The sequence below is a fragment of the Emydura macquarii genome, unplaced genomic scaffold, assembly GCF_026122565.2.
Source record: "Emydura macquarii macquarii isolate MOO-44397 ecotype Brisbane River unplaced genomic scaffold, CSIRO-AGI_Emac_v2 contig_1897, whole genome shotgun sequence".
Taxonomy (NCBI): domain Eukaryota; kingdom Metazoa; phylum Chordata; order Testudines; family Chelidae; genus Emydura; species Emydura macquarii.
The window spans coordinates 482,513-626,691 of NW_027132034.1; the positions used below are offsets into that span (position 1 = coordinate 482,513).

A 144,179-nucleotide genomic window follows, 5' to 3' on the forward strand; every position below is an offset into this window, starting at 1 on the left:
TGTACTTCTAGTTTAATAATTAAATGGCACAAAGAGACTGACAATCACAGAAGCAAAAGATGTAGAAGAAAAAGACTAGTCCCATCTTTAACTGCAGCAGCTACTTAGGTATTATAAACACATACCATGATAAGAGTTAATTGCAGAGCTTTTTATTGAGGTTCTTATATTGATATCCATTGCTGTAGGATTGGAGCACCTCCCAAAGACTTAACAGTGATCTCTTTCATTTCTGCCAGTGTTCTTGTGCATTCAACTAAGTTCTGATTGGAAGCCAGTGGGCTGAACAGAGCAGTAGTTTTCAGTATGCATGTCTAGAATTTGAAGAATAAATGTGAGTTAGCCAGTATGTAAATAAGCTTTTTTACTGACTGAAGCAGTACTGAGATGTTTCTTTTATGCTAGGAGCTGCTAGTTTTATATTTGGAACTGGCTTTTATTTATCTGATGAAAAAAGGGTTAACTATCAGTCATGCAGACTAATCTTTGGTATTTTCAGAAGGCCTGGACTTTTTTACATGTTGATATTTAAATTGCAGTTAACTAGTGTAGCACTAACCTGAATTGTGTAACAATGCAATTTTTATGAAAACTGTGAATTAACTTGTTGGCATTGGCTGACCCTGCAAAACCAAAGGATAAAGTTTGCCATCTGTCAATTGCTGTAGACCAAATCAAGCTCTTGAAAGAAAAGCTATCTCCACTTCTATCAGCCCCCAGTATAAGAGATTTTACTAATAACTATTCAATATTAGATTTTAAAATAGTTTAGAAGGTTAAATAAATCAGTACTATTGATATGAAGACGAGTTGGAAAAGGAATAACTAGTCAAGAAATGCTATTTAATTTATAATTGTATAATTATAAGTGTTTGCATTATATTTGTGTTAGAGTAGGTTAATGGAAAATTTATATTTTTACAGTTGCCTTTGGTTCAGGAATAGGTTATAATCTAAAGCAAGACTGAATATGTCTCCAGACTAAATTATATCTGAGTTTTTAAAATAATTATTTGATCTCTGCAGGTGTCTTGGAGTTAAATCTAAGAATTGCCATACCAGACTTGAGTAATGGTCCAGTTAGTACATGACTGTTTAACAATGGTCATCGTTTAAAGAAAGGCACCCATGTAATAATAAACCAAGGAAGTCTAGCAAATTAGATTTATAACTTAGCAACCTGTCAGACCTCAGGTGTCAACACTTTTGTATTAGTAAATAACTGCAGAATTCTTTATTCAGATACAATATTTAATCTTCTCTTGAATCTTACCAAGGTGTTCACTTAATGCACTGAGTTCCAGAGTTTGATTTGTGTTACATTATAAATTTTGTGTCCACTAATCTTCACTGAGTTGCATGCACCCTCTTTCTGTACAGACCAGAAGCTGCTCAAGTGCTTTGAAGGACCTGCCACCAGAAGAGTTCCTCCAAAGTTGTAGAAAATTAACATCCTAAATGTAATCATTCAACCCAACTTTGAGATTAGTTTTTTTAGACCTGTCATTCCACTGGGGTAAAAGAGAATCAGATTTACTGGGAGCCCGCACTAAAATAAGTAATCTGAATACAATTGAATAGGATGACTTAGTGTAATCATAACTGCAAGAAAGAAAACTAGCATTCTTCTGGTTAATCCTCACTGATGACAAGCAGTGAGGAACAATAGGGAGAGAAAGCAGGAAAGACGACCTAGGAAAGATTCCCCTTCGACCCTGTAGGGATTAAATTGGGACCAGAGACTGGAGTAGCCTCCTCCTGTGGATGCTTGCAAATTGAGCAAATTGTACATTTGGTAAAAGTGGAGAGAAGACCATACTGCAGCCTTGCATCTCTCTCCTGACTGAGGCTGAAGTTTTGACAATGCTCCATGACAAATGAGCCTAGACTTCTTTGGATATTGCATTTCTGGAAGCCTTGCTCTGTCTAACAATTAATCCATATGGTTACTGAAGCTGCAGAAGACTTCTTAAAATTTGTATTTAGAGTAAAAAACCATGTGGGAGTGTTTCTCGGTACTACTTCATTTAGATACATTTTTAGAGTCTTACTGACGTGTAAGGTGTGCTATTTCCACCCTTGTGGGTGTTTTTGATCTGAGATGACAAATGGGAGCACATTACTTCAACTAGGGTGAGACGGAGCATTTACTTTCATTTAACAGATGTATGGTAGCATCCCTGGAGTTATTTTTGATTTCTCCTCTTAGAAAAATTTCTTAATACCAAGAGTACACTTGGGTCATAGACTTCTTTCTAGATGAGTACAATGTGAAGATTTGTCCAGAATATCTCTAATTAGATAGCTGAGAAGCAGAGGGAGAAATATTAAGCACAGGTCACTGTGAGAGAAGGTCTTGCCTCAGAGCGGGGTGAGACCAAAAATGAGGGCCACCATAGCTGGTATATGCTACTAGAATCACTCTTTTCCCCTCTTTCCCACCTTTTATTTTTGTATTTTGTTGTCTTGGAGGAATGTGGAAACTGCATAGCAAAGAGGATGTGGCCACTGATTTGACACAACATGCATTCCCAAAGAATCTGAGTTCTTCCTGAAAAAATATTAATCTCATTTAGCATTATGTCAGTTTACAGACAGGTCTGCCTGGGTAGAAGACAAACTATAAGAGCTAAATTGTGAAGGGCTTTGAAGGTAAGGCCCAAACGTTTGTCTTTGATACAGTGGAAAAGGAGAAACCAGAGGAGGGCTTTGAAGCATAATACCAGGATCAAACTAGGAAACAGCTTGGCAGCAGTGTTTTGAATGGGCTCAAGGTGGTTGTAGTTGAGGTTAGAGAGGAGTGATTCCAACAGTCAAGTAATGAAATGAGAAAAAAGAGGTTTGTCAATCTGGACAAGGAAAAGGTTGGTTCTTGGAAATATTGAAATGGAGAAACTGAGATATTTGGATAGCTTGATTACAAGGGTCCAGAGAGGGAAGTGTTGAAAATCATATGGAGTCTTGAGAGGTTGGTGCCCATCAATGGTAAGAGGAAAAAGGTCTTTGCAAAAAAAATGGAGTTCGGTTTTTGCCATGTTCAATTTAAGTTGCCAGATCAGCCAAGATATAGAATAGGTCCTGAGTAATGAGGCATGTGTTTGAGTCATAAGCACAAAGCTGGTGGTCAGAGCCCATGAAAGTGAATAAGATTGCCTAGATATTTCATACAGGCTGTGGAGCACAAGGTACAAAAGGCAGATATGTGGGAAACAGCTACTGAAAGGGAAGGAAGCCCCACCAAATGAGCTGCTAAAGGGAATAATCAGAGTGGTAAAGGAGAACCCTGGGAGGATAGAATCATGAAAGCCAGTGGTGGTTAGGATTTCAAGTACTAGATGATGGTAAAGCGTCAGTCTCTCAAAAGGAGAATGAAGATGGAGCAAAGGCCCTCAGCTTTGTTCAGGAAAAGGGTAGAAATTGGTTATTTGAGGCAATGACTGTAAATGCAGTTGTCAGTTTGGGCAACAATTGGAAAGGCAAGTGAGGCCAAGGTTGGGTGTTTAAGATGCGGGAGACTAAAGCATGCTTATATTGTGAGGGGGGAGAGATTGGAGCCAATGAGGCCAAGCGTGGGGTAGCATGGGATGGGGTCAGAGGAGCAGATGGAAGGGCTAGAGGAGAACAGCCAAAAACCTCAATGTTAGTGAGTGATCAGGCCCTGCTGACGATCATGCCTTAGACCTGATACCTGTTAGAGCCCATGGAGAGGTGGCTGGGAAGCACAGCATATGCATTAAAGATTGCCCGAGGAGGGACAGGAAACAGCATAAGCAGGTTTGGAATTTTTTGATGACACACTGCGTGCACTGGTGTTCAAGAGCTCACCTGGGGTGTGGGAGAACTGGGTTGAAGTACTTGCTCCAGAGCACATACCACTTCCCAGGTGAGTACTCTAACCACCGAGGGAGGGCTCTCACTCTCTCCTGGTGGAGCACTGTATATGAAACTAAATATTCATTGGAGCAGGGACTTGAATCTGAGTCTCCCACATCCCACGTGACTGTCCTAACCACTGGGCTATCGTCAGTCTCCTTGTGGCCTAATGAACATTTATTTATACAAGAGGAACAGCTCCAACAGGAGAGATTGAGACTCATTCCAGAACACCCAGTAGCCTGGTGGTTAGGGCATTCACCTGAGTTCAAGCTCCTGCTCCAAATCATGCATGCCATGCGTGCTTCTAGTTGTTTTTTGTGACACGCATCTTAGGTCTTAGGTTGCTCTGAGCCTATGGGATCAGGCCCTAGTAGCAAGATAGGTTTGAGAACCCTGCTTTGGGGCTCAACTTGAGTTAGGCTCCAATCCACACTGTGGATTGAACAAGTGGTGTTTGTTAGCACTTAGGCACCTGAGTCCTCTGGGCTTCTAGTAGGTTAGATGGCAGTTGGTGGGTGGTTTTGAAAAATACCAGTGGTGCCTAAAATGTTGGAGTTAGGTGCCTAAACCCTTTTGTGAATGTGGGGAAACTGAAGCACAGAGCAATGAAGGGACTTGACGAAGGACAGGTTCCCTAGCAGGTATGGGGCAGAGCTAAGGTCTCCTGATTCCCACTTCTCCCCATGATAACCTCTTTTATTCATGGCCTCAACTTTATCCAGAATAATTATTCTCTCTCTTCCTTGGTTACAAGCATCCCCCCTTCCTGTATAGAGAATGAAGAAGCTATCTTGTGACTTTTGGATGACTTATTTTTCCTTGGACAGAGTCCCTTTCTATTTGCACAGTCAAGTCATTTTCTCCTTAGGGAAAGATAAGTAACCTGTGCAGAGGGAAACTTTCCCAGAACAGGAATAGAAAAGGATAAATACTCACTACAGCCACAAAAAAATGTCTTTTAAAGGCCCCCTGCAACTGCTGCAGGCAGAGTTACTGGCAGGCTGAACAATTCTTTGCATTCTCTTCAAAGTGCTTGAGCTGTCTGTCCTGAGGAGGAAGCGTGCAATCCATTTGTGAATGATAATGGAGACATTATATACCAACAAATTTTAACTTGTCTCACTTTCATCATGTGCCTTCTTTCCACACAGTGTGAAAAGAACAAATGGAGCACTCTGTTTTCTTTATAAGCCAAATACTGCAGCCACATAAGAATCCCTTTACACATGGAATAGTTCCCTTGAGATGTGCTTAACTTGAATCACGGGCAGAGGTGTTTGACTAGGGCTTATACCTTATAGCGTGAATTTGTGTTAGTAGTGCTCACTGAGATGATAAAAATAGAGAAAGTGGGGTTTAATAAGATTCCTAGAGCCTGTGATTACTTTAACACAAACTCATTGAAACAACTCTTATGCCTACTGGAACAGAACAAATGCTGAAAGTTTAAAAATGGATATTTGAGGTGATCTGATTTCATTGAAGTAGTAACTTCAGTCGTGAATTTGGTACTTGATAACACTGAAAAGCTCAGGCTCTCCTCAGCTTTGAAGACACCAACTTTGAAAATTCCAAGTAGTTTTGGAAACACTTAAGAGCCAGACTATAATGGCTCATTCAGTGCTCTTTACAAGAGTGGCAGATGACTATTGCCAATTAAAGTTATATGTTGGAATCTGGATTCCCCAAAAGGAGGACTTCAGACAACTTATGAAAAAGCAATTTCTGGGTGTTTATAAAAAACTTTGAATACTGGGCATGTAAAAATAATCTTATGTTTGATAGCTGGTTACATGTGACAGCTGTAACCTACACTGATTATTTTAAGGTGGCAGTAACCATCTTGCTAACACATGGAACCTCATTTTCTGATTCTGAGTAAGTTGGGCACAGTCATCTTTAAAAGTAATCAAAAAAGAAAAATGAGTGTGAACGCTGCTGCCATCCACAGACTTAAATGTCTTTGTGTATACCTAATGCTGTGCACCATGTGAACAAACCACAACTGTTAACCAGAAGTCAAATCATGGCTAACAGGTTCTAGACCAGCTTTCTTTATCTGGTGTGGAAAGGGGTTTTATTCTGAGCACATTAACAGAGATGCTGGTTACTGGTTGGCTAACATAGCTGTCAGGATAAAATCCCTGTTTATACTGGGCAGGAAAGGTTTTTCTAGAACTCTGCCATCCACAAACATACACTGCTAGGGCTACTATTTCAACTCTAAAATGGACAGTCATTTAAACTACATTTAATATGAGGCAGGATTTTTTTTAAGAGGCTTCGGAAGTTTCATTTTAAATAACCAGTTCTGTTGCAGAAATTAAACCAAGTTGAAGGGGAATTTTTAAAAAAAAACCACGTTAGCTAGTTTACAGTGGTGCTCTAGCCCTAAGGAGGAGGGGCTCGGGGATTAGGTAATTTCTTTTATTGGACCAACTTCTGTTGGTGAAAAAGAAACTTCTGAGCTACACAAAGCACTGCTTGTTTCCAGAGCTCTGTGTAGCTCAAAATCTTAGCTCTTTCACCAACAGAAGTTGGTCCAATAAGAGATTACTGCACCCACTGTCTCTGTTTTATACACAGAGAGCTAGACAAATTAACTTGGTCTTTTTTCAGAACGAAGTAATAGCAAATGTATCTCAAACAGACTATAAGAAGAAAACAAAGTGCAGCCTTGAATATCTAGAACACTGTACTAGTCCACTGCTTTGAAGCAAGGAGTTTAAAGTTTTGAAACCAGAAATGTGGACTCTATAAATGCCAAAACAATGAACAACTGATTTTCTGTTTTCTTTAATAAAAGCAGGACTTAAAACAACTCTTACAACAAGAGGTCATTTAAATCCCCCATATATATTGTACACTGGGGAACCACCAAACATGCTGTCAAGACTGTTTTGCTGTAGGTTCATTGTTAATTCAACTGACAACTTATCGTCTCCTTTTCACATTAGGATCATATCTGCAGAAAGAGAAAAAAATGTTAAGTAAACAGATACCAACAATTTATTTAAGCAATTTAAAGTGAAATGTGTGATTTAAACAGTTAAAAATTGACATTTCCTTTTCTGATTGGGGGTCAGGAGCATCCTCCACTCCCACTTAAATCAACAGATGTGGAGGGTGTTCAGCTTTTTGCAGGACTGTGTTTTTTTATTGTCAGTTAATTAAAATAAAGGATTACACCTGGACTGTGTGCTGTTTTTAGAATTTGTAGTGTGTGAACTTGAGTTTTCTTTAAAGGTATCTTACTACCAGCTGGGTTTTTTTACATACTTTAAGATGGCAATCAAATGAAAATCTGTAGACATATTTCACCACAGAAGCTATTTATTTCTTGATGCAAGATTTTCATAGGCTAACATTGAGAGAACTTCCTCTCAATAACAGCGAAGTTACCCATCATGACCACATCTGAACTGCAGCTCAGTTCAGAGACACATTTACTAATTTCTTCCACACCTCCCCCCCCCCCCACTTGATTCTTCTAGCGCTGCTTCCTATCACATGATCTTTTAATGAACTTTTTTGATAAGGGTACAGAATGATTAACTAGTGCTCAGGAATGTGTTTATACTTGGAATTCAAGCCCTGTCCTTTTTTCTCTCCATTCCTGCCCCACCCCCACCCCAAGAAAACAAAAAAACCCTTCTTTGCTTCTAACCTGCTTTGTTTTCATAGATGAATAGTGTACAGCCACAACTGAATGCTCAGGCAGTTTTACTTCCCCTAAATCTGATTCCATTTAACTAAGGGTTTTTTTTTCTTAGACAGGAAAATGTCAACTTGTGAGCCAATTTACATCACCACTTAACTAGAAATGTATTACAGGTCTTTGCTGTTCCTAGGCAACTCATTTATCCCTTTTGGGAAAAAAGAAAAAAATGAACACTGAAAATCACCACCACTAGCTGCATGCTGTTAATACACTAAGAATTTGGAAAGGCTCCTAACAAGTTTGACTATTCTATATTAAAATACTTTATACTGCCACTTGCTATTTCAGCCGCTGATTTATCAAATGTTTCTGCAATAACATAATCCTTTTTAAAAATCACATTTTGGATAAATTAGCCATAACTGATAGCAACTCAAGTCACCCAGATACTGTTAGTTCCCTCATACAGTGAAACTAAACATACAGCATATACTTTTAGGCTGAGTGAAGTGAGATCCTACATTCAACTTGATGGCATTTTTCTGCTGGTCTGTCTGGATGTAATGCTATATACACAGTGGTGGTGGAGCCGTGTCAGTCACAGGATATTAGAGAGACAAAGTGGGTGAGGTAATAGCTTTTATCCAACCAACTTCTCAGAGAAACAAGCTCACAGCACTCTTCTTCAGGTCTGGGAAATGTACTCAGTCACAGCTGAATACAAGGTGGAACAGATTGTTTAGCATAAGTAGTTAACACATCTCTAGGCACCATTCAAGGTGAAATGGCCTCCAGTTATAGGGAGGGAAAGGGGGTGAGCAATTGGGGGGGAAGGGGCAGTTTGTGGGCTACACTATATAGATTGTTTATAGTAAGCCATGAATTCTACTGTCTCTGTTCAGTCCATGATTTTTTAGTGTGTAGCAGAGTTTTGTCTTTTGAAAGTGTTGTGCAAGTTTCCTTTGAGGACGAGGGGCTGATAGGTCAACACAGAGTGATCGCTTTGTGAAAAGTATTCACCCAGAGGTGATAGGTTGTTTTTATCTTTTATCATTTTCCTGTGTGAGGTCAGTTGAGAGCATAATGACCGGAGGGTTTTACCTACTTAAATTGATCATGAGAGTCACGATTTTTGAGTACAGTTAAGCCTCACTCAGCACAGAACTGTCAAATGTCAGGCTTTTTTTTTTTCAGCTGCAGCACAAATGTTTCTAGTCAAATAGGAGTTACCCCAACCTAAACAATGGAATGTGGTTTCTCCACAGGGACGTTAATTCCAAAGTACTCTGAAAAACACTGGGAATTCATTTACAGAGCAGATAAACAAAGCTATCATTCTATCAGGAGAAGCATGGCTACCCCCAGCAGGGAAGAGGAACTTCAGCTAAGGCCTGGTCTACACTGCTGCACTGGGTCAGTGTGACATACACTAGTTATGTAACGTAGGCCTGGTCTACATTGCCAGCGAAATTCGGCAGCAGTTGACGGGAGACACGCAAGCTATGACTTCCTAACTTCTACCCACCATGGAGCCCTCACTATGCTGTGCCGATGGGAAATGCCCCCTCGTTGACGCAGGGTTATTCTTTTTGCGGGGGTGGATTAATGGTGTTGACTTCCAGATTGATTGAGCAGGTCTCCACTGCTGCTCAATCGATCCCGCAGAATCGATCCGGTGGCACTAACAATGCCACCATCAATATAGATATACCCGTAACTAGCCTCTCTCACGCTGACGTACTTACATCTACGCAGCACGGTGCCTTCATGACGCTACGTCGACGGGAGAGCGTCTCCTGTCGACGCTGCCTTCCGCCTGTCGGGGAGGTGGACTAATTGAGTTGATGGGTCTACACAGACCCGTTCAGTCGATGCCGTTGCATCGATGCCTTCTGCCGTAGCAGTGTAGACACGCCCTCAGATAAAAGGGATGGAGGACCAACCCTCAAATAAGTAATTGAATCAACTGAAAAAAATATCCTGACATTTAAGAGTTCTAAAAGTGAGAAATCCTGTCAGCTGCTGCAGGCGCTGTCAGGGCTCCAGCTGTCAGCCCTGGGAGGCTGCTCCCCTGCCAGTCTGGGGAGTGGGGAGGGGACCTCACTGCAGCACACCTAGGCCTGGGGAGGGTGAAGAACCCTAAGGAGCAGAGATGAGTCTGGGGGCTGAAGTAAGGAGGGTGGGGGCTGATGAGGTAGGAGGCTGTACTGATGGTGGGTTCTGAGCAGATGGGGTGAATGCTGAGAGGGTGAACTGAGCACAGTGGGGTCGATGGGGTGGAGGAGGGCTGAACTGAGGGCGTCGGTAGGGGAGAGAACTGATGGGGCACTGGAGGACAGGATTAATTGCTGGGCAGCAGGACAGGCAGATGTGAGGGTGAGAGCTCCTGCAGGAGGGAGCCAAAATTAACCTTATCCACTAGCTGTGGGAGAGTAGGCCACACTAATTGTCAGATGCACACACGCTGGGGATGGGCAGAGGGCATTCAAAAATCAAGAGACTGACCTAAAAAACACAATATAATCTTTTTTTTTTTAAAGTCATAATTTTTGAGCCAATCTGATGATTTTGGGGGCTCCCACTCATGATTTTTGATCTCTTGACGTTGGCAATGCTGCCTAGCTGCTACTGGGGAATTTAACGCACTGGATGAGGTACACATGGATGTAATGTCGTAAGTTTTTGAATGCTGCATCCAATCAGTTCCAAACACTCAGGGAATGTTCTAGGCAGCAGTGAGCAGCAACCTATTGAGTGTGGTGAAAACTGGGAACCTGGAAGGGAAAATGGGTGACATTCAGAGTCCCTTGCATATGAGGAGTAAACCCTGCATCTTCCACCACTTCTGTAATTCTCTACAGATCAAAGAACTGGCTGATGGCCACAATCACCACCTTTCAGCATAACATCCACCCCACTCCTCAGCTCTGCCCATCCTCACAGTACAGTTTAACATGTTGACACAGTGAATGATCTATTATCTCCTAAGCTGGGTACAATACTGCAAACTATTAACTCCCAGACAGAAAGAAAAGAAATAATGGTGGGTGGGAAGAAGGGACATGCAGAGCTTGTGAAAGGCGATAGGTATGAGGTAAACAGAGAGCACACAGAGCTGCTAGCATAAGGTTTTGGGGTGGGAGGAGCCCTAAAAGAGAGAGATGGCATACAGAGAACTTGCATGGGATAGCCTGGAGGGATGCAAGGAGCCTGTGGCATGTGCAATGAATTCAGACTACAGAAGCTACGAAGTGTGAGATGAGACCTGGCTCTCTCTGGGAGTGGAGCTTTTCTTTCTTTCTTTCCTTTGAGTGCTGATTGACTGATTCTGCTGAACACATCTTCAAATGCTATTCTCAGGAACCTGCAGCTGCTAATACTACATGACACAGGGCCTGCTCCCACTGAAGTCATGCCAGATCAAGGCCATAATCAGTAAATATCCAGTAGTAGCAGGCTGCTGTGTGGCAAAGACTGAAATGTTTGTGTTACAAGTTTCCACCACACAAAATATTTACATAAACACAATAAATATTAAAGGTAAATATCAAAGGCAGCATAAAAATAAATTGGAGCCTAGGTAGAATACTATGGTGAAGGGTGTTTTATAAAGGCAACAGAGAAAAGTATTCCAACATGTTTGATGCTATAAATGGTGGTGTTCTTTGGTGGTTTGTGCTCTTATTACTACCCTTTCACAAGAAACATTCTATGGCAAGCAGCATTTTTAACTCAGTTTTGCAATAATACTTTGAGACTAAGCACAAGATTTAATCTCATATTATATTCTACTGCCCAGGCATTTCTACCCTTTTTTTCAGAGGAGTTTGGATTCTGCAAATTATGATTTTTGCAGAACTTTGTCAAGTGTAGAATTAATCAGAGCTGGAATTTTTCTGGGTTCTCCCACCCCTACTTAAAAGTTCCAACAGTAGCAGGTTTAACAAGTAATGAAAAATTCTTTCTAAATAATCATATTGTTGGTGAGATTGCAAATAAGGACTTTAATTAAGTGAATGTGTGAACTGAGAGTCACTCTTGCGGATACTGAGAAGTCTGGCATAATCACAAAATACTTCATGCCAGCTTAAAATCTATACATGCACGTACAAGTAAAGTGTATAGTTTACAATATAGACCATACAATTCACATATGTTGGAAAGGTGAAGAACAACACAGAATTTTACAGAGAAAAACTGAATAAAGAGAAGCAGACTCTGCTTAGCAGTGGCTGCCTTTTTTTGTTTATTAGAGACTGGATTAGGAGTCACATGCCTAGGAAAAGAGGATTTAGACAGGCAGGATAGGCAGAGAATGAACTGGCCAAGGAAGTAGAAAGGAGGAACTAATGTCTTCTCTAAAGAGGGCAGGCAAGGGAAGGGAAAGGAAGAAAGTAAAATGAAGATATCAGCAGAAAACTAGTAGAGGGTTTATGGAACAGAAAGTGTTTTAGACAGGGTAATTTTATAGACGTACAAGATACAGCAGCAAAACAGTACCTTCAGCCAGCGTAAGAGGTGTCACCTCACTCCTGTGGCATGGGCCCCGCCACAAACGGAGGGATTCTGTGATTTGTAGTCCAGTCAGGACCCACAGAACCATGGGAACTGTAGGCTGCTAACAGCATGCTGGGTATAAAAGGCCTGCTTTACTCTGGAGAGAGAGATCTTGGCCAGTCCTGCTGAGAGTCTCTCCACCAAAGAGGAAAGTAGGGAAAGGTAGTGCTGATCTTTTCATGGAGAAAAGGCTTGAAGCAGAAGCCTGGGAAGAAGCCTGGAAATGAGTGGGGCAAGGCCCATTTAGAAGCCTTGTGTGAAAAGGTGTGAGCACCCCTGTGAAAAGTGGAGAGGGTCCCCCCAGACCACGATAAGGGCGCTATAACCCAAGCAGGCTGTTTTTATTTTGGACTAGTTTTGTTTACCCTAGAAAAAAGGGAGTCTCTGGTTCAGCCAGAACAAAACCATCCAGCCAACAGGGGGAGAGGCACTGGCAAACTCTGATGGCTGCATCCTCACAAGTAGGAAAGAGAATCTGGATTCAAACTGAATGCCCAGGTTCCTTGTAATAGGGAATAAAATAATGTTCAGAGGAGGGAGATGAAGCAGCAACAATTCTATCTGAGAATGCTCTCATTACCAATAAAACTACTAGTTTTGAATGTTATATTGAAGGGAGTCATGTAGGGCCCAGGAACTGATAAAGTTTAAGATATAAAGAAAGACAGGAAAGAGCAGAAGAGGATGTCAGTTTGGACACATTCTACACAGATGCGGTATCAAGAAAGGAGGCAGCCAATGGAGCGATAGCCATCATGTGTTTGAATAGAAAAACGAAATTGGCCAGAAAATAAGTCAGGTGACGTACAACATATCAGATCTCTCTTAAAAGCACTAACAAAAAAAATCCCTTACCTAAAGAGATCATCAGCAAGCGATTCCTCTCTTGCATGTCGATTCTGTTCCTAACAAAATAAAGTAAGCCTTTTCAATATCATTCATACTAAAGCAATAGTCCTGTACCGAGACATCTTGCTGTGGATACCTCACATACAGTGCGTTTTACAGGTATGTCAGATTATGGTTTTCACCTCATAAAATAGGCTACAGTTACAGAAACCTACCTGAAAAATGATCAGAAGCTTGTGGGAAGGTCTACAATGTTATGCTCTTACACGTTTTTGCCCCAAACCCCACTCATACACATCCAAAACCCTTAAGCATGTGCTTATTTGCACTTTGATCTTATGCTTGCTTGCATGGGTTGGGGTATGGGTTAAAGCCAGAGCTCTGGTTTAGGTCAGGCTATAACCCCACCCACTGCGGTGAGGATGCAGGCAAGATCACTCGAGTGCCAAGTCTTCCAAAGCCCTTTCCCACAATTCCCTCCAAAAGGCCGAGAAATTCTCCCACAATTTACTGGAAAGAGACTTTCTGCACACACACAAAAAAAGGCTATGCCCCCAGACATGCACAGATGAGGGCAGAAATGAGGACACAGTAACAGAGGCCAGCTTTGCTGTGGGAATGCTCATACTCAGGCTAAGCTAACCCAAATGCTTACACCCAGGTGCCAATCACCCAGGCCAACTGCACGGTGTAGCTGTCCTGCATGTCAGACAAAAATGAAGGGGATGGAAAAATATTCAGGACTTTACATTATTTGTCATGATGGAGCTTTCAAAAGCAGGACTGTCCACAAGCAGAAACCTGTTAGTTGGTCAAAATTTTGAGTCTTGTCACAATTACTTTTGAACAGTGGAACTAGTTCAGAGGTGATTTGAAATCAGACTCCTTTACACACTGGCAAGTAGCTGTAAGTTAACGTAACTTATGCCAAGGAGGTACAAGTTAAAGTAATGCGTGACCTACTTCGGTTTACAGCTACTTATACCTTCCTACTACTGAGTTTTTCATTCAATGCTACTATCTTTCAACAACTCAGTTTACGCTGCACCAACTTTAAAGTGGAGTAATTAAGTCGAGTCTAATATAAGTGATGAGTTATATGGGTGTTTAAGTTGTATGTTGTGAGTCTAAGTAAAAATCTATACTGTCTAAGAGCAACCTGCACATTTTGGTGGCAAAAAGTGAAGAGGCAGAAGGAGCTGCAAATTACACCATTTTAGACTGTCCTCAGAGTTTGACCCCTTGCAACGCTATAAAATTTTAAGAGTTGAATGGAGAAGTGCTGAACATCCACAACTAAAGGTAATACAAGTTGCAGATCTTCAGCATTTCTCAGAGATAAGCCAGCATCCTGAATGGTACCTTTTTTCGCAAACTATATTCTAAACTACTTTAAAAAATTTGAGTAATAGCAGCATACTCTCAAATTGTGGTCTGCTGACCTCTTCTAACCGGAGTCGCTTCTGTCATGGGAGTGAAGCATCTATGTCTGTTTGCAAAAGGGGATACTTTGCTAATTGGAATTGAGCTATGATTGTTTTAGGGCTTTCAGAGCCTTTTTTGCTACCTGAACTGAAGGGTGCAAGGGGGAAAGGAGTCAGAACCTCTGCTCCACTGCACAGTTGCTCATGTCCTTCTTAGGTATGACTCAAATTCAACAATGAGTAAATTTGTGGTGGATGCCAAATTAGGATAACAAAGCACAAAAGATGACAAACTTCAAAGTGGCCAGGAAAGATTACTGCAGTGCAATACTGCAAGGTCAGAACCAGTGTTAAAATCAAGCTTAAAATCAGGGAGAGAAAAATAAACAACAGACACAAAAAGTGGGGGGTGGAGTAACAAATTCAAGAAGCCCCATCCATCACATTCTCTCCTAAATACTGTTTTTTCAATTAACCAAGCAATACAGGAAAGATACGGAACCTGGATTGGGTTGTGGTCCCTGAAAGGAGCTTGTTTTTTTTAAGCAGCAGTCCACAAAATGAAAAAGCTTGAGAACTGCTACAATAAGATATAAATTGCATACAAGTGGAAAGATGTTCTCTAGTAAAAGACACTACAAAATTCAGTCTCCTGACCGCAACATTCATATTTCCTGTGTATTTTTCATCTGAATATGAACTACATTCTAATCTAACTCTGAGCAAAACATCAGCAGTGCTGCACTGAAGTGCTAAGGCCACTGAGTTTGTTAATGTAAAAACTTTCACTGCCACACTCAGAATTCAGGCACAGGTGAGTGTCAATAAAACATTTATTTTACTGTCACTAAAATCACTTTCTCCTAGGGTCAGTACTTTTTGCTTTACAGCAGTCTCCTCTGAATCAGCTATATAAATATTGCATATCAAATTCAGCCAAAAGAATCACCAGCAGAGTCAGCCTTATCCCTGAACCCCTTTAGTTTATTTGGGTCACATCCCTCACATCTTTTTTGGGTGTGTTAAGTGGCAGATTCGTTCAGAACACAGGCTCACTTTTAGTACAGTGCTGCCCTGTTCTTGGGAAGGACCACAGTTCTGTTGCCTGGAAAGAATTCCTTACCTCCATTTCCTGCCTTAACCATTCCTCTAACTGTGAATTCTTTTTAGCATTGTGAGCTATCAGATCTGAGCCTCCAATAATGTGTGGAAGTTGTCCTGCTCCAGGATAAGGTACCTGTTGGACAAGAATGTTTGCTGTTATAGAGCAGGCTGACAACCTTGCAAGACAAGAGTACCCACCTCTAGTAAATTCACAGTGGCAGAATATCTTTCATCCAATTTGTCTAACTGCATCTATGCAATGAATAGTTCCACTTAAATAGCACATCACCAGCAAACTGCCAACTCTCCCCCATCAGCACACAAAAAGAAATAGCTGTGACTAGTTATATTTTAAATCTGTTAAATTAATATGCTAATACATTTAAAATGCATTTTGAAAACAATAGAAACTGATATTTTAAGTTTCTAGTCAATTCTGATGTAAAGTAGAATTTGTAATGCAGAACCCAGCAGAATACATGGGAAGGAAGACATTTTCAAAGATATTGTAAGTTCTATTAAACAATTTTAAAAAATGCTACTTGGAACAGTATTTACAGAAAAATGTGATTTTCAAGGTGACCATGTCAATTTAAGGCAATTAACATTTTTACTTAAATGTAGTGTATTGAATATCTTGTGTTATAATGCACTTTTTCTTTAAATTTTGGACTGAATCCATATTCCTACAATGAACTCAAAGTTTTGTAGAAGTCACTCTCAGAACCCTATTGAGCTTTGATCTTAGTTTTGTAAGAGGCATTTTTAGTAGTACGTTTAGAATCCAAATTTTCTTAGTCAAAATGTAAAACTTCCAACCAATATAAGTGTTAAATAGGTTATTTGAAAGTGACACAGTAAGCCTAAGAGGAGATACAACCTAACAATGTAATACTATTTAAGGTCACAGTATCCTTTAATGAGTTAGCCTGAGTAATAACTGCACAAGCCTCCAAAAAGAACACAGGTCTCTAGGTAATCATCTGGTGGGAGGTAACCTTCTTTGGCATCTGCCTGATAAATTAATACAAAAATAGCCACAGTATTTTGCTCTTTATCACAATGGTGACAGCAAGTTAATTAAATATAAGCAGAAGTAGAATCTCTAAGAATGCTTTTCATTTAATAACATTTCTATTGTATTATGGCAGTGTACTTACATAGCTATTTCCAACAGTGCCATCTTGTGGCAGTTTAACATATGCACTCACCTTTTTGAATTTCTTAAAGTTGTTCAGTTGCCCATAATTGGTTTGTGCAGCGACAAGACTATTTGGCCTTGGATGGCTAACAACCAGTGACCTAAATTCAGTCAACAAGACTCTGCTGGGCAGATTGCTGGAGTCATCTTGAAGTCTGTCAGTGCTCTTGTGAGGGGAAAAAGGGGAAAGAAGAACTTCAAGTTGCTCAGTAAACTAAGAGCCTATTTTTAAGAGATCAGAGTACACGCATGACAGGCTAGAAATGGAGGGCAGATATTATCTCAGAACATAACAGTCTAGATCAGATTTACAATTTAAAACTAGATGTCTGATAAACTAGGGCCTGGGGCTAAAATTAAGTGTTATCCCCACTCTGGAGAAACTCGGACCCAGGTGTTCCTCCCCCTGCCATGTGGCTTTGGGGAAAAAAAACTGCAAGGAGGAACCAGATATGGGCATGGGTCTACACTGCAGCTGGAGATGCAAATCCCAGTTCAGATAGATGTACAAGCACTAGCTTTCATCAAGCTAGCATGTTAAAAATAGCAATATAGCCACTGCAGCATGGACAGCATCGTGGGCTAGTCGACCAAGAACGTACTTGGGGTCTCAGATGGGACTGTATTCTGGCACCTCGCTCACGATACTGCCTGCAGCACCCATGGCTGTACTGCTATTTTTAGTGAGTTAGCTTGATCACAGCTATCGTGTATACCTACCTGAACTAGAAGTTACATCTCCAGCTGCAGTGTAGATGTATCCAGAGACTCCAGCCCACAGGAGCGGCTGCATAAGCAGCCAAATCAGGAACCTTTGGATAGTCAGACAACTTTCTACAGTTCTGACTGGACTTCCTCTGTCCTGTGATGATTGACTGTTTGCTCCAACCCTCTCCCCCTCACCGTCTCTTCACTCCACCTTCACTCCACACCTACCCTCTTATCTTCTTCTCCCCCATCCTGTCCTCGACTCACCCTTTCTTTCAGTGTCCCCTTCTCCCTTCATTTCCCCTCCCCACCAATTAGCTGACTTCCCAACCAAACTCAGCCCCCCAAAATTATGGAGTTAATATGACATTTGCTGCCATCATATTTTCACTTTGCTTGTGTGTTTATATCCCTACCCACACCCTGTGTCTATCTGAGCTATTCAGATTATAAGCTCTTTGGGACAGGAATTCTATTATTGTTTGTACAGTGCTTATACAAGGAGAGCCTATTCTTGGGTGAGGACTACCACAATAAACCCGGTTAATAATAATATTTTAGTTAAGGGTGTGATTTATTCTACTGTAATAATTTTATGTCAGTGAAAATGCTATTATGGACACAGTTACACCAGTATAAAGATGACTCCTAATAGTGTAGTTATCTTCCTTCCCCTATAGTAATAATCTATACTGGGATAAGCACTTTTATACCAATGTAACTGCACCCACACAAGAGAAGGTGATGGTGTAGGTGTACATCTCTGACTATACTGATACAGTTATAGCAGTACAACTTTTGTATTTAGATAAGCCCTCACTCATCAAAACCTGCTATGTCTGCTGCACACACATGTACTTAGTTTTAATAGCAAAAAACGGTGGTACATTTCCTTTACACTTCTCAGTATTAACCAATGCTATTCCTTACATTTGACTAGTTTCTTACCAAAACTGAGGATTCTTGCTTGATCTCAATTTTCTTCTTTGAAGTTGGAACAGCACCATGTTCTTTTTCTTGCTGTTTGACCAAACAATTTTAAAGAGCAATCACTGTAAATGTAAATTATGATTGCATATTTACAGAAAAATACCTTGGATATATATTTTAAAATTGCAATGTTCTAATAAAACCATTGTCCCTGGTTTGTTCAGATTAATTTTTTTAGTATAAGAAAACAAAGTGTTTTTCCTTAAGAGTTCACAATTCCTAAAATTCTGCCAGAAAGATTATGAAAATTGCTTTAAATTTTCAGGCATGAATTAGTTTCATATTTTAAATTATATTCCAGAGTTGATCGTCACAAAATATTTAAATGTAAGTGTTAATTTGGGAACAATCTTGATTAGGATGAAGGCTAGTCTCCTCACAGCCTATAGATGAAGAAGGGAGAGCAGACTACTGCATCTCACAATTTTGCTCAAGAGCCACATCATCATCTTCTAAGGCTTTTCTATCTCTTTTATGAAGGTCTGTTGACACCATGAATGGAGTTTGTTACAAAGAAAATCAGGAGGGGAAGGTGCTGTAGATTGTCTCCCTTGACTCAGTATCAACTCAATGCTTCCTAAATTGTTTATTTGCAACGGCTCCAGTGGTTAGATTAGATTACAATTTTGCCTGTCATTTTTGGCTCAATACCAAACATGTTCTTTCACACCAGAAAACTAAAGCTTTGTCTACACTTTTATCTCAGCCATATGGCCAGAATCTCAGTACAAATCAGACTTTGCAGCCTCAGATTCCAGAAAACGTCCAAATGAAGTTATCTGACATCTGAAAAAGGACACAAGCAAAAAAGGATTCTAGGCCACAGTTATCAGGCATGAATTTGTCTACCACATGAATGACTATGCTTATATTAAATTCTTTAGTTACTGTACATCTCTACATTTAAAGAATCTTCAGAAGTGCTCTCTTTCAGCTGAATGTCATCAGCTTCCTTTATTTCAACAAACAAGTAATTTTCAGTGCTGACCTTCCACAATGTGGGTGAAGTGGTGGATTCTTTACTATATAATGTGGAGAGTTATTTGATGCAAAGAAAAATCCCCCTATTATTATTACTACAACACAGAGGCCATGTCTACACTATATAGTTTTCCCATCAGTGTAGATTAAGTTTCAGCAACTTAAGGTGACTGGTTTTTACCACCAGTAAATTAAACCTCATCCTTGCTCCCCCAACATCTAAAAATACACAGTCCCCTATACTTTTAATAATCTCCTTCTCCCAAGCATCTTCTCCTAACCTTCTCTAAGTAACTTATTTTTAATTAGACCAAACATCCAGTGCCTTCTGTTCTTCCTCTAGGACTTTACTTCATTTTCAGATTTAAAGTGGTCAGTAATCACAAGTTCATAACCACACAATAATGTGACCCTTATGATATAATCCTTGTTCCTCCCTTCACCTGCTGGCATCACTCATATTGTCTAACTCTGATTATACACTCTTTGTGGTCAGAACTAGGGTGACCAGACATCCCGATATTAGGGGTTTAGTCTTATATACACAACTGTACCCCATCCCCTGAAAATAGTGTCCTAATTTTTCACATTTGTTATCTGGTCACTCTAGTAAGAACAGTTTTATATTTCTACAAGTTTCATGTAAATTTATGAATTTATATTAATGTGAAATAAGAACAACAATTAAAACTCTGGTTAATTTCTACAATCTGAAGATAAAAAACTGTAATCTGTGTATCCAATACCTGTTCTTTAGCTAATGGTTACAGTATGCTAATCTGAGACCAGTTTTATTGCCACATTCTTGGCTTTTCCAAGTGGTATGCTTTCAAAACTTTAGAACAGGGGATCTCAAACGGGTTGGGCAGGGTTAGTGCTTTACTGTACAGCAAACAGGAGAAGATTAAGAAAGAACTCTCAATGCTGGATAATCTCATGAAAAGCCAAACTTCCACAGAAACTTCCACATGGTTGATCTTTACAAAAACAAGACAGGCCATTTACAATACTCACTTTGCTTCTCTACAGAGGAAAAAGGACTCTATACTATCTAAGCTCCTACATTCCACAAAGGACCACAACTGTGATACCCTTGACTCATCCAACAATATTGTAAATCTATCCAGCTATATACACTTAACCCAGCAGAAGAGTCCGTTTTATTTCGGGGACTCTCTTTCTGCCCCACCACGTCCACACACATGATACAGTTCTGTGGTGACCTGGAATCCTACTTTCGCCATTTCCGACTCAAGGAATTTTCCACCACATCACTGAACAACACACTAATCCACAGATACCTTCCTACCAACTGTACAAGAAGAAGAATTCTGCATGGACTCCTCCTGACGGTCAAAACAACAGACTAGATTTTTACATAGAGTGTTTCCGCTGACGTGCACAACCTGAGATTGTAGACAAGCAACATCGCTTGCCCTATAACCTCAGCTGTGCAGAAAGCAACGCCATCCACAGCCTCAATAACAACTCTGACATTATAATCAAAGAGGCAGACAAAGGAGGTGCCGTTGTCATCATGAATAGGTCAGATTACGAACAGGAGGCTGCCAGACAACTCTCCAACACCACATTCTACAAGCCACTACCGTCCGATCCCTCTAAAGATTACCAAAAGAAACTACAACATCTACTTAAGAAACTCCCTAAAGAAACACAGGAACAAATCTACACAGACACACCCCTTGAGCCTGACCAGAGTTATTCTATCTGCTACCCAAGATCGACAGATCCGGGAATCCTGGACGCCCCATCATCTCAGGCACTGGCACTCTCACCGCAGGATTGTCAAGCAATGTGGACTCTTTCTTCAGGCCCTATGCCGCCAGCACTCCTAGCTATCTTCGTGATACCACTGACTTCCTGAGAAAACTACAATCCATCGGTGATCTCCCAGAAAACACCATCCTAGCCACTACAGATGTAGAAACTCCCTACACCAACATTCCACACAAAGATGGACTACAAGCCATGAGGAACATTTTCCCTGATGATGATATGGCACACCTGGTAGTTGAAATTTATGACTTTGTCCTGACCCACAACTACTTCAGATTTGGAGCCAATCTATACCTGCAAGTCAGTGGCACAGCTATGGGCACCTGCATGGCCCCACAGTATACCAACATTTTTATGGCCTACCTAGAACATTGCTTCCTCGAAACTCATCCCCAAGCTCGTCTTTTTTACCTACGCTACATTGATGACATTTTCATTAACTGGACCCACGGGAAAGAGTCCCTCGAAGAATTCCACTGGGATTTCAATAATTTCCACCCCACCATCAACCTAAGCCTGGACCAGTCCACACAAGAAATCCACTTCCTGGACACTACAATACAAATAAAGGATGGTCACGTTAATACCACCCTATACCAAAAACCAACTGACCGCAATACATATCTTCATGTCTTCAGCTTCCACCCTGGACACATTACACGATCCACTGTCTACAGCCAAGCCCTAAGATACAACCATATTTGCTCCGATCCCTCAGACAGAGACAAACACCTACAGGATCTCCATAAAACATTCTTAAAACTAAAATACCCACCTGGAGAGGTGAAGAAACAAATTGACAGAGCCAGACAGTTACCAGAAGTCACCTACTACAGGACAGACCCAACAAAGAAAACAACAGATCACCACTGGCCATCAGCTACAGCCCCCAGCTAAAATCTCTCCAACACATCATTAAGGATCTACAACCTATCCTAGCAGATGATCCCTCACTCGCTCAAGCCGTGAGAGGCAGACCTATTCTTGCTTACAGACAGCCCCCCAACCTGAAGCAAATACTCACCAGCAACCATACAACAAGAACACTAACCCAGGAACCTATCCCTGCAACAAACCCCGTTGCCAACTCTGCCCACACATCGACTTTAGTGACACCATCACAGATCCTAACCACATCAGCCACACCATAAGGAGGTCATTTACCTGCACATCTACTAATGTAATATATGCCATCATGTGCCAGCAATGCCCCTCTGCCATATACATTGGCCAAATCGGACTGTCACTATGCAAAAGAATAAATGGACACCAATCAGACATAAAAAATGGTAACATCCATAAACCAGTAGGAGAGCACTTCAATCTCCCAGGACACTCTGTAGCTGACTTGAAAGTTGCCATACTTCTACAAAATAAAAAAAACTTCAAAAACAGACCAGCGAGAAACTGCAGAGCTGGAACACATATGCAAACTTGACACAATCAAACTGGGTCTGAATAGGGACTTGGAATGGTTCTCTCATTACAAGAAGTAATTGTGACTGTGCACACATTCTCACCTTCTAATCAATGGTTGTGAATAGGCCTCATCTACTCTAACTGAATGGACTTTTTTTTACACCTACCCTCCCCATTGTAGTTTCTTACCCTTGGATGTATATATATACCTCCTATCTCATTTCTATTTCATGCCTCTGACAAAGTGGGTTGCAGCCCACGAAAGCTTATGCCTGCAGAAATTTGTTAGTCTTTAAAGTGCTACAGGACTCTCGTTGTTTTTACTTAGGAAAGAATCTCTGTGGCAAACAGAGGCATTTTCCAAAGGAGGAAAAAGAGAAGTCACAAGAGTTGTTTACATTCAACCAAAACATTTTAGATACTCATTTTACTCTAATCCTGTAAATCAGTGGTTTCCAATCTTTTTGGCTTGAGGGCCACAAATATCATTTTTACAACCCTGAAGGGCCACCAGTCTATCAACTCATAAAATATGTATTGACGTATACACCAGGGGTTCTCAACCGGTGGTACGCGTACCACTAGTGGTACGCGGAAGCCGGCTCGGTGGTACGCGCGGGCAAACTGCGCCGCCGATTCCGCCGCCGAGAAACCCTGCTGCCGCCGATTCCCCCCCCTCCCTCCCCCCCCCCCCGGCCGCCAAACGCTGCCGCCGATCCCCCCTCCCCCGCCGACAAATGCTGCTGCTGATCCCCCCCACGGCCGGGAAACCCGCCCGCTGCCATTCCCCCCGCCGCCGATGCCCCCCCCCCCGCCGCCGAGAAAACCTGCCACCGTTGCTCCCCCGCCTGCTGAGAAAAGCCGCCGCTGCCGTTCGCCCCCCCCCCCCCCTTGCTGCCGCTGAAAATGGGCAAATGGCTGTAGGGTTTTGGCGGAGGGCATTGGTTCAAAGTGTCTACAGTGCTTTTTTTCCCCAGTATTACTCTGGCCAGGTACAATCAGATGAAGTGGTACTTGGCCTGACTCTACCTGACCGGAGTGGTACTCGGGAAAAAAAGGTTGAGAACTGCTGGTATACACCATTAAGCACTACAAATCACTACATATTTAAAGTAAACATTTTGATGCTACTGTGCTCATTTTTACATTCACTATTTTACCCCTACAAATTACTCACAGTATGTCACACTCACAGACAAAGCACTAGTGTAGATGAGTGACTATCACTACACACTCAAGCACATGACCTGGTAGATAAGTCACAATGGGTGGCCTGCTAAGTGCAGAACAAACCGGAAGGCACTGATTTTTAGAGTCCTGCCCCTCCTCAAGCTTGGCAGGTCCTGGCTGCTCCACCAGCAGCGTCTGCCACCCCACTACAGCCAGACGGGAAGGAGTTTCTCGCTGATCTCCCGTATCCGTGTCTTCAGCAGGGAAACTGCACATGTCCTGTAGCCCCGTGCGCTCTAACTGGATCCCTAGACAGTGGCTCCCTTCTGCAGCCGGGGAGGCAGGAGATCAGTGCTCCCCTCCCTCTGGCTCCAGCAGGGACCCCAGCGCCAAGGGACCTAGGCGGAGCACTTTGCCACGCTCCCTGCAACAACCAGGGGGAGAGGGGTGCTGATCTCCCATCCTTTTCTCTATAGCAAGGAGCCTGCGCTGGTCTTGTAGGCCCACGGCAATGTGCTCAGCCTGGGTCCTTAGGCCATAGCTCCCTTCTGCAGCCAGCAGGAGGGGAGCGGCGGGCCACTCAGAAAAACCCCCACGGGCCAGTGGCTGGGAACAACTGCTGTAAATTTTGCTAAAATATTTAGGCTGCTATATACTTCTTATACTGAAAGTGAGAGGAGATGGTTCTCTTGGAAAACAATACATTTTTCCTGCTAACATTTATTATGTCCCATAGTTTCTAGACATTAAAAAACAACATACTTCTCAATTAAAACAAAGAGCAAACCTGCTTTACACCCAAATGGATCTTTTCCACTCAAACCTGTTAGGCTATTTTTTAATCTTTTGTCTGACCTTCAGACATTATTATATTTTCTGAAATATGCTAATTCATAAAATTAAGCCTATGAAAAATATTAAATAAATTAACCCCATATCAGACCAGACTTCTGTCTGTGCATCTTAATGTCTGTTTCACATATGGGCCTTAGCTATTTGAATGCTATTAGGTGAGAATGCTAAGAATACACAGTGATCTCACAATATATCATCTTGCTGACACACAGCTACAGAAATTCATTGGCTGAAATGGAAATCTCCTGGCAGTTCAGCAGCATAACAGTTAATAAATGACTGTAACTGCACACTGTACTAAAAAACGTTCCTCAGGACAGGACAAGGTTTGGCTGTTTTGCTTACAAAGGCTGTATTGCTTTAACAGGAGCAAATTAAGGGCTTCAGAAAGAAAGTATGAAGCGTAAATAATTGATGCCGGTTTAAAATCAAAAAGTGCCTCCATCTGGGGAAATAAATGCTAAAAATGCTACAGGATAGAGACTCCTGGAGAGCAAGGAAGTCTATATTTAAACACATTCATCACAATGCTTACATAAAATCCCCAAACTATACCTACTGCTTGTTTATAATACATAGCGTGAGAGCTAATACAATGTGTTCAAACTGTTCAAAGCTAGTATCTTCTTATGGTGTATTTGTCTCTGTGCTAACAGAGTCTAATCTTGCAAGATGCTGCACATGCCCCTCCAATGAAGCTGCAACTTGCAGGATCAGACCCATAAAAATGATTAGTAAAGCACACTACTTACTGATATTTTATTGGCTTCTTCTTCAATCCGTTTCCCCTGGGTCTCCAAACGTCTTTTTTTCTGCATATTTGCTCCATGCTCCTCACTATGATCGCCCATTTCAGCTTCCCAATCAAGCTCTTTGCTCCCAAACACAAGCTCTAGTGTGTCTGCATCCTCAACTAAATCATCTAACACTTTTCTCTTCTTTGATGCATGCTTTTCACTGGAAACGTTTTTAGTAGCACTTTTATCTTTCTCTAATTTGCTACTTTCCATTACAAGCTTTAGGCTTGCATCTACAGGCGGAAGGTTTGTTTTCAGGTCCAAGGTATATTGTTCCTTTTGAGTCTGTTCCACTTTGCTTTTCCACATCAAGGAAGTTGTGGGTTGGGTTTGACTGGAAAGACGAGGTGACTTTTCCTCCAGCTTTGCCAGTTTAGGTACAGATGTTTCTCCCTCTTCAATCCTTTCCCTTTGCCAGAAAGAAACAAAGGCTATTTCAACATGGTCAACTCAGCAACTGAGCAGTGAATAATGATTGAATATGAACCCAAAAATCCACAAGTGATGATTTTGTTAATTTTGATTTTGTAATCTTGAGCAGGACCGTGTGTTTAAGTGTTTAGAGTACTTGGGTATGTGCACTGCACTTGGCTGTATGTTGGGTGTTCAAGGGAGTTTGCTGATGAACAACCTGTGTGAGCATTTGAATAATATATTTGGATGTTAAGGCAATCTTTATGTACATGCTTCAACTGAGGATTTTCAGAATTTTTCATGATTGTGTTGGTGGGATTTGAATTTGAGCAACCTTAGCATAAAGTTTTCTGTTTGGGGAAATAGATACCTAGAAACGGCCAGTTTAAAATTAAAAAGTTAATAGAAGAATTCACTGATTTGCAGTAGTAAAAGAGTTATTCTTAGTGGGGTAGTAAAATCTACATTCAGAGTAAAATGTATGACCCTTGAGCTAAAACAAATTACATTTAAAAACAAAAATAGCACTAATCTGATGATACGAAAAATACTCAGAAAAAAAGTTCTGTGAACATACCTTTTCTTTTGAGCTGCCTGGAAATAATTTTTAATGGAGTTAGACTGTTGCTGTGAAGCTCTCTCTTTATTTCTATCAACTCCTAACGTTTTAGAGGGGGTGAAGGGTTGACTTCTTTGGTCAACCCCAGGTGTTCTATGCATCATGGGTAATACCGTCCCTGTATTTACAGTGCCACTCGTGCTGGGAGTCTCCTTTACAGCAGTTATATTCTGTGAATATGTTTTGTCTCGTTGGTCCTTTTTGGGAGTTTTTTCTCTCTCCTCTCCACTTATCTCTATACTACATAAAATGGAGAAAAAATACTAAGTAAACATACTGGCAGTCATTACAGAAAGCATACACATTACAGAGCATCATAGTAATAAAGCTGTACCTGTGGTATACACTGAACACTTAAGGAAGCTATATAAATTAATACTAATACCTACAAAGACTAAATGATCTAGATAATTATGAAACTGCTTTAGAATTCTGAACCTGGTTAAAAGAGCCAATCAGATCTTCTGCATGCCCAATTGCATCTTCCAGTGTCCGACCTGATGCCCCAGCTAGCCTTCCTGTTGTACCCTATCACTTCAAGGCAGAAGTTGGATCATCGTGGATAGCGAACGCATTTTACTTTTGCAAGTTAGGAAGTGCCACCTCAAATGCTAAGCCCCACTGACTAGGACAAGTCTATAGCTGGCTCAAATTTCCTGTGACATGGTAATAGCCTTATTTATAGACATCAACTTAGAAATTATTTCCATGTGTACTTTACCATGTGTCCATCAGTTCTTCTGGTTCTGTGTCAGCTACATATGCTGTGCTATCACTTGCAGCAACAGGCATTATGGTCTCATCTACAGTCAAACTCTGAGAAAGGGTTGGCTGTGGAATAGCTGATCCTGGCTGTTTAGCTGCAAGTTGAATGTACTGCATAATTAAAAAGTTAGCATTCTTCCTGTGGCTCTGTGTATGTGTTAGCCATTATTACAATACTATTACTGTTAACTGACCAGGTAAAATCTGTGATAACAGTGCTCGTGTAATTATTATTATTTTAATTATAAAGCCACGCAGATTCAACAGTTAATATACAACTTCAAGAAGACTTTTACAAGACCAAATCCTAGGACTCTTACTTGGTCAAAAATCCCACTGAAATGGAAGTCAATGAAAATTTTGTTTGAGTAATGATGGACTGTAGGATTCTGGCCCACATTATTCTCATCAGTATAATAAATACTTAATATTAAATTGTCAATGGTACAGCACAAGACACAGTAGTGAAGATCTTAAAACACAACATTCAAAGAACAACAAATATAAACTGATTATGTGGTAATGGTAAAAAATGGTTCTCTCATTACAAGAAGTAATTGTCGTTGTTGGCACATTCTCCCTTCTAATCAACGGTTGTGAATAGGCCTCATCAACCCTAACTGAACTGACTTTGTTAGCACATGCCCTCCCCATTGTTATGTTTCTTACCCTTGGATGTATATATATACACCTCCTATCTGTGATTTCCATTTTATGCATCTGACGAAGTGGGTGGCAGCCCACGAAAGCTTATGTCCACAGAAATTTGTTAGTCTTTAAGGTGCTACAGGACTCTCGTTGTTTTTGCTGTATACAGACTAACACGGCTACCCCTTTGGAACTTATCCCAAAATTTGATGCCCTGCCCCTCACTCCTCACAAAAAAACAAACATGTTTGGAAAACAGGAAAAACCTAACATCTGTTCTCACAGATTTAGATTCTTATTGCATTAGTTAATACAATGCAATATACTATAGTATAAATTGGTTCAAAAAACAATTAGGTAAATTCATGGAGGATAGGTCCCTCGATGTCTATTGGCCAAGATGGTCCAGGATGCAACCCCATGCCCTGAGTGTCCCTAAACCTCAAACTGCCAGAAGCATCTGGCACTAGCCAGTGTTAGAGACAGGATATTGGGCTAGATGGACCATTGATCTGACCCAGCATGGCTGTCCTTATGTTAATGCTTGGAAACAAACCACCAAAAACCAAACCTGTGAAGTCTAGAAGTTTCCCTATCACATTTTCAGGCCAGCTAAACTATTACTGTTTTGAATTTTTATTTTAGTTTTTAAAAAAGGTTAATGCCTTTAAGTATAAATAAGACATGCATTATAAATCCAGTCTTCTTATTCTTTATCCTTTTAGTTTCTACTGTTCATCCTTCATCAGCTTTGCACTACTGTTCTCATTACAAGGGTGCAAGATAGAATGGAATAAGCAGATGACATATATATTGTTTCTGTGTGCCATTTCAAAACATTCTTTTAATACGTTTCTGTATTCACTGCACAATATATCTACTTTTAAGTCACTCTCCTGCTTTTTTCTTTACATCTATAAACATGATTATCTTCAATGCAAATATTACAAAACCATTAAAGCAAAAAATACTATATGGAAAAAAGAAAAGAACATTTATCTAAGAAATGTTTATAGGCCTGAAAAGAGAATGGTCACTAGCTATTACTTGATTTCCTCCCTTACTTAAACGAAGATACTCAACCATGACTAGGACTCCGAGGTGCTATGGTAATGCAAATAATAAATACTACTAACAACAAAAATACCCCCAAGAGTACCAAAGTTTATAAAATTACCTATGCCAGGCTGGTTTTGAGAGTTGCAATATTTTTCTGTAGACATGAAGATAACTGCTAATCCAATTTCTGCTTCTGGAATGGCTCTGAGATTCTTGCTATTAAAAATAAAACACAATTTTCGAAAATTAAGTAGCTTTTATATCCAAATACTCTGTTTTTTTATCCAAACATGCTTCTCAAAAACATGATCGAAGTCGGAGTAGCAAATGGCAGCAATCCCATCATAAAGGTACAAAATACTTCATGTACCAGCAGCAGTCTTAAGGGAAAAAATGTTATCGTACGAGCCCTGTGGTCGAGAACTTCCATGTCCCATTGCTACGGTGGGTCCATTTTTAGATCTAATAATCTGCACAGTGCACCTTTTCTTTACTGACCTCAGTCAGTTCAGATCTGGACACTTAGCAAAACTGAGGTACTTTCTATAAAGTGTGCTCTAATTCACTGGGGAGGAGAAGAGTGGAAAAATGATACACAAGATTGAAGTGCTTCTGACAAGACCTGACTACTATGGAGGCACCTCTTCCATGCACACATCCCCATGAAACAAGATAAGTTCTCTAGTTTTCCTTCCTCTGTGGGTCTAAATACTATTAACCTATTAGGTTTAGTTAAAATTATTTTTTTTTTAATTTATTTTTTATTACTAGTGTTACCCTTTATAAACACATACAACACAGCCCGTCTCTTAGGAGCTTATTTGTATTCAAAGTTTATTTGGAAGGTAGTTCCTATTCATCTGTTGAAAAATATACTTGTGTCTATTTAATCAATACAGATTATCTCCCCTATTTTTCAAAATCCTTTTATTCTTAGCCTTCTTTTAAAAATGGTAGAACTAAGAATGAACTTGACTTTCCTTTTTATATTGTAGACAGCAAACAGTTGTCAGGGGAAAAAGTAAATTGACACTTTAACTAAACAGACGAAGTCCAATTAATTAATTAATTTGGACGTTCTTACACAAAATTCTCTAGGAAGAGAACAATCCTTCCCTCCCCCAAAAGTTCTCTCTCTAAAAAACATCTCACCCTTAATCCGTACACAAAGAATTTATCCAAATTACTGTTAAAATTCTGAAATGTCTATTAAAATAAAAGATTATGTTTCACCTTTGTAACACAGTCATAATGGAATCAATCCAATTTCTCAATGAGTCAGACACTGGGACCTGCGAGTTAGTTAATCCTGTATCAACAACGCAAACTTCAGGAGCTACCAGTAAAGAAGTTTCTTTTCTTCCTTCTGTCAACAGTTTTGCTTCTCCCCCTCCAAGAATAATTGCTGGACTCAGTTTCTTATGCTAAAAATCAAGGAAGAAAATATAATTTAAGGAACAGATTAAATTTAGTCAGATCCATTAGTATTCTTTTTACTGAAGCAACAATAATATTGAACATATCAGAATTTATTCTAGAATCAGAACTATCTTAATTTAAAGCAAATCTAGACTGAGTTGGAAATTTTCTGATGAAGAGTTTGTTGGAAAATGCTGCTTCGTCAAACCCAAACTGTCTTGAAAAAACGGTTCATGTTCCATGAACAATCAGTCCTGGGAGCTAGCCGGCCTGGAAACCCTGAGTCCGGGGTTCCCAGTCCTGGGGCAGTGGACAGGGCCAGGCTGCTCTGGAAGTACATTTACACAGAGATAAGAGACCTATGGCACAGCCATAGTGGCCCAGGTCAGCTGACTGGGGCTCACAGGGCTAAAAAGGATGTGTAGACATTTGGGCTTGGGCTGCCAACGTCTACACAGAAATTTTTCAACCCCGGAGCCCAAGCCCTGCGAGCCCAAGTCAGCTTACCTGAGTCACCTGCGTGTTTTTTTATCCCTGTGTAGACATACTCTGGGAGACCTGGCAGCTACTGGCTGAAATGAACACTTGGCAGTTTCACCACTATTAGTGAATACTACCCAACAGCAGTGGTGCAAATGCCAAGAATGTCCATTTCAATCAGCAGCTGCCAGGTCCCAGGGAACATACCATGTTCAATATCAAGAGAGATCACTGGAAGTTTTCAGATTCCCCTGCCCCCCTCCACGCCAGTTCCATCTTGTGTTCATCAGCATCTCATTAGACCTTGTCTCAAACTGGGCTCTAATCTTGTAAAGAGATCTGCAAATGCAGATTTTTTTCCTGCAGTGAATTCAGTTATTTCAGTGGGAATCCATATGGGGTAAGGATCTGCACTTGTGGATAACTTTGCAGGCCTGAGGCCTTTAACTGTAAGATCCTTAGGGCAGAGGTAGTGTCTTATGTCTGTACAGTGTCATGAACATTTATATTTCTCATTTGTTTAAAAAAGTAAGAGGCATACATATACAATAGCACAGGTAGGCAACATCTGGGAGCAATTAAAACCCTCTCACCCAGTTTTTCAATCCAAGATCAAAAATTAGAATTTCAAACCTAACAGAAGGCATTTTAGTGACCAACCGAAAAGGAATATGTTAATGCAACTCTTCATATACAGATTTCAGCTGTGTGTGTATACAGCTAAAACTGCTATAAAATTCAGCTTTTTATCTAGCCTTCTGCAAGCAGAGATGCCTCTCCTTAAACAGAGACTGTCCAGGAGTTCATATGGGTACAGTTACTATAATTTTAAGCTACTCCCAGCTGATAAGCACTAGGCTTGATGTAAAACCATATGAACGCAATTGTTTCACTATACTCAGAGGTCTGTGGACTTTCAGAGCATGTGAAGTAGAATCTGATATTTGTGGATAGTTTCCATAGGTGAGGGAGATGCCTCTTGATGTTTTAAATGAAAGTGAGTAAAAGACATAGTTTAAAAGGCTGAGATCCAATTTCTGTTGATGGGTAAGATGACAATGTCTCTTGAATCACGATCAGGTTCCATGGATGCTTGAATATCTGTGGCAGGCCCCCACAAAAGTCTCACTCCCTATTACATACCTTCTGAATGAGTGAAGTTTAAATGCACTATCAACAGACAAAGTATTACATTTGAATTCTAACTGGTGCATTTTTACAAACAGAACTAATTTCATACATGTTTTCTGTTTCTAAGTATCTTTTAAATACTTTGATTAATATTGTCTTCTTGTACATCTTTGCAACCCAGAGCCCAGTTACCTGCTTAGCACTTAGGAACACAAAGGTTTTTCCTCTGAAGATTATTTTTCTTTCATGATGCATAGACAGATCCAATTTTTCAGTGCCAATAGCAGGCTCATCAACTGGAGGATAAAAGCTACAATGACGGGAGAAACAAAGTTATAAAATTCAGATTTACATGTTTATGCAGCTGTTTACTACAATTTATTTCTACTTTATTTCAAAATAAATCTTTGAAGGTATGACATCAAAAGGTATTGTATTACTTTACTGCGGTTATAACTAGTTATATAATAAGAAAAAGAGGGACTGGATTTTTCAAGAGATTTGTAACAGGATATGGAGCCTCTCACTTCTGGATCAGAGGCAGAGATTTTCAAATTCAGTGGGAGTTGAGCATCTCTCTCTTTTATGCTCCTTTGATAATCCTGACCTATATCTGGCACAGGTCAAGTGTGACCTACAACCATTATCATCAGTGAACAATTACAAAATGACTTGGTGGTCTCAGTGCCAATTCTACTAAAGTGATAATCACATCATATTATCATGACAGACATTTTATTGGCCATCTCAGCAGAAGCCCACCTCTCAAGGATCCCTGCATAACACTCACTACTACAGGTGATCCTTACACTGGAAGAGAGGAAAAACATGTACTAAGCCTGTGCTACACCACCTCTTTAACTAAGCAGCCACACACACACACACACACACACACACACACACACACACACACACACACACACACACACACACACACACACACACACACACACACACACACACACACACACACACACACACACACACACCCCTCCCCCCCTTCATTAAACAGAACAAACTGCCTCTTTCCCCTATTCTTGCTGGTAATAAATGATGCTTCTCATATTAACATGTAGAGCGGAAAAACAGTTTTTCAGTGGCCCAATGGATAAACCAAATTCAGGATTATTATTTTAGAGAGACCAGTGGAATGCTAACAGATAGAAACATGATAATTGCCTCCCTCCCCAATCTATAATTTAGGCCCTAGTCCTGAAAACACCTATGCTTGTGCTCAACTTTAAGCACGAGTGGTTCCATTATCTTCAGTATGACTCATGTGCTTACAGTTTCAGCACAAAAACAGGTATTTGCAGCATCAGGGCCTCAGACCAGAGAATGATGAAACAAAGCGCAGAGTAATCAATAATAGTTATTCCACACATGCATGTGCACAGCATGATGAAATAGATATGGGTTTATATTCTACTTAAATGTCACTTCTTGAGAGCCTCCCATTAGAAGATAGTGTCTAGAATTGTTTTGACTCAGGAGGGAGGAGTAGGTTTGCAGAACATATTGGCCAAGTGTAGCATGGAACACAACTAACTGAACAGAAACAGAACTTAGAATAATGGACCCATTGGGGTCCAATACTATCCTATTTTTATGCCATTGGCTAGAATTTAGAAAGAAAGTGAGATAGGAAGCAAATTTCATTTTCATCTTCAGGTAAGCCATAGTAGCTGATTACTAAACTGGGCTTTTTTAATTACAAGTCAGTTTTGGTTTTTTTCTCTTCCCCTTTATCCTGATGTAATTTCACTCATCCTGGATTTCTGATAGACTCAGGCTTCTGAACATTGTGATTTTTCCTAGGCTAATGACCAGTGGAAAAGTGTTTCTCCCACAGGGCCTTTGCCACTGCCTAAGAACATTAATAAATATATATACAACCAAATCCCCCTCCCTCACCTTTTTTGAGGTATAGTAAGGAAGCAGATATGGTATTTGTGAAACTTAAAAGGAGTTTTTGGATATTTAACACAAGCAGCTGCTAAGTAAGTTTATAATAGCTCTATGCAAATTACATCTTAAGGATCATCCATTCTGAGATACTGTAATTATTTTAAATATAGATCTGTTTATTATATGAGCTGTCTCACCCGGCTTGATGCATAGGTATCTCTTTGAAAGCTAAATGATAGATACACTGCAGTGTCAATCATGTTTAGTGAAGTACAATTCCACTGGGGGGCTTTAACAGTTAATAACATGTTAGGAACAGAAAATATCCGTCAAATTCTATTTTAGGGAGCACTTAACACTCAATTATATTGTCGAATTTTTGCACATCTGTAGTTAGAATGGTTGCTTACACCCTGATTTTCACACATGCAGTGGCAACACGCATTAACAGTAGCTTTACAGCTAGATAATACAGTACCATTAATGTACACTAATCACAGTTGGCACTATCTATGGACTGTTTCTCATGTCTTGTAGCTACTTCGTGATCTTGGACAATATCAGCAGATCTCCTGGAAGTCTGCAGCATGCACATCTGTCACCACTATTTTTTAAATGAAGAAAAGTTCTGCTCTAGATCAGGATACTACGTATCTTAGTCATAATTTCGTTCTCTTTTAAGCTTTCATAGCTATTCAGCTGTAGGATTGAGAAAGAAAAATTCTCAGGTATCAAGTATCTTTTTAAAAAAAATCTTCTGTAACTTAAAAGGAAATGAACTAAGAAAACATTCTGAAAGATGACCGGGCTTGATGTGCCATTAAATATTAAAAAATAAAACCTTTATAGTTTAAAAAGTCAGGGATGGCCAGTAACTACTGCAATATATTCTTCTCTGGCCACCACTCCAGAACTAAAACTTTGAAAAGTTTACTTGTCCTGGAATACTTGTATTGCTTTGACAAAGTATTCTTAGCAATTTTGAAAACACACAGTTCTTACATACCATCCGCAAGTTCACATAAACTTACTGTAATGCTTCTTCAATGATGCTATGCTCCACTGAGGCTTGTTTGATTTAACAGCAATTTTTCTTTAAAACATTACATTAATGATTAGCTTCAGACATAGTAACGACAAAAAAATAAAATCTCTCTTCCTGGTTTTCCAGCAGCCCTTCAACATCTAAAACTATCTCCATTCATCTTAGACCCCCAAAGAAAACCCCAAACAAACAAAAACCCCAGTAATGGCATATGGGGTCTATTACTCACAAGTTTAAAAGAATATATGGGGAAAAACAGGATTGCTTGAGTACACAAAATAAAAGACAGCTCCTCAAATATCTCCTTCCACTAAATATGTTAGAATTCAGCATGCCTTATTTTGCTTATACCATGTATCCTAACTACTTCCATGTATTGTTTTGACTTTATTTCATATTGTCTTTAATTTCAGAGTATATCAAAGGTAACTAACATCCCTTCCACTTTACATATGAAGTTTACTATCACAGATTATTAACGAGGCAAACATTTCAGTTAAAAATGTAGTAATAGATGTAAGAACAGCACCTACAGTTACACTAGCTAGCATAACATTACAAGGTCTATCTATCTTCATGCTTCAGAGTTATTGCCCAGTTAGTTTACAATTAAACTAGGTAAAAAAAAGGTAATCTTATTCTGGAATACTAGTAATCCACATGTGGAACTGGTCTAGAATAACTACAGCACTTTACATTCATACCCTGCCTTATTCCAGAATAACTTCTGTGTAAACAAGCCCTGAAGTGCATAATGTTTTTTGTCTGAAGCATTTGATATTAGCTGAAGGCAGAGACAGATTAGTAGACTAAAATGGACCATTTGTCTTTTCTAGTCTGACAATGTCTAGGTTCTTAAATTTCGAACATGAAATATACAACACCAAATGACAATCTCAGATACACAGGCATGCACGACGTGTAATTTGCATAGTGTATTCATATGATACAGCCACAGTACACACACTGTTTATTTTGTCAAATGAGGTGCTCCACAGGCACATCATCTGGTTACACAAGATAAACAGTGATTCTTCCATACCAGATCATGACCTGGCCCTTTTTATCTAGTAGAATATTAATCTTATTTTAACTTCAGACAGAAAAGCACAAAAATTTGCTATTTCAGGCCACTGAACATAGTTGGGCTATTTTTGATGACCAAAGTTTAAAATGAACCCAGACTTACATATTGAAAAAGTACTGGAAGAATAAGTTTTCATATTGAGATACGTTTTATATAATTATTTTAAAACAAGAAAATTAGATTTTTAATGTATCAATTCCCAAAAGAGTATAGATGCTTCTTTGAATATATTACCATAGAGATCTCTATGGCAACCTCTGAAAATGAGGCCTATGTAGAGCTAGTAGCATCTCTAAGCATCTAATGAAACCAAGAGCTCTCATTTATATAATAAGGTTTTTTTTTTTTTTTTTTTTTTTTTAACTCTTCAGGGATGGAGGCAAGAAAATTACCAGAATGTAAAATGTTTCAAATTAGGCAGTCTGTTGCAACTCAAATTATTGCAATCAATGCTTTTTTCTGTGTTACACACTACTTCTTTCCACTTTGTACAGGGCAAGAAGTTGAATTGCTAAAATAATATTGAATCGATCACGGCATCTTTATATTAGTTGGAATTAGGACTTTTAAGAGAAAAAAGGTAAAAGTCTCTCTATAGTCTAGAAGACAACTAAATAATACTATTATAAATTAATTCTTTTATCGGGTTGTCATATGCCATATAAGTGCATATAGTACAACAAGTAGATGTCAAAATATCCTATGGTTGTGAATAATACAGACTATTAAAAATGCAATAAGACATGACAGTTACATCTAAATAGGATAAGCCTTGGGGGCTTCTTGTTTTATGAGTAAATAGGTATTTATAAGAAACATAATGGTATAAGTTCAGAAAATAGGTGCTGAAAAACAAAATTCTAAAAGATGATTAATCTGGCACCCAAATAATGTAAGTATTAAATTAAACCTAAGTCCGGTTAAATAACTACGTGGTACTGAAAACATGCCATTTACCTTTCCAGTTTTGGCAACTGTTGCTTGGATTGAATGGCTCTGACACATTCCACAAAGTATTCTGGCTTTATAATTGGTCGATTGCAAATCAAAGCGCATATAGTCTGAAAAGAAGAATCATACTTAACAATTCAAGCAGAATATGCTGTCATTCAAAAAAGGTATAGAAATCTAATATTTAGGTAAGATCTCAAATATGGAGTGTATGTTACATAAATGCATATCATTCTATTCTGGTTAATGTGAACAAATAAAAAACCAAATAGTTTTGTTCTTAACCATCACATATTTTTAGAATTAGGATTATGTTGACAAAAGCCATTAAACTGAATAACCCTTTTTTATTACTAACCTACTGGAGAGGAGTCTTTACAGAAAAATAGGAAAAAGGAAAATCAATGATGTTATACAAACTATCTATCTCATTTTGCCACAAAAGAGCTCTATATGCAAATTTACAAAACAGAATATTTAGATATCAAGTGGTGGGTAAAATGATTTTTAACATCTCTTTTCGATATGGTTTTTTTTTTTTTTAAGTTTCTAAGGCTAAGTCTACACTTAAGTTATGTCAACATATAGCCACTGCTGTAATTAAACTGCTGTTGCATGTCCACACTACACTCTTTGTGTTGGCAGAGTGCATCCACAACAGCAGCTCTTGCATCGACACAGAGAGCAATGCACCGTGGGTAGCTATCCCACTGTGCAACTGGCCACAGGGGGTTTTGGGAAGGGTTTGCAATGCCTCATGGGGGCAGGTTCAGCATCACCTGATGCAGGTTTCTCAACCCCATCATTCCATGGGCATCCTACTAGGTTTCCAGCCACTTTTCAACTGCCCTGGCAACCTGTGAGCCAGCCATCTGTGTCAGAAAGCATGAATCCTGCACTGCTCTTCTGTACTGTGCATTATGAACACAAGGTTATAAGAGGAGCTCATTAGGAAAGCTATTCACCACCACCCTGATCCAGCCCCTTTTAGAGAAGGCATGTCTGTGGATCTGAACCAGAGACAACTATTTCCTCCTGCTATGCCTGCCGCAGCTCTTATGAATTTTACACAGCACTGCTGTGTGTTCCTATCAAAGATACAAGAGTTTTTCAAGTTGCTCTAGTTCATGTTAGGAAATCAGCAACAGAAACAGCATTTAGCCACCAGCTGAAAAGCAAGCAGAAAAGGAGAAAAACATCATGGATTTTATCTGTTCTAATTAGCACAACAAAGGTGATGACAGTATCATAATTTTTAGGCAAGTATAAAAATATAGTTAGTTTTAGATTTAAGGCTTTTTATAAGTAAAAAACAGTGATAATTTAGAGCAGGTTTAGCTAAAAATCCAAAATGGTGGCCGCCGCAATGATTTCATATTAGAGAGAGGAACTTAGGTCTTAGGACAAACTGACCAATAGCAGATAGGTAGATGGGGGTGAAATAAAGGTTACTCCTAAGACCTGAAGGGCGGGGTCAGTCAGATAGGAAGGAGGTTCTCAAGGAGATCTGGCTCAAGTGACAGGTAAAACTAATTAGCATATTGGACAACTGATTAGTCAAAAAGACATCTCACTAGGCGAGGACTATGCTTATGACTGGCATTAAGAAAGCAACCAATCAGGAAAGGTCAGAAATCATATATAAGGCAGAGAGCAGACATGCTTGAGTTTGGATGGTTTGATGGTCAGAGGTGCAAGAGAAGACAACCGGAGACAGCAACGGCAGCGGCACATAGTTTTCACAGACCAGAAGGATCCTTGAGACAAATCAAAGGGATCTGATCAAGGAGGAAAGTAAGTATAACTCTTCTAAGAATACAGAATGTGAGAGTGTGATTGTAAATAAACCTGGATGCTTGCGTTTGAATGGCCTCTTACCCCACCCAGCCTATGGTTGTCTGATCAACACTCATAGAATGCTATTTTGTAGTAATGTTATTGAATGCGTACTACTGTAATGTTATTTTATACATATGTATAAGGGATTTGTCTGCTACAATGTAGTAGGTTTGGTATTCTAATACACCATTGTGTTAAGGCTTTATACATATGTATGAAAATTTCTTCTCTCTGTACTATATGTTGCAGCATTCTACGTCTGCTACGTTGTGAGCTATGCCACACTAAGTATTCACATATTCTAATCTTATGTTATAATATGTGCTAAGGAAATGTTATATTATATTATGATTATTATATTTTATCTTTATGATTTATATTACATTTGATGTTGCATCGCATTAGGTTACATAATTTATGGCGTCCTGTATTGCTTCATGTGACCTATGCCATTTGTTATATTATGTTGATTTTTATTTAAGAATCCAATTACATTAGAATTAGCATTTCATAACAGACATTTTGTTTTTGAAGAAATTACTGAGTGTCAATCTTTTGAGCAGGAGGCTGTATCTGTGTCGTCCCAAGGGTAAACTGAGGCAGGCAGTTTTGGGGAGTTTTCCAATGATCTGAAGGGAAACCCCTGTTAAACCCTTACAAGCCATCTCCTGGTACCCGTTTATACAGACAAGGCTTGTGATTGGTTCATCAGTATACCTAAGCCACTTACAGGTCTCTTTGGGTCTAAATTTTGAGGTAACATCCCCTCCCTACCCGAGGCAAGTTCCTGCAGCTGGACTGGAGCTATGCCTGCACAAGCCTCCTCTCCGCAAAGACCCAGCGTAGGAGTACACCTACTGTGTACTCTAGGTAGGAACGTTTGCTGCATGGAGCCACACTTCCTGGGGCTTTAACTGGGGAGGGGTGTTGAAAACGGTCACAGTGGACATAGTGGGACACCTTCTGAAGGCCACTTAGGGCGACATAAGCAATGCAGTGTTTACACTGACACTGCATCGCTCTAACTACGTTGCCCTAAGCTCTACACCTCTCATGAAGGTGGTTTTATTATGTCAACGTAGCAAGTGAGTTAAAGCAGCGGGAGGAGCATTGCAGTGTGCACACCTCCATAGTTACATCAACGTAAGCTGCCTTATGTTGACAAAACTGTGTAGTAAAGACTGGGCCGGGCCTAAGTTAAATGTGCTAGTTTTAGAAAAGAAAACTAACCTTCCTTTTATTCTCTCCTTGATGTACAGGTGAAAATAATAGGTGTTAATAACATAGATCAGGTGAAGAATTGTACCCTCTTGTCATAAAAAAAAATACAGTTTACTCAACTCTGCCTCCTATCAGTGCTATATCTGCTCAAGAGCACGTGGAGATTTTTAGAGTTCTAAAGGGTATTCACTGTACAACTCTCATCCAAATAGCTTTAACTGAAGTTAAGTGCCTAATCACCAATTCAAACCCCTTCAGTAAGAGACCCTATGAATTTTAATTGTAGAGGCAGAGGTTTTTCTGTCCAATAAATTTTAAAAGATAACCATTTAAAATATCCTCCATATGATTTCCAAATATTTGTTTTTGTATGATTAAAAATTTGTACAATGAAAATGGAAGACTATTTTATTTTCCAAAGTTGGAGAAGTTTTGAAAAGTTGAGACAGGAAAACAAAAACAACAACAAAAATCAGACAACTGCACCATACAGATCCTGAACATCACTCATTTTAGTGCACTCACTGGCTAGAAGGACAAAAAGTGGTAGAAGAATGAGTATTTGAAATTTTGCCATTTTTTGGATAAAATATTTTTCAAAATTGAAAGACAATTGTTCCACTCAGAACTTTGCAAGCCTATAGAAACAACTTAAATTGGAAAAACAATATGGTGAACATTTAGCTAGCTGTGATAAGAGGCCTATGCGACTAACTGTAATCACAGGTTATCGAGGTCAAGGGCTTGTTGAGTTTCAAAAAAGAATTATACTATGAAGTAGGGGAAAAGTAAGCTGCCTTGGGTTGACCTAGCTGTGCATGTGTCTACACTTAAATTTGTCTCCAACCAATGTAAGTGCCCTGTGGTGATCCAGTAAAACCACCTCCCTGAATGGCACAGAGCCATGGTTGATATACTATGGTTAACATAATGCAATGTCTACACTCGCACTATGTCGACCCTAACAGTCCTCAAGCAGATATCCCACAATTCCCAGCACCGACTGCTCTGGCCACAATTGTGAACGCCACTGCCCATGGGCATGACAACTGGAACCCTCGCCTCATTTAAAACCTCACAAATTTTTGAAATGCCTTTTCCTGATTTCCCAACTTGGCAAGCACACCTGGCAGCTCTCCGTTGTGTGCAACCAACCATGACTGCTACATGTTCTGGCCCAAAGCAGACAGGAGCTATTGAATCTCCTAGGCCTGTTTGGAGAAGAGGCTGTGCACGCACAGCTATGGGCCAGCCATAGAAAAGTGGACATCTATGAGCAGATTGCATGAGGAATACAGGAGAAGGGGTACAACAGGAATCAGCAGCAGTGCTGCAAAGTGAAGGAACTATGACAAGCATATCAGAAGGCCAGAGAAGCCAATGGTCAATCCGGTGCTGAGCCGCAGCCACTTTTACAAAGAACTGCATGCCATACTTGTCGGAGACCCCACTGCCACATTGCATACCTCTGAGGAGACAGAGCCTCAGGCCCCTGAGGGCAAGCCTGATGCAGGGGAAGGATCCTCAGGTAAGTGTATAAATGTATTTCCCATTACAATGATGCACAAAGCTATCAACATGTTCATTAATGTACTCATACTAGAAGAGGTAGTGGTACAACAAAGACAGGTAGCATTATTATTTGCTTTTCATTCCCCTGTTGAGTTAGGTGGGGGGGGGAGATATGCCACATGGAGCAATTTATTTATGCACACAGTGATGTCCCTTAAATCCTCCAGTGAAGGTAATCTGCAATCCTCTCCCCAGTGTTTGTAGGGATGGCAGTCTTATTTCTTCCTCCACAGCAAGACACTTCCCCACACCAGTTAGCAAAAACTTCAGCAGGCACCACTACAAGAAACAGACTAGTAACATACAGCCCCGGGCAGCTTCAGGATGCCAGCAGCAGCTGTGCTCTCTCTCTTCCTTTGATACCCTCAGGAGTGAGATATCAGCTAAAATCACGACCACTTGTGGAAAACGGTGCCAGCATTCAGTGTCATTGCCCGATACTCAGTTTCATGCAACCAAGCAATTCCCTCATTTCCCTCGCCCGTAGTGGCCCATACTCACTATGGCTGATGCTGTGAGTGGTGCTGTGCACGAGCATTCTGAAGCAGAAGTGTCAATAAGCATGTCATGTGTACAACTTTAGGGGAGGAAAGGAAGGGAGCTCTGAACCTTAACTTTTGCTTTCCATTGTGACTATACTAACAACGGTACTGTGCCTCTGTCTGTTTTATCTGTAGCTGTTGCTGCTATGGCCGTGAGGGGGTCCCCCCTCCAAACCCACAAAACACCTGAGCCAGATAAGCAGGAGAAAGAAGAGCACTCCAGATGACATATTAGTGAGATCCTCTAAGCCAGTGCCGCATTGGGCTGGACAGTAAATATTTCAGACTGGGTGGACAAGGAAAGAGCGGAGAAGAGAGAGACCCAGGAGGCCCAGCAGGAAAAGCAGAGGGAGATGCACAAGAACGTAACGGGGCTTCTTTAGTGGCGAACACAGATGCTGCAGACTCTTGAGGGCGCACAGATTCAACAATCAAGGGGTCGCCTCTCACTGCAGTCCATGGAGAACTTCAGTATAGCAACTCCATATGCCCCCCTCAACTTTCCACATGGCAGCAGGGGCTACACATCCCTATCCCTACCCCTACACGACTTCACACCAGGGGACAGTAAGGACAACCACAACTTCACATATACTGACCTGAGAGAGCCATAGTTGCTGTTTATGTAGCCAAAATGGACATGAATGTTCTTTCTCCTTAAGTTCTGTTCCATTAATTTATTAAGTTTTTAATGTATTTGCTTTTAAATTGCACAGGTTTTTCTTTGCGCTGGTTTTTCTATTCAATAAAATTCTCTTATTTGAGAAATAATTCATCTTCGTTAGTTCACAACATATACTGCAGAATGTCTAGTGGTACTGAAAGCACCAACTTGATTGTTATTGTACATTGTGACAGAACTCCCAGGATCATGGATAAACACAGTGTAATAATTATAAATGTAGCTGAATCTTTGCCTTGGTGCTGTTGAGGTGGCTGGCATGTGGCTTCATGAGCCAGGGGACTAAGGAGTAGGCTGGGTCCCCCAGGATCACTACTGATCAACCTCATCACTGGTAATCTGCCAACCGGGAAAGAAAGTCCCTACTTGCAGCTTTCTGAAAAATTCCATGTTCTTAAGGAGACAAGCATCATTTCCTTCCCTTATCAGCCAAGATTGATGTCAGTGAAGCATCCCCGGTAATCCGCTGCTTTCATTACCATAAAGAAGCAGCCCTTTCCTTTGAAATACTCTGGGGCAAGGTGGGCTGGTATCAATAGGGATATTCATGCTACCAATCACTCCACTGCACTTTGGGAACTCCATTGCTGCAAATCCATCCACTATGTCCCGCATGTTGCTGAGAGTCACAGTCCTGTGTAGCAGGAGACAATTAATGGCCCTGCACATTTGCATGGCAATGGCCCAGTGGATTTTCCAACTCCAAAATGATTCTCTACTGACTGGTGGCAATCTGGTGTTGCAAGTTTCCACAGTATAATCCCTACTCGCTTCTCCAGTGTCCGTGCAGCTCTCGTTCTGGTGTCTATGCACTGCAGGCCTCGGGTAAGGGTGGCACACAGATCCAGGAATGTGGTCTTGAGCATCTGAAAGTTCTGCAGTCACTGCTTATCATCCAAAACCTGCATTATGAGGCAACCCCACCAATCTGTGCTCATTTCTTGGGCCCAGAAGTCATGTTTCACCATCTGCAGCTGCTCTATGAATGCCACTGAATTCATTCTCACTATTTCCCACAGCAATCTGTCCTCCACAAAATCATCATATTCCCCACTGATGTGGTTCTTCTTGAAGCTCTGCAAACAGCAAAGGATTGTGCATCCTGTGTTTGCAACACTTGTGAGAACTGTGCAGAGCAGTGTAGGTTCCATGTTTCTGTAGAGGGGCCACACAGTTTGCGAGATTTTTTAAAAAGGCACAAAAATTATGGGATATGGATGACAATATGAGATGAAGAAAGTTGCATGCTGGAAACTTGACCTTTTACTTCCAGTCATGCCCGCACCACTCGTTTCTGCTCCACCATGCATTGCCAAAACTTCCCAAAAGACGGTGTGCTGAACAGCGGCAAGTTGCACTGTGGGATACTTACCCATGATACACTGCACTATGCATCAGCACAAGCTCTCCTTGTGAGAGCACGCAGTGCAGATGCAAGGAACCAAGTACGCATGCACACACGTGATATATTAGCTGCTGCAGCTTTATGTCGAAGTAACTTGAGTTGGCCAAAGTTTGTAGTGTAGACATGGCCTTAGACATTTATATGGATAATGAAAGCATCCAGAGTCACATTACATAGGATTTTCAAAGAAACTAGAAAGGACCAAAATTCTCATGCTTGAGGGTGTAAACCAACCTCTAACTACAAATTAGGAGGAAACTCCCCCCATGGCCAAATTATTCCATAACTGTCCACTACAGGGTTTCTTGACTTATTCTAAAGTATCTGGTTCTGATCTCTATCTGACATAAGGATAATGAATGTGAAGGACTGCAATCCTAAGAGCATGGTATGGCAAACTCTTATGTTCCTCTGACTACTGCTTAACTTGTCTGCTTCTTTTGCATTTTCAAATACCACAGTGAAGAGGAAAAATAAAGCCCAGAAAAATACATTATGCACAAAAGTGGATGTCAATTGCAAATTATTTTAACTTCTATAAACAGTTCAGATTATTCTGTTTTAGTGAAATGTTCATATTGAGTTTGTTTTTAAGGACTCATTACTTGAAAACAATCATTTTGAAAGGTGAAAACCTGGCCTCACTGAAATCAATAAGAGCTTTGTTGCTGACTTCAACAAGGCTAGGATTTCATCCCATATGCTTTCATGTTGAAAATCACAAAATTTATTAACATACAAAAACTCAACCTACCTTAACTGTAACTTTAACTGATATCATGACAAGGTGAGTACATTCTTCTGACCAATCATTCACAACAAGGCCTCCAAGTTGCAGAATAGATTGATTTAAAGCAGTTTTCCCAGAGACCTCTAAACACGAAGAGCAGACAAGCAAAGGTTCATACTCCACTCTGCAAAGAACAAGTTACAGAAGAAAATTGTCTAAATAGTTAAAGTGAAACATTCTAGGCAGTCAGAGCCGGCTGAAAAGTGGAATTCCTGTCTGAAACATTTCCACGGCTCTCCGAGCTGCATGGAGCCCCAGCAGGCAGCAAACTGGACAGTTCAGGGAGTGGAGACTCTACAGGCTCCCACTGCCAAAAACTGGAAGCCCTGGGAGTCCTTACTCCAAGGCAGCCCTCCTAACTGGCTGCTCTGCAGACAAAGAGTCCGGAAATTCAAGAAGGAAATTTAGATGTGGATCTTTAAGGGTTAATAGCACCAACAAAATATGCCAAGTATACTGAATAGCACAATTAAGTAAAGAAAATACATACATAACTAACAAAGGACAAAGTTCATTCAAGCTAAAATAAACATTGTTTCTTTTGAAGAACGCACCCATTTTATTCAGCCTAAGCTTAAATGTATACTGCTTAAGAACCCTTCATTCCCATTAAGTGTGAAATATATTTTTCATAATTTGTTAAAAGTTCAATTTTCTGTCCACTCCCTTTACAAGTCCAGCAGCACTTTCTTTCTCCTGTTAGTGAAAAAATTCTTCTTCTATATAGCTCCTCTAATCTGAATCTGCATCGCTCTTCCTCATCAAGTCTCCTAACCCTTAAGTCTTGCCTGAAAAACCCACATTTTCTTCTTTGGCTTTGACGCGTAGTTTTCCGCTCTGCTGCTCTATTACAGTATTATATGATTCTTTAATGGCTCTGTGCCTTCCACAAAAAAAGGATAAAACCCTGGGACTTCGAGGAGGATTGAGTGTAGAAAGCAAGTCCTAACTGCACATGGTGCTTTGCTTTGCCCTTCTCACCAGCTGTCCTTTCCTCCTACCTATGCATAACGAACTCTGGGGCTGGTAGTTCTTGATATGATAGACCATGTCACAGAGAGGAACACAAATCTCTCTGTCTCTCAATCTCAAACTACCAGTCCTAGTTTAACTGCACAAGCACACACTCTGTATTCTAGAGAAGGGCCATTTGGAGTATTGTGTACAGTTTTGGGCCCCCCACTACAGGAAGGATGTGGACAAATTGGGAGAGAATCCAGCGGAGGGTAAAGAAAATGATTAGGTGTCTGAGGCACATGACTTATGAGGAGAGGCTGAGGGAACTGGGTTTATTTAGTCTGCAGAAGAGGAGAGTGAGGGGGGATTTGACAGCAGCCTTCAACTACCTAAAAGGGGGTTCCAAAGAAGATGGAGCTAGACTGTTCTCAGTGGTGGCAGATGACAGAACTGGAGCAATGGTCTCAAGTTGCAGTGGGGGAGGTCTAGGTTGGATATTAGGAAAAGCTTTTTCACTAGGAAGGTGGTAAAGCACTGGAATGGGTTACTTAGAGAGGTGGAATCTCCATCCTTAGAGGTTTTTAAAGCCCGGCTTGACAAAGCCCTGGCTGGGATGATTTAGTTGGGAGTGGTCCTGCTTTGAGCAGTGGGTAGGACTAGATGATTTCCTGAAGTCCCTTCCAACTCTAATTTTCTATGATTCTATGAAACTATGGGGTGTATGACAAGGGTTAAGCTGGAGTATAGAACCATGGCCGGCCACAGGCAGGAACTGCAGCCCTGGCAGCAGCTTGCTGCTCTCCTCCTCTTCCTAATCACTGGGGACTCCCTGAGCATTCTCCCCACTGCTGCCCTGGCCTGGTCTGGACATCTGGCCGGCCACAGCCCCACATATATTTTAAACCCACTAGAGCCTGCAGGAGTGAGGCTCTGGGCAGGAAGGAGAGAGGATGAGGAGCCCTGATCCACTCTGTGACATGCTGCCATGGACTCCTCCAGAGATGAAGCTAGCTGAGCCCTACTGCCATCCTGGGCATAAGCCACCCTCTTTCCTGAGTCACCTTCTGCCTCAGACAAATGGGAATGGGCAGGGCTGTTACATGACTCCCATGGGGGGAGGGGGAAAAGGTCACAGCAAAAAGTGTTTGGGAACCTCTGTGCTAAGACATCTCTTCAAAGTTTTTTATTTAGAATACCAAGGTGTTAATTACTGCTACTAACCTACATGTTAGTTACACTGAGAGAGCTTACTGCTTACTCAGCAGTAATAAGTTATTTTATCTTCCAAGAGTGTATTGTACATTCAGCTTCAAATTGTTCAGCTTTTTGATGCTGAAATCATGACAGTATATGGTTCTATGACATTAGTTTCTGTATCACGTTTCACATATATTTGCTAAATGTGATATACTAAAATAGCTTATAGTTATAAGAACTGAAGAGTGCAGTTTTGCTACAAACTAATAACACTGGTAGCATGGAGTCCAATTTAGGAGACAAAGCCAGCTTCCAACCTGCTTTCACACTAAGTCATTAGAAAAAGATTATCATGACCAGTTATTATATTTCTTCAGTGAGTAAAGCACTGCTTTACCTCTGAAGTCCAAGGCTGTGTAAGAATGCAGTTCCCCAGCAACCTCAGGTCCTTTCTCTCCATATCACTGACAGTGTAAGGAGGAGCTGCCAAACTTTCTCTCAATCCCCAATTTTTATTAGTCTTGGTAAATGTTCATGGGTTTTAGGAATAGTTTTATTAAATAAAATATTTAAATATAAATTAGCCTTTGTTTAGGCTAATTTTAGGGCACTTAGTGCTCATGACGCAGAGTCACTTATTGGCTAATCTTTTACTACAGAAGGTTTTAAATGTCAATTCACAGGGGGAAATGTTACTCAGAAGCTTCTATAAGAACATGGCTTGAATATATACAAATATCACTTTCTTTTCCTTCTTTACTTTATAGAAATGTATCATTATTTTCTTTATTCTTTTACCTCCTTAAATACATCCTGCAATACTCTGTATAAAAAAAAAAAAATCACAATTGACAGCTGCAATTTTATTTCACCATTTCAGAATCAATTGAACTAGTTCTCACCTGAACTTGCTTTCAAAGACTCCAAAATTGACTCTATCACCAGACTTCAAAGTTCTGGAAGTACTATTCAGAATTTTTTCTCCATTAACAAAGGTACCATACTTAGAGGTTTCTTTTATTATCAATTCAGGGACTGTGACAGCCTGACTCTGAAATGAATATAAATGAGTAAAGTCTTATTAGGCACTCAAAAATTATCTTATATTGTTACAGAACAAGCAGCAGATGGATAAAACAAAATCACATATGAGGTATTCATGTTATAGTCCTCAAAATGTTGGTTATGCAGTTCAAAGTTCATCACCTGCTTTCCATCACAAACAAGTGAGAAAAAAATTATCCATAACTACTTAAGAGTAATAATATTTTTTGCATTCAACTTTGTTTTGCTATAATCACTACCTCTACCTTTTGTTATATGGTATTCAGGATACCATTGCACCTGTACCCATGAACCAATATCAGGATGTGCTGTTATAGCACAGAGTGATGTCGGGGTGCATTTCCTACCACTGCAGATTTCCTTTTTAGCAAACCTTTTGTTGCAGCACAATTCCTGCACATGACCACCCCTTGCCCCCCGCCCCCCCACCCATTCGGTGCTAACAGTCAACCCACGGCCTGACCTTATTAGGGTAAGACTAGGTAATCGGCTGTGCCTTTGGCTCCCACGCCATATATGGAAAATGAAACTGACCAGGAAACTGAACTTGTTGCAAGTGTCCCCCGGCCAATCCGGTGCTGGCACGTAGCCCATAGCCCATAAAGAGGGGTCTTTCCCAAGCCCCCGCTGACAGCCTCATCACAACCAGCCTGATCAACTGGTCCCGACTCTCCCGCTCCCGTGTCTTCCCCCCGAGCACGAACCGTGTTTTTGCCGGCCGAAATCGAGTAATGCTGTGGATTCTAGCCTGTATGGTGAGGAGTTAACTATCAGTCTGTATTCTACAGCTACGTTGTCTGTTTAACATTCCTTCCTATCGGTCTGTGCCTTGCAGTTAACTGCCCGTTTGTGTCTTGCAGTTAACTGTCTGTGTGAAATCTCTGTGTGTCTGTGTAAAATCTTTCTGTGCCTTGCAGTTAACTGTCTGTGTAGCATAGTGGTGAGTGTCCCTGCCTGCCACGTGGGAGACAGCAAAGAAAAACCTGTGGCTGGCCCATGCCACCGACTCAGGCTCCTGGGGCTGTTCCATTTCTACATAGAATTCCGGGCTTGGGCTGGAGCCTGAGTTATAGGACTCTCCCACCTCACAAGGTTCCAGGGCTCAGGCTCCAGCCTAAGGCCAAGTCGGCTGCCATCAGCCAGCCGCAGGTGTCTAGTTGCTGTGTAGACATACCCAAAGACAAAAGCTTGGAACACAGAAAGAGAAGCGAGTCACAGCTCAATACCAAGCCTTACGAGACTTGTTGATATAGGAAATTTACTGATATAATTATACCACTTTAACTCACTGTGTGGGCATAAAAGAGTGTCCACATAGAGAATTATTTCGATATAGTTACCGCAGTGTAAATTTGCCAAACAATTTCCCTGTGTAGACAAGCCATTAGAAATATTCAAGATAAAAAAAGAAAGAAAAAAAGATAGGTCAAGTCAATTGCCACTGTAAAATGTAAGTTTGTTGGAATAAGACAAACTGATTTCAGACTGAGGCATAAATATTAAAACAGGGGGGTGGGGATAAGGGATTGGTGTATGTCCCTAAGCCAGTCACAGCAATACAGGTTTATGTCATATATCCATAATGTAGTAAAGTGAATACTTACAAGGTTAGTTTCAGGGTGGGTGACAGTCAGAACTGCATGAGTTCGACTGATTGACTGATCATCCTGAATTAAAATTGCACAGTTCTTGCGTCCGACAACATATTCAGTACCAACTAAAAGTCGATATGGCTCTCCTGAGAACAATAACAAAATTAGCAAACATCTAATAGCATAAAAACATAAGTACGTGTGAGCCATTTAAAAGCTTTTGCCATGATATAACAGACTCAGCCCTGTACTCCTAGGTGTACTGGGCAGGATTGAAAGTGCACCTCATTTTACATCTGTATTTTTCCTTTCTCACTGGGCTCCTGCACACTTGAGTTGGACTCACTGCTGTGATGGAAAACGTAGCTTAAAAGTTCTGTGGCAATCTTTCAGAAGCTAAAGTGCACCACAGTGCTAACAAAAATACAACTTGAAATACTACTTACAGGAAATGTACAGTACCACTTTTGGGAACTATTAAAGTTTTATATCCAGGGAAAAAATATATCAAACTGCTATTCCAGAATACTATTCAGAAAGACAATTTATAAAAGAGATTCTAATGAAAAAGTTTTAATTGACTGCTGGAAGACTGCAAGAGAAATCAAACCTTACTTGGTAAATATCTACTCCACTTTGACTGACAGTACTTGGCCGCTCTTGGCATGTGTCATCTAGACAACATGAGGACACAATCGCATACATTTTGAGTGGACTTAAAAAACGTATTCACCTATTTACCAGTAGTAAGAAATTCTCCCTGATCAAGGTGTGTGAGCAAAGGGGTAAAAAAGCACCAGTTTTGAGGAAAGATTAAGTTATAGTCCTTAGCCCTATGTGGGTAACTTTCAAATCCGAATCGTGTGCAGTGCTGTCTTCATGCTTCCTCATCTCTTCCCTAAGCAGCAGCAGAATTATTTAGAAGACTCTATTCAGTTTCATTGCACTACTTAGAATCCTGTTGCCAGTACTAAAACTAATCCAAACATACTTTTACTCTAGACTGGTTTTGGAAATTAAGAGCAGCAGCACTTGTAAGCACTGACATTGTTTACAGGAGAGGAGGATCCAAAACACAGAGTGAGTAGAGAAACACTGCCCTCTACATGTCACAAAAGCCAAGAAAATGGAGCTTCTTCCTTCAAGAATGAGGACATCTATGTTACCTAGCAGCTCTGTGTTCTTGGGGAACCAGGGCGCAAAACCCCAACTCTCTCTCTCTGGCTCACCTGAATTACCCCCCACCAGCCCATGCTTGAACCAGAAACCAAAGGCTGCTTGAACCAGAAACCAAAGGCATTTCAATATGAAAAGGCAGGGGACACAACTGAAACCCTCCCATCAAGGGTGAGACAACTCCCCATGCCTCATAAGCATCTCAGTTAGCACATGAATGAAGAACAGAAGCCTCATCTACATCGAAGATGGAACACGCACTGAACTCTGGGATTGCTGAAGCAGGGAAGCACTGCATTTTGGGAAATCTCTGCTCTCGATGTAACTGAACTCACACCTGTACACACCCAGCTCCGCAGTTATCAGACCATTCTAGTTATTGGTATGCAAAACACTGAAACCTGGTTGCATTGTGAGCCCTCTCTCAAGAAAGGACGCCCTTCCAGGAATGATCAGCTCCTTTTGTCCAGACATTGTTTATCCATAAACAAACCTGGCATCTACAAATCCCCTATCAAAGCTCAAACCTCTGTTCTGATGCTTGGATCCAAACTCTGCATCAGTTCCACTGTAACCTGTCTTCTCTTCCTGACTGATCGTGTTGGGGGCTCTGCCAGACTCAAAGCCCTCCAGACCCTGAACTGACAAGCCTCTTCCTGGGAACCTCTGAACTGCATGGAGTGGTGAGACCAAACCCCCCACCCTCCTCCTTTTCCCCCAACACAACTTATCTCTCCCTCTCTATCTCTCCCTCTCTTAGTCCAGGTATAACTTTCTACTTTTGTAATCAAACCTGGGATAGCTTTCTCCAATACCCCCAACTGTAATTGTGTAGTACTGTAAGTGTTTTGATTGTTTTTCTCTCCTGGTATGGTATTACTATTAGTATTGTAAGTTTTATATACCTAGCAATAAAATAACTGTTATCATCAAGCTGGTTGCCACTTTCTCTCTCTATCTCTCCAACCTTTATTTTCTTCCTTTGTGTCCTTGGTCCCTATCTTGCTCTGTAGTAACGCTTCTCTTACCTAAGCCAAAGATCTCGGGAGTGCCCAAAAATTCTATGGGGTTTGCTCATCAAGGGGGTTACTGCTAGAACAATTGTGTGTAAAGGGGCATATGAAGGGGACAGCCAGGAAGTGCTACTCTGCCTAGCCTACGGAGTCCAGGGGCAAATGAGGGTGCAGCTCAAGTGCTGTTTGACCCAGCCTGATTGATTCCAAGGGGCAATTAAGGGGAGTAGCCAAAAAGGTGCTGTTTGGATCCAGCCTGCTCTATTCTGGTGTGTTGCAAAGGGGCATATAAGGGTAGCCACTGAGAGTGTGGTGTCACCCAGCCTGCTGAGTTCAGGGACATATAAGGGGTCAGCTGAGAGTGCTGACAGCCCGGTCTGCTCAGACGCACTAAGTTGAGCTGAACTGTGTATGTGTGTGTGTGCGTATCTGTGGGGGGTTGTGCTGGAGGAACCCAGCCCTGAAAACCTTAGGTCCTGCAGGATACCTCCATTGGGAGGGGGCTTGTAGCCCTATGAACACACAAGTAACACAAGCAGTACATTAGTAGAATCACACCCCTAGAATCACACCCCCCTTCCAGGAAGGTAACCCTAATAAATGAGCATACCCCAAGGAGAAGGGCAAATCTGGTAACATCTATCAAATCAGTCACCTACCAATTGAAGGCTGATAAAAAGGATGAAGCCCAACTTTACAGATAGTGAAACTGAGGAAATGACATGAAGTGACTTGCTAATGCCAAAATTGCACCTAATCAGCCCAGCACTTGTATGTGTGCAATTCATATTGAAATTGCACAGGTGCAACTGAAAAAATGAGAGACCCAGCAGTTTATTCCCTAGATACTTTTAAGACTGCCAATTTGGGAAAGAGTCTTCTATAAATGTATTTTACTGGTTTCTGTAAGACTGCAGAGCATCTCACATCCAAAACTCTTCAGTGCAATGAAATGTAAGATCTGAGCTGCTGAGAACTCAGCCGATAGGGTTAAAGAACACACATAACCTCAAGGCCATAGAGTTTCAAGGATCAATACTATACGATTTTAGTTTGAATTTGTCCAAATTAAAGGCAAGTCTTTCTTTTCTTTGCAATTTTAAGTTTCCTAATATCATTACATTCTTCCAGAATCGAAGTTCAAATACCTAGTTTTAATTACACCAGTGAATTACTGAGGACTTGAAATTTAACAATTTTCTGGGTAACCTATATGAAATTAATTTGGTTTCAGTCTCATTGCTAATGCCACATCACATGTACCATCATGAAAGCAAGTTCCAGTTGTCTCCCTCATTGGCACATTTAGTCTCCTCATCTACACTTGTCAGTATAGCAAGTAATCCTAGAGGAGTTCTTTTGCCGGTATGGCTTATACCAGTTACCTGAATGAAATCCACTATAGCATTTTTGCTAGCATAATTAGATCAGTTAAGGGTTAAGTGTATGATTCTTTTCCCACACTTCTAAATGACATAATTATGTCAGCAAAGCTTTCTAGAGCAAACCAGGCCTTAGTCAAGAAACCAAAGAATGAACAAGCACGAAGACATGAAGAGTAAATGATCACTCTGAAAAATACTCCAGCAAGGTCTGGGATGAGGCATGTAAGAAAGATAGTTCCACTATTCATAGACACTGCAGCTACCCATACTGCATGTGCTCTGTAATTTGACATTTCTAGAGCCTACATTCCTCCCCTATTTGATATCTTTTTCAAGCAATAAAATTCAGATCATAGTGAGGAAAGAAGATGGACTATTTACCTGGAGGAAATATTAAAAACTTTCAAGTATTTCCCCCTGCAAACCTTTTCATGTTTTTATTCAACTGAAGAAATGTATCCAACATATCTCACTGTATAACATGAAATAAAACTTCTATTTGTAAATACAATTGCTGCCTTCAGTTAAACCATTAGCCGGACTAAGCAATATAAGTGAGGCCACAGGACTCCGTTCTACAAAAGTTTTAATCAAATTCTTGCACTGTCATTGTACCACAGGTAAAGTTCCTGTTCAGACAGGCTTAGATGAATGACACAGAAATTTAAAAAAAAAATACCGGAGGTTGGCATACACTAGCTATATGTTACTGATGTTATTTAATATATTTATTAATTAACTGGAAAGGTGGGTGAAGTGCAAGATGGCAAAATTTACAAATGACAAAGTTATTTAGGGTGATCAAAAATATATATGACTAAAGAAGTCCAGATGGTTCTGACAAAGCTGGATGGCAGAGGAAGTACATTGTTGACACATACAAGATATGTATTCCTTCCAATGTGCATTTTGAACCACCCATACAAAGCACTGGATTCTAAATTAAATTTAGGCACCCAAACACAAAGACCATTGTGGACAACACAAGGAAAACCTCTCCCAAACATGCAACAGGAATAAAAGATGCAAACAAACTGCTAACCTGCATAAAGAATGACAGAAAACAATAACTGGAAATGTTACCTAAATCAATAGCGCAAACCCAGTTAGAATATTGTGATCCGCTCTAGTCACCATCTCAAAAGAGGCTTCAGAAAGAGGTGATGAAACCGATCAAAGGCACAGAAAGAATTTCATGTAACAAAAACCTCAAGAGTAACTATTTAGAGATGAGAGAGACAAGGTGGGTGAGGTAATATAAACTACTCTGCATATTTAGAGACGAGCCATCAGAGGGATCATGACAGAGGAACCTAAAATAATGAACGGCAAAAAAAAAAAAAAAAAAAAAAAAAAAGAAAAGAAATGGAAAAGGCAGTCACATTAAAATGGGTAATATATATGGGGGGGGGAGGTCTATGTAGCCTGCAGAACTCATGGCCACATGATATCACTGAGGCAGCAAGATCAGGCACACACAGGAGGAGACCATTCCGAATTAGACGCTATGTAACAGCCCGCCAGCCCCGTCACCGGCGGGGCCGCGATCGCTCGCTCGCACTGGGGGGTTTCTCGGCACTGCCCCCCGCCCCTCGAGACAGGACCCGGAGCGGAGCCCGCGGCGCCCCCATCGCCCCGCCCGCAGGGCAGAGCGGTCGCGCGGGCCACGGCCCCAGGTGGTCCCCAGCAGCCTGAGCCAGGTGGGAGCGGGCAGGAGCCCAGAGGCCAGGCCTGGGGGGGAGATGGGGGGCGGGGAGGCAGCTCCGCTCTCTTACCTGGGGCGGGCCCTGCCGCTGGCACCAGCTTCCACATCCTGGCGGGGGAGGCAGAGAGAGATGCCACCGGCGACTTCCTCCCTCAGCCGGCCGAGCGAGTCCGGACCGCATCACAGCGGCTGCGCGCGCGCGCTCCAGGCCCAAGACTTCCGAGGAACTGGACGCGCAGCGCCACCTGCCAGCTGGGAGGGGGCAAGACAAGCTATTTCCACCTGCGGCTGACCGCGCGGGGCTGCGTTGAGTGCCCGCACTAGGAGAGGACAGGTTGCGCTCGGTGCTGCTAGCTCAGAGTCAGGGTATGGCTGGGGGCAGGGAACACGGGATCGCTACCAGCCCAGAGTCAGGGCGTGGCGTGGTTGGAGGGACACTGCAGTGCTGCCAGGCCAGCCCAGGGTCAGGTCATGGGGGAAGGAGGGAACCCTGCAGTGATGCCAGCTCAATCACTTTATGCAAGCTTATGAAGACACTATAAATGATTCTTTGAATCGAGTACTGGAATTTAGAACCTGATTATTGTTACTAAGAGATTTAGGAGGGGGGTTCAGTGGCCTGGGAATGGACCCGTTCTCAGTGACACTAGTTTGAACTGCATCCATTATTAGCTAGTGTCTATCTCTGATAGCACGTGTGAAATGAGATTGGAGTTCCTGTCAAGTTCCTAGCATCCAGGTGTCTATCACAATACCCAGCCCGACCATTTTTTTAATGTAAATGTTTACAAACTATACCAGAGCCTCCATCCAATGCACTGGGCAGCCTTGATAATCCTTAAAAAAAATACTGAATAAAAATACAGACACGTCAACTTTCCCAAACCAATCAACACAACAGCTACACAAATATAATAGAAAATATTAATCCCCCACCCCGCACGCATGCATTCCCACACACTCACACTATCCTCAGAGTCCCAGTTCTACCTAACACTTTACAGGCAACATTACAGGGGGGGAGGGGGAAAGGTGAGCCTTGCAGCACATTCTGAAGGCTAACAAACTTAACTGTCATGGATCTGGAGAGGAAGCAATTTCCACGGGTCTCTGGCCCTAATGAAGAAGATCCTGTCATTGTCATTGTAGGCACAAAAAGAAATTGAGTGTGGGGCAGATTGACTGCTATTACAGGAGAATAGCAACAAGGTAGTATAAAAGTTGGGGAAAGAAACATGCCCCATTCATCCTCTCCCTCACCACCACCCTATGCTATGCACCATCGACTTGGCAACCTTCTTGGCAGCCTCAACAGAGGCCCAGGATTGAATGTGCATAGAGTATGACCTCTCACCTGTAGATCCTCCAAGTCAGGGCAAAAACACACTAGTGGGACAGCTTGTCAGAGCTTGTGTAGTATCTTTTCTGTTGATAAATGGAAGACTTCAGAATTGTTCATTCAGCATATTTCACCAACTCTAAAATTAACTTTTTTCCCTTTTGTTTGCAATACTGTTTGTCTTTATCTCACTGCTTTTTTATCTTGTAAAAAGTGTTTTTATTATACTTGTATTATAGTATTTACTTTAAGTAAACAATTAAAATTTCATAGCCAAAAAGCACTTTACTACATTTAAAACCATCACACATGGAGATTAAATAACATAAAGAGAGTACCATTATGGAAATATAGTTCTTACCTGAAATCTCAGCAACTTTAGTACATGAAAGTGAAGTACTTTTGCTGCCTTACTACCCATTCCCATTTGATATAATAAATATATCAAACAGGATCGAGTACAGAATCTTGAGGCACTCTACAGTTAATCGTCTTGCCATGATGAAAATTGACCATCTACTCTATGCTTTCTGTCTCCTACACAGTTTTTGATCAATTAAAATGTTGCCTCTCTTATTACTTTTTTAGTTGACTCTCATATTGGACCTTATCAAAGGCCTTTTGTAAGTGTAAATACATCAGGCTGACTGGTTCTCCTTTTTCCATCACTTTGATACATTCAAAGAATTCTAAGAAACTTGTGAGTCATGATTTTTCTTTGTAGAAATCATGCTGGTTAGACCCTATCATATCATGATCTTCAGGGGTTTTTTTTTTTTATTATTAATTGTTATTTCAATCTTTTCAGATACAGATGTAGGAATTACTTGTCTACCATTCCCCTAGAGTCCTTTTTAAATATAGATATAGCATTTACCACCCTCTAATCCTCTGGAACAGTGGGTATTTCTGACACTCTGTACCTCAAAATAGCATCCTGGAACCGCCATATTTACCACTGGGATATGATTATATGTTTTGTATATGTTTTGTACAAAGTATGCATTGTGAGGTATCATTTAAAAAATCTTGATCTGTTGAACATTACTATCCTGTTGAATTGTATGTACTATCATTGTATGTGAAGTTATGAAATATGGTTATATGTTTGTCAGGGCCCCCACCTGGGGCCACTTTATCGCCTGCTCAAGTTTAATATAAGAGACAAGGTGAATCAGATAATATCTTTTATTGGAAGAAGACGAGCTCTGTGTAAGCTCAATGACCAACAGAAGTTGGTTCAATACAATTTATTACCTTCCTCCCCTTGTCTCTTCAATATCCTGGGCCCAACAAGGCTGCTACAACACTGCATACCAATCCTGCAGAACAACAGATTGGTTTTCTTAACAGCAGTTCTGCCCCTTGCAACGAGTGCAAGAGACAATACTAAGCCTGTCTGGAAGAAATTAGCTACTCAGAAAGGGGTCATGGGAGGTCAGTTCCACTGCCCCACCGAAATAGCCACTGCTGCAGCAGTAGCAGGAGAAGAGGTCATGGCAGGCCTGGCCCTCCGTCAGACACCGTGTGGCACTAGCTGTGTGTAGACAAGCTTGGGGGCAGTCCGGCTCTGGCTCGTGCCAGCTACTCGGGCACCGCTCGCTGGCGCTTCAGTGGGTAACAGCGCCTCACCCGTGGACGGTAACAATCGGTGACGGGTGCAAACGGGGGCGGCCCAGGCCTGGGGCTGCGAGCCCCGCCGCCCTCGCGCCAAGCACAGCGGCCTGCGTTCCGCCAGCTGACGCTGAAAGGGGGCTAGCGCTACGGTAACGGGCCGGCATGAGAATGTGTGCCTGGGGATGTACTGAGCATGCGCAGAAGAACTGAGCATGCTCTCTAACATTTTCTGAAGCCGATGCCCTCACCCTGCCCTTGCTCGGAGTTAGACTGTGTTGCCCGCTGTTCAGAGGGGCTAAAAAGGGTCAAAGGGGGCACACTGGAGGCGGGGATGGGCAGGATGTAATCAGGGGACATAATTTTACTGGTCTGTGCTGTGCAGCTGATGCAGGCAGGAGTAGGAGAGGGTCTGAGGACCAAAACCAGGGAGGGGGGTAGGAATCAGCCGGGGTTAGCCCGGGGGGGCGGCGTTGTTAGCCTATTGTAGAGGCAAAACCCCACCCTAATGAGGGGCAGAGGGGGTCACAGTGACCCCCCTGGGATGGGCCACCTGTGACCTGCCCTGTTTGAAAAATAGATCAGGGGGAGGGGGCTGTTTTGTTTCTGCTCTTACCCTCGTCTCTGTCTCAGGGAGACTCAGCTCTTAAAGGCACAGGCATCCCAATACCTAGAAACATGCTATAGGGGGACTGATTCCATGAAACAGTGCCACACATTTGAAGTATGCTCCTTTGAGGATCTAATATTTTATCTATACTCTTCATACTGTTACCATGTCAGCATTTACCTTTATCTTCATTGTGCGGATGCATGTCTAAGTGGTATCAATTTTTGCAAGGATATCTGTCTTTTTATTATTGTACTTACTCTTGTTCTTACTGTGACTTTTCATTCTATCTTTCTTAACTTACTTTTGTAGCGCAAGATTCTTCCGTTGGATCATGTTCCTGGATGACTGACTTCCAGTCCTGCTGTCAACACTTCTTTTGCCATTGTTCCAGCAATGGGGATTGCCTTTTGCAACTGTTTATTTTATTACTGCTTTTTCACATAATTTTGACTGTGAGACGAACTTAATTATCAAATATTCCAGAAGTATAGTATTGTGATTGCCTGTGGAGTATCAATGACCATGTGTAATCTTACTGAACCCATATTCTTGATTTACAATAAATATCATATAACATGCAAAGTCTCTCTTGTACAGTCATGGTTTACTACAATACATAATAATGTTTATATGTATGTGTCAGCTTTCTATGATGTTATAAATATGTATGAGTAACCCCCAGGGACATTACTTACATTCCTGTGGCCCTAACCCTAATCCATGCTTACTTCTAACTTGGTGTGAGATGCAGGGAGCTGCCCCTGAAAGACACTTCATGCTCACTACTATTCCCAGTGAATGACAGATTTGTCCCTTCTTGTACAAAGCACTGTTATACCGTAGTGACTCTCCACTGATTTATGCAAGAGTGAGGAAAAGAAGCATGGAAAGTGACCATGCTAGCAAAATCACTATTTCCCTTCCTGTTTTCTTTTCCATCTCCACTGTGTTGAAGGGGGGGAGAGGGGGGAGAGAATGTTATAAGAATTGACCAAAATATTTCAAAATCATATTAATGCATCTCAGATATGCCATGTCTGTGTGGAATCAAAGAAGAAATCATAGAATTGATTATAGAATGCCTGGTCTGAAATTGATTATAGAAGGCCTGGCCTCAAACTGGGTAGCCTGAACTGTGATGGAAGCCCTCATGTTCAATCATTGACAGGATGCCCCAAACTGAGACTGAGATAAAGATGCTAAAATCACACAGGATGTCTCAGGACCACCATTTAAATGCAAACTAATTTTGAGAACTGTAGCCCTTCTGATGTCTGTAAACCAACATCTCCTGTTCTGATAAGTATCAGTATGTGGCCCCCTGTCTTTCTGGCCCCATAGGAAGTTACTCCATACAAATTAGCATTTTAACATGTATTGTGTAGCCACCCATCTTTGGGTGATAGCCAAGTATCTGATAACCACATTGTATAATCAAGTGACTCTTGTCTTTCCTGTGAAAACATCTGGCGCACCCCATTGTGCATTATGATTGTCTTTCCTGTCAAGTATAAACTGTTAATCTAAATCCACTATACGATCAACATGTTAATGAACCTAAGCAACCCCTATATCAGTCTTTTGTATCTGTTAGTCAGGCGAACTACATTTGCCCAGCATCCAGACATGCTGCTTGACTTCCCTATAGCCACCTGGGTTTTCCTTATGGCTATAGCTTTCCCCATAGCTATGGTTATTTGATTGTGTGTGTGTCTATTGCCACTGCTAAATCTGTGACTCTCACCTGGAATACCTCTAACCCTTTTCAAGAACTATGTTCCAGATTTCCTTCCGTCTGCGCTGAGGACAAGCTATCCTGGGGTATACAAAATGTTTTTGAGAAAGGAATAAGCCTAGGAGAGGGATGGACAGAACTTTCACCTTTGCTATAGGAACCTGGGATGGACGGACGGTATTGCCAAGAACACTGTTCAAACCCAGTCAGCTGCCTGGGATGTTTGGATGTAAGATGCTGTAACTTGATTACCTGTGGTTATATCCCCTCTACCACCTGCTCTGTGCTCCACTCCACCCCTCCTGATGATATTATCCATTTGGGATCTAATAAGACACTTCTACATGATGTAATTATGGTTTCTGTTCAAGTTAAATATGATTTGTCTAAGTTTGCTGTACCACTACAAAATCTCAGTTTTGACCACCCTAATTCTTTACAATGGCTACATGAACAGTTACAGTTAACGCAGCCATGGATGGATTCTATACAGCAATTAAAGAATCCTCCGATATCATACTTAATATGACTATATCCCAATCTAAGGGATGACCTTGTGATATGCTAGCTTGTGATTGTTCAATATGTTAAAAGAAGATATGTTACATATATGCCTTGGTTTCCCCACCTCCCACACCCTCTCTTCCTCTGCCCTTGCTAACTTGGATTCTTGCCTCCACCCCCTGTTTTCCCCCCTCCATAACACCTCCCCCGTATAATCCTAAAGTAGATCATGAATATCAAAGTATTTAAATAATTGATCATATCTCACTGTAGACTGTGAAATTTCAGCTAAGATGGGCCAAATTATAAAATTTAACTACCAAATTAATAAGTGCATATTGCAGAATATGTGAAATGGTGGCTGGAGTCCCTTTTGAAAAGATGTGAGTGTTTCTCATTGCAACACACCTATGCTGTCTTTCTATTCTCAAAGTATGTCTGTTATTTCATTAAGATAACTGTTTATTAATTGCATTTCTGTCTGGACCATTTTCCCTAATGAACTTATCCTCTGGGAGTAACTCATCTATGCAGTAAACAGAAATGTGTTAAATGCAGGGCGTGCTAGACCTCCATGGCTCCAGACCTCTCAAAATACCTTGTGAACACAGCTAATGGCTGGATAACATCCCAGGTGTTGCTCAATTTAATCACAACAACCCCAATACCCCTTTGTTTGAAGGGTGGAACACTGTAGCTAAAGAACAAATCTAGGTGGTTAGCACCTTTTCACTAATTAAAGCACATGGTTCTCTCCCTCTTATATTGTTTTTTGGAATTCCTGTGTTTACTCATGTAAATTAGCAAAATATTTTGAAAAACATTGGATTGAAGAATATAAAAGAGAAGCAATGGAAATAAGCAAGCAGGCAAGCTTCAAGAGAAGAGGAATCAGTCTTGACAAGAAACTGAGAAGAACTACCATCTTGCCCAGCTGCTTTCTGAGACCATGGATCCAGGCTCTCAGCTCAACATCAATATGGCAGGTAAGAAGAGGGTTTACTATACAGATGTGACAGGATAAATGTTGTGGTGGTGACCTGCACTCTCCACAGTTTACTAACTAATGTAAGGTTTAAATGAGGGGTAGTGTAGTACATGCTCATAGAATCATACAGTTGGAAGGTGTGACCCGTCCGTGCCAGGGGTACAGACCTGAGAATGCCAAGATCAGGGCAGGCTGCAAAAGGAGAGCAGATTCTCCCAGCTCTGGTGGGTGACACTGAAGCCCAGCTTCCCAAGCAGCCACGAACTGCTTCTGATTTCCCAACACTGGATATCAAGAAGCCAGTCAACAAATGCCCACAGCCCCTTTACTGCATTCCAGTTCCTGGCTCCCAAATCAGCACTAGGACCAGTAAAGAGATCAGTTATTTAAACTCTATGCTCTTTACTAAAAAGGTTCCCTCTGACCCCAAGGGGTCAGCCACAGCACCAGTTCACTATAAGTTTGGATCTTACCTAAAATACCACGCTGGCACCCAATCCTTTAGTATCTAAACTAAAGGTTTATTGTAAAAAGAAAGAAATAAACCATGAGAGAAATGTTAAAGGGTTAAAGTAAATCACGGATATACAAATGATTAACACTACATTTACATCAGGTTTCTGGAACAAATGTGGATTTGCAGGCTTCTTTAGTTCACTCTGGTTCACATCCAGTACCTCGATGGGTCTAAGTCCTTTGGTTCAGTTGCAAGCTGAATAGATCCAGAGGTAGGTGTATGTCTACAGCTGGACAGGATCATAGACAAAATGGATCCTGTGTTTTGATCTTATAAACCCCCTTCCCCGGCCCTGTGGCCTGTGAACAGTCACAAGACCCAAACTGGAGTCCGGAGTCACATGGGCCAATCCTGATGCCTCTTCAGGTGTGCTGCCTGCAATGGAGTACAGAGTCACGTAAGCAGGTTCTGGTGACTCATTGGTCATGCTGGCTTTTCCCTCTGGGCCCCTTGCACCTGGGAATACTTTAAGGGGCCATTGTTCTGCGGCCATCCTATCTGGGGTGTTGCCCAGGCAGCACAATTTGAAACACAGATATCTCAAATCCATCTATAACTTCCATTTCACATATTATAATTGAACATAAGTATTATCTTACTTAGCATATTATAACCTTTCAAACAGTACCTGACATGGCATATCCCACATGGTTTATTATGATTATGCCATGCTGATGTCACGCAATATACTAAATGCCACCCCAATCAAGCCAGTACGCATGACAGAAGGGAGCGGATGACTTCAGCTACTCCATCACCCAGATCAAAGCAGGAATGACCTCATATACATAATCTAAGCGAGGGTTTTGTCAAGCCAAAGGTTAGAAACATGTACAGTTGGAGATTCTACCACCTCTCTAGGTAACCCATTGCATTGCTCCACCACCCTCCTATTCAGAAACTTTTACCTCATGTCCAATCTAGATCTCCCCCACTAAAACTTGAGACAGTTGCTCCTTGTTCTGTCATCTGCCACCAGTGAGAACAGCCTAGCTCCATCCTCCCTGGGACCCCCTTTCAGGTACTAAAATCAACATTCACATTATCAAAATCCAGGAGCACCTATAGACTTCAGCTCTCTTTCTCAGCTGCAGTAATATACGAAATAGGTAACAGAGATGCATCATGTAATAATGAAAGCACAGTGCGAAGAATGGGGGACAGGAGGAGGGAAAAGGGGAGGGTGGTACTTGAGGAATGAGGACCACTGTTGAGTGGGAGGTGAGAAAAGGAATTTCCTACGATACTGAGACAGCCACTCAAGGGCTCTGTTTAAACCCAGTTTGAATGTGTCAACTTTGCAGATCATTTCTAACTCAGCATTTTAGCTTGGAATTCTGCTTTTATAGTTTTGTGGAAGAAGTACAGCCACTTTCAGGTCAAACACAGAATGCCCTTGGGAATTGAAATGGTCTCCCACCGGTTTATGGTTGTTTTCATTTCTCATGTATGATTTCTGTCCATTTATCCTTCTGCGTAGTAACAGTCCATTTTGGCCAATGTACATGGCAGAGGGACATTGCTGGCACATGATGGCATATATCACATTAGTGGATGAGAAGGTGAATGAGCCCCTTAGGGTGTGATTGATGTGGTTAGGACCAGTGATGATGTCATTAGAGATGATGTGTGTGCAGAGCTGGCAATGGGGTTTGTTGCAGGGATAGGTTCCTGGGAAGGATTTTATGTAGGCTGTATGCTTGCTGCTGAGTAATTGCTTCAGGTTAGGTGGATGTGTGTAAGCCAAGATGGGTCTTCCGGACACAGCCCGGGGGAGAGACGGATAATGTGCTCGGATAGGTTGCAGATCTTTCATGGTGTCTTTGAGAGTTTTTACGTGGGGACTGTATGCGATTGCCAGTGGTGTTCTCTTCTTTTCTTTGTTGGGTCTGTTATGCAGTAGCTGACTTCTGGGTACCTGTCTGGCTCTGTCAAGATTATTCTTGATTTCTCCACGTGGGTATTGTACTGTTACTAATCTTTCATACAGATCCTATATGTGTTTCTGTCTGTCTAACGGTTCAGACCTAATCCGGTTCTATCTTAAGGCTTCGTTCTACACAACGTATCGTGTTCTGTGTTTTGGTTGAAAAACGGAGGCATGAAGATATGTATTGCTGTCATCTGGGTTTCGGTATAGGGTTGTTTTACTGTACACATCCAGTTTTTATTTATTTATTTAAACAGCGGTGATGAATGTGACATCAGTGGTGACTGCTTCAAAAGAAGCATTGATGTACTCAAGATGGAAGAAGAGGAATGTGTATTGAAAGCAATTGACAGTGAGGAGGACAGTGACGTTGATGACCCATGTATGGAGGTTGAGGAAGACAGAGAATGGTTTCAGAAAGGTAAGAACCAGAACAAATCGTTGTAAAGTATGTTAAAGTAAGCTGTATTTGGACCCAAAGTCAACGTTTCCGTAAAGAATAGACGCACTCAGTATTCTGGTATGGAGAGAAAATGAGCAATGAACATGCCTGATGTGTTTCTAACTGTCTCTTACAGTACGATTACTGCAGACTGACCGTGACGGAAGCCGAGTAGAGGCCAGAGTCGGAAATATCAGCCTTTATGGCATTTCATTTTGTGGCCTGAAGCCAGGACAATGGCTGGGCGATGAGGTAATTGGCAGCAACAGAGGAAAAGGTGTAATACCTGAATGCAGAAGAATAAATGGTGCAAGAACTGTTTCTGTTGTTTGTATTTTGTAGGTCATCGATGCATATTTGTTTTGTGTGGTCAAGCAAGAAAGTCAAAAGGTAGGATGGTGTACCTAGACAGCGCATAGAAATGGATCATAGAACTAAGAGCACGGTGAACGGAGAAATTGAAGTGCAAGTTTCCTCAAAGTGTAACTCTGAAAATGTAGTATCACGATTGCAATATTCTTGCTGCTATGAAACGGACTAGGAAATACTTTGAGTTGTATGCCACACTGTCATTACTTCACCGAATGACTGTTACCAGATCTTTGACATGTACTCTGCCTATAAGTCCCACATTTCACAGAACAGTGTTATCTACTGCTGTATATGAAGTATTTCTAACAGTGACGATTGATTGTGTGTATGGATGTATGGATGTGTTTAGGAATTAATTCAGTTAAGAATGCCGTTTGTGTGCTAGAATGAGCAATGCATCACCTAAGTCTTCTTCAGTGTCAGCAGGTACAAGCCATCTCATCTGTAATTTCAACTACCATTCTAAATGGCACAGCAAGATCATGCTTTTCCATGAAGGTAAGAATGAACTGTGTCTTTTGACCGCTATGGGGAAAGAAAATGTAGTGACAGTCAGTGAAGACCCGTGCAACAAACTGTGAAATGTCAGGTTATGTGGAAGATTGAGTAATAGTAGCCCTCTAAGGACATTTGGAGTGGTAGTGTAATCCACATTGCCTCATTTGGGTCATTGCCATTTCTCTTCTATTTTTTGCACTGAACACAGAGAGAAATGATAACGAAGGATATAGTGCTGCTTCCTTTCAACTCATCAAACCATTGGGTAATTGGGGTAAGATGTTTTTGTTTGCTAAACTTTGGGATAGTATGCAGTAGATTAATTACAGCGTGAAAAATTAAACACACTGCTTTGTCGCAGTGAGGTACGATGTTGAAATTAATTAGTTCACAAAGTCCCATTGCAATGTTGGAAACCAAAAGTTCATTGGAGGTGTTGACATGCAGAGTATTGATCTAAAAACGCGGTTACTGTGCAGAGAGGGTTACGATGCTGTGCATGTACATGGTACAACTGTGGTCTATCCTGCTGTACAGGAGTGACTGCAAAACATGATGTAGAGATACGTAACAGCGATACACTGCCAGTGTTGAAATTTTGAATTACTTTTCTGAGAAGGCATTATGTAGTGCTTGAAAATATGATATTGGCAATAACTGTTAACATCTCTGTCTTTACACTGTCAGATAGCATTGATGGCCAAGAAAGAGTTGTTGATAATTGACCCCTTATGTCAGGAGACGAAATATGTTGAAGAATGGCTGAAGAATTGGAGGTGAATAGAACCTAATTCTGTACAGAGGTCACAGTGTCTATATGTGTGACAGTACTTGGCAGAACAGTAACTACCTGGGTAATATTGTCATAGTAGGTTCCTTAAAGAGGGGTGGGTATGTAGCATGATACATAATGTTTTGTTTGCCACATGGCAGACAGGGGAAAAAGTGGTAGGTGTCATAAAACTGACATGATCACGTGGAAAGGAATGTATCTATGTGAGTATGAACCCGTTGAAAGCATTTACTAAAGCAAGAAGAAAAGAAGTCCTACATATGTAGGATGAGGAAAAGCAGGATACAGTGATACATCATGCTATTGTTCTCTCCACCAATTCAGAGCCTTCTTGTTCAGAGACAGAAGTAAAGGCACCATAGGCTGGAAAACAAAGGTGCTGGAACACAAGGCACAAAGTGATGGGCACAACTGTGGACCACTCATCCTAAGGGTATTGAAGACAAAGTTTTAATAATAACTTGTATCCCTGTGTTATAATGATGTATTTTCTAAATAAAAGTTATCATAGTTTGCAGAAAGTTATTTATTGGAAGAAGACATCAGGACTGTGGAAACAACGGAAGAGGCCATGAATATTTTTCGAAGAAAAATAGCAATTCGTTTGCTGCAGGAGTCAGGTAATAACTGTCTTACGAATACCGATTGAGGACACAGGGTATGGTAAGACAATGTGAATGTAAGTGGTTATTATGTGAATAGTTCAGTGGGTATATCTCAGGTTTTTTCCTATCATGTTGACAGTGTCTGAATAATGTGTAGAAGAGATGTACAATATGGATGCGATGAATTGTTCCTCCTGACAGAACACGTATATGTACTTTGATTGTTAGATCCACCAGCAATAAGTATAGTGAGAGTTTGAGAAAAGTATTCTGAGCTGCAAAGTAAAAATATTCTTATACAGTACAAACGAATATATTTCAGAACCTGTTGCTTAAGTGACAAGATGTGTAAATGTAGCATTTACGTCACAGTATAAGCATCCTTACATAAACCTTTATTGATTTTTCAGACAGCGTGGAGGACTACTGCATATACTGCAGCTTCATGACTTGCACACAGAAGAAAGATTGCATGATGGTAAGAATCAAGAAATATTTTATGTGATTGCTACTGTTTTTGAGTACAAGCCACACAGTAACAGTAGGTAAAACAAGTGCACCACTAGCAGCAATAAGCAATAAGAACCCAGTTAAGAACATATGATGAAAACAGTAACGGCAGTACATGACATAATATCATTAATAATACAAATGTACTGATAGCTGATTAACAAGCTACATCTACTCTGACACAGGAGTCACCTCAAGCCACCCTACCTCATGAACTGAGGGAAATGGAGGCGGGTTGGCTGGCGATGGGGCAGGCCTTCAGCAGTGCAGGGATGCTTATCTCAGGCCAGGTGCCCATCCACTGTGTGGCGAGTGGTGTACAGAGCTGAGTTCAGGGTTGCTTCTGAGCTGTAGCCGTTGTGGATTTCATGGGGGGTTCCCTTCCACTTTGTCTGTGGCACAGCTCAATGTCTACATGACCGAAGTATTACTGACATCTCAGAAACACACACAAACACAGACACACTCCATGTTGTAGCAAATATGTAAGTTACGTTCGTATTTTTTTTAAACACAAAGTAATATGATGGAGCAATATCACAAGACTTGCACATACACCGCACTCAATATCCTACATAAGGCTCAGTATTCTTGTATTAATTTGTGTGCAGTACTGTGTCATCAACGATGAGCGCAATCTCCTCAGTAATGATTATACATATAATAAATATTATTTATGGAGTAGTACCAGTCAAGAGAAATTAAATTTCTCATTATCTGGCCAGTGATTTCATTCATATTCTCATTATTACTTATGACAGGTCCAGTGTGACTCCTGTAAGAGGTGGGCACATGTTCTCTGCATTCCTGGAGGAATAAGTGAAGACATACTGCATGATGAGCACAAGGAGTACAAGTGCAAAAAGTGTGCCTAGTTCATACATTGTATAACTGTTGTTTCAAAATAAATTTTTGAGTTATGTTGGAGTTATGTTCAGTTATGTTGGAGTGACATATCTGGCTTATCAATGGAGAATAGTAAAGTTTGATATTACTGTTCAAGCCAGTAGAGGAAATAAAATCTTCATTACTCAAATTCATATGTTTACGTACCTGTTTCTGAATACTTTTAAAAGAACTCATTGTTCTTGCTTCTATACAGTTGTGTACAATACAAGAGTAAAAAATAATTCTTGATACTATAGGGGAAACTGAAACTTCAACATGGGATAAACAAATAACAGGGAATAAAAGAATGGTAATTTGACAAAAGGTTGCCGGGGGAGGGGGTTGGGGGGGCCGGGAGGGCTCTACTTGAAAGAAAGCATATACCACAATTAACGAAAACTGTACAATTAACAAAATATACCATAGAATGTCTGTGGATAGCAACTCCACGCTGCATTAATGGCAGTATAACAGTAGGAATATACTCCCACCCACCAGGCAGTATAAAAGTAAAGAACGTAATAAAACTTTTGGCTTACAAGTACCCACATATTGAGTTTCTATGTGATACACAGAGAAGATTTCAATAAACCTTACATGTAAGCTTCTTGTGGCAGGTAGTCGTGAAACATACTAGAGGAGGTGAAATCGGTGCTCTAATTGTAAGTTGAGCACTGATGTGGAACAAGAAGTTAATATAGATGAAGTGCTTGGAAATAGGGGTCAGAGCATCATAACATGAAACACCCCTATAGGAATTAAATACAGCATGATAGAGGATCAAGGTAAATACATATCAAAAATGCAAATACAAAACAAGAAAAGGAAAACTGAAATCCTAGAGAAGAAAATGGAAAGGAGCTTACATGGGGGCAAATAATGTGTACAAATACAATTGGAAAGGAGACGGAGGAATGTGAAGAAGTGGTCCAGTAGAAAGAGGAGAGAGGAAAAAGTGATACAGGCTATGAGAAGCGGGGGCACACTTTTTCCCGTGATTTTGTGTCAAGGAATGTGAAGAAGTGGTCCAGTAGAAAGAGGAGAGGGGAAAAAGTGATACAGGCTATGAGAAGCGGGGGCACACTTTTTCCCGTGATTTTGTGTCAAGGAATGTGAAGAAGTGGTCCAGTAGAAAGAGGAGAGGGAAAAAGTGATACAGGCTATGAGAAGCGGGGGCACACTTTTTCCCGTGATTTTGTGTCAAGGAATGTGAAGAAGTGGTCCAGTAGAAAGAGGATGGGAAAAGTGATACAGGCTATGAGAAGCGGGGGCACACTTTTTCCCGTGATTTTGTGTCAAGGAATGTGAAGAAGTGGTCCAGTAGAAAGAGGAGAGGGGAAAAAGTGATACAGGCTATGAGAAGCGGGGGCACACTTTTTCCCGTGATTTTGTGTGTCCAGGGATGTGAAGAAGTGGTCCAGTAGAAAGAGAAGAGAGGAAAAAGTGATACAGGCTATGAGAAGCGGGGGCACACTTTTTCCCGTGATTTTGTGTGTCCAGGGATGTGAAGAAGTGGTCCAGTAGAAAGAGAAGAGAGGAAAAAGTGATACAGGCTATGAGAAGCGGGGGCACACTTTTTCCCGTGATTTTGTGTGTCCAGGGATGTGAAGAAGTGGTCAGTAGAAAGAGAAGAGAGGAAAAAGTGATACAGGCTATGAGAAGCGGGGGCACACTTTTTCCCGTGATTTTGTGTGTCAAGGAATGTGAAGAAGTGGTCCAGTAGAAAGAGGAGAGGGGAAAAAGTGATACAGGCTATGAGAAGCGGGGGCACACTTTTTCCCGTGATTTTGTGTGTCCAGGGATGTGAAGAAGTGGTCCAGTAGAAAGAGGAGAGAGGAAAAAGTGATACAGGCTATGAGAAGCGGGGGCACACTTTTTCCCGTGATTTTGTGTGTCCAGGGATGTGAAGAAGTGGTCCAGTAGAAAGAGAAGAGAGGAAAAAGTGATACAGGCTATGAGAAGCGGGGGCACACTTTTTCCCGTGATTTTGTGTGTCCAGGGATGTGAAGAAGTGGTCCAGTAGAAAGAGAAGAGAGGAAAAAGTGATACAGGCTATGAGAAGCGGGGGCACACTTTTTCCCGTGATTTTGTGTGTCAAGGAATGTGAAGAAGTGGTCCAGTAGAAAGAGGAGAGGGAAAAAGTGATACAGGCTATGAGAAGCGGGGGCACACTTTTTCCCGTGATTTTGTGTGTCATTGCTTGCTGAATGCTTGCTGAATGCTGAATGCGGTGAGCATGCGCACAATGCAGTGGTCACAGGTTTACTCTTCTGCCATCTACATGGGAGAAACAGAGCGGGGACACACATTCTCACGAAATACAGTTTTTCACTTCACACCGGCCGGTCAGGCCCTGGGCTGAGCTGAACAACAGAGCGAGGCGCCGCGCCGCCCCGCCCCCCTCTCAAACCAACCCGGCCGCCCTTCCGCAAACAGGGCACGCGCCTCCCCCGCTCTCAGTAGCGGACAGGAGGGGGCGGGGCCAAGCCGAACGCGCCCGATATAACTGGCAGTAGCTCGGCCGAGGCCGGGAGCTGAGGCTTAGCGGCGACCATGGGGTCGGTGGTCCGGGCGAGGTGGCGGTGCGGCCTGTGGGCTGGTGCGGCCGCGAGTTTGCCTCTCGTAGGGCGGCGGGTAAGGACGCGCTCCCCCGCCGTGAAGCTCCCGGCCGAGCTTGGGAGTCGCTGCTCCCCGGCCCGGCCGTCGCAGTAGCCGGGACCGTGTCAGCCCCGCCCAGGCTCCGAGAGTGTCTCTCACACACACACACACACACACACACACAGGTCTCTCTCCTCTGAGTCTCTCGCACCCAGGCTGCCCCCATGGCCAGGGCACAGCGTGACACCCCCTCCTCCCCTAGCGCACCGTGCACTTCTCCCCACACGTGCTGCCCTTACGGCTGGGCACCGTCCATTCCCCTTCCCCACCGGGCACCGTGTCACTTTATCCCAGGAGCCAGCAAGCAGAGCCCACCTCCTCGCCCCTCTCCCTGGACACGGTGTTAACCCCTGCTCCATTTTCCCTGTAAGACACCGTGAAATCCAGTATTGCCAATCCTAAGTGTTAAAAAAATCATGTGATTGGCTTAAAACCATAATTTTTTTTTTTTAAAGGAAGTCGTGGTTTCTTTTGATTTGCCTCTTGATTCCTTTAAGACGCACTTGTTTAATCTTTTTCAAGCTTTTCTCTGCCACCAGAAGGGCTAGACATTTACTTTTTAATGAAAGTTGAGATTCGCATGTAATATCTGATATCAGTGGCTATGACTTTAGGAAAAAACCAAAAAAGTGACTTGTGATAACATTGTGAGAGTTGACAGCACTAGAAACCCATTCCATTTCTCCCCCTCCCCAGGAGCACAGTGAAAGCCTTCCATCTCCCCCCTTCACCCTCCAGTGTAACTTCCTTGGGCAGAGTCACTTTCACTAGCCATACATACACATTAATTTCCATATTCCTCCATCCCAAGCATTAAATGTAACCTCCCCTTCTCTAGCTGGATAAATGTTGCAGGTGTTGGTACATAGCTAGCCTTTTACCAACTTTTGGTCTTGGCAGCAGTACTATTCAATACAGATTAACTAAAATAGCTTGCATTTTACAGTCAAAATAGATTGGTCTATTTACTTATATAGGTACCTGTGCATACAATGTTTTGGAAGAGCTTTGTCCAGACACAGCACTTACTGTCCAGAACAGACTTGCTGTGTTATTCCTGCAAGTAGGGATAATGTCATGATTTCTCTGCCTTCCTCTGGGTGTTTCTTCAACTTCCTAACCTATTTTTAGCTTGTCTCTGGGCTTATTTTCAGTTTAGTTTAAACCCTAGCCCATTTTTACACTTGGGTTGTTTTGTACTGGTGTAGCTGACTCATGTAGTTGCACGGTGAAGTACTCCTAAACTTCAGACTGAATTGAGCAATTGTGGGTATGTACCTTCAACCAAAGGTTGAAAACTCATGAAAATATTTTTTTCTGTCCACTAGCATCACCTCTGCGTTTGCTCAAGTTCAGCTTCAGCCACTTGTTTGCATTTAGAAATTGACTGTGGCCATCTTGTTGGTAGAAGTGTGGTCATATATGTATTTGTATGTCATCTGCATATTGCATGCACTTAAGTCTTATGTTTTTGAACTAGTTCACTTAGTGGCTGCAGGTAGATGTTGAAAAGGACTAGAGAGAGAATTAATTCTTGTGCAGTTTCCTGCCTAGTCATTGGCTGTGCCCCTCCAAGAAGGGCTTAAACTATTTTAGTGCATTACCATGGACTTCTGCCACCTCTCTAAGGTCAGGCAAGAGTATCTTATTGTGAACAATGTTGAATTCTGCAGAGAGGTCCTGTAGGATGAGGATAATGTCTGTCCTCTGTCCATTGACAGGAGATCAGTGCCACTAAAGCTATTTCAGTTCCATGTCCTGGCCTGAATACAGATTGTGCCATGTCTAGAATATTAGCTTCAATTAGATGAGCTTGTAGTTGGCCGTTAACTAACTTCTCTGTGAGTTTGGTTGGGGGAATGGGAGATTTAATGCTGAGCAGTAGTTGGCTAGTACTGATGTATCCAGGGTAGGTTTCTTCAGTGTTTGGTTGGACTATTGTGTATTTGAAGTAGGAAGGAAAGATTCCTTTTCTGAATGAGGCATTGGCTTATTTCAGTCAGGAGTGGTACCAGTTGCTTTTGACTCTCTTTCACAAGCCAGGAAGGGCCTGGTTTGGATTCACAAGTTTCAGGTTGACACTCCCATGCAGTGTCCAGAACTCCTTACTGAGTGAATGTACTGAATTCTAGAAGTACAAGTGGGTTGGTGGCTATAGGCGGAGTGGATCCATGCTGTTTGAGACGGCTTCCTGATTGTGCGTGATCTTTCTAGCAAAATAAGATGATAGTTTTTTGCAGTGCTTGATGCTAGTCTCTAATGCAGGTTGCAGACACTCAGGATTGAAGAGAAGTGAGTGATAAAAATGTCATTCTATGCAAAAGCATTTGACTTATTATCCTCATGTAAAGATTCTGGAGGTGGGTGGCAGTCAGACAGTAAAACTGTCTTTGATATGGATTATTATAAAAAGTATTGTAATTTGGTCAATTCAATGTGTATGTGAGAAAAAGAAAAAAGTATCTTGCCAAAATGAAACTACTAGTAAATAGTTAACTAAAAAAGCAAATAATTAACTTTTTTGATTACTCAAGTATTTCCACAAGCTATGCTGTGGAGAAGTTCCAAATGTTGATATTGTTTACCAGGCAGACTGCAAACTGCCCCAGGGTATTTATTTTAGTATGTAATCTAGGTTTTCATGGTGATATGTGTGCTGACAGACTTTCTTTTATAGTATTGAATTATTTTCTTTGCATCACTGAGTTCTTTTGTTACCTGGATCATCAGGTCCACTTCAGGAATGTAAGATTTCCTTCTTTTTAAAACAAATTCATAACCAAGTACAGAAATTTTTTCTTCTGGTCCAAACCAGTCTTGGAGAAAATTAGGTGGTCTTGAAAGCATTGTTGCTGAGGCAGGCTGTAACATTGTCATCTATCCTCTGACATGGACTATTCTGGAAGGCAACTTCAGTTTCCATTAATGGTTCCAGCAGCAGCCAATGTGGTTTTGTCCCCACTGGCCAGCACCACCCAAATTTCAGACCAGCTTGGGCTCCTCCTGACATTTTTCATGCTCCCCTGTGGTAGGGAGATAGCAGGCAATTTACACCACTATAACCAAGATAGTCTTGTTGCCATCTTTGTTACTTAAGGCTGGCATAACCCTGGGCATGTTTCTCTTATCTACTCCAATGCACAGGCTTTACATTTAGGAGATTATTGGGCATAGTATAGTGTTTAACATAATGGGGCCCCAATCCTGATCTGGGACTTCTGAATGCTACTGTAAAGTGGATTCATATTACTGAAGTGCAGTTATAGGATTTTAATTGCTATTGGTTAGTTACTGAAACATCAAGTGATGCCATGTATAACATGAGATTAAGCGCTAGAATTAATTTTCTAGTTTAAGCTGTTTTGATTTTTATATTTTAAAAATGAGTATTTGAGGCTTTTAAAAAAATATGTATTTATTAAAACTAACCAATTTTAATGTAATGTAATAATGAAAACGATATTTATACAAAAACAGGAATTTAATTTGTTTAATTTTCAGCTAGAAAACTGTGGAACTCTATATACTAATGACTGACAGTTTTCTATACATTGCCTTAGTGATGATTAATATTTAAAAATCTACAAGTTTTTACAATACTTCCTTTTTATACAAATTACATGAAAAAACTATGTTAAAAGGACATTTTCAAGGTTGCAAAGTCAAGCACTCAGAAGTTGGAAATGCCAGAACTAAGGCTGGCTGTGCAATCTTGCGTCTGTGCATTATGATTAAAGCTACGCACAGAGGTCACGGATTCTGTGATTTTATGTGACGTTCGCAACTTCAACCCCGGGCGGTGGGGCTTGGGCTTTTGGCCCCCAGGCGGTACAGCTCAGGATTCCATGATTTATTGTTTATTACCCACGTCCTATCCGTGAGTTTTACTAAAAATACCTGTGACAAAAATCTGTTTGAATTATGGTAAGGCCTCCAGTTGCCCCTCCTTTTTCACACCCCCCTCCCCTCCGCATTCCCTGTTTCCATTATCTCCCAGTCTCTCTGACCAGGCTTCTCATCCGATCTCAGTCTCGTTTCCCCTGGATTCTTGTCCCAACCTTTTTGCCCAGACAGTCACATTTCACCCCCTACAACACAGCTGTTTGTCACATCTGTCTTCCCTCCTCACTGCTTCCTTCTCCCCACCCCACTCTTCCCTCAGGCTCTTTCTCTCAATCTGTTCCCACAGCTCTCCTCCATAATGCTCTAGATGTGCTTCTTGTCCCCTTTACATTTGAATCAGATAGTTTCTTCCTCTATGTTGCTTGGGTGCCAATAGGCTCTGTGCTCTCAGTTCGTGTCCTGCAGTCCCACCCAAGAAGCTGGAAGCAGCCATTACAGGGGAAGTCCAGCTTTGCTCCTGCAGCCATAGGTTGAAGTGTGCTCAATTGCTCCATGGGATTAGTGCATGCACAGTCCAATCACATACAGAAGTGTGAGGGAGGATGGAGCATGTTTAGTGAGGATGAAATCTAATCAAAGATGGTAGCTGTTAAACTTTAGCAAATCTCTACTGAGCATGTGTGAACTGTGATTTTTCCTAGGCTTATAACGGCCAAATTTGGGTGGATTTGCACAGGGATGGCAAAAAGCGTATCTCTGACACAAAGGCCATTCCCCTGCAGAATTTCAAGTCCCTGCTCCAAAGCCTCAGGGCACCAGAATTTTTTTGTTAAAAATCATATTTTCCCCTGGTCTCATTTTCAGAAATGGTTGAACTGTTTTGGCTGAAATTTTCCAAAAACCTTCAGCTTGAAGCAGACATCCAACATGGAAAATTTTGATTCAAACTGTTAAAACTGGCAAAATTATAAGCAATTAAAAACACAGTGTTATAATGGGATGTGTCAGGTTCTAGTCACGAAAGCCTTACTCATACAAGTAGTTCCATTAACCAGTAGGATTAGTTGTGTGGGGCTTGATCCAATTCCCATTGTAGCCAATAGTGAAAATTCCATTTACTTCAATGGTGCAGGATCAAGGCCTTGGGTAGCTATCACTGAAGGCCCCAATCCTGCAAAGATTTATACATGTGCTTTACACACCATGAGTAGTCCTACTGACTTATTGAGCTACTCACAATGTGTATAGTTAAGCACATGCATAAGTCGTTGCAGGATCAGGGTCTAAGGCTTCAATCCTGCTTTGGGATCTACAAGCAGCTGATGAGTCCACACTAATGAATCCCAACATAGGATTGGGGCCTAAGTGAGTAATCATTGCAGGACTGGGCACAATGTTCAAAAGAACAAAAATAACTTAAATAAAATGTTTTTCAACAGTTATTTCATAGGAAATCTAGTGGAAGTTACAGCAGTGTATTGACTTACCCTAAATATTACAATTACTTGAATATTCATATTTGTTTAAAAACATTCATAGATGGTGTGATGCAATAAATTTAAAATTATTGCTCACAGTGAATTTGTGTGAATTATGGAAGTATTTATTATAATTCTTAGACTGAAAACTAAATTTTCTTCTGATATTTGTGGTAATCCATGTATACAAGCAGTAGTAAATAATTCCATTTTTTTCCCCCCAGTTTTTCAGTCATGGATCAAATGTATTAAGTCAAAGTAGCAACGCACCACACGCTAGCTTCTTTTCACCTCTTCAAAAAGTGATGTTACCACCAAATGCCTTTCAAGGAAAAGTTGCTTTTATTACCGGTGGAGGTACGGGGCTTGGCAAAGGAATGACAACAGCTTTGTCCAGTTTAGGTGCTGAATGTGTTATATCAAGCAGGTAAATACTAATAAGCAAACCTAAGAATATTTTTTAATTTAGTATTGAAAGCTGAATTGAAAGCTGAATTCCCTGTTCCTTCATAAACAATACATAAAGATACATTTTATATTCATAGCTACAATCATGTAATTTAGGTCTGACTTTTAACCTGTAGTACCATTTTAATTATAATCTCACGCTAAAGTTTAAAAAGCTGCTCTGAAACATATACCAACATATTGCAAAGTATAAATATTATATTTAAAATTGTTAATATTTATGTAAGTAAGACCTGTAATGTTTTATGCTGTTATTCTCTAGATGTTTTCAAAATGGTTTGTTTTTAAGTCAAGAAGTTTCTTTTTAAATGGACAACAATGACCATTGTGATTTTATCATTACAGATACTATCTTCCTTATTACATTTCTCATTATTTCCTATAACCAGTATTTCTTTTAACCATCAGAATTTTAAGGCAACCTTAACATAATTCTCCTTATTACTAAAGATGATCTTTCCAAGAATTCCAGTGTAATAAGAGCAGATGATAATCCCATCCTTCAAGTTAATACAAACCGTGAAGCTCTTCTTCCAAATAACAAATTAAATACTGTATTTATAACAGTTGGTAGGCCCTTCCTTAATACTTTTCCCCCAAAAAATAAGTTAATAGCTAAAACAAAAAGCAATAAAATACTTACTTTCATTGTGCATAGGATGAAGACTTTTTTATTAAATATCTCTTGCTGTGTTTTTCAATTAAGTATCTCTTTTTTTAGTCCCATCTGAGTTACTTTTAGCTAATAATATGAGGAGATTACTTTGCTGGACACAACTTGGAATTTCTATAAACCTCCATTTTACTTGAGAGGTTTTTTCAGAAGTTGATTTGAAATATTAAGGCCCCATTAAATTATTTTTATTTCAAATTTTGCACTAAAATTAGCAGCCATATACACATAAATGGCATTTATAGACAGATTTTAATGTTTCAAAGTGCAATGATTTATAACATATATGCATTTAGTGAAAACTCAAAAGTCATACTAAAATTTATAATTATTTCTAGGAAGATGGATGTTTTGAAACAAACTGCAGAAGAAATTTCTTCTAAAACAGGAAATAAGGTAAGTTTATGGATGTGTGTATTTTTAATATTTTTTTTATAAATTAACTGTCATAGGAATTTTATGCATTTTAAAGTATTTTGTAGGCTTCTTTGTCCTCATGAGTGATATTTTTATAAAGTCTTACAATTGCCTTTTTCTCTATTATTATATAGGTTCATGCAATCCAGTGTGATGTGAGAGACCCTGCTTCTGTTAAGAATGCTGTTGCTGAATTAATCAAAGTGACAGGACATCCTGATGTAAGTGTGCTAGTTATGAGGCAAGGACTTCAGTCTTCATTGTTGAAAATAACTTGTATAATGTATGTGTGAACAAAAATAATATAGTGGAAAGGCAGCTCTGCCTACAGAGACCCAACAGGAAAAAAACCAGCTAGTAATTCAGCAATACTGCAGTACAAAACTAGTGTTTTATCTGTTAATCACTGTAGAAAAAGAAGATAATCACCATAGTATCTATTGTTTTGTGAAGCTTTTGAATGACTCAGTAGCCAAATGGGCCAAATCCTGTCTCCTTACTCATCGTATACTGTAGTTCCATTGCTATTAGAGACGAATCACTTGTGTAAGTAAAACAAGCAGGACATAGCCCTACCAGGATGATTTTATTTATCCCTGTACTTATGATACCTGTCACATTACTATCAGAGGGTCTCCCAAATTAAAGCAGAAATTAGAGTAACGCTGTTATAAAGAGAGACTTTTTTTAATCCTTCCTTGTCTTTATTTATTTTGGTGTATACATTTGGTGTACTAAAAAGGTGCCTATTTGAAAACTAACATGTTAAGAAATCAATAACTGAACCCAGCAGCTAAACACCTTCCAATAACCTGCACACAACCCTCAGCAACTCAGTCAGCTAAACAAATCAGAACAAATTGTCAGCTTCCATAAATACTCCTGCTCCTCTAAAGCCTGAGTAAAAAGGCTGTGCCCAGAAGGTGAACAAATCAGGCTATTTTGGACCAAAACTAAGGGCTGCTCACATACAACTCTTTATCCCCCGTCCCTCCCTTTTAAGTCCAGGGGGATCCAGCTATAGCATTATGGAAGAGGGAGCGAGGCAGTCTTTCAAGTAGACAGAGATTAGAGTTGTAGGACAACTAGCCTGTTCAATTTTGGGAAACAGGGCATATTTATTATTTATTAAAAACTTAAGTCAGATTTACACTTATATTACACTTTGCCAATATAGCTATACTGGTATTCCATATCATCAAAGCACTTCAAGTGTGGACATAGCTTAGACTGGCAAAACTGTACTTTTGCCGGTATAGCTTAATGCAGTGTGTAGGGCCATCAGAGGCAGAACTTGGAGGAGAGAGATAACAAAAGTACAAGGAAGGCAGGGAGGGAAGTAGGGAGGAAATAACTTGGGGAAAGGGAACAGAGTAAGGAATGGAAAGGCAGGTTCAGAGGAGAAAGATGGGGTAAAGCAGAGAAGGAGACAACATGGGTTATAAATTAGAAACAATAGAAAATTGACGGGGAAGAGAGAAATGACAACAACTTATCCCACCAGAAACCATGTAAAGAGAATATAGATGGTTCTCTCCCCCCCCCACACACACACTTTCTTGGAGTGCTATAGCCTGTTTCAGTGTTGTATGTTACACAACCCCTTGATAATGCATCTGTTTAAAATATTTATTCTTTTATGCTCATTTGTCCTCATGGGATATAACAGCCAGGATCACTGAACACTGATATTAGCAACTTAGTGAATATTAGATCTGTGGGTGGTTGTTTGAAGTATTAGTGAAGACCCTGGAGTTTGACCAACACAAATTACTTGTCAAGAACAGCTTTCTTTCCTGTATTTACTGTAGAAGTGGACTTCCTGCCCTTCATTAAACTACTGGCCCTTAAAAAATGACATGAATTTAGTGTTTGTGAAAGATTGTAAACTGACTGAAAATTAGTTCTCTATAGCTACAGAACAGATATAAGCATGGCAGATATGAGCAACAGTAATGCAAGCCCACCATTGTGTCTGAAACCTGTTATGGAAGTGCTACTTCAAGACTTGAAAGGTTAATTTCATTTTCACATCCATTCCATCTTTATCCTGTTTTGTTGAGACTGGCAAAAATTATTTGTAAAAAGACTGGTTTCCAGTTCTCTTCTCTGATGTGGATACTTGTGGACTAGTAAATGGGGTCGGATCATTAACCTATTTCACATTAGTCTCAGAATGTTAGCCAGATTATATCAACTTTTGATCATCGCTAATGACTCAAGTCGCATTTGAATTAGTAATCCAAACATGAGACTCAGTTTCTTGAGCCATCCAGTCCCCCACTTTCCAGAATCTTACTGTTGCTTATTAAATAAAAAATAGCTTCAGTTACTGTCATCCTGTGTACAGTTGCTCATGTCTTTAACATTTTTACAGTGTGAGGTATCAGCACACTGGTTCAATGAGTCTCATTTTAGATAAAGTTGAGTGAAGTTCTACAGGTATTCTCACTATCTCTTGGAATATCTATGGCCATTTTGATTTATTCATGATTATATTTATATAATGCATTGTACCCTCCCTTTGTGATCATTATTTTCAGTTTAATGTTTTAATTTAGCCTGTAAGTTCATCTTGGCAAGACCTGTTGTTTTATTTGTCTGCAGAATGACAGGAACACCAATGACACTATATAAATAATACGTGATAACTATATATGACTTCACTACCTCAAATTGTTAATACAGCCATAGGAAGTGGACATGTTTATTTTCAAAACTGCTTATGTCATACCGGGCTCCTGTAAAGAAACTTACCATTAACTACATATAGCTATTCATATTTCTGGTAGCTACACGTTTGATCAATATTTTTAGAAAGGCAGAAATGATGAAGGTCAAAGATATCTATACTAAAATAAACTTTTGCTTTGTGATTTCATAAATTGGCAACTATTGGTGCAGTATTTACGGCTTAAAATTTCTCACTATCTAAAAATTACATGATCCATACTTGATGATCAAATTAGTATAACGTTTCAATTTTTGATTTCTGTGTATCTCATGGCTCAAAATAAATGTGATATATATGTAAAAATGTAATTTAGGAATCAGGCTTTTTTCCCCCTCAAAGACTTTAGTCTTCCAGTTAAATTTCTCATGGGGACACTGGATAATTAATAATAGTTTTACTTTCTCAATACTAAAATTAATAGCTTACAACATTTTGCACATTCACTTTATTTCCTTGTACTAATATTCATGTATTTTTGCAGAAGTTGCAGTTTATGATGGGTTATTTTCTATTTCTGTCTAAACTGTACTTCACTTGATAAGAACATTTTTACTTCTATCTCTAGCAATGCCAAAAGGTTTCTTAGCACTCTTAAGTGCTATGGTGAGCTAATTTCCATATAACTTTTTAGGCTTGTCTTCTTGTGTTTCAGGTTGTGATAAATAATGCGGCTGGAAACTTTATTTCTCCTTCTGAACGTCTTTCTGCTAATGCATGGAAAACAATAGTTGATATTGTTCTTAATGGTACTGCCTTTGTAACTCTGGAAATTGGAAAGGAACTAATTAAAGTAAAAAAAGGTAAATTACACGTAAAGCTAAACAATGCCTAAGGATTGTGACATCTCATTACCATTTTTGTCCTTGCTTTAACACTTATAGAATCATAGAATCTTTCAGGAGGTCATCTAGTACCCCCTGCTCAAAGCAGGACTAACCTCACTATATCATCCCAACCAGGGCTTTGTAAGCCTCAGCTTAAAAACCTGTAAGGATGGAGATTTTAGGTAACCCATTCCAATGCTTCACCACCCTCCTAGTAAAAAACTTTTTCCTAATGTTTGTATTATGTACAATATTATGTACAATATATTATGTACAATATAATAGCAAGTTTTGATCCCTGAAACATTTTGGTAAATGAATTTTAATGCTGTACAGGTTTTGCGGGAAGAAACTTTTGTGTAATGCAGTTATGTATACAACACTCAGCACTACCCTGCAGAATCCATTATTTTATTTTAGGAGCTGATCCTGCGAACAGATCCAAAGTCAATGAGGTTGTCTACATGAATTTGATTGCATGATTTGTGCCATATCTATAAATTATTAAAAATAAGACTTTTTCTTTAAATTACAATTAGTATTATTACTTTTCTTTGTTGTCCTTTCTTCATTTCCTTTAATTAAGCAATTTACTATGTTGCATTCATTTAAATAGATTCAATTAGGTTAAAATTCATGGGGTTTTTTTTTGGTTTTTTTTTAAGTAACCTCAGTGTTACTAGCAACACCTTAGATTTTTTTTTTTTTTAAAGTAAAAGAACTGCAAACTTCTGACTTCCTTTTCACTACTTTTGCTGAGTTTTTGCATTTCCCTCTACTTGACCAGTAAAAGTAGACTGAGGGTTGCAGTGGCAGAGTAGAGAGTAGGGAGGACCCTTTCTTCTACAACAGGTTCCAGCTCCTCCTTTGGGATTCCCAGGCCAAACAGGAGATATAATCTCTCCAGCGTGTTTTAAGTCGGCCTTAGAGCCTCTTCCAAATGGGATGTGCCTGGTATAATTCCACAGGAAGCCTACTGGGGGCATCTTTATCAGATGCCCAAACCGCCTCAGCTGACTGCTCTCAGTCTGGAGGCTCTCCCAAATAGCCGAGCCCCTCACCCTATCTTGGAGAGTCAGCCCAGCCACCCTGCAGAGAAACCTCATGTCTGCTGCTTGTACCTATGATCTCATCCTTTCAGTCATTACATAGAGTTCATGACCATAGGTGAGGATGGGGACACAGATTGACCTGTAAACAGAGAGCTTTGTCCGAAAACTTAGCTCCCTCTTCATCACCATGGATCAGTACACCACCCGCATCACAGCTGCCACTGCACTAATTCACCAGTCTAATCTAAATTTTGCTAATTTTAAAAAAAAAAAAATCTTCCTTTCTTGCTCTTTGGCTAGTAGTGATGAGAGTTCCTGGGTTTGGTTTTCCATATGATCCTGTTTTTATTACCTGTTTCAGATTGATTAAGGCACAAAGTCACACACCGAGTCAATGGCGCACACTAGATAGGAGCCTAGAATTGTCCTGACTTGTATTTAGATTTAGAAAGATTAGCTTTTTATCAGTAATATCAATTTCACTGTGCACAAGCAAACCAACAAAAATATTTCCATCAGTTATTATCACAATTTATGTATGGATAAAGTAAGAAAAACACTGCTTGATAACTTCTTAGAGTTTGATTTAATGGTATATACTTTGTATATTTTTGACATGTGACGTTGAGAGTTTGTGTATTAAGAGTTAAAAAGCTTTAACTTTTTGAATCTCAATGTCTACTTTCATTAAGTAATTGTCTGATCACACCCCATAATTTCCGACAACTGAAAATTTAAATACATAAAAATAAAAAAGCTTAAAACCCATAATTTCTCACAACTGAATATTTATATTGATAAGTTAAAAATTGCTTAAAAATAAACATATATATTATCTGTTGAAATTATATATGAAAAATTGTAATTCTGCAGAGCCTACTTGTATTACATTTCTCTAGTTGCCTGATCAGATGGACTTGTTCATTTTAAGGTTTCAGATTTTTGTTGCTTTAACACAAGTCTGCAATTATTGTTAAAGCAGCAAAAAGTGTTTCCTTTCCAGTAATAAACTTTCCCAAACACCTTCTTAGTTATTGTACAATCACTGTGTCAGGCTCTGTCTCTTGTACCTGAAACCATATTTACTGCTCCTTAGGCTATAGTTTTAAAATTAGTCTTTAAATATCCAACATAATTTTTTTCAAATATTTTGCTGTGTATTAAGAGTTTCATTATGATCTTTTTAAAGTTTTTTTTTTTGTATAACTGCCTCTTTTTTTGTGCTCCAGGGAATCCTTGGGAATAAGATATTTTAATTTCTGTAGGATTTTTCCAGGGGAAACATATAAATATAAATTGCCAGTAGCATATAGACTTAATTCAAGAATGAGTTACATCCTCTTAATTTGTTTTTGTGATAATTATAGTGAAAATTCATGTTCTCTTCACTGTACACGAACATAAAATAGTTCTCCTTACTGTGGTAATCGATGTGTTGGTCACCGATGTTTATCAGTGTAGGCTGCGTGCGTGTGTCCCTGTGCAGATGCTGTCCCAGCTCTGGCCAGGAAACCGAAACGGCTCTCACGATCTAATGAGTCGACACGACCACAGATTAGCTGAGCAACGAAGGCACCCAGGCCAGGTTTATTGCGTGCGGCACAATGAGAAATGACTTAGAGTATCTCTGGGTCAGTTTCGCCTGGGCAGTGTTACAATGGCCACGGCCCAACAGCAGGACTTTCCGTTATCCCCTAGACCGGACACCGGTATTCCCTCTTTTATACACTGTTACATACAATTTTGTTCTGCCCCCTTTGACGTAGGTAGTTGCCACCCTCTTGACGTAGTCTAATACCACCTTTTTCCATTGATTGGCTGATTTGGGCAACACCACTCCATGTATAATTTCTATCCATAAAAGTGTCATTTCAGAGAGTTAGTATCTTGGTACCTCCTATACCTGCTACATATTTTAGTTATATTTTGGCAGCCTTACAATCTTGCAGTATCAGCACTTTCCTGTACCAGTTTCAGTTAACTTGAGTGACCCCTTATACTTCTGTTCACTCGGCTTTTTCCATTTAGGCCTTAGCCTGTTTTACAAGCCTTAAGCTCTCACTTCTTACTACAACAGGCTTAAACTCTCACTTCTTACCACACTTACATATGTGAGCCATCTCAGCTTGTGACTGTGTAGTGCAATCTCTTCCTCCATTACCCAAAATATACGTTTATTCCAGAAGGATATAGGAGAAGCGTTCAGGGTTTTGGAAGAAATCCTATCTAGAGCATGAAAATGAATAGTGTGCATATGGGCCTGTTCCTGTGTTTTACATGGACAAAAATCTGTTACTATAATCCTAATTACAAAAAATGCTTAGTGTGGTCAGATTTCTTGAAATTGCCATCTTTATGATAGTGCAGAACAACTTTACTCCAGAAAGTATCCACAATGCTTTGAATTTGCTTATGCCATTGCTGTGTGTTGATGACTACAGTTTAACGTTCCAAAGCTGTGTATAGACTCTTGTGATTATGTTATCGTCTCTGGTCAAATGGTATTTTTTTATGCCACATGCAGTGCATTCTAGAAATGTCCAGTTAGGCCAGTCCCACTTAGGTACTAATATCTTCTTCCTCCTCAGCATCTCCAAGATCCATCCTTTTATTTCCATTCCCACAGACAAATCTCTGTCAGGACCTCATACTACTGCAGTAGCTTCTTTTCTGGCCTTCCAAACATACCTTGCTTCCTTTTAGTCAATACACATGGCAGCCTTTAAAGTCAGCTTCCTTGCCTCACAATAGGAACTTGTCAGTGTCTTTTTCAGTTACCTTCCCTGGCTCCCCATCTCGCATCCCATTAAATTTAAGCTTTTTGCCTCCTTTTTCAAAGCTCCATGTAATTCTTTCCATCTCTTCCTATCCTTTATTTATTTTCGTGTCATCTCTCTAACTTCCCTTTCTGCTTTACCAATGTTTATACCTTTGGCCACCTGTTTGTCAGCTTCTTTCACAGTCATGCTTTCTTCCTCATGATCCCCTCATGCAAGGCCTGTTCACATTTAAGGCCCTCTTGAGAACGGCTTCCACCATGCTGCCTAGAGTGAATCTTATGTATTTATATTTTTAAAAATTCCTTATTTTTTGTTTCCCTTCCCCTAACCTGTCTATTTTCCTATCCTTACACTATGAGCTCCTTGGAGCAGGGACCATTCTTTCTTTAATGTTTGGGGTGCACGTAGTACATTGTGAGTTCTACTTAAATATTTAATAATAGTATGCTGGCATACATCTCAGCTGTTGTTACAGGGACTCTGACATGTACTTTAGGTCAAAAATATAATCTACATTAAAACTATTTTTGTAAATAATATAATCTTTATTTAGATTTTAAGCTCTTGTTACAGGAGCTGTGTCTTACTGTGCATTTGTACGCTACCTAGCACAGTGGGGCCCCAATCTTTGTTGGGGCATGTAAGTGTTACGGTAATTACCATTATCAATAATTGTAGTCTGCCAGTCCATTGTTTCAAAATTTAAGATGCTGTTTTTATTTAAACACATGAGATAGTGAAAACAATTAGATAATATCTTATTAATAAACTGATACATTTACACATACACATTGTAAGAGCGAACTGAAATGCATGTAAATAAAACATTGATGAGTGTTAACAATACTGGTGTCAGTCTTGCTGCTTCTAAGCCTGGAGCACCTGGTTTTACTTAACATGCATTTAATAAACCTATTCCTTTTAAGTCTACTAACTATGCATATTTGATATCTAATTCTAAATAGATTGTAAAGGTGGCTTGTTTTTTTTTGTCTCTGTCTTTTTGTGCTAAGTCTCTGTGTGGAGAATTTTATTTCTTTAAATAGGGCAAATCGTTGCAGGATATCGTCAGGCATATCTGTTTATGGGAATTTAGTTTATTTTGTTGGTTTTTTAAAAGTTCTCCTGTGAATTTCTCACCATAAATGTTTAATTGAATCACTTTACTCTGTCTTTGTATATGTTCTGTCCCCAAGGCATAAAATGTTAGTGATGTCCATTGGGCCAATTCTAATTAAAATAATTGTTCTACCTATAGCATTGTTTAATATTTTAGTTTTACATTCATTAGCATAAGGAACTAGTGGTCTCCTTACCACGGATTTATAGCTAATGTTTTGTCCCTCCCTCTTCTCAACTACAGTAGGTACATACTAATGATTGAGCAAACTATTTTGAGTTACTGAATATTGCAAAAGAAAGTGAGCAAACAAAAAAACCCAGTTATATTACATCACATAATGTACTTCATTTATTTTGATAATTGCTGTTCTAACTGAATGACTGATAATGTATTTTATAAAAATAATTAAGTCTTTGTAATGAAGTATTTGTAATTACAGCACTAATAGCAAGATTTAGTATAGCAATTGTTAAGATTAATTTTGGCATAGTTTCTGCTATAGTATGAATTACTGTAATCTGCTAAGAAAGAGATCTGTGGGCAATAGAATAAACTTCAATTTCAGCCTCAAGCTCTCTACTGCAATTTGTAATAATTCAAAACTATGCTGAAATTGTTAATTGTTCACATTGATGTTTTATGTCCTTCCCTTTCAGGCAGGAAGTGTGGGGACTGATGGAAGCTGGAGCAAAAATAGCTGCCTGAGAACTGAGAGTATGTAATTTCTGTAATTTCCAGTTTGGGTAGACATACACACTCTAGCTTTCATCAAGTTAGCATGTGAAAAATAGCGGAGCAGCCACGGCAGCACAAGCAGTGGCTCGGGCTAGCTTCCAGAGTACATATCTAGAATGGGATTATACTCAGGCAGCTAGCCCAAGCAGTAGCCTGTGCCATTGCAGGTACACTGCTGGTTATAGCACACTAGCAGAAGCAAAGCTAGTGTGTGTACATCTGTCTAAACTGGAAATTACAGGTCTAGTTGCAGTATAGAAATACCCTAAAGACCTGGGCAGCAAGAATTATCATGAGTATGGTAACCTGGCTCATATGCCTTGTGTACACTAGAAGGGGTTTACTGATATAGTGTCAATGGGACGCTGGGTGCGAGGGCTTACTCACACAATTCCAAACACAGTATTGGGACCACCAGGAAAAAGCATTCATATATATGGAATAACTCATTTCAGGGACAGGGAAAACTGAAAGTGAAAAGAACAGCTGGAGCCAAACTTGTTTAAATTCATTTTTACAGCTAAAAGTTAAATCCCTGAAAATAGAGGTGATGCAAACACCAATATTGTTGCTGATACTTGTTATTAATTTTAATATTTTTAGTTTGTCTTGTGTGTCTAAAAATGTTATCTTCTTGTATCTTATAGGGGCAGCATTCTTGGCTATTACAACAATCTATGCAGAGAGTGGGTCTGGATTTGTATCACCAAGTGCCTCTGCCAAAGCTGGGGTAGAAGCAATGTGCAAGTGAGTAGCAGAGCATACCAGTGCTCTATCTTCATATCTTCCAGACTGGGCTGCTTGGTTATCTATGCACATCCTATCAGTCTGGCAAAATGGAGCTAGTTGGCTGGAGCATGAATGAACTTCTATTTTACATAATAACAAAGCAGTTGCTACTATCACAGCTTCTCAAGGAAAGAAGTATTTAAGTTCTATTACTTTTGCCATCTTATAAGGGCAAAAAGAGATCAGTAAGTAGAGATTTACCCAATTCCATTGAATTCTGCTGCTTACATTTTTATCAGAACCATGTGCAGTAATTCCTTTATTAACATTATACAGATACCACATTCATTCCCCAAACAAAAAGACATCTATTATTAACTATATGGGAATAAATTATATTAACAGACAGTTCAGCCACTCCACTTCAGTAGAGACAATCAAATAGAAATGTTGGAAAATATAAGTAGATCAAATGTGATTATTTTTCCAGAAAAACAGAAAGCAAATAAGTGACACTTCTGTTTTGTTCTGTGTACACTTTTTTCACACAAGTTGAGTGTGACTTAAAAGTGTGTATTTCAAAGATTAGCCACTTTATTCATTTATCATACCAGATGTTTTAACATGTTTAAAGAAACAGCATATGCAAAGACAACATTGTTCATGAAAGCAAAACTGCACTTGCTTACTCTGCTTTGTAAAACATTTTAGAAGTTGGGGTTTCGTTATCTTATTTTTCCTAAAACACTTGGTTTGGGAATTATATTAATGATGTGCCACAAATGTATACTGGTGGGATTTTCTAAAGTACCTAACTCCCAAATACTGTCATTACTGTATACTTTATCTGCAATATATACTTGAAATTGGTGTTGCTGTATTTGTCAGTTGGCTAATTCATATAACATGACATCCATGTGTGAGATGATTCAAATCCAATAACCAAAAAAAAAAATATTTTGAGAAATCTGTGAGAATACCTAAGTCAGGTTTCAGATGTTAGTGTTTACATATTTGACATATATATACTTCCAAGTTTTTATTATAAACTACTTTCTGCATAGCATTAGGAAACACGCTGTTTGAAATATTTATGCTTTCTATTAATGAATTTTTAGGTCTCTGGCAGCAGAATGGGGTAAATATGGCATGAGATTCAATGTGATCCAACCAGGTCCAATAAAAACAAAGGTACATTTAAGTCATTAAAAAGTGAGACTTTAACTTATATGTGCTTAAGCTTGGCAGAAATTGATTTTTATTTTTGTTACAATTTCAGTGGAAAATACTGATGTTTATTTTAAAGCATTTTTCTATTCTTCTCCATTTACATTTTCACTGTTACACAAAATTATGGGTTTTCAGCTTTTTAAAATGTTTTCCTCCTAAATTTTCACAGTTGCGGGAACTTATGGCAGTCATACAATAATTATTTAATGATCGTAGATGTTGAGATTCAAAAAGTTAAAGCTTTATAACTGTTAAAACAAATTGTCAACATCATATATCAAAATATAAAAATATAAGCCTTAAATCAAACTCTAATAAGTTTTCAAGCAGCATTTCTCTTACTTTGCTTATGAGTAAATTTTGATTATCGATGGAAATATATTTTCATTGGTTTGTGTGCATGTACAGTGAAATTGATGATGTCACGGGGTGCTTCACTCACCACTGGTCCGACACTGTCTCCTAGTCACTCTGAGTATTAGCTGTCAAGGCCAACGCCCCCATCTGCAGTTTGCACGTTGTAACTCTGACTCTGGTCTGCAGCGCCTCTCATGCCAGGACCTGCAGTGTCCTTTTTGTGACTTAGCCCTGTGGCTAATCCTTCAGTGTTCCCACTTCCGGGGCAGTCCTAGGCAGTCTTCCCATTCACTTCCCCGATGCCACTTTCTCAGTGGCTGGGAGGGGAACCTGGGCCCACCCTCCACTCTGAGCTTCAAGGAAGCAGTGCTGGGCTTCCTCTCTCTGGCCTCACTGCTTCTTCCCTGAACTGCTTCCTACTCTCTGGTTCCCCTTCTCTCTTTTAGTGCACCAGCTCCAAGAATCCTCCTCCCTCCTCCCAGGGAGTGATTTCTCTTTCTCAGAAGCTGCCCCTGTCTGTAGTCAGCTTCCTGGCTTTATAGGCCCTGTCTTTTCTTAATTAGCTGTCTCCAGCCAAAAGCTCCTCTGTCTGAAGCCTAACTAGCTGATTGGGCCCACCTAGCCAAATTCCCTCTCACGGGGGTAGTGTGGGGATCTCACCCCATCAACATTTTTGTATATCAACATATTGTATATCAACATTTATCGATAAAAATCGAATCCTTCCAAGTCTATGTATGCTATGTCATGCAAACTTGCTTTAAGATGCCGTGACCCATTACTATACCTTTTCAGTCTTGGTAAGACCAAACTTTGTTTCTCCAGTGATCCAAGGTTATTGTGCAATGTTGAGCAAGTTGCTTATACTCTGAAGTTTATTTTCCTCATCTGTGAAATGAGAGTAATAATAAAATGCTTTAGGACAGTATTTTACCAAACTTTTGAAAGCCGAGCCCCCCTTCTCCCAATAAAGGAAAATGGAATTTCATGCCTGTCTTCAACTCCTCCAGAGGTTGTTTAAGGTTTAACTCATATTTTAGAATTTTAATTAAATGAAATTGTATTTTTAAACAGATCTTTCTGTTTTTATTATAAGAAATGACATATTTGTCTAAGGAAAGCAAGCCTTTACATTAAATGTTGTGGCATTTATTTGTCTGTAATTCTTTTGAATGCCACATCTAATCAATTCCAAAATTTCAGGGAATGGTGTGGGCATCAATGGGCAGAATCCTATTGATTTTGGTGAAAATAGGAAAACTGGACGGAGGAAACTGGAGGGCACATGGGCCCCTGGCATCTGGTTAGCAGACCCAGCAGCTTCAACCACCTCTGCAATTGTGTGTATATTTAAAAACTGGTTGGTGACAGCCCTTAATACCTTCCAGTATAATAATACCCACCATCTCAGCTCTGCTGATCTTCCAGGTACAGTTTAAAAATGTTGACATCTTGAATGACTTATCTGCTAGACAGAAAGAAAAGAAATAAGAATGGTGGGGGGAATAGGGAAGTTCACAGAAATCCTGGAGGCTGGCGAGGAGGGGAATGGAGGACCCTGCTATGGAAAGGAATGGGGAAAGGGAAAGCATGGGAGAGGGATAGGATGGGGGAGACACATAGAACCCCTGGCATGAGTGATGGAGTGGGGCAGTTGCAGGGAGTCCCTGAACTAGAGGAGGATGGGGAGGTTGGCAAACAGAGAGCTTGTGGGGGTAATAGAGCAATGCAAGGAGCCCCAGGTGGGTACAGTGTGCGTGACCTACATATACAGTGAAGTGTGCAACTCCTAGTCAATACTGGATGTTAAATGTTTGTTTGGATACAAGTTATTTTATTATTTAAAACTGAAATAGAACATTAATTTTCAAACTTACAACAGTATCACGTGACAGTGATTTTTAGTTCTATTTGTATGTGCTATGTGGTGACATTTTTTTCTTTAAAACAGTTTCTGTCACACACTCTGCTAAGTACAATTATTTGCCTTGGCTTCCTTCAAGTGGGCTTAGATGCCCTCTTGAGCAATTTGGGCTATGCTTCTCAAGAAGAAGTAAAGGGGGGAAATAAATCCACCCCTCTCGGTCACTTAGAGTAGATGGTGTAAATTTTCATCATAAACTTTGAATAATTAAATACTTTATATTAATTATCATCATTGTATCTGAGTTAGCCCATGGAAATGAATGGGGCAGTTCACACTTCAGAGCTATTGTTCGGGCTGTCTACAAGCTAAGGCAGGCATAGCTGCATCATTTGCTAGTGAATCATGTTTTCAAGGTTCTGTGCAACCATAATACCCAGAGACTTACTTTTTAAATGAAAACTGAGAAGCTGGAAAAGAATTGAGAGGTCTATCCATATTCCCCAGGGGAAGGTCCCACACTTTGGGAAACACTGTTTTAAGTAACCCTATGAGCAAAAGAACAGCACTATATCAGTGCAAAGGTATTAGATATGCAAACTGGCACATTAAAAAATAAGATCATTAAGTAGTTATTATATATTACTATTTTACTGATGTGATATAGTAAATAGCATTACACTGGCATTGACTTAATGTATGTTTTCTTAAGCTTCTGATTTTGCTCAGTAAAGTTTACTAGTAGGAAAGACCATTTGAGTGGGCTTTTTCTCCCCAGGCTCATCCATGAATTGCACTGTCCCCAGATATTCAAATGCACTTTAAAGCCGAAAGCTATCTAGATTCATTCTGTTCATTGTTCCTTTTCAACAGGATTAAAGGATGCTTGCTTTTCAGTTTGGTTATTCTGTGCTATATATGAATTTCGTTTCTTTTTAAGTTTTTTCTACAGCTCTGTGTTAGCTCTGAGGCATTCTCATTTTTCTCAGACCTTTATCCTCCTCATTTGCAGAAAAAGTGTACAAGACTCTTTCTAGAGCCTCTCTTGACTGCTCTATAACTGAGTAGAAGAGTCATTATTGAGCACCACAAATTGCTGTGTTAAATTCTGGATTTACACTAGAGTATCCGAGAGCGGAATTTAACCTTTGTCCTGTTCATTCTTATCCCATCCCACTAATAAACATGCAGTTGTCACAACTCTTCTACTCATTGTTAGCTTGGGTATTAAGTCTGATATCAGGAATCAAACCTTAGTTTGAATTTATTTTCTAGTTACTCATAAAATTTTGCTGAATGTTTTTCTTAATTCTGTAGGGTGCTTTTAGCCGTCTTGACCCAACAGGCACCTTTGAGAAAGGAATGATTGGGAGGATTCCCTGTGGCCGGCTGGGAACTGTAGAAGAAATTGCAAATCTTGCCACATACCTCTGTAGTGAATATGCAAGTTGGGTTACTGGAGCAGTAAGTTTTCGTTATTCTAGTTCAGGCTGTCAGCAATATTAAATGTATAGATTACGTTCTTAGTTGTGTTGAGAATTTTTAAAGAAGCATTAGGTGCTGTAGAGTATTTGAGAATTTAAGCAAAAGAAATTGCTAATTTGAAAATCTTTAGCTTCAGTTTAACCTAGTCAGGTGATTATACTTTACTCTTGCTAATAGTTTTAAAGCCAAGAGCATCTTACAATAAGTGTTGCATTCATTTATTTTAAGTGTATTTTTTAGTCTGAATTTGTACAAGTTGAAGTCGATGTTACAGAACCCAGAGATATGAGAATGCTAATGATACAGGAGCTTAATAAAAAGCACCCATCTTAAGTGCATTGCCTCCTTTCCTCTAGGTTATTAGAATGGATGGTGGAGAATATGTTTCTATGGCTGGAGAGTTCAATGACCTGAAAAAGGTAATAAGTTACATGCTTATTATTTACATACAAACTAATACTTAAAAAAATTTATAAAATTGTATGCAGACCCAAGTGAAAAACTATTTCTTTTTATATTATGTAGGTTACCAGTGAGCAGTGGGATATGATGGAAGCAATAATCAGGAAAACAAAAGACTCTTAAAATACTCGTCTTACCATCTTCCTTACAGAAAATATTATTGGAAAAGTGCTATTAGCTGTAAATCACACACACATTAAGAAATAATCTTGTTAAACATTTTGTCTGACAATTCTCATAAAACATTTTGAAATAGTGATATGTTTTGAATGTCATTTATACTTATCCCTTCATTTTACTGATTTGTTCCCACAGACAAATGAAGTCTTTTGATTATGTATATAAAATAGACTATAGCTTTGAGTAAAGTGTCTTAAATGTCTATGCCATGCTGTAGAATTAGTTCCTCTTTTCTGCTTGTTTTAATGTGGGCTGGTCTACATGGTGTGATAGTGTGCACCAGCTGGGGTGTAAATTCTAGTGCGCATCAGCGTGTCGTGCATTAACTGGCTCATATGAACCCTGCTGGCACACACTAAAAGTTCTCTTGTCTCCATTAACAGTCCCATTTCAAACAGTACTACATTAATGGGGACTAGGCAATCTTTAGTGTGCGCTAGCAAGGTCTGTATGAGCCAGTTAGTGCATGACATGCTGATGTGCACTAGAATTTGTATCCCAGCTGGGGCACATTAAAGCACCATGTAGACAAACCTGTATTCCAATATTTTTTCTCAGTTGTTTAGACATTTGCATATTTTTTAAATGATCATTTCAATTTCAGTAATATTTCTGGAATATTTTACTGAAACGATACATGATAAACTGATGAAACCTATGAAATTAAGATGAAAGCCTTGCACTCCAGAATTAGTTCCTGATCCTGCAAACACACATGTTCTTTACTTTACTACCATAAGTAGTCAATGGAACATGCATACATTTTTGCAGAATTGGGGCCTAATAGTATTGCTGAGAGGAAGAGTGTACATGGGGAGGGAGTACTAAGGCACATCTCACACAGGAGTTACTGAATATTAGTCACAATCTTGATTTTGCTGACATTTTTGAGTCTGTGTTGCATCTGTTGTAATTCATATTAAAAATTGCATTAAAGACTGGTCTTGCCTTCGTAAGTACGTACATATTTTCTTTAGGTATGTTTTTGCTCCCTGAAAAGTTTTGAGTTAATGCTCTTGAAGGAACAAGACTAGTTAGTAGCTCCTCTGGTACAATTGTGATTCTGAATCCTTTACTTACTGTCTGTGGTATCACCTAAGGAAGGAACAAGGCTCTGCCATTCCTGTCTGTCATGCTGCTTGCTGGAATGGCTACCTTGTTGTGGCTCTATAACTTTTTTATGAGGATAGGTTGTTGGCCTATCACTCAACCTGAAGGATATGTGGACTGCTTTTTGTCTGATTTCTACCTTTTGACCTGTCTGGCTTGGGTGGCTCTACTATGACTCCAATCTCCTGCTGCTAGAGCTCTCATTGGAACATAAAAACTTCTCATTGCATCAACATGCAGTCCCTAGGGAAGGGCTGTTGCAAGTACCAGTAACACATTTTCTTCATGACGAGGCATGTCTGCTCAGGCAACGTTTTATTAAAACTAGAAAAGGAGACTTGTAAGTCAGGACTGAGGACTGCATTGGCAGAGCATTGTGGAAAGAGCATCTGCCTTCACAAACCGGTGCTATTCTGGTCTAAGTTGAATAGTCTGTAATGGCCTCATTACATCAGGACTGAGACAATTCTACATCCCCAAATAAAATGAGTCAAATTAGTATGAGTAGATGACAAAAAAGCTGTAACTTTAAAAAAAGGGAAAAAAAAGGCTTTGTTTTTCAGGGTAGTTAAGTAGTTCAGATTCCATTCTCTAAGACCTCAAAATGTTTCTCAGATCCAGGGAAATGAAATCAGCTCAGTCTCCTAGAGCAAGGAAAACACCAACAATTCAGTACCCTCTAGGTCAGCAGTAAAAGGAACACTTCAGTTCTCTTTTATCAGAATTTGGGATGTCTCTTGGATATGAGTTGCTGTCTTTTCAGGTCTGTGGATTTTTTCTGGCTCTTGGGGAGAATCAGATATATGTTACCTGATGTCTTCCTCTGAGTCAGGGTGGAGAGACAGATTTTCCTTACCTAGCTACATTTAGTTCTCTGGACGACAAATCAGATATGACATGCTTTGTTACTTCACTCCAGTCTCTGCAGGTGAGATTCATGGCAGACCGTTTAACCTTTCTCCTTCCAAATGCAGCAAAAATTCTTACATAATAATAATAGTCCTTTTTTAAATATGTAATATTTAATACTGATGGATGAACTTCCAAAGGCAATGCTTCTGTGAGCTCCCAAAAGTTCAGATGTTTATCTGTGCCACAATCACTATGGAAATCCACTGGAGATTACTTGAGGGTAATCCTTATGTTTTTATCAAAATATGTGGTTTCCCAAAGGTTTTTGTAAAATTTTGTGATTGATTAAGGCACTGGATTGGGACTCAGGAATACTGAGTTCAATCTCCAGTGCTGCAGCTATTTTTTGTGACCTTTGGCAATTCACTTAATCTTTTTCCCCCCTTAGTTCCCTATCTGTAAAACGAGGCAAGTAATACTTCCTTTCTCCTGCCTTCTGTGTTTAGATCGTAAACTCTTCAGGGCATGGACTGCCTGTTACTATGTGTTTGTATAATGGGTCACTAATCTCAGTTGGGATTTGTAGGTGCTATCATAATGCAAATAAATAATAACACATTTTAAAAAAAGATCAGATTTAACCTTGTTAGTCTGATTACAGTCTTAAAATGGCTCCAATGATAGGTATAACCCCAGCACCAGACTGCATGAATGCTAAAATCCATTATCTGAATTTTACACAACATGAACATTTCTTTTCAGCTCACCACTTAAATGTGAATAGGCAGGATAATTTTTTTTTTTTTTTTAAGTGAAGTCTTGCAATTCAAATCTGAAATGTAGCACTTCTCAGCAAAGTGTGTGGTGAATGTATACACAAACTTATTTTAAGAATTCTGAATCCTTTTACAATTTAAAATGAATGCTACTACTTGGTCAAAAAAAAGAGAAAAGACAAAGGTTTTCTTTTCTATCTCCCTATTCATCTATAAATTGCAGACCCATACTTGCATTCAGCTGCTGAAACTAGAGGAACCCCCTTCAGACTGAGAATTCATCTGGAATCAGCTAGTCTCAGCCCTGACACAATTTCACCACTGAAAAAAGCTGCTTGTACATGTCTTTGATGGATTTTTGTTTTTGTTTTTTTAACCTGATAAAATCAGAACAGTTAAGAGGGAACTCTTATATTTGGTTTACAAATATGTTAGATATTTATTCAGTAACTGAACATTTGTCATCTGCAAAAATGGGCATTATTTCCAAAGTAACTTCCTGCACCTGTTTATGATCCATAAACTAAGCCAGTAATTAATCACAAAATGACTACAAAGCAAAATGTTTTGGGTTGTTTTTTTTTTAAAGTTCCAGGCATGCAGTGTGTTGTGGCAGAAACAAAAGGTACATTTTAAACTTTAATGAGATGCCTGTAAAATAAAAATAGAGCATGTTATACATATTATCTTGGGCTTCACCCAATTTGCTACTTCATTTAAAATGTCTGTGATGCTGGCAGACCAGGTCATGTCCGAATGTATTTAGGCCAATTTAACTGTGTGTTAGATCAAAGCAATTGTTAAATGTTTGGGTGTTTAAACTTCATAAAACTAATGGGATGTTACATGCATTGATTTTACTTATCTGTGTCCTGTCATAATGTAGTAGCAAACATTTACATTGTAAATACTCCTGTAACTAAATAACCTATAAGACATTGAAGAAGCCTTGTGGAATGCTAATGAAGGATTTTATCAGAATGACCATTGTGTGGGATGGACTCAATGTCATCAAAGGAAAAGCACATGTGGGTAGAGAGACTGTCAGCTTGTCTCTGTGAGGAGAAGATATAAGATTGGATTCAAAGAAAGATCCTTCATCGCTGAAGTGTTTGGATTCTTACAGGGAAATGTGCCAGATGCAAAGTGAAAATCCCCAGAGACAATGTGGGTACCCTGAAAGACTTTTTGGGAACTGGCAGCATCACTGTCACCATTTGTAATTACAAACTGATTCATCTGTACGTATATTTTGCCTGCTTGAACCTCTCAATAACTCTCATTCTTTTTTGCTAGCTAACAAATCTTTAATGAGTTTACTGTAGAATTGGCAGCCAGCATTGTCTTTGGTATAAGATCTGGGGTAAGTGCCTCATCTCTTGGGGCTGGGAGAAACGTGATGTGATTTTTTGGTATAAGCAACAAGATAGACTGGAGAATCTAAGGGGACAGTCTGAGACTCCATGGTAAGACTGGCATAGTGAACAAGGCTTCTTTGTTACTGGCATGGTGAAATCTAATTATAGAATATACCACCAGGTTGGGGTGTCTGTCCTTGTTTTCTGACAGTCTGCCGTGAGTAGGCACTCACAGTTGTGAGCCACTTCAGACAGTATGACAATGTCTTTATATGTCAATGAGATGTATACAGTTTATGCATCAAGCCTGGGTAAGGTGCGCCAAGCAGTATATATTGTTGTAAAGGGAGTACATTTCATAGGGCTCTTTATAAAGTGCTCTCCAGTAAGTAACACAGAATCTTAGACATTAGAAGTGAAAGGATGGCTAGCTCTGATCCATCCTCCTACTATTTCAGGACTGTTCCCACAGGAGTATATTCTGTCTTTGTCTTCCTGCTTCTGATAAAGGAGGTGTCTGGCTTGTCGAGGACTAAAGAGGAGAAGAACAACAATATTTAACTAACAGTTGACATTTGACCATCTCAATTTTATATTTCAATTCTGCTGTGCTTTTCTTTGGCTATCATTTGTTACAATAGCAACCCCTGAAGTATGTTACTGAAGTTTAAACACAAACTTGTTTCTTATCTCTTCATCGTAGAGAGTTGTTTCCTAATGCTAAGGGGCATATCTAGAATCAAAGAGTTAAACCTTTCACAATTCAATCTTTTCCCCAAAGGCTCTTGGGTAGGAGAGAGCAGTGGTATGTGGGAGGAAAGCAGATGAGCAGGGCTAATTCAGGCAGTGCTGCCAAGTCTACAACGACAGGGGGTATCAAGGGATGAGGGTATAGTGAGAGGGCACCACTGCTTGTGTGATATCCCAGTGCTAGATGGTGTGGATTGGAATACAAACTGCTTATTGCTGCGTATTCTGTGGGGATTATAACTACTGCTTATGCCTGTAGAAGCAGGATGCTTTCTCCTGTATTAGAGTTTGGGCACATCCCAGGTTCCCCCACTTTCTTCCTATTTAACAGGAAAACTCCATCTACTATGTTTTTAACTCTCTCCACAAATGTACACGTCAGTTCTGGATACAGTACCTATTCCCTGCTTCCTCTGGGACTGACGAACCCCTGCCTCCATGTCTAGTATGGCGCAGGAATTTTGATCAGGTCATATGCTGGATATTGTGCCTTTTAGTTGGGGACCCAATTGAATGACTTTGCTAGAGGCCCCAGATTTGTTTGAACCAGTCCTGCAGACAAAGGAGGTTGCTGGATGAGTCAGGTGGCTAATAAGAGTGAGGGAAGGGAATACCTATGGCATGGATGCATAGCATGGGTGTGAAGCTGGAGCAACAGCTAGAGAGACAAGCGGGAGGGGAGGAAGCAAGAACAGAAGGTAATGAGAGTTGGGAGTACTGGAGAAGATGAAAGGAGCTAGTGGGAGCGGCAGAGACAGGCTACCTGGATGTGAAGATACAGCTACTTTTTGAAGTAAAATCACATTTCTGGGGGACAGTAACTCACATCAGTGAAATATATGATCAACCCTGTGAACTCAACCTGGAGAGACAGCACTCATCTTCAAGCCAGAATTAAATCTGGTCTCTTCAACTGTATCTTGAAGTTTTTCCTTTTTGATTTAATAGGTGCTTTGCTGTCTTGATGAAACTTTTATAAATCTGTGTATTAGGGATGCTCTGTAAAAGTGAATTATATTCTCTTGTTCCAGAGGGGTAGCCATATTAGTCTGTTTTCAGCAAAACAGCGAGAGTCCTGTGGCACCTTAAAGACTAACAAATTTATTTGTGCATAAGCTTTTGTGGGTTCTATTGTATTATTCAGAGACCATATATGTAAGATATCTATCTATACAGTATATTAAACCCACTTGAGTTATCTTATGTGGAGTAATAGGGAGTGCAGGATAATTTTGCAGTTGCTATTGAAGACTGAAAAGAGATGACCTGTAGTGTTCCTCACTGTGATTAGAACACAAGTTCTGTTAAGACCATTAGCGGCGTTGTACCAGTATGAGAATCTGCCCCTCATTTGTGTGATATTTCTGTTTTGGGGGTCTGTCCATTTTTTATTCTAAAATCATTGGACAGAGACTGTCTTCCTCTTTGTTCTTTACGTCCTGGTATGCAGTGACAGCTCGTTAGTAAATACAAAATTTGAAGTGGAAGGTAATTTGTAAACTGACTTTTTAACCCCATGTTGCATTTCATGCTGGTGGTGGTAGCGTTTTTGTGTATAGGTGGTTTCTAATTCTGAAATCACTCTTCTTTCTTGTAGAATTGGTTCATGTAGCTTTTTTTGCTGAACAATGTACTGTAACTTATATCCCTGCTTTTACATTCTTAATATTTTGCCTAGAACAGTTTAGCTTGCAGACAATCCACTAAAATAAAATGATTCTTGATGTTTTAATACATTGGCCTCATTTTCAAGGTTCAGAGCAATACCTATTGATTTCAATGGGATTTGAGGGAGCACAGCACTTCTGAAAATCAGGCCACTTATATTTAGGTGTCTAACTATGGATTCTTCTTGGAGTCTGGTCCCTCTGTGGATTCCAAACGTGAGTGTGCATGTGCGCCATGCGCCGGATCCAAACTGTTCGTAGCAGTTTTCATTGACCCACGTGCATGTTGTGCATCGGCCACGTGGTGCATCTAACCTCTTCTGAGACTGCGCAGGTTGAAGCTTCTCCAGTTCCCTCTTACTGCCACATGGCCAGACTTGGAGCCCTCTTCCTATCTCTGTACTAGTAGCCTTCTTAGCATTATTGTATATAGTTTTTATACAGTTAAGCATAGTTTTAGTAGTTAGCATTTAATAATTTAGTAGTAGTTGTCCATTTACTCCATGCAGGGCATTTCACCTGCTGAGGGGGACTATGGCCTGGCAAGCTGGCTTTAAAAGCTGTGTGTCTTGTCCACGCTCCTTCTCCATGAGCGACAAACACCAGCGGTGTCTTTATTGCTTGGGTAAAGCAATCTTCACCCGCTGCCCCATCTGTTGCTCCTTCTCACTGTGGACTCGTGAGGCTCAGGACCTCCAACTCCGCTAACATCTCATGGAGGAAGCTATGTGCCCATGTGTGTACTCAGATGGCACACTGGTGGATCCACCGGAGCATTTGCCACATGAGAAGAAAGTTATTTCAGTGTGTATCACTAAACAAATGCTTAGGATAGCAGATGTAATGATTTCTAGTAACAATGCAAGAGATGCAGCGCAGAAGTTCTCATCACACAGTTAGTTTTGCTTAATGAAATAAACACTTAGTCCTACTTTAAGTACAGTTTCTGTTAGTTAAATTAGATCCTGAAAATATACATTTGTCATGTTATATTAAGCACCTCTTTAAGAAAGCAGTATTGGCAAACTGTATGGATCTATGGTTCTGTCTACACTACAGAGCTTACAGTGGCACAACTGTACCAATTCACCTGTGTTGCTGTAAGTTTTCTATTTTTGTGTAATCTTTTTAAATATGCATATGACTAATTTGCAAATACTGGATTAGACCAGTAGCCAGGGCCAGCTTTAGGGGCAGGTGACTGCCTGGGGCGCCAGACTCGGGGGTACTGTTTTTGTTGTTAGCGACTAATGGGAAAATAGAATGTTTGAAGTAAAATGTTTCAGGTATCGAGTATGTGGATACATTTTTCACTAACCTAGAATGTTTTGATCCTTTGTAGAATCTCATGGAACCTTCAGACTTTCTGAGAGCTACATTTTCCTCAAACCTCCGAGGCTGTCAGCCATGAGCTCGCAGGTATATAAGAGGTGGAGCATCATCAGTCAGTCAGTGAGATTATAAGAATGAACTAAAGTGAAATGAGCGCCAGCTGTGATAGTGTGAACCTTGTTTTATTGTGTAATTGTGAAAGTGTTTCTTTTGTTTTAAGACTTTATTAGTTGCTACTTACACTATTCAAGAACCTATTTAATGAGATGCCCGAGATATCTATCAAACCCATATTTATGTAACAATATAAAATAGGGAGTGCCAAAGATGCTCCTTACCTGAGGTGCCATTTGATCTAAGGCTGGCCCTGCCATCAGTTTTGTGTTCTGTATGAAATGTTCAAAATAGAACATATATGCAGTGCTGTTGTAGCTGTGTAGGTCCCAGGATATTTAGTGTGACAAAGTGGGTGAGGTAATATCTTTTATTGGACTAACTTCTGTAAGGGGGAGACAAGCTTTTGAGCATACACAGTGCTCTTCTTCAGGTCTGGGAAATTTACTCTCACAGCTAAATACACAATGGAACAGATTGTTTAGCATTAGCAAACACACATTTCAAGGTGAAATATTCAAGGTGAAGTGGCCCATAACACCTTCAACAGATGAGCCTGGGAGCATAAATTCATAACTTTGCTAGACACTAAAAATCGTGCTATATCGAGACACTGGATTTATGGCTTATTACAACAAGATACATTCCACTAACAACTCCCCTTTCTCTCCCCCTTCTCTCCTTTTCCCCCCTATAACTGGAGGGGTGTTAATGGGTCACTTCACCTTGAATGGTCGGTCCCTTGAAATAGGTGTTAACTATTTATGCTAGACAATCTGTTCCACTTGAAGATCTCTGTATAAGGCTGAAAGTTTTGTGTCTCACCCACAGAAGTTGATCCAATAAAAGCTATCCTCTCATCCACCTTCTCTCTCAAAATAGAACAGGTCAGGCCTATGTGCAGCAGTGAATGAATCTCTCAAGCTGGTCTACGTTAGAGTTTTGTCAACCAAAGTCAGCTTTTCTCTGGCAAAATGGTGGTTGTACACAGTGCAATTACCCCTCTGCTGACAAAACTGCTCTGTTTTTTCAACAAAATAAAACCACCTCGAGGAGAGACAGAGCTTTTTGCGGCAAAGGTTTAGCAGCAAAGCATCAGTGTAGACACTGACCTTGGTTATATCATGGTAAATGGCCTCCAGATGTGTTCCACAATGCCCATCATGACAGCTCGGGGCAGCAGTATGAACTTCCCTGCCCTGCAGCCATTGGCCCCTCCCTTTTCAAAGCCCCAGGAAGTTTTGAAATTACACAGCTAAGCATACCGGCTGCAGGCAGGCAGGCAGTGTGGGCTCCTGCTTGGAGGAAGGGCAGAAAGACTCCTGATATGCTGTGCGGAGCCAGGGAGGTAGCCTGGGGCTTATGTGACGGTGTCTCCCTTCCGCCCACTGTACCAGTCTCCACTGAGCTGGTGTGGAGGGATGCGGGACACCAGCTGTCTATGCACCAAGATTGGTTGCTTCCTGCTGCTGCTGTCTGAACTTAAAGACAGTGTGTGGAAACACTCACTGTCCCCCAACACACATTGTCTCTCTCACCCACACACACACGCTCCTTGTCACACACTTCCCCTCTCCCCGCCCCCTTTCTGTGGGCTTCTTCTGTGTTTCACCAATGTCAGTTTGGCTAACAGGACAGTTGAAAAGTGTTTATCAAACTAGTAGGATGCCCTGGAACAATTCCAGGGAACAGTAGATGTTTTAAAAAACAAAAGTTTTTACAGTGATCCCAACTTATTGTATTTGTTATACTTGTCATTGTATTAACATAAGACATCATGATTAGCCTGTCTTTTTAAATGCTATACTTCTGTGGAAATAGGCGCTTGTTATGCATGATTGTAAGAAACATTTCACATGTAGATGACTCAAATCTTCTTTATATAGTCTGTACAGTATCACAGGGCTGCTGGTTGTTAATAGGAATGGTAAAAATGTGACTTTGGACAAATCTTTGACAGGCAACATTTCTTGTGTTCTGGAAGCCAGATTCAAGTTGAGATGATGACTTTGTCAAAACAATGTAACCACCTCATCTTTCAATCTAATTGTTGTACCAAACAGTCACTTTACATCACACAGATATTATTACAGTACAAGATATTTTCACCTTTTAAGTGTTAAGGCAAAATCCATTGCTTCATGTGCACAATATGAACAAAATCTGTCTGCAATTCACTTTAATCATATATATTAAGCCTATAGGCAGATAATTTATTCACTGTTCTTTTGCTTAAAATACACCATTACATTTTACATTGCATAGAGGGAAGAGGTAAACCAGAAGCTGAGGAATTAGATCACTGTCTGGAGTGAAGCTGACATTGACCTGTCTTGATCTGACCTTAAACTTCTTAATGTGTTATTTTTTCCCCCACCAAGAATCATTCTGTTGCTTCCCTCTTCTCCTGTCTTCTAATTATATCCGTCTCAAGATTGGAGAGTATCCCGTGCACTTACTGCTTGAGACCACTTGTATCTAATTAAACTGATTTGCCCCTGTTTGTTAAATAAGTTACTGTGAATGCATTTTAGGCATCGTGTGCAGCTAATAAAATAATCTATTGAGCTGGGCTTGCTTCTGAAACAACACACTTTAAATAGAGGCATCTTAGGTTGATTGACATTAAGATATAGACCTAATTCTCTTCTCACACCACTCTAAATTGGGAGCAACTCCATTGAAGTCTGTGGAGTTATGCTGGCATAAAACTGGTGTAAGTAAAAGGAGACCTAGGCGTACAGAGCACAATCAGAAAAGACAGGAGCAATTACATGGAATGCTTCCTGCTTTAAAAACAATTCCCCTCCAGAGTAATCTAATTTAGAGTCCGGTATATAAACTACTAGACTTGGTGCTGAATTAGTACTTTGACAAATGGATTATTTATTTTTTAGTTTTAAATTAAATTCCAATAATTTTCTGAATTAGAAATCTAGTGTAAGATGCAGGAGGCACACTTTTAAAACAAATTATTTATTTTCTTGTTTTCTACTTGCTAAGAAAATCCAGGAAATAGACAAACTAGACACAAGTAGTCTTAGTATATTAAATTTAATTGTAAGTTACACAGAATGATGTAAAAACAGCATTTTACTAGAATAATTTTAACCTGCAAAATCTGCAAATAGTTTAGAAAATGGATTGTCTATATTCTCTGACACAGCAATTTTCATGAGTTAAACTTATTGTATTATGCTAATGTGTGTATTAACTATCCTACCTGTCTTTTATTTAGCCAGATTTCCAAAATAAATTAAAGGATGTCAAGAAGTTCTTTCTCTTGTATTTCTTAGGTGCCTATGACTTTGTTTTAATTCAATTACATTAAACAACTAAATGGAAAATAACTTTTTGTGAAGAACAGCACAGGTAGCTGTTCCAGATATCTCCTTTTTATAGATGATATATCTGTATGCCATGAATTCATAAGCTCTCCTCATTAACTGCAAGGAGTGTAGATTTTCAAGCATGTAGTCTGATTACTGAAAATATTTCTCAGCAGCTTGGTAAATCTCTTTCAGTTCAAACATCCCTGGTCATCTTTCCTATGTTGAAAACAACATTTTTACATTTTGCATTTAAAAACCCGTATTTAATCATACAATGAAAGAACTATCTAAGCTTTTACTTTGTGTGTCATTGAATAGAAGTGTGGCAAGTGTCAAAGGATATGATGAACAAAACAGTCTCAGCAGAATTTTAAAATTTTCTCCAGCCATGATTATGAAAGCAAAAAAAGCCTTAGTTTCTTATTGAATATTCAGATTGGCCCAAACAGACATTCTCTTTATCAATCTTATAGTTACAAAAACTGTACATTACAAACAGTATAGAAACAAACTGAAAAGAATGTGCCACACATCCTGGCTAATTATCTATATGCGGTTTAAATTTACAGATATAAAAGAAAGTACAGCCTATTCCCTTATAGTGCACAGTTATTGTGTTGATACAGTATATCACCAGTTAAGCTGAAGTGACAGGAGGTCTCTAATTTTGCTCGGCACAGAGAATAAGAGCAAGTTCTGTTCGGTAAAGCTTTCCTCCATCAGACAAGGCCATGATGTTTTTCTTGTATGTTCCAAGGTTGTTAATGTCTAATTCCTATTTAAAGAACAGATAATGCTTTATAATCCAATTTAGTTACAAACTATATTTGCCAATGATAGAGGATGGGTAAGGAAAATCTGTCTAGTGCCAGCCCACCCAACAATACGATATAGAAATTGTTTAACTACTAGCATGTAATTCACATTTGTGCACACAAGATTGTTGATCCTCATTGTTTCTGAACTCACTTTATAACATGGTTGCTGTATCATCATAGCTCACTTAGTTAAGGATTTACATTGTTATTACTTCTGCCAAGATTTCTAAATGTCCTGCACTTCAGGAACTATGATTTAGCAGCTCTATTGTAATTGGGTGGATTTAAAATCCCAATTTAAACTAATCATTAAGAAAAGCTCTAGAATTACCTTTTTGTTCTTTTCACACAGATCTTTCAGTAATGCATCTAGTTCATTTTCATCTATGTATCCATTGCCATCCTGAAAAATATTAATATGAGCATTTATTTTTCATTTCAGCTACTGTAGCATTACACCTAATTTATTTTCCCCTAATTCAGAAAATTTAAGTTATACCAAAGAGTACTCAATCAGTACATAAAAGGGGAGTTTTATAATATTTTTCAGATCACTTACTTGATCATACAGCTCGAAAGCTTTATTGAACTCTTTTCCACACATTTTGACACCCTAAAATCAAAAAGAAAGCCAAAGAGTTAGATGAATAGTGTATAGTGCTACATGTTCAAACTTCAAAATGTAAAGCTGCATACCTTAAATTGAAGAAGAAAATTTTCCTGGACTGGGAGTAAACTTTGGAGAGAAAAATGAGAGTTCAAACAATTTTTTTTTCCATAATGGCAACTGGCATGCAATATTTATATGATATAGGTATAAAAATCTACCTGGCCATTTCAGTAAGTTCCAGCTTTCCGTCATTGTTTGAATCAAACATCCTCAGCTGAAATAAATATAGATATGTAATATTAAAGTATTGGGCAGCACAGCAAAGAAATAAAGTATTTCTTGGGAAATCGAAAACCAATGGGAATGTGCTAATTAAATAAATAAAATGTAGGAACCTAATTCAAACTCTCATTTGTTGTGGGATACATTTAAGTCATGGCAAATCACTCAGGTTATAATTGTCACCCCCACAATTGTCCACAGCCAAAGGACTTTTAGGAAAGGGTTGCTCATCTTTTATCTTTGAAAATATCAAATAAAGGAAAAGAAATTGCTTCCACTTTTGGTCCCTACAACCAAATACCTCACTTCCTCAATATAAAAGAGGGATGCAAACTGCCACCCCAATAGCAAAAGACATATGCATAGTCATCTAATTTCTGTTCCTAATGACCAAAACACACAGTAATCACTACAATTGACTTAACTGTGATTACATTTTATATTGCCAAATTCTGATTGTTTCATGTGTGGACAAAAAAGTGTCAAAGGATTTCAAAGACCCACAATGGGTCTTATTTGTCACTCAATTGATTTGAATAGGGATATTCAAGATTTACACCTTTATAATTGAGGTCAGAATTTGGCTCCTCACAAATGGAACACAAACTATAGCCATGATATCCAACATCTTCTACTAAACCTGATTTTAAGCTCAGATCAAGATTCAATGTCATGTGGGTTGTGTATAGAATAAAGATATAGACCAAAGTAAAAAATTACAGGCTTTTTGTTTTTAAGCTAGGGAGTGGTAGATTTGGTCTTGAGTCCTGTTTTAACACTTAATATACGTAATTCTACATATTAAAGGATAAACAATTCAGTTAAAATCTAATCAAGTATAGTAGCTAAAATTAAATGTTAAAATGTAAGTTGGAGTGTTAAATTCCTTCTAGATGTGCAATCTTCATGTAAAAGACAAAATTTATAATTCTTATTCAATTGGTTGTCAAGTCTACACAAACATATGCATACGTAAATGAGATCAGAATCTGCCTCATGCCAAGCACTTCAAGAAAATCATGAGCTTGTGATGTAATACAAATAGATTAAGTAGCTAATAAATATAATCAATCTTATAGAATGAAAACAGGACTGATTAAATGTTTTATGCTTGGTTTAGTCTCAGCTTTAAAGCCCTATAAACACGTAAGTATAAATAACCAAAAGTCTCCACAATTGACATATAGTTAATTAATTTTATATAAGAATTGCATCTAAGTAACTTCCATCAAATAACTGAGTTTTCATTTAATAGAAATATATACGTTAATGTGATTTTACAAAAAATTATATTCTATTTTAACCTATTTTCCAGGATCCTGTTGTGTATGAGAAATTAGTTTCCTGCCTAAAATGTAATATTTAATATACCATAGATGCAATGAAAAGTCAGCAAATTGCATTGTTTCTAATCTCTTAAGAAACATGGCTATCTTGAAATTAAGTCCTTTTAAAATTTTGTTAGCAGGAGTTTGAGGCATTACACTGCCTGTCTTCCTTTCCCAGTCGCTGTACAATCGAATGTCCCTATTTTCAAATGTTATCTCCCCTTTTGCTATGCGAAAGATTGAGAAAAAGCATCAGGGAAACCTTACTGTACGAAGTGTTGTTGGAAGTGTAACTGAACACAGAGGGAGGTTTCTCACTTCCCTCCCCCTTAGTCTCTTTCAATTACAGTAACTTTAGATGTACAATGGTTGGGGTTGGAATCACATTCTTGTATCCATTTGTTTTTACCCCTTTAAATACAAAATTCATGCTGCAGGAAAAAGCACAGTTGTGCCTAATAAAACAATTTAGAGATACAGAGATAGTATAGAGAAGCAGCTTCTGTGACCACCTGACTCCTTCTAACCCTCCATACCCTTTTACAGGAACTTCTTCCCAGTGTGCCTTTAAGGAGAAGGGGGCTTGACATTTGGCAGAGGCAAGCAGTTGCAGCCCTAACTCAGCTATTTTATGTCTGGCTGTTGATAGATGCCTTTCCCTTTCTCTAACTGGTAAGTATTCTTAATTCCTGTTATGTTTTCTGTTACTTTTTCTCTTCTAATTTTTGAGGAGATGGCATAATGTTACCTTTATCATGTATTTATCAATGTTAATTCTTTATAATTATTTCAACCTGCTGAGGCCCAAATATAGGGCACAATCTGGGGGCTAACAAGTCAGAAAAAATTGTGGTGCATAAAGGTTAAGGATGTAAGATTTATTTCTCCAGCATGTGTTACAATTTCTGCAACTAATCTGCAATGATATTTCTTGACAAATAGTTTACAATAAGAAAGCAGAATCACCAGATCTTTGTCTTAATTAACTTCTCTCATAGTTGGGGTCAGTTTGAAGCATTTCATCCTGAAATGTTAAACCCTAAAAATATTTTGGGGTGAAACTAAGTTGCTGGGAAAGCAAAAATACATCATGACTTTAACCATTCTGAAGACAGGGAATTTACTTCTTCCCTTTCTCTGAAATGCACAAATCTTACTGACAGTTGTATGGAGGCCACCAGAGAGTCCTACGTTCAGACGTTAGAGGGGAGAGAGAATCTGGTTAGGTTTAAAGATGGGCCTAGCTAGGACTCAAGCAGAGCTTATTTTATCCCACCTGCCTTGGAAGCTTGCCCTGCTATCAGGTTCCCCTTCTCACACTGGGAGATGAGAGGCAGTAGAAAGTCCAAAATTGGCAAAGACCCCATTAAGCATTCTGTACTTGAAGGACTAGCAGGTACATTCTTTGCTCATTCATAGAAAAGGACTATTGAGGCCTATTTTGGTACCTGTTGGGGAAGAGGTTACAAAAGGAAGGGAAGATTCCTTTAGTAGCTATGAGGAAAGGGAAGGAAGAGAAGCAGAAGGAGGCATAGCAGGGGGAAGAGCATATTCTGCTCCCATTCCCACCCGAGAACTCTCAGAATAGGCATGTATGTCCTTAGGGTTCTAAAAGTTAAAGAGGTATGGAAAATGGTTACCAGAGATTCTGTGCCCTTCCTCTGAGATAAAAAAGGATTAAACCCCACTGCTACTTGTGGGTGCTAAGAATCCATCAGCAGTATGCAAGGGTCACTTAGAGAAATGTAATCTAATAAATGTGTCTATGTCTTAGACTCCATAGATCATTTTAGGTGGTCATCAGGTTCTATACCACAGAACTAAAACCAAAGAAAGATCACTCTAGTGTCTAAGTATTTAATGAATGCATACCAGAATTTATGTTTTGGACAGTCTTACTCAGGTTTTCTTTCCTTGTGCCTATGCTAAATCTTACAGTAATTTAAAGCTGAGGTAGAATCTTTCATCCAGAACTATCCCATTGCTCTTTACAGATTACACAAAGAATTGCATCACTCATCATCAAGATGCAGCCAAATCTAAGGTGAAATGTGGCCCCTATTGAACAGTGCAAGCAATACTGTATAACAGTGCAGGACAAGAAATGAGGAAACAGAAACTACAACAGAACTGTCGATAGGTAGAACATAATTAGTCAAGTTGGAATTTGGCTCAGGCACAGGTTAATCTGCTTATTTTTATAACAAGTGTCATGGGATCTTTGAGAACAAGTGTTCAGAGCTTCAGTTTTAAATCTTATCTGAAAGGAAAGCACCTTCAGTGGCAAAGTTCTCCTTAGGACCACCTTGTGGTGTTGGTTTGTCCAAAATACTTAAATTTCCTCTAAAGTCTCCTATATTTATATTAAGCCCAACACTGCTAAATTTACAGATCACAGCTGAAGGTGACATAGCTACAGAATTACCTGATATGCCTCCTTGGACTATGATCTCTAAGGTGTGATGTCTTATTTTGCACAATAGGGATCCAAACAGATTCTCATTCGAGTCAATGGGAGACTTTAAATGGGAAGTTAATGGCGAGGGATGTGCACGGTTTTCAGTTTTTAGGATGAAATGTCTGAATAATCTTACCATGATTTCTGTGTATTCTGTTAGCTTTGAATCATCAATCTGCTTATTTGCTTTCTGTAGTAAATCTTTCAAAAAACTCTGTGAAAATAATAAAGTAAGCACAGGTGAATATTTTCCCCAAAGCTAAAATGATTAAAGAATATTTAGTTTCCTTATTATACTCTAATTTCAGTCTAGAGGCAATCTGGGAAATACTAGTTTTACATATTTACTACTGAAATGTAAAATAGATATAAACATAAATAGTAATTTCCATGTTAAGTATATCTGCCAACAAAAATTCTTTTAACCAGACCAAGTATATTCCATCACCTTATTTTTAAAAAAAGATTCCCACAGAGCTTTGTGCATTACATGCCTTTTTTTTTACTACAAGGAAGCCTGGAAAAATAGTTTAGCATCCAGCTATCCTGTGTACGAATTAATTTTAACAGTAAACTTCATTAATTAACCTTGAGCCCCCTAGAAAACTTGGATTCCTAGTCACTGCTTGAAATATAGGAATAGTTTTACAGAAAAGATTAATCATTAATCCAGTTTGCTTTCCTGCCTACAGCAGTGGCGAGTACCTGATGCTTCAGGTGAAGGTGAAGCCTTCTTGCTCCTTCACATACCCATACTATAAATGTGCATTTTGCTACTTTATTTGAGAGGAGTTGGCAAGGTTTCTTCCTGACCTTCAACGACAGCTACATATACCCTAAAGAATAAAGTTTTGTTTTCCCCACTGATTAAGTTGAACAATTGTCCTAGATAAGTGACATTTAAAAATCTTAATTTATGAAGCAAAGAGTCTTCAAGTTTTGAGAATTGTGCATGGCTATCAACTTTCAGTGAAGAGTGCACCAAGCAGTTTTAACCTCTCTCATTTGTTGGAATGCCATTGCTTTTTCACTGTTTGGACCACATTTTAAGATAGAGTTTTCCTCGTGAGCCATCTTCCCTGCCAACCATGTATGCATAATGCCCCTGAACTTGAAAGACAAGTATGATAGCCTTTGGTCCCTATTGTCACCACCATACTGTTTATTTTTTCATCAGGCTTCTCCATACCTAGGCTATATACTAAAAGGATTGCAGAAATGTTGTGAACAGATTTCATGTAAACATTTTAGATCGTATGTGCTTTTAAAAAGTCATGGGGGAAGTAAAATTAGTTATAGCATATGCATAAAGTTTTCATACTTGTCAAGAGAAGTATTTTATTGATCATTATCTTAAGAAACAAGCCTACAGCACATAATTCTGAAAGGATGAAAATGACCCAGATTTTCTGCTGCAGATGAGATCTGCTCAACACAGTACAGATGGGAAGCCATCATGGAGCCATTTAAGATTTTCTGGTTGTTCATTAGCCCTGACTGGTCTAAAATATGCTTGCTGGAAACCACCCTCAAGGGACTGTCCAACATCTGGGGAGTGCTAGAGTGCAATGTGCACCAGTCATGCCTCTTTCCTGACCCCATCTCCCTTTTGACTCACCTGCGTGCCAGAGCCTGGGTGGGAGGGAATAGCCTCTTGTATATCAGGGTCATAGGAGCTGGATATGCCAATTGAGGTCTCTTCTGTGAGGTAGGAATCCTCAGCAGCGGAGATACAGACGTTCTTCATCCCTTTTGTACTACCAAAGCAGCTCAAAGGGGATGGAGAAAAGAGACAATTTGGCTACATGAGGCGAGTTTTGCTTTTCCAAAGCTCTGCTATGGATTTCAGACAATGTCAGACAATTGAATGCTTTGGTTAATGTCTATGTAGTTCTTATTTAGAGTTCTGCATATGGACAAGACAATTGGTCCCAGTCAGTGGGTACACAGGCCAGGTCCTCAGCTGAAGTCCTGTGGAGCTATGACAGTTTACACCAGCTGAGAATCTCTACCACAGCGTTACTTAAAGTGCAGTTCTACATAGAAAAATGGTTATGTACAAATGGCACTTTCCCACTTGGACTTGCTCTCCATATATATTCAGAGTCCAACGGTATCTGCTAGCTTTAGTGATACGAATAAACGTGTTGTTTTTTACTCTTGTTAACTCTGCAGAGCCAACACAGCTAATAGAACAAACTGGATGCTGTTGTTTCTTGTGCATTAAGAGAACTGTGTGCTAAGTTCCCATCAGACACACCTATGTAAACCCAGTGTGAGCACTGGGATTGCAGTTGTATTGCACAGGGGTTAGTATGGCAACAACAGGGTTGCACAGGTACTAGTGAGAGCATAATTTGGACCGCAGAATGTTCAGTAATGGTAGTGATGCAGCTGGGAAAAAGAACCCAGATTAGCTGTCATAGACCTAGCCAAATTTGTAGGGCAGTTAGTTTAAAAACATCTTTTTACTTCTAAACCGAGCATTTGTTATTTGGAAATCACTAGGGGATAAACATGGATCTGCACTAAATGCCATTTTTAGAGTCATTTATCAGAATAGAAATTGCACTTTAATTTGTCTGTGATAGAAACATCAGTTAGTGGTATCACTTTCTGGGTGGGTTTTACATTTCAGCAGACATATATATCAGTGCTACAGTGTAATATATACACACACACATCTCTAATCATTGTGAAATATACATAATCATCAATTTACCTTAAGTTCTTCAGTCTCAATGAAGCCACTATGGTCAGTGTCATATTTTCTCCAGGTCTGCAATTAGTATATAAAAGAGATTTATTTATATATCTTAAATCTAAACCAGGATGACTTTACAAAAGACAAAATGGTGTACAGTACCTGCATGAAATCTTCACTTGACTTTAGCTGCTGGCACCTAAAGAACAATAGGAAGTTCTCTTCTGTTGGTAATACCTGAGCAAGCTGTAACAGATTTAAAGCAAGTTTAAAGTTTGTTTTAAAACTGCAATTGTTTCTTTCAGAACAGACAACCTCCTGACTGGGGCTCTAGAAACAAGTAAAAAAATTGTTTTCAATTCCCATTATTTGGCCGTTTAATTGTATTATAAAGTGTTTTACAGCACGCACCAAGTACCGCAGTTGGGGGAGGGGGAGGTTTACAAATACAGTCATTACACTGTCTCACTCTCCAGGTAAGATTTGAATTGTGTGCTCTTATTCCCAGCTGTTGAGCAGGCTGTTACATTTATTTTAAACAGAAATAATAATCTGGAGCCTGCTCTAATGCCATTGAAGCCATTAGGAAACTCCCATTGACTTCAGTGGTCTTTGGATCAGATTCTCAGGACCCAATTTTTCATCTGCTCACTGTGCAGGATGCCCACACAATCAGGTCCTTAAAGGATGATCCCATATTGTTTCAATCTGTAGTGTGATGTTGCTTTCTTAGTGGTTCTTTAACCCACTTGCAAACAGGCCCACTAGTCTCCTTCATTAACAGAAATCAGAGAGGCCTTCCCTATCTTGCTCTGGGTGTGAGTGCTGCACAACCTGGATCAGCTGTCCTTTCTTCTCCTGGTAATCAGGATTCTCCACTCTGACCCAAGGAACCACATGCCATTTTTTAGGAGTACCTCCCATGCATTAGAACAGGAAGTATTCCTCTGAGTGACCTTTGGCTCCCTGCTTTGGATATGTTCTTCCAGAGCAGACACAACTGAAGATCAGAAGGAAAGGAGTGAACCAGCAGGCCTAGAGAAGGGGTGAGAGAGGAGCCTCACATTCACAAATGCTAGGTTAGGATGTGTGGTAAAAGCTTAGGTGACTAAGAGTGAATGGGAGAACAAATGGGGGAGAATGTTGAGAGTGAAGAAGGTAAGATGCAGAGAGCCATGAGGGGAACAGAGAGCAAGGGTGACGGAGAACAATAGGGAGATGTGAGTACTGAGTAAGGGAAAAGGCTGAGAAGGATAAAGGGAGAAGGCAAACGTGCAGTAGGGCAAGGAGAGAAACAAATGAAGGAAGGAGGAAAGAAGAGAGAACAAGGAAAGAAAATATGTCTGATTGATGGAAATCCATCCTGGAACCACAGCCTTTTGCCATCTCCAAGCATGAGACTTTGCTCAGGAAAAGCCAATTCAAGAACCGGAACAGCATGGAGAGGGGGACTCAGCCCTTCAAGCCAGTCCATTGACTTCAAGGAATGTGCCCTTAAAACTCAAAACCTGATGAAAATCTATTTTCACAAATGATAATGAAGTTGTTTTCATTTTGCAGTAGTTGAAAAGGACCATTTTCATTTTTTAAAACATTTTAGTTTTATCAAAATAATTACTGAAAATTTTCATTTACTGAAAACCCAGGTTTTGAAAAATGAAAAATTCATGATGGTTTTGATAAATGTTTTATGTCATTTTTTTTAAAATGACTTTTTGAAATTGGTTGATTTTGTTTGCAAAAAAAAAAAAAAAAAAAGTTTATAAAAAAATCTGTTTTTGAACAAAAAACCTTTTTGTTTGAAAAAATGTTGACCAGCTCTAATTAAAATAGAAAAACAGGAGAGAAAGAATGGAAACAAGAGAAGAGATTTGAAATATACGTAGAAAAGAAGAAGGCATTAAAATTCTTCCTTAATGCATCCATTTGTAAAAACTGCATGAACAAATTCCAACTCATTGTAGCCCCATCCAAGAGTGTGAATTCAAAATTCTGTTCTTTTCTGTGCATTTCAGATCTTATCTCCACCTCTATTTCAGTCCCAGTTCACTGCAGTTCTATTGCATAATTAGAGATCCTTGGCTAGGGCTTTCTTGCTGGATTCCATTGGGACCAGAGCTGCCTGTAACTCCTGTCCCTCATTCCATAGTGTGTTTTAATGTGTTTCAAAGAGCTGGAAATAGAGCATCTGTATTTCAAAAATTATCACTGCAAGAAATCAGTTATATTCATTAAATGTTGGTACAATTTTAAACACACACCAGGGCATTCATTTTATTTGCAGAAATAGAGCAATTGGTATATTCTATCGAGCATAGCAAAGTGCCTCCTGAGAGATATTGCTGAATACTAATGAAGCCAGAAAACGATGTTTCTGACTCAAATGTTCAAAATTCCTTTCCTTGATAGGTAGAAACCGAGTGTGCACACATACGTGTGTGTAATAGATATCGGTGTATTTTCTGTTCCTTTAGTATTAGCACATGGGAAAAGTTCAGAGAGTTGGAATTTCCTTCCCTTCCTACAAAGTCTCCCTCTTTTACCTCTCCCAGTTGAGGGATTGTGACATCAGAGATAAATCACCACTTCCATTCACCTGGTTGAAGTCAATGGACTATGGATTTATTGCACTTTGTCAATGGGTAGAGGTGCACATTGACACAGACATGTGGTTATTATATTGGTATTTGTAAGAGTATAACAAGCATAGGAATTTCAGATCTTTAGGTCTAAGACCATAAAATATTGAGCCTCTACAAGGACTTCCAGTTATTGTCAAGAAAAGTTGGTTTAGTACAGCACAGCCCCTGCAGTAGTACTGGATGTTAAGTACTTGTCTAATTATAAAGATGGGAGTTATAGAAATGGTGGCCTAAAGTTAGGCTCCTAAATCCACAATCAGGCATTCAAATAAATGACCTCAGAAGCACTGCATACCCAGCAGCTCCCCCTGAAGTACTGCATCCAGTATAAGTCAATGAAAGCGGTTGGATGATTGACAATTCTGAAAAATCAGGCCACTTAGCTGCCTAAATTAGGCTCCGATATCTATATTTAAACATTAGTTTTTGCAAATCTTCATCGGAGCATGTAACAAATTCCAGATCTCCAGTATTGCTACTTATACGCAATATCGGTAAACTTATCAGCTCTCTGAAGCTACAACATTTGCTAGTGATAAAGTCATCCCTATTTATTCAGCAGCGTTGGTACAGATGTGTGCATATGTTTGAGAGTGGGTAGGCACTTCATTTTCATGAATTAGAGACTTTCACATACTGTAGGTTATGAGTGGTGGAACTAAATACGTCAGGTTGCATACACTTGTCCCTACCAAATGATGAATGCTACCATGTTCATTGTCGGACATCTATTTATCTCAGAGTGGATGAATTAGATTGGTGGCTAGTTGTAGTGCAGCTATCATACCCTAATGTTCCTTATTTTGTTTCTTTCACATTCTGTAGCATTTAAAAATATATTTTCCTTTGTTAATTTACACTTGTCTGTCCAGGCCAATTTACCTTCAATATATATTTAAGGCCATTGCTATGTTAGGGACAGCTCATGAGAGGCCATGCATGGTTGATAAGAGAACACAAGGAGCCATAAAGGATGGTGCAGTCTGCTCCCTGGCTTGTTCAAAGAGGGATTTTGGCTTCCCTAAGGCACATCTCCCCAGGCTCCATTTAGGGTGAGTAGTTTCCACACCCCACCTTACCTGAGCCAGTAGTTAATTGCTACAAGTTGTCCCTTAGTGTTGGGATTTATCTGTCATGAGCAATATTCAGTTCCATAAGGAAGAAAGTCCTCTATTAGTGTAGCTATGGTAAAAAATGACTATGTAAATGGGGCACTAATCTGCTCCCTTTTGTGATGTTTAATTACTGTAACATTCCTTGCAATTAATGTTTCATTCTGCAGAACAACAGCAAGGAATTCATGGACCACAGTTTGAAAACATTTCTAGGTCTATATCTCATGGAGAGAAAAAGGTATTCCTTCCACTGATTTCAATGGGACCAGGATCTAACCCTTAGACCATATAAACAAGTTCCCAGTTGTTCAGAAGATATTTAATGTATACAGTTGAATTAAGAAACTTACAGCCACTGCAACATTGACATTGTGACCTACTGATAGCTACAGTTAGCTGACAGTGAATTCTATGGATGACACTAAATGGAAAATTCTAACTTTCCAAAGAATAACCAACAACCAACTATCAGTACCAAGCTACATTTAAGGAACAAAATATATTACCACCTCCAATAAAATATTACTTTGTTTTACTCTCCTTTTTGAAGATGTGTAACACAGGCCTGAGAGAAGCATATATGGTACCACTTCCTCTGGATTAAAGTTTTATAGCTAACTAGTGAACTGTCTCATTTGATAACTCAGAATTAAATTACATTTGCTTAGACTTCTGACAAAGTAAATTTTCCCTATTTTATTTATTTTGCTTCTGCAAGAATTGTAGAATCAGTGTGGAGGGAGAGAGGAAGCTAGATTCTTTTGATTCTTGCATCAACAGCATTAATAAAGTGCCAGCTGCAGAATTTTCATTACTAGAAGTGTGTGAGCCAAAAAGAGAACTCGTCTAGGACCCAGATTGAGTTGGCAAGGTTAGTAGTTAGGCATGCCATTTTTTTCTTGTAAACAGAGCAGATTTGACTGAGTCATTAAGAGAGTAAACAAGGAAGCCTGGTGTCATTTTCTAGAGGACAGTAAATGTAGCAGTAGCACAAGAGAATTTTTGAATAAGAGAATGAAATTCCACAAGTCTTCACTTACAATGTCAAACTCTAAGAACATAAAAAGGTTTTGAGAATTCTCCTGAGAGCTCCTGCTATTTTTATGATGAAAATGGCAGCTATCTCTGTATTATGAGTCAGAGCATGGTTGGAAAGATGCTTCTACTGAGTCTAGCTTGACCCTTCTACCGCTGATTATGAGCTTGTTAAAGAGAGAAGGTAAAACTTAGGCTGTTAGCTAATTGGAAAAGGCACTACAATATTTAAAACAGACCAGCATGAACAGTTTTTTAGAAATCACTCTCTGAATGGATCTCACTTCCTGATATTAACACTGTCCTTAAATCACCTGATTTATGTGCTTCAATATATTTGTCTTAAAATCCTATAGGGAAGGGGGAGAAAGAGAGAAAAACATTTTCAGTATGGCAAATAGTTACTTTGCCTGGTAGGAATGAGCATTTAAATCATTTGGATATGGAATAACTGTAGTCCTGAGATGTAAAAAGCTTGGACTTTGAGATCTATATTTCAGTGAAAGCACTCACCAGACCAAATATTGGGGCAGGGAGTGGGAGGGAGTATTTTATAAAGTAGATGGAGATATATTAGATTCTACATTTAGCCAGAGGAAACTGGTTAAAAGCTGGAGAACTCACTGCAGTAACGTACTGCTAAAAGACAGTATATGCACTTTAAATCTTCACTTAATTTGTTCAGCAGAGCTGAAAATGCATTATTTTAAGCCATTCAGGACTTCTCTTTAATAGATTTTCCCTGAAGAACAATTATTAATCAGGATATTTAAAAAAAATCTTCAGGTGCGATGTGTTATGGTGGTTGAATGACGGCGTGCTGCATTTATTTACGCTAAAAAAAGCATAGTTCACGGACTCTATATGCTCTTTAGAGTGGGAGAGACTTCGTAATACAGCATGTAAATGAGTGGAATTCATTTTGGAAGCATTGGGCATTCTAAATTAGAAAGGCAAAGGGTCAGAAAATTCTAACTGATCATCTGTAAGATTATAACAACACTTTACACATACAGCACCTTTCATCTGAGATCTCAGCACTTTATCAACAATTCAGCTTCATATTGATATAATACTATTTAATTTATATCATTGTATCTATTAGGTTAAGAGCCTAATCTTCTAGGGTGCAGATGATCTCCAGCCAAGTGCTGAATGCACTCAGCACACACTAACATCAGTCAATGTTGATGGTGCTCAGCACTCTAGTAGTAGGTGCTCAGCACCTTACAGGATCAGGTCCTCTGGGACTTGTCCAATGTCATGTAGAGAGTCAATCACAGAGCCAAAAATAGAACTCAAGACATATAACTTCCAGTTGCCTTGTCTAACCAGTAGACCACACAGTATCTTTCAGGAAGTGTCTGCACAATGCTTCATGTGACAGCCTGCTGTCATATGTACTCTAAATAAAAAAGGCATGCTTTTATAAAAATTGTATTTAAACTGGCCTGTTTAATTACATACACTAATACTCTATTAATCATAAATAGAAAGATAGGTCTACACTAACTTTTCCTATTGCAGAATTTTCAGTCTGATTATGAATTGAAAGTTTAGTCAAAATGTAGGCAGTTTAACCTTAAATAAAGTAAGAAATTAACAAATTGAGTCACAGTTTACTTATCTATCTAAGTTTAGACTAAGTGACGTGAATATATTAGCAAGTATGTGGATGTTACATATAGGAATTACACCTAAAGATGAAAATATACCCCAAGGTAATTTATATGCACTGGTAATAGGATATTTTGTATTGTAAATCTTATTGGTTGTTGTATATTCCATTCAGTATATCAATTCAAAATAACTGTAGCTAAAAGTCAGTCCCAATAGAAATGTTGCAGTGATAGCATGTTTCCAAGGAGCTCTTTATAATTGTTCAGATACATTTTTCTCAATAAAACTGGGAACTTGACTGTATTTTCTAAGGGTTAAATCCTGGTCTCTTTGAATTCAATGGCAAAATTCCCATTGACTTCAGTGAGTCATGGATCGGGTCTTAAAACAGTGGTTCTCAAACTGTTGCCCATGGACACCTTTCTGTTGATCTGAAGAATTAAATATTGAGTACCAAGTAGTGGGGATTGGGAAAGGAAGTGGTTCTAGGAGAGTCCCTCTTTCCTAAGAAGTTGTCTATAAAATGGAAAAGCATGGATACCATATAACCCAGGGCAGTGCAGGTGACTGGGCTTCTGACTTTTGCAAACAAAAGACATTTTCTGCTTAAAGTTTCTGTCTGTGTCTGAGTTCAATAAAGGAATTAATGAGTAATCAAAATCCCTCACTAATTGGATTATCAAAATATTTTGAAAATGTCAACAAAATTATAGCCTTCCCCTCCATCCTTACCATATGCATTAATAAGAAATAACCATTATGTCAAGGATTACAAAGTGGGAGGGGAAGGGAAATCAAATACTTAGCCAATTTACATTGAATTGTGCTTTACACCCACTACAGGAGTTGTGGGATTGAGGGCCAGTTCAAAATCAAATTCCAGAGTAAATCAGGATAAAATATTCCAAAATATTCCAGCACAGCAGTGTATCCAATAACTTGAATTTCCTGAAAACATGCAGACTTCAGCTGTATTACAGGGAAACTATAATAATGGTCTCCTTTATTTTCTGTTGACTCAAGCCTGTAATGCTTAATGTCTGAGGAGGAGAAAGGAATATTTTACGTTTCACTGATGCCTCAGTGAGAAAATACTTAAGTATGGGGAAGGAACCCTGTGTTACAGCAAATCCAAGACAATACATATATTTATAGATTATGTTCAAGTTAGCTTGATATTATTATGCTAAGAGCATTCTGTACACATAAACATGACTCAGCCTGAAATAAAGAAACTAGCTTACCTCCACTATTCCTATTTTTCCATCAGCACTTTTCCCATACTGGTCCACAAAAGCTTTCATTTCAGGTGTTAATGCCTATAAATTCACAATAATTGAATTATTATTTGTAAGATATATAAATATATGTGCTAAGTATTTCAGTGTCAATGAGTTACTGCCAGATAATGTATAAAAAGCTAGCTAGAGTCTTGATTCTGCCAGTCTTACGCTGAGTAGTCTTTTACTTTGAATAATCCTTTGCGATGAGGGTGACGGCTTGAGCAGTAAGAAATTACTTGATAGGAACGAGTGGCAGAATCTGATCTTCAGATGCTCTCAGATCTTCTATTTTACCTTTCAAAATGGTAACATTCACTTGTAAAGACAAATCTGCCTGAAGGTAGATCTTATTATTCCTTTGTTTAATAAAATTTCACAGTTAATTATTATTCAATCCACAGTTTTCATTTTTAAATGAACAAATCTGAGACAAACTTAAGTCTTTCATAGTGGGAATATAAGACATCAGAACACTTAAATGTTTACTTTCATTTGAATGAGTATTTTATCCTCTTTTCACCTGTCTCCAAACCAATCTCACAATGAAGTCACACAAGTGGAATTTGTACATTAAGCCATTTGTATTGTCCACTGCTTATGATGTCATAAAAGCAGGACTATAACTTCATTGCCAGAACAAATGTAAGGAAAGGCTGAATTGTGAGGGAGGAATCCCTTATTGAAACATATAAAGCAATCTTGAATAATAAGGTAAACCACAGAGCCAACGTCAAAGTGCTTTTTATATAAATGTTTGCTCCCACCACACCACTTGTCTCAAAATGACAGCTTCTCTTTAAGATAGGGCAATGGAGTCACACCAAAGATTAGTCAGACTCAGATTCAGTAGCATAGACCCCTTCACCTTTGAAGAGCCCATTTGAATTCACTTGGACTCTTTATGGTCCAAGGATCCATGCAAATGGATCCTTGTGCAGGATCAGGGCTTAGAACTGTAGTGTAAATAATATCTCATAGTTATCAATATGAAAGAGACTATAACATTATGAAAAGCCTAGTCTTGCAGTCCTTTCTTAGGAACTCCCACTGGAATTGTTGGGAATTTTGCCTGAGTCAAGGCATTAGATTGTGCCCAAAATTTGTATTACTAGAAATTGCTAAAATGCATTACATGTAAATTTTTATAACAAAGCAAACTATGGCCCAATGTCCTCTTTGTTTCAAAGTTATCTGTTTTAGGTTAGTAATTTGCAATTGTTGTAATTAAGCCATAATTATTAATACTTTGCAGTTAAATTTGACCTTTCACACAAGGATCTCAAAGTTAAGAAGTATTTGCTTAGTGGTTGAGGCTCAGGCCTGAAAGTCTCTATATCTGGATTATAATTAGCCCTGATTAAATATTTTGATATTATTCTTTGTTTCAGATAGCATCCACAACACGTAAGGTATTGCACAATCATAAAAAGAGGCATGATCACTGCTTACAATATAAAAAATAGAATGTCATTAATCTAATAAATTAGTCAATTGATACATTTTTAAATTGTATCAGTTCTATTGTTTGATTGAATAATATCCTTTGAATAATTTATTTGTTGGATATATAATGTGTCAAATAATTCTATCCAGTATTCAACCAGTTGTAATCTTGGTTCCACCACAGACTTGCTGCTCTGTTACCATAGACAAGAACCTTAACCTTTCTGTACCTCAAATTCCCCATTTTAAAATGGAGATATTTACCAGACTCAGAGGTGTTATGAACACACTAGTTTTTGTAAAGTGCTTTGAAATCCTAGGATGAATGGTGCAATCATAAAACCAATATTATTGCATTTATGAACATCAAGTCACACGATCTCTGTCAGGTAGGTAAATATTGTTCTCATTTTACATATGGATAAATGAAGGAACAGATGTTGGAATAACTTCCACAAAGTCACGCTGTGAGACAGTGAGAGAGCTGGAAACCCCTTTGGTAACCACTTCACCACACGTTTTCTCTATTAGCAATTGGCAAAAGTGAAATGAGAGAAAGAACATACCAAGGATAACGTAGGCCAAAAGATGCCAAGATTTTTTTATCCCAAAAATATTATTTATTTTTATTTTTTGCCAAAGAATTACTTATTTTAGCATTTGTGAAATTAAATCAACTTTGTATTTCACATAATGTGGTGGAGTGGTGTTGGAAAATATGAAATATCACCAAAAAAAGCCCAAATACAAAATTGCAAATGTAAACTTCTGATGGTATTACTGTGTACAGGAATAACATGGATCAAATTGCATGTTACTGTTCTTTGGATGTAATAGAAAGCAAAAGGATGGAATTCACAATAGTCATTTGATTAATAAAAGAACCACATAAGCGTTAGGATATGACAAAACAATTAGAACAGTTCAGAAGCTGAGAAGTGCACTGAGAAATGTTAAGCCATCTTGTTCAAAGACTGAAATCAATGAGATTCTATAAAGCTAGTAGCATGACTGATGTAAAATCCAGCTATGAAGAACGCATAATTGAGTATTCCAAAAATGCAGAGCAAGAGAAACTATCTGAAATGCAGAAGCAAATGATGAGAAAAACTTATGCAGGGGGGAAACAGCACAGCCACAGAAATCTCATATAATATCCATTAGTTTCTGATTGTGTCCCTTCTGGCAAAGGGCAAGAAATTCAAAGCTACTGAATTAGTATCCAGTGAGGCAAGATAGGTGAACTAGTGAGATGATTGTTTGGCAAATGAGCCTGCAAATCCAAGAATCAGCTTAGATTTGAAACCTTTGATGGCACATATCCATAATCCAGAAAAGACTTCAGAGATCAAGATATCAAGCGTCTCTAGATGATCCAATGAGAGCACTGAAGTTCAGTGTTGTTATTGTAGATTGGTCTTTTCAGCAGAATATTCCAGAAATAAGCTTGTACCAGAGCAATGACAAAGGAAAAATTAATTAAACACCTAAGCACTTTCAAAATATAATAGTGTACAGGCAGAGTCTATAAAAAAAGGCATAAATGATAAAGTGGGTGGGAGACAAGAATAATCCTACAAGCATCTTATACATTACTTTGTGAACACTTTAATTTTTTTAAGTAGAAGACAACTTATTATGACACAAATTGCTTCTTGAGAAATTTGAAGATGAGTTTAAGATGACACATTTTCCTGATGTAAAACCTCTGAATCTTTCATCCATTGAGCATTACATTAGGATTATTTTTAAAAGTAGTGTTCTTATTAATAAATACGTTTTAAATACAGCCTTGAACATCACTTTTCAACTGGGTTTACTTATGGTTACTGCCATCTCAACATGTTACAAAAATTTAGTTCTAATGAAAGAATTTAAATGGGCTTTTCTCTTTTTTCTTTTCTTTTTTTTAAATGCTAATTTACTTGCCTCACTCTCCTTGTAGAAATAAATTAAGATTATATATATATATATATATATATATATATATATATATATCTTTTTTCCTGAAGAAACTGCAATCCTCACATAATTTTCAGTATTCTGAGGCCCTTTTAAATCAAACTTACCTATACTTTTGTATATTAGTTCTACAGTGACAGTTATAAAAAAGATTAGGAATCTAGATTGTGCATGTAATTTTATATGTAATGTTATAGATGACAGATTTTCTGCTGCATATTAACTCATGAAGCTAGTAGGAAGATGTTACTTTCCACAGAACAAATAAAAATACTGATACACATTTGTTATCCATTCTTTAAATAAGAAGAACTAAACAAAGACAAGAATTCATTACCCAAAAGGTAACATTTATTTTTTAATTTGGTTGTAGCTCTATATGAAATTATAATTTATTTCTCCTCACACAAGTCAGTCAGTTAGTGCACTTTTATTTTCTATGCCTTTATAAGTATCTTTTAGAGTCGGCTTTAAGGATTTAAGTAGGCTTCATTATACTGTGCTATATAATTTAGTTTGATGCTAAGTGATCTGTTTTATTATCGGATTCTTTTAGGGGTTATTTATTCAGTAAGGAAGTACCATTATGTATTTAAACTAATATCTTTATCTAGAGGCATTCAGTTTTATTTTTCAGAATGTTACAAAATTAATAGTATCATCTTACTTTAAGACTTTTCTTTCTTGCTTCAGAAAGTGCTGAAGTTACGATTGTTACAATTTAAACTCCAATATGCATTTCTATTTGTCAATATTTTAATATTCTCCAGGTAACTTCTCTGTTCACTAATAGAATTTTGATGATCAAGATTTAGTATTGATTTTCCTCTTGCAGAAAACCAAGGAAGTGCAAATAAATAGGTAGGAATAATCTGCAGATCTGTTTATTGACCACCAAGGGGCAGAAATGCATATCAACCTACACTGTCCATTAAAGTGTTAAAAATAAATCCAGCTCATGAAAAATGAGTTATTTTCTTTTAACCTATGGGTAGATAATTGGGTGAGGGGAAGAGAAAGTCTTGCTTTAAATCTCTATTATATAATAATGATAGTTTCCATATTTTTCTGGACTCATACTTTTAACATTGCCAGAAGAATCATTTGCATTAGTACCACGGTGGAATCTAAATACTACTACCTTGTATCTTGTGCGGTACCCCTTATCCCCACATTTCCCGAAGGGACCGAGTATCCCACTTGACATATTAATTTCTAAACATTGCCTTTGCCTGACCAGCGAAGTGTTTGAACATTTGATGGCCCTAAGGATAGAAGAGACCCAGTCGCTGAAAGTTGCTCAAGAAAGTTCTTCGTAAAGATGAAATAAAGCAGGGGGAAACATGAACCTACCAAGCCCGCCTTCTTTCGTGCCTGCTGCAGCTCCTGGATGAAGTTCTGCAGCTCTTTCCCATCCAGGTACCCATTGCCTGCAACGAAAAGAGTTATGGGTGGTTTCTCAGAGCCCCTTGACTTTCTCGCGTCCAATCCTTCCAGCTGCTGGAAATGACATTTGCAAACCCCGCGTTTAAAAACCGGTGGCTTTTTTGTTTTGATCGGCTCAATTAGGCTCAGCAGCCTACGGCCACCCCTCGCCTCTCCAAAGGCATCTACGTTCAACGTTACTTAAGAGAAGAGAGCGGCATCCTAGCTGCAGCTGGAGGCATTGAAACTTGAATCCACGCACGGGGAAACGGAAAGTTCAAGGACGCCCTGCTAAAGGGGCCCGTCGGGCTAGAAAAGGGCGAAGCAAAGAGGGATGGGTGCTGATGCGGAGCCCCCCTCCCCACCCCCGGCCGCCTGCTTCGAGAGGGGCTGCAGCTTCGGGCTCGTTGGAAAAAGTTCTGGCTTGTCCTGGGGGAAACTTTGCAGCGCAGCTCGCCGGCCGGCCGGGGTGTGTGTGTGTGTGTGTGTGTGGAGGGGGTGCCCGAGCCCCTCGCCGGCTCGGGGGGGGGTGGGGTGCAATGAAATATAGTCACCATCAGAGTCGTAGTGATGCCAGATCTCGAAAAACTGCGCGGCTGAGATCTCGACTCCTTGCAGGTGCGTCTGGGCGGCCATGGCGCGTGGCGGAGGGAGGGCGATCGGGCTGGCCGGCGGCTGGGGCTGGGCGCTGCTGTCCGCGGTGCTGACCCTGCTCCCGGCTGCCGGCCCCGCGCTCGGCATTTATCGCGTCGGGCTCGGCTGGGCCACGCCCCCCATCCCCAGCTGGCCACCTCCCTCCAGCCTCCCTCCTCCTCCTCCCCGGCGGGGGTGGGCGAGGCTGGCCCGGCCAGGTGGGCGGGTGCCACAGCAGGCTCCCTTCCCCCTGCCTCACCCCGGTGCTGCGGCCAAAGCTGGCTAACCTCCCTCCCTCCCCCCCATGCAACCCGGGCCCAGCTGGAAAGCTGCAGCTCCGGCACCCCCGGGGGTGGCACCGAGAGAGAGGCGGCCCTACACCCTTCTTTGCCCGGGTTTCCCCACATCCCCAGCCCCTCTCTGGGTCTCCGCTGGTCCCTGCTGACCAGAGCTAGGGCACCAGGCGAGATGCGGCCCCTGGAGAGGCGGTGGAGTTGAAGGTGCCGCGCACACAGAGTGGGGGGCGGGGTGTCCTGGTGATAGTTTTGCTAATGAGGCTCATGCCAGGTGTTGCTGCTGGAGCTGGGGCAGCGGTGGGTAATTGCGGGGCCTGTGTCTGTATGAATCTGCCCCCTTTCTCCCCAGCTGGAGGTGTGGCGTGCATGTGAGTGCAGGCAGCTGCAAAGACAAATCATCAATAAGGCCCTTGGGGAAAGTTTCAAGGGAGTCAGGGCCCCAGACAATTGTAACACAGGCAGAGAGCTCCGCACCAGGGTTGGTCTTTGCACTCAAAGGGAAACTCTTTGGCACCCAGAAGGGGATCCGATGCCATGGTGTGTGTGAGGGATAGACACATCATGAAAATGCTCCAATGTCAGCTGGTGCTACTATTCCACTAGGATTAGAGGAGATCAGGCAGCTGAACCCCCTCCCACTTAAGATCCAGACACCAGTGTGGGAAAGGACCAGGCAGCTCTTCTGAGCTGAGGAGCAAGAATTTCTCCTAGAGCTGCTGCATCAGTGGGTTGACAGGTAGAGCAGCCCAGTTGAGGTCTTCCTTGTCCCTCATCTGGGAACCTGATACTGTAACCATAAGGTAGTTCTGTCCCCATCGGGCCAGAGTTATTTCACTCTGTGGTCCTGCTCACCTAGGATGCCTACCACAAACATCACCAGGCCCTGGCACTCATCTCCCCTCACCCCTAGCCTCAGAAGGCATGGGTGACTGGATGTCCCAATTTTATAGGGACAGTCCTGATATTCAGAGCTTTTTCTTATATAGGCACCTATTACCCCCTACCCCCGACCCGATTTTTCACACTTGCTATCTGGTCACCCTATGTGAGGCACCCAATTCATTAAAATCCCGCCCAGGGCAAATTGCCCCTTTAACTCTCATTCTCCCAGACTATCCAGGTCCTTTGACCATCTCTCCAACTCTTATTCTCCACTCCACATGATAGCCCCCCATATGTAATCCTGCAAGCATCACCCACAGCGTCAGTCTCCTGACAATCTTCTTTTAAATAACTCTGCCACAGATACATTGGCAATGGTCTGATCAGCAGATAGGACATTATCAACTCTCTGGTCAACGGGCAGCTTGATGTGGGTGGGGAATCCAAAGTGCCTGCAGATCTGGGAGCCAGATATCAGGAGTAGTGTATTTGTGCATGTGATGCTTGCAGGATTATATATATGGGACTATTATGTGGTGTGAGAATGAAGGGGGTGGGTTGGTGGAGAATACAGCAGGGGAGATGGTCAAGGGGTCTGGATAGTCTGAGAGGATGAGAGTTAAAGGGGCAATTTGCTCTGGGAGGAATTTTAATGGATTGAGTAGCTGAGATTTTGCACATAGTATGAAACAAGATGCGTGCATAGCACATAAGTTATCATGTGACCTTCTATTTGTGCCCCATGTGTTTCCATTCTCCTATTTCTCCACTTACTGTGTGCAATTTTCATTTGTTAGGTCTCCCCTGTTGGAATGTAAGCTCTTCAGGGCAGAGAACATGTCTATATTCTGTAAGATGCCTAGCATGTTGTGGGCAGTATAAATTAAATAATAATTATTATTGTTAAAGTGAAGGATCTGAGAATATGGTTATTAATTTATTTAGTTCAACATCTTATTTGTTATAAGCACAAAATATCTGAAATAAATTTAAAATCATAATGGTCATTATAGATTTGCAATATACTAATCAAACAAAGTCATTGACAATATTTCATTACAGTCGTGCTCTTATATTTTGACACATGAAAAAATCATGTGCATGTCAAGCTTCGACTAATGAAAATTTTTAGCTATGGATGGCTCAGATTAATTAAGAAGTTATCTGAAGTGTGGCACTATCCTGAACCTTTTGTAATCTGCCATTTTCTTGTCTTCAAATACAAATCTAAACTTAGTAGGTTTCCACAGAGAAACACTGACAGCAAGGGAATGTAGCATTGATGAAAATGTCAGTTTCGGTAGTGTGAGGGTTAATAGTAGTGTGTCAAGTTTGTTTGTCAGGGTTTCTGTGGCCAAATAAGGTACCTGGAAAAAAAGTGAAGTGCTAGAGTGAGAACAGGGCACTAGAAACCTACAAAGATGTATTTGGCATTTTCATAATTTTTTACATAAACAGGTCTCCACCAGTGAAGTAAACTTTTATATTTGTAAAATATATTGAATTTCCCAGTACAGTGCAGAATTTCATTTTCCAGCAGCATGCACTAGTGGAAAATGAGTACTGAACCAGTTTATAGAGTCTTTTTACTTGCATCTTACTTTGTTCTGCTACTTGCTGTGCTCTGTTTTGAATTCGCACATCAACTACTGTGTCTCTTATTAATCTCTGACTTGAATGTCTGACTCTGGAAGAGGCAGGCCAACTCAGAATAGTTTTGGACTATATCATCCTTGTGGCTGAGATTTTGGCACAGGTATTTTTAGTAAAAGTCATGGACAGGATACAGGTAATAAACAATAAATCATGAAAGCCCAAGTCATGGAGGTCATGTGAAATCATGGAATCCACGACCTCTGTGACCCACTCATAGCCTTAATTATCCTTAATCATGGGGGTGGGAAGGATTTTAAATATGGTGGTGTCTTAACATTATTTACATTTTGAAAATGCCCAGAACAAAATGTTTCACATAGGTCGTGGGTGGCCAGGGGACTTTTAAAAAATATCTCACTGGAACTTTTAAAATATGTACTAGTAATGTACATAAGTATGCATAAGCACCATACGCTGGATTTTAAAAATCATGTTAACTTCTCCTAACGTTACTACTTCCAAAATCAGTACTGTGTACAAAGCATTTATGTGTCCCTGTAAAGCAATATGAAGAGGTGAACAGGTTTATGGTCCGTCTTTGTTGCACTTAAAGGAGCTCTGCACATTAATGTAAAAGTAGAAGACATTTACATGCAAATATAATCACTTGTGTAATTAACTGTGCTCCACATTTTCATGCTTTATGAATTACCAAGTCACCATTCAAATTAATGCAACTGGACTCTATTTATGTAAAGCCCAAATCAGAAGGTGGTCTTCTCAGTTCCAAGATGCCTTTAACTTCCATTCACAAAGAAAGAACTGAAAAAGATCTTAAAATGGAAGTATATGCAGGGTCTGATCCAGTTAATAGGTAGTTATTTGGAATCTTTCCACTTAATTCAGTGGGCTCTAGATCAGGAATTCAGTAGGCTCTAGTTCAGGACCATTTATACTTTCTAAGTGCTGTAAGAATATCAATTAATTAACAAACGAGAAAGCTTAGCTTTTGCAGGTCACTTTAGCTAGAGGTAGTTGAACTACTCATTACAAATAAAGAGGCAGATCCACAGCTGGTGTAAGTCAGAATAGCTACAATGAAGTCAGCTGAGAATCTGGCCTAAAATGTATTATTTTAGCCACTGTCTGTCATTAGTGAATGGCTTGTGAACTGATCCTGAATATATCTGTTCATCATAAATGTTCATGGAATAGTTTGGATGAATAATTTTCAGAGTATGGGTTTTCTGAGAACTGTTCACTTTGACTTTCATCTTAAATGTGTTAGCAGCATCTATAACTAATCTCCCACAGTTCTGAGACATGAGGAAATCAAAATGACTCAAAAATGTCCTGACCTTGATATAATACTGATCTAACCTATAATATCCCACAAATGAAAACAAGAAACAACAAAATCATGTGAAGCCAGAAAGCCTGACTGACCAAAAAACCCACAAAAGAACCCCAACATTGCAGCATGATCTGAAGCTTGCCAAACTTGGGGTTTGATGGATCTTGAGCAGAAAACAGTCTCAAAGCAGAGAGGTGACAAATGGGAATGTCTTAGCAGGAACCCAGGAAGGGAAACTCTACATGTGACAGCAGAAACAAGTCACCATACATCAACTATTCTTTCTGATTGCTAGGAAGGGGTCAGCCAATGCCTTTGTGCTATACCCAGTTTTGAAAGGAGAAGAAACGTGTGGTCTCTGTGTGTGACTGGAATTTCTTCATCACCATCTTTTCTACTATATTCCCTAAAAAGAGAAGATTTAAAACTTAATGAAGATCAGTGAAAATGGTCAATATCAAAAGACAGTTATTTGAGCTAGAGTCTAATCACAGCCTGTTTCAGGATTGCTGGCATCTTGCCTTCCTTAAGAGAACCATTAAATAAATAATGAATAATTTAAAAAGCTAATCCCTGGCATTTTTTACTTAACTTTCAGTATGGAAAAAGGCATTAGAACTCCTCCGTGAAATCTCTCTCTTAAGATCTTACAATACTTGCAAACAACGATAACACTTTAAAGTTAGCTGGGAAACATGAACTGTCATAAAGGCCCATAATGGAGAAATTGCTGGACTATTTTTAGAAGACAAATAACTTTATGCCAAATCTCAAAATAAGTATTAATGATTGGATCATTGGTAACCCTTTTAACTTATTTAATGAAAGAGTGGATAAAACATTAACCAAATTGTAAGGCTTCAATATCTCTTGAGCCAGTAGGGAAAAAAAATAGATGCATACTCACCCTGCATCCAGGGAATAATAAATTAGAGCCAGGTAGCCTCACCACATAACATTAAATACCATAAGGCCAATACTGGACTTGCTCCTTTCAAATAAGAAAAAGGGCATTGATCCTGCAATCTGATCTCCATTGGCAGAAACTTATGCCCACAGAGAGCCCCACTAAAGTTAGTGAGGCTGTTGAAGTTAAGGGTCCATATATGCAGATCAGATTGCATGTTTGGGGTCTTACTTTGTTAAGTAACCACCCATCCCCAATACTAAGGTGAGATCTTTGTCCCTACTTCAGTCTCTTACGCTGAGTAAACACTCTCTTAATTTTTTGGGGGGGATGGGGTGGAAGAAGGTGGTGGAGGAAGTGAACAAAAAGCTACAGGAGAATGCTACAGGCAATGTAAACAAATCTCTTAACTTTGAAACAGCGCATATAATTTGGGGGAGAAATATTATGTAGAGGAGCTACTTTCCTCTTGCCATGTACGCTTACCAGCCACTAATCTTAAATGAGAGCCACACATATGGAGAACAGACCTTAGAACTCAATTGTAATTGTTGATAGATAAATAGATTTAGAAGCCCAATCCTGCAGACTTCAGTCAAAACAACCACTGAAGTCCATTAAAATCAATGAGAGTTTTTGCTATGTCAAGGCTGATTGACTGGGCACTCCAGCTGATCACACAGATTTCTGTCAGTACAGGGAATTCAGTTTGCTGAGTAGTAGTACACTGTAACTGAGACTTTTATTATAGCTGGACTTATGTCATTGTGCTGAACTAATTTTAAGTTCAACGGTGTTGGAGGATGAACCTGTGAACCTTTAAAGGTTGTTTGCTTTTAGTTATTGTTTTTTCCATATTACACTTTATTGGTTCTCCTGTCATGTAATTTCATTGCTTTGAAGTCACATGAGTTTGACCCATAACTGTAATAAAGGAATTTGGAATTAGATGACCCAAGTTTTTCCATTATTCACTAGAGGTTGAGACTACCTCTTAAACGACTTTAGTACTCTATAGCTATGCTATAATTAATACTTTCTGGAGCAATAATTATGTTCCCCTGATCCTTATAGCACAAGGACTGTGCAGGTTGGGATTGTGCTGTGAGTGTGGAAACAAGAATATCTAAAGTGTATAATGTTTTGTATCAACGTTCACAGAAAATTCTGAATTTCTTAGATACAAATTAACACAATGGTTTTTATTGTGTATAGTCATTTTAGGAGTGACAATTTTAACTTACATTAAGGCAGCAGCTGAGGGGAAATCTCCCACAGCCAAATCTGGAGCTCTTTAGAGCCCTTTTATACTGCTCTGGCCCTTTTACCCAGCATAAGGGACTATAGCCAGAACAAAATCTCACCTTAGTATTTGGGAACAGGTGGTTACTTGACAAACTAAGACCCCAAACATGCAATCTGATCTGCATAGGTGGACCTTTAACAGCCTTGCTAACTTTAGTGGGCATACATTTCTGTCCATGTGGATCCTTTTTCTTATATGAAAGGAACAAGTGCAGTATTGGTTTTATGGTAGTTAATGTTATGTGGTGGGACTCGCTGGCACCAATTTATTATAGCCTGGATGCAGGTCTGTTCTCCATATGTGTGGCTCTCATTTAAGATTAGTGGCTGGAAAACGTGCAGCTCCTCTGTATAATATATCTCCCCCAAATTATATGAGCTGTATATGAGTTAAGAGATTTATTTACATTGCCTATAGCATTCTCTCTGTTCATTTTCTCCACCACAGTCTTCCCCAGTGGGCCCCTCCCTGAAAAATTAAGAAGGTATTTTTTCATCAATCAAATAGAAAGCTAAACTTGAATTCTAGACTGGATGAATGAAGAGGCAATTTCCCCATCTCTAATTTTTATGATCCATTGAAAGTATTTAATTTTCTGTAAAATGTAAATGATTGATTCCATATCACATAAGTTCCAGTTCAGAAGAGAGAAACCTTGTACTATTCATGCAGGATCCTTTGGGCTAATCACCCAAACTTGAATAGCTTTTGTAGAGATCTGACAGCTACTCCTAAGTAGCTACTGGGGATGACTTCAACAGCAGTTAACAGCAGTGGCTGCTTGGGAGTGGCAAATTTTACATTTATAAGCATTTATAAAACAAACTATTTGAAACACGGATCCATTTTATCTGTCTAATCTGGAGTTCATGATTGTATTTCTTCCTTGCAACAGCTGATAATATAAACACTTTGTAAAATTGTACACGGTTTCCAATAAAAATATGGAGTGCCGTTGTACAGAGCTGATGACAGAACTAGACCCTTTGTGAGCAAAGATCAGGACACAGCCTTGTGTGCTTATGGAAAGAAGTGACATTTACAATGCTTAGAGAATGGAAAAATGTTGGTAGTAAGTTAAAACAAATAAAAGCTAAGCATTAGGCTTTCACAATGCTACAGTGCAATCTGGCCAACTTCTTATCAGCTTACAACTTTAGCCTCGAAAACCCGATTTTCAAACTCATAAAGATCTTTATCTTTATTTCTTATTTATTAAGTCGGCAGACCTAAAAGGTCTGTATGGGAAGACTGAGATGCTTCTGCCCTCCACTAGTTTTGGGGATCACACATTGGTAAGTGTGAGTAACCCCTAAACCTCCCTGCCAGGATCACCATGAAGTCTTCATCTGCAGATGATGTGGAAGAAAGCATTAGTTACAGCAAATAGGATGATAATGGAGAAGATGGTGATGAAGCATATGCCTGTGATGCCATATAAGGGCAACCTGCATTATATACACAATCATTGGCCAATCTCTATATCCATGGGAAGATGAGGCTCTTCAACTCATGTCGGCAGCTCATCTACGAGGACAACTCAGATGCAAATCCTGCACCCATGTCAGCTGCCATACTTGTGGTATCCTCTGCACCAGCACTAGGGTGACCAGATAGCAAGTGTAAAAAATTGGGACAGAGGTGGGGGGTAATAGGTGCCTATATAGGACAAAGCCCCAAATATTGGTACTGTCCCTATAAAAATCAGGACATCTCGTCACCCTAACCAGCACAGCAACAGCTGGTTGGGCGGGAGAGTGAGAAAGACTCTGCACAGAACTCTCTCACTTAAATCCATCCAGAGTGCAGGTTGTTCAAGCAAATTATTCAACTCATTTAGCTCTCCTGACCCAATTGATTTACCAGAGTCCTGGCAATGGGAAAGTGGCGAAAGTAGAGGATGCTTCTGGCAGTCTTTAGTTACAACTTTGCACCCAGGAGGCCTTAGGCGATGGTTGTTCTCCATAGATCAGGGCAGACATGGAGATTTTATCCTCTTGAGATGAAAGAGCAGGCCTTTTTAGGCATAGAGCTGCTCTCCTCAATCCAGGGAAAGGGGTCTGTAAAGGAATGCTAAACACAGCCTACCCTTTCCGTAACTGTCAGGCCAACTCAGCAGCTGAAATAAAACAAAGATTCAAAGACTGACATTTGGGTCATGGAATGTCAGAACTCTTCTTGACTATGACCAAAGACTGGGAGATAGAACATCCCTTACCCCCCAAACACAAAAGAGGTATAACAACACAGACATCGCTGCCCTCAGTGAACCTAGACTCACTGATGAGTCCCACATTGAGGATGTGGGAACAGGCTACACCTACTACTGGATTGGCAAGGGCAAAGATAAACCAAGATTGTTGGGGATAGGGTTCACCATATGGTGTGAAATTGCCTGCAGGTTTGACTCACTCCCTCAGGTAGTCAATGACCAATTTATGATGCTCTGCATAAACTTGTCCAGAGATCAGTACGCCACCATTATCATGGCTATGCACCAACAATTACTCATACAGACGAGGTCAAGAAGGTGTTTTATGAAGATCTCAGCAGGGTCATCCGAGGTGTGCTACAGCAGGACACACTGATTGTACTTGGAGACTTTAATGCTTGTGTGGGAGCCAGCTCTGACATGTGGAGCAGTGTGCTAAGCCATTACGGCTTTGGAAGGTCAAACTCCAATGGCCAACTACTTCTCTGCAAGTGTGCTGAGTTCAATCTCAATCTCGCTATCACCAACACTGTCTTCCAATAGGCATCCTAGGTCAAAACAGTGACATACACTGGACTACACCCCCCCCCTTCCCCCCCCCGCAGCTGCCAGAGTTGCCAATCATGGAAGCAGGCAACCACCGCTGCAGCCAATAGAGGAAATAAAACCTGCTATAAAGGGGAGAGTACAGAGAAGGAAGGGGAGGCAGAAAGGCTTGGGACAGCAAAGGGGTGACACCCCTGCACCAGATTGCCTCCATGAGCACAGCCAAAAGACTGAAGTAGACTGCTAGACTTAATTAGAGGTGGCAGTCCAAGAACTGCCTGACCAAGGGCAAGCTAAGGAGCCCATTAGGAGTAGCAGAGACCCCCCAAAAGACAACACCAGGAGCCAGTGCCAGGTGGAAACATTAAGACTGATTTGATGAGAATGACCCTAAGATAGACCAGCTACTGGAGACCATGCACACCACACACAGGTCCTACATCTTGGACAAGAAATGAGCAGCAAAGAACGCCCAGGTACCTTCAAGACAAACATACACTATGAAGCTGATTAAGGCTAATGAAGAACCACTGGTGGGAGCAGAAGGCTGCAGAACTGTAGGAAGTGGCTGACAAGCATGATATGAAGGCCTTCTATGAAGGTCCTTGTGCTGTGTGTGGCCCAAAATCCAGTGGTACAGTCCCTGTCCTCACAACAGATGATAACTGGCTACTTGAAGGCAAAAAGGGATAGTCTCAAAGGCAGAACACTTTGATAGCCTTCTGAACTGTCAATCCACTGTGTCTGACCAAACCATCAACTGACTCTGGGCATCCTGTCCTGGAAGAGCTGTCCATGGACCCTTCTTTGGAGCAGGTTATTAAGGCTATCGTACAGCTATCCATGGGAAGTCCTCAACAGGCTCATTTCTCACCGAGTGGACTTGGTGTATACTGAGTCACAGTGTGGCTTTCATGCTGGCTGAGGCATCATAGACATGATCTTTGCAGCCAGACAAATACAAGAGAAGGCTTGTGAACAGAACAAGGACCTAAACATGGAGTTTGTTGACCTGACCAATGTCTTTGATATGGTGAATTTTGAGGGTCTATGGAAACTTCTTCCTAAATTTGGCTGCTCAGTGAAGATGATTGCTGTCATCCACGCATTTCACGATGGCATGATGTCCTGGTGATAGAGTGTGGTGACTCTTCAGAAGCCTTCCCTGTCACCAAGGGCACCAGACAAGGATGTGTAATGGCTCCAGTCCTTTTTTTCATTGTCCTTTCAGCAATGGTCTTGCTCACATTCCAGGACTTTGAAGAGGTGTACACATCTGGTTTAGATTACATGGGGTCTATTTAATCTTCAGCAACTCAGCGCCTGCACCAAAGTTAATTGAACAGCTATTAAGAGAACTCCTGTTTGCTGATGACTGTGCCCTCATTGCACACACTCTCAAGGACATTCAGCCTATTATGGACTGCTTTGCCTGCCTCAAAATGTTTGGTTTCACAATCAGCCTGAAAAAGACAGCGCCCCGAGCCCCAGATCACCAACATCACTAGCACCATGATCCCATCATCACAATTGACAACATAGCCTTCAGCTTGGTCAGGAAATTCCGCTACCTGGGTAGCATACTTTCCAGCAATGCCATGTTGGATGATGAGATCATTCAGTGCCTGGAAAAGGCCAGTTTGGCATTTGATAGGCTCACCCAGAGGCTCTGGAGGGAGCATGGAGTCTGTTTCAGAACCAATACAAAAATCTACCATGCTGTTGTATTCACCTCACTCCTCTAAGGCTGCGAGATATGAACACTCTACTGACATCATATCAAACAGCTGAAAAGCTTCCCCCTTTGCTGCTTAAGATACATCTGCAACATAAAGTGGCAGGACAAGATCCCAACACTGAAGTCCTTGAGAGGTGCAAATACCTTGCATTGAGAGTATGCTCATCAGGGCTCAACTTCACTGGGTCGGACATGCGGCCCTCATGGAGGTTTCCTGTATACCAAAAGCAGTGCTCTCTATCCAGCTGAGCATGGGAACTTACTCTGAGGGTTGACCTATTCTTAGATATGAAGACACCTTGAAGGCCAACCTCAAAGCATGCAAGATCGACATTAGAACCTGTGAACTGTTGCACAGGATAGACCCAGACGGAGAGGTCTGGGCCATGAGGCCATGTCCACTTTTGAGGAGTGGTCACGTGAGGTCTCTGCAGGAGAAGAGAACACATCATACGGCCAACACCTCAAACTCTTCTCTCAACAACAGCTACACTTGCAAGACATGCAGCCACATTTGTGAATCCAAGATGGACTCCATTTCCCGTGTATGAAGCCCCATAAAAAAAAATAAAGCCTGAACTCAAATCAATTCTAACTGAACACTCATCCATCAAACTGACAGGAGAATCCAAGATTGATTAAGATATATCTGGATAGAAAGATCATTCTTATAGCATTGCTTATGACACCAATACAATACATGCCAGCAAAAAATCACCAGCCTGTACAGTATTGGTGCACTAGTGTAGTTCACTAACTGGAAATAATTAATGTTTCAAATAATGGTGACTTTTTCCCCTTTCACTTTTTCTCAGTTAAGTATTAGATGATGGCAAGAATGAGCCCCATAAAATGGAAGTACTATATTTTAACCAAATAGAAGCAATGTAGGAAAGTAACCAAGTGTTTTTTTTTTGTTTTTTTTTTGCTTTTTTTTTTTTTAAATAAAAAAAAGCCTATCTAGGTTTAAATTAAGGAGGACAAAGCAAGGACATTAAAAAAATGCTGCTGATATATCATTTGGCCAGGTTTTGTATTCTTATACATCTAATTTAGAAAATAAGATTTGCTAATGGATACTTAAAATGGCCACTGTCACGTGATGACACCCATTTTATGTATGAGCCCACTGGCTCTCTCCTTGTGTCCCACCTGATCCCAGCACAAAGACCCTGATCCCAGCACTGATACCCACAGCTGGCTTAACTTCCTCTCTCCAGTCATCAGCCTGTCTGTGACAATAGGTTACTCTTTCCCCAGAATACTTTGCAGGAATACTTTAAGAAAGCTCTCCTCCACTACTGCCTTCCACAGAGTCACAAGCAGGATCTTCAGTTCAACTCTCTCCAGCAGCACCAAGATGGCTCTGAAAAGGGAACCTGCCATTAGGAATCCCATAGATTTCAGGTGCCTGTGTGGAGCTCCCTGATGTCAGCCTGCCTGTGGTGAACCAATGGTCCAATTAAGGACAGCCATATAGACCAAGCCATTACTATGGGACCCAATAATTATATATTGACTGCCTGCCTCAACTGTCCTGTCCCTTGATGACAGCTTTGGGATGATGATTCCTCTGCCTTTCATCACAGGTCTAATACTCAAAACATGAGGCAGCTTTTGACGGAAGGACACATGGTGCCCCTCCCAGTGTGAAAGTGCATGCAAATCCATAACATGCACACAAAAATACCCTACAAAATGAGCTTCTCTGCAGCATATTGGCAACACCACATGCAAAAGTCACAGTCATAATAGGGAGGGCATGTGGTGAAAATCTGCTTCCACAAAGCCTAAATGGAATTTAAGAAACCAATCTAGCAATGACAAAACAAACAAATTCCCTCAGAGTGCGACTCCTCCACCCCAACAGTCATATGCCTGTGGAAAAAGACCCGTAAGGAAGAAAAGCTGTGGAGTCTTTTTCAATACTGGAATTGCAGAGCTGACAATTTATTATCACCCTTTGCCACATCTACTGGTGTACTTTTATTAGGTATCACATTGCAGGATGATGCTTTTTTGAGTTTCCTTTCCCTGCTAGACATTTCAAAATCAGACTTTCCTGTACTTTTTAGGAGTATCCTGCCCTTGCAGATGATTCCTCCCATCTTCTCATATCCAGGATCCAAGTGTGTTCATCTAAGGCACTATTAGGAATGTTGTGTGTGACTGTCAGTAAGGCTTTGGAATGGGTATGGCATCTTACCATTGAGAAAGGCATTTTATCTAGAGCAGGAGCTTTCCAGCCACTCCTGTTAGTGACTTGCAACAATCTTCTTCACTCCATGACGTGTTCCTCACTGGAACATATCTGCCACTTATTAGTGCCCTCAACACCCTATCAAATTGGATTAATCTTATTGTTTAGAGTGTCTTTAATTAACCCAATGACATGATTTTAAATATTAAGGACCAAATTCCTTCACTGGATGCAAGGGCAAGGTTGTCCTGTACTCCAGTGGGAACCATGGGAGTTCACCTGGATGATAATGATATGCTAATTTGAAATAGGAAGTACAAAGTACCTCTCCATTTTCTGATGTATAATTCCTATTTTCTTCTTTCTTGCCCACCCATAGAGCTTCAAGGTCAACCATTCCTAAAACTGATAAAGCAGATAAAATCCAGTAAAGTAGAGGAGTCTTCACAGGGACGCACATGGTGGGAGGGGCAGACAGGATTCTCTATATGACAAACTTAACAGGTGCTCTCTTAATGGTAGTAATTTATTAGAGGGAAAATCCCAAGCACTGAAGATTCTTCCTCAGCATAGCTACAAGGGAATATGGGAAGTAGAAATACACAGTAATATCATACTCACTTCGGTGAACTTAAATGGACCTGGGATTTGCATCTTGAAGATGCACTGTAAGATAGGACACCATGTGACTCCAGTGCACCAGTGCATGTGACCTGAGTGCAATCAATGTGAGTCCATGCACACTTAATACAGAGTTAGACAAGGACTTTTTCATAGTGGATAATTGTTAAGGCTGCAACTGTCTTGAATGTTTGACTGTCTTTGGTCAATGGTCTTTTTCCTTAACAGGTCTTGATGGGATGTTCAAATGTCCCTAATTCATGGGAAGTTGTTTTTTCTTTCCCGCATTAAATGGTAACAGCATGAATCATTTATTCTATGTCTTTGCAGCGTGGCAAAACAGCCCCCTCAGTTTTGCCAGGTAATGGCCATCTTCTCTGGCAGAACAGGCCTGGGGTAAATCTGCCCCCCCCCATGGACGAGTCCTTGGCCTTGGATTGACCTATGGAATGCCCCTCCATCCCACCGGGAGCGGGTGAGTCAGTCAGTCTATTTCACCCAGACCTCAAGGAGTACCTTTCTCTGGCTCCTCCACTGGAGCTGTAGACCTGGAGGTGTCACCCTGGGGCCAGAGCGGTCTCAGTCTTTCCCCCAAGCTGGTGTCTGGGTTTTTTTTTCTTTTTCTCTTCTACTGCTCCTTTCCTGTGGAGGGGCACTATCTCCTATTTTTGGGGATATCTCTTCTTCTGCTGCTGTCACCAGCCTTCTAGCAGGTTTGTGTGTGTGTGTGTGTGTGGGCAGGGGGGGTTAATAGGCCTGGAGTAGCCTTTGGTTTGGCTCAGGTGTTTGCAATTAACCTGCAGTAACCTCTCCCCTGCCTGCAGGGAAAAGGGCCTTTAACATACTAGGGCTTGCCCTCAAATACCCTTTTGTAGCCCTCCAGCCTGACTTTATCACAGCAGATCTTGAAAAATACACTTTTTAGAATGGCAGTGATGGGGCAATCTTGGTCCACTGGAGCACACTTGCCCCGTTCTACCTGCCTCTTTCACATAGAACAGACAGTGCTCTTCAACTCAAATCACTGGATCCAGGGAGCCTGTGAGCATAGCTGTCTGCTCCATGGACTGCTCCTTACCCTCCAGCTCCTGATGGAAGGACAAGAGCAGGGGTAGAGCCAGAGGTCATACTGGTCTTAGTTCCATCCATGCCAGTAAGCTAGGTTTATGAGTAGATATTATGTTCTATCACAAGGAACTTGTGGCCTGGGGACAGTAACAGGAGGAGTGTGGAGCCTGTGAAATCAGGGACGTGTGTTCACTTGAACTACAAAAATGGCCTGGTTTGATGTACGGTTGAAATAATAACACTAAACAGACTGCACAAAAAGAGAGATGGGTCCAAAAATGTTTCTATGAGGACAAGAAAACATTTTACACCTTCTCCTTGATGATCTAATTCTTTTGTCTAATCAAATTAGCTACTGCCTGAATTTCAAGAAAGCTAAAATACTAATTTCTTGCAGTGTTTAAAATATCTGTTATCAGTTACAGTTGATGCAGTGATGCTAAAGTCTTTGCAGATTTATTATGTTGATTAAGTTATTCAAGAATTTAAACTAAATGAATGTCTGATATCAGTTTCAGTGCTTTGAACCAGAGTTGTAATTAACAAACTTTAAAAGCAAATTAAATGCAATATTTTGTACTTGAATTCTTCAAATTTGTCTCTACTTTTGCTCAAAAGATGTCAACCCTAGTAGTTTTTAATGTAAAAGGGTATAATATACCCATTTATTGGGTTTGCTCATTGTCTGAAATTTTCAAACGTAGGTGCTTAAAATCAAACTCCTAAATCTATACTTATGCACTTACATAAAAGCAGCCTGATTTTGTGAGAAGCACTCAGTTACCCACAAATCTCATTAAAGTCAACGGAAGTTACAGATATTCAGTATCAATTAATGACGGGCTGGTTTTGTCCTGCAGGCAGAACAGGCAGTCATGTAACTGGGAATGCAAAATGTTCAGTGGCCATTTATAACGTGAGCTATAATTACAGTCTGAGAGAGTACCGACATTTCCCTATATATTGAAAGTAGCACAAGCCAGTCTCAATCCATACCATACCTAAACTGTGATCTTAACTACAACAAGCTGGTGTATCTTTCTCTTCTGGGCTCCAAACATATGTGTAACGAGGCTAAAGAAAGTACCAAAACTGGTGGTCTGTTTAATTTAATTGAGCTTCAGCCCTCAGTCTTGCCAGTTTATAAAATGCCTCATCTGTGATTATGCAAGTCATACACTGCTCTTCCTATTGTCTAGGTACAATTCTTAATGAGTGACTTCATCTAAATGAAGCCATTTGTAGCATCTCATTTTTCCCAATGTCAGTTATAATGGAGGGGAAGGAGAATGGACAATACAGGATAAAACTAGCCCTGGTTAATCTGAGATAGTGTGCAAGATCTATTTTAAATGCGAGATTAACAAATTCGTAGTGCTGCAGGCAGCACCCTATCAGACTGGTTAACACCAGTTGCTCTCCCAGACATGCTCTCCAGATTAACCAAGCATAAAGTAACAGATCCTAAATATAGATTTCTATTTTAGTTAGCAGGTGTTAGTCTCAGCAGATAAAATTTCCTGAGTATACCATGCCTTGTAGATGCAGTGTACTAGTCTTTTAGAGACATACGTGCAGAGTCAATTGTGTTCATCTTAAACTGTAAGACAAAATAGTTAAGTGATCACTTGTACTCTCACTTGCAAGTATTATATATTACTGAGGAAAAATACTTTGAGATATGACATGGAGACAGGCACAATTACTTCAGTGCGTTTCATTGACAATGCTGAAGTGTTTCTATAAGACCTGAAAATCTGGCTGTTATAATGCACCTTGTGTGTTAAATGCTGCCCTTTCCTGCAGTTCCCATTGTTTTCAATCAGTTTGCAAGGAATGTAGAGTTATCCATGCTTTAAACTTCATTGCTAACTTCCCCAGCCTCACCTTCCACCTATCCTCTCCAGAGCCTGTAGCCTAAAAAATGGCCTTTTTGTAAATTAACATTTTTGTTTCTTTCAGAATCTTCCATTTTCGGGGGGTGAAAAACAGAACTGGAACATTTTCAGTCTGGGGGCACCCCCAGAACACTTTCACATGGTACGCCCCAGGGCTCCCTGTCTCTCCTATGTGGGCACTGGCTGCAACTTCCTGCATTTGTAGTGGGTCTCAAGGCTGTCACTGAGCGAGACCTCTGGGCAGAGCAGAGAGGACACCTACAACTGGAAGTGAGGTGAGGCCAAAGGAGCCCCAATGCAGGAGACAGTTGCACAGCAGCAGCGAGGAGGAGTAGCATTGGCCAATCCATTGCCCACTCAGGTTTGGCACTATCGCCGCTCAGTCATGACAGGGGGCAGCAAACCTCAGCATGCACCATGTCGCAGCATCACACACTCAGTTTTGCCTCTGCCACCTCCTTGCCACTGCCATTGGGATGGCCCAACACTGAGTAACATGCATATGGAAGCCACTGTTTTCAGGTTTGAAAACTAACATCACACACACAAATGAGACGTTGTTGGGTTGACGGTTTTTCAGAACCACCAAACCAACAAAGCCCTACAATTTTTCTTACAAAGTTTCATTTTTTTTGTTTCTTACAGAAATGTTAATGGAAAATACAATTTTCCAACCAGCTCTGCACAACTCCTGTACCCTAAGTGCTCCAGAATTAGATCCATTATCTGATGGAAACCAGATCACAATGCTCTGTCACCGAGAGTTCACCAACCTCGAGGGTTCTCACTTCAGTAGAAACAAGCTCCAAATATTTTTATCCTGGTGATCACCTGTGCTGTGCCCACTGCATCATCAGCATAAAGCAACACTAACACCAGCTTAATTAACCTTACTGGTCACCCCAGTATAAGGAGATTCTGTGTGGGTGTAAAGCCTGTGTGATGACTCCCATGCCACCCCTCTCCCTGCAGCTGACATTGAGGGCATGGCCTGGAGGGTGCGGGAGAAGATTGTGTTAGGGCATTGTCAGATGGCACCATTTAGAACAGTCTTCAAGCAGCTCTCACTTACATTGGATGTGGTGATGTGGGGTCAGGGCTTAGTGCACAGCAGTCCCAGATCTGGGGGGGTTGGACATTAAGGGTTTCTTGGCACCCCTCCTCCCAAGTTACACCATATGCTCTTCAGCCACAGCCAATGATCAGAGCCAGGGTTTCAAACTGAATTGGTAATTTAAACTATTTTTGTATTGTTTAAGTCTGTGCATGTTGGCTACTGATTTTAAATTTTAAACAGCTCAATTACTTATTTTTTGCATTTCAGTTGAGCTTTAAACTGTACATTCACAAATTTGTATTTACATTTGGGGCAGCTACAAACTCCTTTCTTTTCCTATTAATCAAGTAGCA

The 144,179-nt window shown here is 40.0% G+C and overlaps 4 protein-coding genes and 1 long non-coding RNA gene across 5 annotated transcripts; 3 read left to right on the plus strand and 2 right to left on the minus strand.

Moving 5' to 3' along the window:
* Nucleotides 1-6,656: 6,656 nt before the first annotated feature.
* On the minus strand, nucleotides 6,657-55,408 carry NBN (nibrin). Its single transcript, XM_067558256.1, has 16 exons — nucleotides 55,127-55,408; nucleotides 49,790-49,923; nucleotides 48,023-48,171; nucleotides 44,931-45,090; nucleotides 36,922-37,025; nucleotides 32,117-32,234; nucleotides 30,128-30,318; nucleotides 29,013-29,110; nucleotides 27,144-27,282; nucleotides 26,381-26,662; nucleotides 25,345-25,798; nucleotides 18,329-18,400; nucleotides 16,683-16,838; nucleotides 15,491-15,604; nucleotides 12,950-12,999; nucleotides 6,657-6,841 (listed from the first exon to the last, which is right to left on the minus strand). The coding sequence occupies exons 1-16, from the start codon at nucleotides 55,161-55,163 to the stop codon at nucleotides 6,811-6,813; spliced, it is 2,289 nt and encodes a 762-aa protein (XP_067414357.1). The 5' UTR covers nucleotides 55,164-55,408; the 3' UTR covers nucleotides 6,657-6,810.
* Nucleotides 55,409-58,219: 2,811 nt separating this feature from the next.
* On the plus strand, nucleotides 58,220-59,253 carry LOC137159775 (uncharacterized). Its single transcript, XR_010921732.1, has 2 exons — nucleotides 58,220-58,733; nucleotides 58,932-59,253. It is a non-coding gene; the product is annotated as an uncharacterized lncRNA (long non-coding RNA).
* Nucleotides 59,254-64,558: 5,305 nt separating this feature from the next.
* On the plus strand, nucleotides 64,559-68,612 carry LOC137159776 (uncharacterized). The gene is made up of 10 exons (XM_067558249.1): nucleotides 64,559-64,717; nucleotides 64,875-64,990; nucleotides 65,081-65,128; nucleotides 65,528-65,608; nucleotides 65,817-65,882; nucleotides 66,296-66,384; nucleotides 66,726-66,834; nucleotides 66,913-67,021; nucleotides 67,417-67,484; nucleotides 68,278-68,612. Exons 1-10 carry the CDS (start codon nucleotides 64,612-64,614, stop codon nucleotides 68,389-68,391), a joined length of 906 nt encoding a protein of 301 aa, XP_067414350.1. The 5' UTR covers nucleotides 64,559-64,611; the 3' UTR covers nucleotides 68,392-68,612.
* Nucleotides 68,613-70,905: 2,293 nt separating this feature from the next.
* Nucleotides 70,906-94,439, plus strand: DECR1 (2,4-dienoyl-CoA reductase 1). The gene is made up of 10 exons (XM_067558257.1): nucleotides 70,906-71,038; nucleotides 76,608-76,810; nucleotides 77,863-77,920; nucleotides 78,076-78,162; nucleotides 81,328-81,475; nucleotides 87,837-87,936; nucleotides 89,037-89,109; nucleotides 92,687-92,833; nucleotides 93,211-93,273; nucleotides 93,380-94,439. Exons 1-10 carry the CDS (start codon nucleotides 70,958-70,960, stop codon nucleotides 93,437-93,439), a joined length of 1,020 nt encoding a protein of 339 aa, XP_067414358.1. The 5' UTR covers nucleotides 70,906-70,957; the 3' UTR covers nucleotides 93,440-94,439.
* Nucleotides 94,440-103,314: 8,875 nt separating this feature from the next.
* On the minus strand, nucleotides 103,315-126,204 carry CALB1 (calbindin 1). The gene is made up of 11 exons (XM_067558258.1): nucleotides 126,067-126,204; nucleotides 125,441-125,517; nucleotides 120,644-120,718; nucleotides 113,150-113,233; nucleotides 113,006-113,062; nucleotides 110,420-110,497; nucleotides 106,434-106,489; nucleotides 106,302-106,341; nucleotides 106,165-106,218; nucleotides 105,937-106,008; nucleotides 103,315-105,562 (listed from the first exon to the last, which is right to left on the minus strand). Exons 1-11 carry the CDS (start codon nucleotides 126,146-126,148, stop codon nucleotides 105,449-105,451), a joined length of 789 nt encoding a protein of 262 aa, XP_067414359.1. The 5' UTR covers nucleotides 126,149-126,204; the 3' UTR covers nucleotides 103,315-105,448.
* Nucleotides 126,205-144,179: the final 17,975 nt, after the last annotated feature.

What these genes read in the sequence shown, in the direction of transcription:
- LOC137159776 (XM_067558249.1), top strand. Translation starts at nt 64,612, where the DNA reads ATGGAAGAAGAGGAATGTGTATTGAAAGCAATTGACAGTGAGGAGGAC. An exon ending in TCAAGCAAGAAAGTCAAAAG is followed by an intron (nt 65,129 to 65,527) that starts GTAGGATGGTGT and finishes AGTCTTCTTCAG; the next exon opens with TGTCAGCAGGTACAAGCCAT. An exon ending in AGAAGAAAGATTGCATGATG is followed by an intron (nt 67,485 to 68,277) that starts GTAAGAATCAAG and finishes TACTTATGACAG; the next exon opens with GTCCAGTGTGACTCCTGTAA.
- CALB1 (XM_067558258.1), bottom strand. Translation starts at nt 126,148, where the DNA reads ATGGCCGCCCAGACGCACCTGCAAGGAGTCGAGATCTCAGCCGCGCAG. An exon ending in GAAAAATAGGAATAGTGGAG is followed by an intron (nt 113,234 to 120,643) that starts GTAAGCTAGTTT and finishes AATCTGTTACAG; the next exon opens with CTTGCTCAGGTATTACCAAC. An exon ending in CAAGTGAAGATTTCATGCAG is followed by an intron (nt 113,063 to 113,149) that starts GTACTGTACACC and finishes TACTAATTGCAG; the next exon opens with ACCTGGAGAAAATATGACAC.
- DECR1 (XM_067558257.1), top strand. Translation starts at nt 70,958, where the DNA reads ATGGGGTCGGTGGTCCGGGCGAGGTGGCGGTGCGGCCTGTGGGCTGGT. An exon ending in GAATGTGTTATATCAAGCAG is followed by an intron (nt 76,811 to 77,862) that starts GTAAATACTAAT and finishes AATTATTTCTAG; the next exon opens with GAAGATGGATGTTTTGAAAC. An exon ending in GGGGTAGAAGCAATGTGCAA is followed by an intron (nt 87,937 to 89,036) that starts GTGAGTAGCAGA and finishes ATGAATTTTTAG; the next exon opens with GTCTCTGGCAGCAGAATGGG.
- NBN (XM_067558256.1), bottom strand. Translation starts at nt 55,163, where the DNA reads ATGTGGAAGCTGGTGCCAGCGGCAGGGCCCGCCCCAG. An exon ending in GAAGAACTGATGGACACATG is followed by an intron (nt 26,663 to 27,143) that starts GTAAAGTACACA and finishes CATTTTATGTAG; the next exon opens with TATAGAGATAAGTGGAGAGG. An exon ending in CTTGCTGATGATCTCTTTAG is followed by an intron (nt 6,842 to 12,949) that starts GTAAGGGATTTT and finishes CTCTTTCTGCAG; the next exon opens with ATATGATCCTAATGTGAAAA.